Source organism: Chiloscyllium punctatum, chromosome 16, assembly GCF_047496795.1.
Source record: "Chiloscyllium punctatum isolate Juve2018m chromosome 16, sChiPun1.3, whole genome shotgun sequence".
In the NCBI taxonomy this organism is placed as follows: Eukaryota; Metazoa; Chordata; class Chondrichthyes; order Orectolobiformes; family Hemiscylliidae; genus Chiloscyllium; species Chiloscyllium punctatum.
Window position 1 is genome coordinate 45,155,917 of NC_092754.1, and position 144,179 is coordinate 45,300,095.

The following is a 144,179-nucleotide window of genomic DNA, read 5'->3' on the forward strand; positions in this document are numbered from 1 at the left end:
CACTTCAGGACCCCAAAGATATGATGTGAGACATCACGGACTCTGGAACCCGGGAGGCAACACACCAACTGTGAGTCTCGTTCGTTTCCAACAAACCTTCTATCTGAGCCTCTAACTATTGAGTCCCTAATGACTAACACTCTCCTCCTTTCCCTCCTTCCCTTCTGTGCAACAGGGACAGGCTGTGTGCCAGACACCTGGGCCCCAATGCATACAGTGGTAAGTCGTTCCCCTCAACAGTATCCAAAATGGTATACATATTTTTCAGGGGAACGACCACTGACTGTTTTCTCCCCCTTCGAACAGTCACCCAGCTTTCTTCATGCCTAAGAGTAACTACTTCCCTATAACTCCTATCTATCACAGCCTCTGCCTCCCAAATGATCCAAAGTTCATCCAGCTCCTGCTCCAGTTCCCTAACACGGTCTTGGAGGAGCAAGGATTGGGAGCACTTCCTGCAGATGTACTTGGATGGGACACTGACTTATATAGCTGGATGGAAACAAAAATAAGAAGTCCCTCCTTTCCCAGAAACCTCTGCACTCTGATTTCAAATATAAAAGCTCAAATCAGTGACGCACCGCTCCCAGCAGGCCCCTGGTCCAAACTCTCGTCCTTCGAGTTGCTGCTGCCACTGAAAAACAGAAATGGAGGACTCCCGCGCTCGAGCCAAGTTTTTAAAGGTTCAGATCAATGACATATTTAGACAAATATGAGGTGTTGCATTTTGAAAAGGCAAATAAGGTAGGACGTATACACTTAATGGCAAGGTCCCTAGAGTTTTGCTGAACAAAGAGACCTTGAAGTGCAGGTTCATAGTTCATGGTTCATGGAAAGTAGAGTTGCAGGTCGATAGGATAGTGAAGAAGGCATTTGGTATGCTTTCCTTTATTAATCAGAGCATCAAGCATTAGGAGTTGGTGTCTAGGACATTGGTTTGGCTACTTTTGGAATATTGTGTGTAATTCTTTTCTCCCTGCTGGATGTTGTGAATGTTGAAAGGATTCACAAAAGATTCACAAGGATGTTGCCAGGGTTGGAAGATTTGAACTATTGGGAGAGGCTGAATAGGCTGGGGCTGTCTTCCCTGGAGCATTGGAGGCTGAGGGGTGACCTTATAGAAATTCAAAAATCATGATGGACATAGATAGTGTGAATAGCCAAGGCTTTTTACCTGGGTTTGGTGAGTCCAGAACTAGAGGGCATAGGTTTAAGGTGAGAGGGGAAGGATTTAAAAGGGAACAAAGGGGCAACTTTTTCATGCAGAGCATGGTGCATGGATGGAATAAGGTGCTAGAAGAAGTGGTGGAGGCTGGTACAATTATAATCTTTAAAAGACATAGAACATAGAACAATACAGCTCAGAACAGGCCCTTCAGCCCACGATGTTGTGCCGAACATTTGTCCTAGCTTAAGCACCCATCCATGTACCCATCCAATTGCCGCTTAAAGGTCACCAATGATTCTGACTCTACCACTCCCACAGGCAGCGCATTCCATGCCCCCACCACTCTCTGGGTAAAGAACCTACCCCTGACATCCCCCCTATACCTTCCACCCTTCACCTTAAATTTATGTCCCCTTGTAACACTGTCGTACCCGGGGAAAAAGTCTGACTGTCTACTCTATCTATTGCCCTGATCATCTTATAAACCTCTATCAAGTCACCCCTCATCCTTCTCCATTCCAATGAGAAAAGGCCTAGCACTCTCAACCTATCCTCGTATGACCTATTCTCCATTCCAGGCAACATCCTGGTAAATCTCCTCTGCACCCTCTCCAAAGCTTCCACATCTTTCCTAAAATGAGGTGACCAGAACTGCACACAGTACTCCAAATGTGGCCTTACCAAGGTCCTATACAGCTGCAACATCACCTCACGACTCTTGAATTCAATCCCTCTGCTAATGAACGCTAATACACCATAGGCCCTCTTACAAGCTCTATCCACCTGAGTGGCAACTTTCAAAGATCTATGAACATAGACCCCAAGATCCCTCTGCTCCTCCACCTTACTAAGAACCCTACTGTTAACCCCATTCCGCATTCTTATTTGTACTTCCAAAATGGACAACCTCACACTTGGCAGGGTTGAACTCTATCTGCCACTCCTCAGTCCAGCTCTGCATCATATCTAAGTCCCTTTGCAGCCGACAACAGCCCTCCTCACTATCCACAACTCCACCAATCTTTGTATCGTCTGCAAATTTACTGACCCACCCTTCGACTCCCTCTTCCAAGTCATTAATAAAAATTACAAACAGCAGAGGACCCAGAACTGATCCCTGCGGAACTCCACTTGTAACTGGGATCCAGGCTGAATATTTACCATCTACCACCACTCTCTGCCTTCGACCGGTTAGCCAGTTCTCTATCCAACTGGCCAAACTTCCCACTATCCCATGCCTCCTGATTTTCCACATAAGCCTACCATGGGGAACCTGATCAAATGCCTTACTAAAATCCATGTACACTACATCCACTGCTCTACCCTCATCCACATGCTTGGTCACCTCCTCAAAGAATTCAATAAGACTTGTAAGGCAAGACCTACCCTTCACAAATCCGTGCTGGCTGTCCCTAATCAAGCAGTGTCTTTCCACATACTCATAAATCCTATCCCTCACTACCCTTTCCATTACTTTGCCTACCACCAAAGTAAGACTAACTGGCCTATAATTTCCGGGGTTATCCCTATTCCCTTTTTTGAACAGGGCACAACATTCGCCACTCTCCAGTCCCCTGGCACCACCCCCATTGGATGAGTATATGAATAGGAGGGGCTTAGAGGGATATGGGCTAAATTAATTTAAGATTTCTGGTCGACATGGACGAGTTGCACCAAAGGGTCTGTTTCCACATTGTACACCTCAATGACTCAATGACACTAAGTGCTTGGGCTATGTTGGCAGACGAGGTGGTGGAGGCATATATAATAGCAATGTTTAAGAGGTATCTTGACAGGTATACGAATAGGCAGGGAATAGAGGGGTATGGACCATGTAGAGGCAGAAGGTTTTAATTGAGAAAGACATCATGGGTTAGAGCTGTCTTGGTAGGTCAAAGGGCTCTTTCTGTGCTATATTGTTCTGTTCTAAATTCTCTATAATTGCCTGAAGGCCCTTTGCAGAGGAAGTGTTCCAGTATCAATGTGACTATTATCCCCCTTAGAGAAGTTTTAATTTCCTCAAACTGTGTAAGAGAAATTATCTGTAATCTTTTGATGTTGGGACCAAGAAGATGTACAAGTGATCCTTTATAGATATTAATAGATATATATTATATATATATATAAATAAATAATATATATGTATAATATACACTAATTTTTACTGTCAATATTTTATCAGGTTGAGTCATAGACAGAAAATTGTATTTGCCTCAATGCCTCTTAAAGATTGCTATCTATCTGTTTCCATCACCTCCCTGGCAGCACATTCCAAGCACCTACCATGCACTGTGCAAAAACTTGCTTTGCACATCTCCTTTAAACTTGTCCCCTCTCACCTTAAACCTCTGCCCCCTAGTGTTTGACATTTCCAACCCAGGAAAAAGACTACAATTATCCGTCCTGTCCATGTCTCTCACAATTTGAACTACTTCTATCAGGTCACCTGTCAGCCTTCAAAGCTCAAATGGAAACAATTCAAATTTGCCCAGCCTCTTCTCATGGCTAATATACTCCAATCCAGGCAACATTCTGGTAAACCTCTTTTACACCCACTTCAAAGCCACTACATCCTACCAATAATGTGGTGACCAGAACTGCACATAATACTCTAAATGAGGCCTCACTAAAGTTTTATGCACTGAACATGACTTGCCAACTTTTGCATTCAATGTCTCAACCGATGAAGCCAAGCATACACTACTCCTTTTTTTACCACTTTCTGGAACCTCTGGACTTGCACCCCAACATCGTTTTGCATGTCAATGTTCCTCAGTGTAATGCCATTGACTATACTTTCCTCTTGCATTTGACTTCCCGAAATGCATCACAATAGTCACTTGTCTAGATTAAGCTCCATCTGCCATTTCTGTGCCTAACTTTTCAACGGATCTGTATTTTGCTGTAAGCTTTGACACATTTCCTCACTATTCACAACTCCATCAATGTTCATGTCATTTGTAAACTTGTTAATCAGACCACCTGCATTTATATCTGAAAAGTTTGTATATATTACAAACAAAAGAGATCCAAGCACTGATCCTTGCGAACACCACTGGTCATGAACCTTCAGTGCGAGAAATACCCCTCCACAATTACCCTTTGTCTTTTATGACAAAGCCAATATTTTATCCAAGTTGCCAACTCACCACGTGACTTAACCTTCTCGACCAGTCAATCAAGATGGACTTTGTCAAATGCTTTAATAAAATCCATGTAATTGCATCTATTGTCCTACAATCATCTTCATCACTTCCTCAAAAATCTCAATCAAATTTTTGGGACAAGACTTCCCCTGCGTATAGCCATACCAACTATCCTTAATCAGTCCATTCTTCTCCAGCTGTGAGTAAATCCTGTCCCAAACTGATGTAAAGCTCAATGGACGATAATTTCCTGGATTATTCTTGTTGCCTTTCTTAAACAAAGAAACAACAGTAGCTATTTTCCAGTATTCTGGAATCTCACCTGTGGCTAAAGAGGATACAAAGATCTCTATCAAAGTCCCAGTTGCCTCACTCATATACTAAGGTAGATCCCATCAGGCCCTGGGGACTTATCTACCTTAATGTTTTTCAAGACACCTAACATCTCCTTCTTCTGAATATTGATAGACCCTAGAATATCGACATTATCTTCAATAATCTTACCATTATTTATGTCTTTCGCCTTAATGAATACAAAAGTCAAGTCATCATTAAGGACCTCACTCACTCTCTCTCGCTCCATATATAAATTCTCTCCTTTGTGCTTGAGTGAACCCATCCTTCCCCAAACTCCTAACATACACATACAATTCTCCTTAATCCTACTTAACAAGGACATTTTGTGGTCCATTTTAACCCTCCTAATTCCTTTTTTTTTAAAGTTCTTTCCTTCTTCTTTTATATTCCTCAAGGGCCTTGTCTGATTTCAGATTACTAAACTTTACTTATGCTTCCATATTCCTTTTGACTAAACTTTCAATATCTCTTGTCATCAAGGGTTCCCAAATCTTGCCGTCCTTACCCTTCATCCTCATAGGAACATGCTGGTCCTGTACTATGACCAATTGACCTTTAAAAGACTCCCTCATGTCAGGTGTGGAGTTGCTCTTAAACAGCCACCCCCAATCTAATTCCTCCAGGTCATGTCTAATATTGTTGTAATTAGCCTTCCCTCAATTTAGAATTTTCACTTGAGCACTCGACTTATTCTTATCCATAACTATCCTAAAACATATGAAATTATGATCACTGCCACCCAAAATGCTCCCTCATTGAAGCTTCAATCACTTGACCAGGATTGTACCCCATACAAGATCCAGTATGGCCTCTTACCTGGTTGGACTATCCACACATTGTTTCAAGAATCCCTCCTAGATGTACCTCTCAAATTCTGCCCATCTAAGCCCTAAGCACTAAGGAAGTCACAGTCAATGTTGAGGAAGTTAAATCATCCGCTTCAACAACCTTGTTGTTTTTATATCTTGCCATGACCTGCTTACATATCTATTCCTCTGTCTGCTAATGGCTATTGAGAGGCCTATGTTAAAACCCCATTATAGACACTGCATTTTTCTTCTTCCTAAGTTTTACCCAGCTTCGCTAGATGAATCCTCCAAGATGTCCTCTCTTAGTGAAACAGATATTTCCTTAATCAGTAATGCAAGTCCTCTGCCTCTTTGACAGCTCTCTCTATCTTGCCTGAAACATCTAAACTCTGGAACTTTGAGTTGCCAGTCTTGCCCTTTTCTCAGCCAAGTTTCTGATTACAACATCACAGTCCCATGTTTTGACCCAGGCTCAAAGCTCATCTGCCTTACCGGTTATACTCGCTGCATTAAAGTAAATGCACTTCAGATCATTAGTTTTCATTAACTTGGCCCTGCCTATCCTTGCTGTTAGACTTAAGTGAAAGATTTACATTCTCCTCAATCACTCCACATGCTGACCTACTGTTCTGCTTCCAAAATCCCCTGTCACACAGGTTAAAACCCTCCTGAGTAGCATGAGCAAATCTTTGTGCAATGTTATTAGCACCCCTCTATTTTAAGTGCAACCCACTGTCCCTGCACAGGTCCAACGTGGCCTGGAAGAGATCCCAATGATCTGGATGTCTGAAGCCCTCCCTTCCACACTAGCCCTTTAACCAAACATTCAACTGTGTTATCTTCTTATTTCTGGCCTCACTAACATATGGCACAGGGAGTAATCCCAAGATTACAATGTTAGAGGTCTTGTTTTTCAACTTTCTATCCCAGTACAGGGACACAAAGTGAGACTAACTCAAAGGTGACCCCACACCAGGATAACTTGCTTCTTTCACCAATCTTATAGTGTTATTTTAATTCAACCTGCATAGTAGGTGAGTGACCAAATTGCAAATAATAGTTCAGAAAGTGGTGTGTTTCAGTAACAATTCACGTTATTGCAAACACACCAAAAAGGCATGAGAGTTTTTAACTAATGTCTGAATCTTTTGCTCTGTGCTTTATTTTAGTCAACTTAAGTTGTCCTATGTTTAACATTTACTTAGCAGTGACAGAAGTGGCGAGTTTTGATCAATGCCAGGGACAACATATGGAAATCAGCAGCAAAGGGACAAGAAAATTACCTTACACAGGACGATGTAGACACATGAGATAAAAGCTTTGACATCTAAGGTACTCTGCATTGGATGCTCTTGTACATTAGTGATTAACCCCCTTTGACAGCTTGACTTTCCAGGAAGATTTGGGCAATTTGCCCTCCCTGCAGAAGACTGAACAATTTATTATTGGTGCAACATGAAGCGAGAGGAAACTCTTTCAAATTATTCATGGATGTCTTCTTCAAACCTTTGGCATCAACTGCGTCAGACAATTAGAAGGTGTTAAGAGAAAACATTTTTATAAAAGGATATAAAGCATACTGAGATTGTAGCATTCTTCGCTCATCCAGTGTGCCACTCTCTTCTCTGAATTATCAAACATTTTTGTGCATTTCATGCATTAAGTGATGTAAAATGAGCTGTAAGAGTTGTTAAAAATCACTGACCTCAGTTAGGAATATGGAATTTTCTTAATCCCATTGACCCAAAATTCAACAATCTCAGGGACATATGCATTGATGCACAGTTTGGATGCAAACATAATACTGTTGAGAAAAGATAAACAGAAACAGATGAATCTGGGAGGAACATATATAAATCATTGAAGGTGACACATCAAGTTGAAAATTCTGTTAAATAAAAGACACGTGAGATCTTTGAATTCACAAATAGAGGCATAGAGAATGTGTTTAACATTGATAACTCCTTGGTTGGGCCACTGCTGAAACCTTTTTGATTCCACAATTCAGAGAAGAAACCTTTACAGACGCAGTAGAGATACCTTGGAAGCGCCAATTGTGCTCATTATCTGTTAAATGTGATAGGCAATTATGGCATGAACCCTCTGAAACGTTGGAGTAGGATATTTTGAAGAGATCTGACTTAGTTGCCTGAACAGTTTGCCAGAAAATGTGAAGAAAACCTGCTTTAAACCACAGCAAACTTTAAAACTAACCTCCACAATCACTCACACTGGCCCCTCCTGATTCAACCTGATTCCGCATCCCCAACAAAATCCATTCCATCACTGAACACCCAATATCTCCTCTGCAGATACCGGACACAAAACCTCCCCTACCCATCTCCTTTCTAAATCCCTGCCACCCTATTCTCTCACTTACTTACCTGCCATTGTACCTCCTCACCCTTACCCATCTGTCACCCTACCTCCCTCAACCACCTGCATCCTGCCCCTCCCCTGCCCTTCACCTGCCACACTAACCTCTCACAACCTGCAAACAAAGTCTTCACCTATGTGCCAACTTAAACCATTACCCACATGGCATCGTAACCACAAATGGTATTTACATCCTTCCTCACCTACCTGCCTCCCAAGTCATTACCCATGTGACACCCTAAACCATGAATCACCAGACACCCTATCCCCTTTACCCACCTGAAATCCTACACCCTCGCATCCTTTGCCACTCTACCCTTTCCTATCTATAATCCTACCTCCTCACCATCTTACCTTCTCTCAGTAGCTGTCAAAAGTACCTTTGTGACTAAAATATAATAGTGAGTGCAATAAAAAGGGGTATGGCTCCTGTAATGATTTCCTCCGATGCTACTTGTAGTTTTTCTGAACTATGTTATTAGAAGTCATGCCTGAAAGATCATAGAAAGTTAAGAAAGAAAGGTTTTCATTTTGAAATTGGGTACAATTCTGAACAGTTCTAATCCAGACGTGACAAGAGAAAATGCAATTATTTACTTGCAATAGTTCAGGCATTTTGTATAGACCGTTAATCTAGCTGTGAGTGTTGGCACCTATCTTATGCCCCTTCAAATTGAACATTCACTGAACGGAGAATGGGAGAGGCATTCAAACGATGTTTTGAGAGCGTATTGGTGGAAATTAGATGTCCTTCAATTGTTCTCTGCACCTGGACTGGAACAAGCTGTGAACTCTCTGGAAGTGCTTTGGTTGTCTGGTTCATGAACAATGCTGAGGATAGAGTCAGAGTTAGGCTTATTACAACCTTACTCACCATCCCATGTTGAGGAGTCTTCTGATCCACAAATAGCAGAACTGATGTCTCCAGGCACATAACAGGTTAGGACAGTCACTCTCATGTCTGATGTGGACAAACTCATCAGCAAATCACACCCAGTGACATGACTTACTTATATTCCCAGTCCAAAGGGTACACATGTGAAACTAATGGTGTCCAGTCCAGGGGATGCTGTCATCAATTGCTACTTGATTATTAACACTGTTAGATACTGAAGGGGTTTTAATATGGCAGATTACTTGAGTGGAGCACTTTGCAGTAAATACTAATACAAGTGTCTCGGTAGTGACCATCTTCCCCAAACTTCTGTGGGAAGACTTGGGTTTGGTTTGTATCTGTTCCTTTGCTATTGCCATCTGTATCTTCATTCCATTCAGCCCCTCAGTACTGAGCCAATTCAGGAATTCTTTTTACAAAAAGTCAAAGTTCAGTCTTATGTTGGAGTCAGGCTAAAATCTGATGGAGTAGCCCTGAGACAACCATCAAACTGCTGATTGAAGGTTGTAGGTATAAATTAATTGGCAATGTAGATTAGGCCTGAAATCTTGGCACTTTTTAAAAACAGTTACCCTAATCATTGATCTTGCTCCATCCAGTTCCAACCAGCATCAAGCATCCTTTCATCAACCTAATATGTTGTTCTGATGCAACAGGGAAGAGTGAACTGATAATTGAGTCTCACTGTTTTAGAAACTGTCAAAAATGTAAATACCCAATTCCAATCACTGAGATGATCAATTTACCTGATGGACTGCCATTCAGGACAAATATAATTCGCACCAGATTCCATCATTAACAAGAAACTAACTCTATGATTTCAACCAAGTTTACTCTTTAACAATACATGTGAGAAGATTGCTAATTTACTAGTATTTGAACTGTCTTCCTTTAAACCCTGAGTATACAGGCAGGCAGGTGGCTGGAAGAACACAGCAAGCCAAGCAGCAGCAGAAGGTGGAGATGTTGACGTTTCAGGTGTAACTCTTCCTCAGGACGGCTTCTCCAACTCCTAATGCTGCCTGGCTTGTTGTGTTCTTCCAGCCTCCTGCCTGTCTACTTTGGATTCCAACATCTGCAGTTTTTTTGTCCACACACACACACACACACACACACACACACACACACACACACTCTCTCACTCTCTCTCACTCTCACTCTCTCTCACTCTCTCTCTTTCTCTCTCTCTCTTTCTCTTTCACACACACACATACTCATTCTCAAATACGAAAGACCGAAAGGCAGATGATTTGACACAGATATTATGGATGGAAAAACATAGACAAGGAGAACCCAATTGAAATTGGGTATTTACATTTTTGACAGTTTCTCAAACAGTGAGACTCAATTATCAGTTCACTCTTCCCCGTTGCATCGGAACAACATTTTAGGTTGATGAAAGGATGCTTGATGCTGGTTGGAACTGGATGGAGCAAGGTGGGCGGCACGGTGGCACCATGATTAGCACTGCTGCCTCAAGGCACCAGAAACACGGGTTCAATTCCCAACTCAGGCAACTGTCTGTGTGGAGTTGGCACATTCCTCCTGGTGCTCCGGTTTCCTCCCACAGTCCAAAAATGTGCAGGTTAGGTGAATTGACCATGCTAAATTTCCCGTCGTGTTAGGTGAAGGGGTAAATGTAGGGGAATGGGTCTGGGTGGGTTGGTCTTCGGAGGGTCGGTGCAGACTTGTTGGGCCGAAAGGCTTGTTTCCACACTGTAAGTAATCTAATCAAAAAAAACGAAATTCTGAAGATCAGAAGTCCGGGCCAGAAGGAGAACAGTTACTTCTCACTGTTCATTTGATTTTAACAATGATGAGAGTCTGGGTTATCATTCCTATAGACTATTCCTTTAGACTAGGCATTTTATAACCTTCTGAACTTAATAATGAGTTCAACACTTGCAAATTGTGAATCCACTCCCATCCCTTCTCCTTCTTTTAGCTTTACCTGTGACACATTCTCCATCACCATTTCCTCTCTTCCCTTGCCCCAGCCCAGTGGGACTGTCTGCTCTTTCCAATTGGATATACCATTGTCCTGCCATTCTCACATTCTGATCACTTAATCTAAACTATCAACATCCTTTCTCCCCTAGCATTCCACCATCTCCACCTACCCCCTGACTAGCCCCAACCTGACTATTGCATAAATGTACCCTGTCCACATTTCATGTCAGCTCTGATGAAGTGTCATTGAAACTTGAAACATTAACTTGCTTTCTCTCCATGGGTGCTGCCTGGCCCATTGTGATCTCCAGCATATTTTGTTTTCACTTTACACTCATGACTTTCTCAGACAATTACACACTACTTGATTGTTCATATTATATAACTAGCCCCAATTCTTTGAACACAGCTCTATGTAATATTCAGATAATAACAACATCACAAAGATTTGAACCTGATACCAAATACCACACCGTAATCAACAGCTACTACTCTTTTTACTGTATCTCAGATCCTAAACTAGATTTAAATTTAACAGTTGTCACAGTTTTATCAGAATAACATCTACTGAATTTTCCCCAGATAGTAGCTCCTGAACATATGCAGCCTTAAGCTACAGTTTCCATATTTATTTGCATGTCATTTATTACATCATTGATTTTAAGCTTTCCTGCTCTCAACTTTGTTGACAGGTTTACAACAGTTCTCTCTTATTTACAACATCCATCTCTTACTTTGCTTTCACAGTATTGTTGCAGCCTCCCTCACTTTTTCACATATTGACACAGACCAATGTGAACAGAAAACACAGCCCTAATACAAACATTTAATACAGCTCCCTGTGAGCAGGAAATATAGTCCCATACAAGCACTAAATGCAGCCCTCCCCACTCCATAAACAGGAAGCACAATCTCACACAAGCGTTAAATACAGCTCCCACATGAACTGTAAACATAGCCCCAATGCAAATACTAAACACAGCACTCCCATGGACAGGAAACACAGTCCCATACAAACATTAAATACAGTCCCATGTGAACAGGAAATGTAGCTCGATACAACACTGAGCTGGGTGGTAGTGTCAGCTGTGGGGAGGATGCTGAGAGGCTGCAGGATGACTTAGACAGACTGGCTGAGTGGGCAAATACTTGGCAAATGCAATATACTGTGGATAAATGTGAGGTTATCCCCTTTGGTGGCAAAAACAGGAAGGCAGATTGTGATCTGAATGGCGGAGTTCAGGAAAAGGTGAGGTGCATCGAGACCTGAGTATCTAGGTAGAACAGTAATTGAAGGTTCGCTGCAGGTGCAGCGGGTGGTGAGAAAAGCTGGCTTTCATTATGAGAGGATTTAAATTTAGGATTAGAGATATCTTGCTGCAGTGGTATAGGGCTTTGGTGAAGCCAGACCTTGAGTATTGTGTACAGTTTTTGGTTTCCTCGTCTGAGCAAAGACATTCTTATTTTTGAGGGAGTCCAGTGAAGATTTACCAGACTGATTCCAGGGATAGTAGGACTGACATATGAAGAAAGACAGGATTGACTAGGCTGGTACTCACTGGAATTTGAAAGAATGGTGGGGGGCGGGGGGGGGGTGGGGGTGGAGACGAGTCTTATAAAAACATATAAAATCCTGATGGGACTGGACAGGCTAAATGCGAGAAGAATGTTCCTGATGTTGGGGGAAGTCTAGAACGAGAGGTCACAGTCTAGAAAGAAGAGGTAAGCTGTTCAGGACTGAGGTGAGGAAGAGCTTCTTCCCTCAGAGGGTTGTGAACTTGTGGAATTCTCGACCACACATTAGATATACTAAAGAGGGAGCTGGATGGTCCTTCTGGCTAAAGGAATCAAACAGTATGGAGAGAAAGCAGGAGTGGGATACTGAAATTGCATGATCAGCCATGATCATAATGAATAATGATGCCAGCTCAAAGGGATGAAGGGCCTACACAGTGTCATTTGTCGTGATTGCAACAAGGTCAGCCAGGTGTACCTCATAGAATATGAGCTCCTTGATTGGAGCTGTTAACTTGCTCTTATCATGGAGCCCTGGCTAACAGTTATAAACAGGAGTGTCAGAGATTCTGTTCACTCTGAGGAAGCCGGACCAGTGCCCATTACTATGCATGTGTCAATAAAAGGTGACTTGGTGACTGGGTATCAGCCTCCGTGGAGTTCTTTCACCATACTACATTAAATACATTTTCATACAAACACTAAATACAGTCCCAAACAAACACCGTCCTATAAAGTGCCCTGTGAATAAGAGACACAGTCCCACCAATGTCCAAAAAACAGCATCTTGTGAACAGAAACACAGTCCATACCCACACGAAATACAATCCTCTCTGAATGGGAATCACAGTCCAGCATTGCACAAAATACAATATCCTGTGAACAGAAACAAAGCCTTGCACAAATACTACATACAGCCCTTTGTGAATAGGATACACAGACCCATACACACAACATATGGTACCTTGTAAACAGAAGCACAGGCCCATATAAATGATGAATACAGTCCTTTGTAAACAGGAAACACAGTCTCATACACAGAATTCAGCTTTCCATGAACACATGTTTTGCTCTTGCAGTAATGAAATTTGCAAAGAGTTATGGCAAATCTATTGACAGTTTATAACCCCTGCACTATTTTACTTTTACATCATATATGCAACTAACAATGTCAGTCACTGAAGACCCATCACAGCAACAGCAAGGTTCATAAGTTGTCACATAAACTAAATTTGTGGGTGGCTCAGTGGTTAACACTGCTGCCTCATAACCCCAAGGTCCCAGCTTCAATTCCAGCCTCGGGTGACTGTGTGGAGTTTGTATGTTCTACCCCCCTGTCTGCGTGGGATTCCTTTGGGTGCTCCGGTTTCCTCCCACAGTCCAAAGATGTGCTGGTCAGGTGAATTGGCAATACTAAATTGCCCATTGTGTTAGGTGCATTAGTCAGAGGGAAATGGGTCAGGGTGGGTTACTCTTCGGAGGGTTGGTGTGGACTTGTTGGGCCGAAGGGCCTGTTTCCACACTGTAGAGAATCTAATCTAAAGGACTTGAAATGCATTAATGTAAAACACTTCACAGCCTCAGAACATCTCAGATGCTTCACAATCAATGAATTATTTCCAAAGGATAGTCACTATTATTTTGCGAGGAAACATGACATTGAAGGATATTATTAAACTGGAAAAAGTGCAGAAGAAATTTACAAGGATTTTGCCAGGACTGAGTTATAGGGAGAGGTTGGGCAAGCTAGGACTTTTTTTTCTATCGAACATAGGAGACGAGGAGGGATGTTATAGATATGTATAAGATCATGAGGTTCATGGATAGGGTGAATGCACTCAGTTTTTTTCCAAGGTTTAGAAAATTGAGGACTAGAGGCCATCAGTTTAAGGTGAGAGGGGAAAGAATAAAAGGGAACATGAGGGGCAATTTTTATTACACAGAGGGTGGTATACATATGGAATGAGCTGCCAGCTGAAGTGATTTAGATTGTGATTGTGATTAACACCACTTAAAATGCATTTGGACAAATACATGGATAGGAAAGGTTTAGAAGGATGTGGACCAAGTTCAGGAAAATGGGGTTAGTGTGGATGAATATTGTGGTCGGCATGGCCAGTCTCTTTGCTGTAGGAATGAGTAAATGTATTTTGGTCATGTAGTTCAGAACTCTGGGAGAAATGTTTGCTTTTAAATAGTGTCATTCAGCTTGAGTACAGCCTCTCTGAAAAAAAAACTGTCACTCTATGCAGCAGCTTAGACTGGAGGGTCAGTTTGGATTATATGTTCAAGTCCTGGAGTGAGGATTCAACCTACAATCTGCTACCGCAGTGATGAAAATGCTTGCAGTGAACCAAACTGACACATAACAGGGTCAGCAGATGGGCCTCACAGGAACTGATAGTACACCAGTCTCTCAGTACATGTAAGCGGATGAGGAATAGAATTGATGGTAATTAATGAGCTCCAAATGGGCAAATGCAACAGAGAAGTAAGTGAATTTTATATTTGATTCACTTTCAGTATTTCCTTATGTACAATGAAAGAACTAAAGTAATTTCAGAGACTAAAATTACTCCTGAAATCTATAGATAATTTGCTTTGCTCAAACTGGCTTGTAATAAAGTCCTACATAAATATTGCTGTGTACTGGAATTGACAGGTCTAAGAAGGGAGTCAGTTCTCTTCATTGTGTAGTAATGGCAGGAGGTCAGTATAAAGGGCAGAGTTTGATCTAATTGAGAGCTACCTCCTCCATTACTCCTAATAGTGTTATAAAATGGCTTGAATTCCAAGAGTACTAACATCATTACAAACACCAATACTCCTTTCGATATTATTGAGATCCTAACACTCGTACTGCTTGTATTATTTAATCCTCCTGCTCAACTAGTAAGTTATATCACTGATTGTACAAAGGCTTGATCCCATCCCTCCATATTATGATAAACAAGCAAAATCTCTTTACTTGGGTTTGAACTTCAAAATATTTGAAGACAAAAACATCAACTATAAAATATTGCCTGGCTTTCTTGGAATCCCAGGAGATGTTCTCCTTTGCAAGCTTTCTGCTTGACTGGATTAAGGAAACCATTTCAGGATGTGTCAGGATGGAATCTAGGGTTATGGAAACAAAGTGCAGCCCATATGTGAAGACATTGCATTCTTTCTGGTCCGAGGCTGCCTCTCAAAAGCAGACCAGCTGAACCAATGAATGGAATAATGTATCATTCCTTTCAAAGCACAAAGGGCTTTACATATCATAACCACATGCAAATCACTGAAAATCTCCAGAGCTAAACATTAAAAAGGAGAAAAGAGAGTTCCATAGAATCAAAGGAACATTCTCATTCAAAGAGATTATGGAATTAAAACTTATAATCTTGCACATTTTCTCATTAAAGTTTTCTTCTTAAACAGGTTAACATGTGTTTTGTATTTAAAAAATTCCATCTTTGCTATAACTAAAAGAAAAGCAATGGGAATGATTTTACACTGTTGCACTGAGCGGAAAGGGGACAGAAGTGGTACCTAATCTTGCTCAACACTTTCCACCTTCCATTATTTTCTTGGAAGCCCTCTGCCTTTTCAGATGCAATTCCATAACCTGAACACAAGCTTTATGACACAGACTTAACACAATATAATATGTTGGTGCCAAGTGGCTGGACCTGTGCAGGAGACAGTCTCCCCATTGATTCTAAACAGAGCCATAGCAGACCAACTTAAGAAAAGTACCCTTTGAGGTGGTCATCCTGGCCAATTTGGGCCAAAGGGCCTGTCTCTGTGCTGTAGGACTCTATGACTTTATCTACTTTTGCATATGAAGGTTCCATAAGTAAGGAATGAGTAAATTTATTTGGGTCATGTAGTTCAGAACTTTGGGAGAAATATTTGCTGTTAAATAATGCAATTCTGCATGAATGGCCTTGAAACCTGAGTACAGCCTCTCTAAAGAAAAGCTGTCACTCTATGCAGCAGCTGAGACTGGATGGTCAGCTTGGATTATATGTTGACATTTTTGTTGACATTAACTAAAACTTCCACAACTGAGGACAACTATCAATGAATGAATATCCATTCTAGTTTACTGTCCATTCTGAATCACGGGATTGAAAACAAGAGTTTATTCTGTGACTGTTGTATTGTTGAGACAGTTTTTCAAGAGCAGGCCATCTTTTGCAGCAGTGTGAAGTTTTGGATTGGGCTCAACAGTCTGTGTTTTGACTCATCGATGAGTGCACACAGGTGAGTGTGTGTGAGTGTCAGTTTGCATGTGTGAATGTTACTGTGTATATGAGTGTGTGTGAGACAGGAGAGTGGAAGAAAATCTGATGAATAGATCTTGTGTCTTCTCCACACTTTTAGTGCATGGTTAGTTCAAGAGGCTTCTGATCACAAGACAGCGTGAACTTAATTCAGGAGCAATAATTGTAACACAGTTAGAAAGCTTGAATCATAACGATATAGAATGAGGTCATTTAACCCAGGAAAACATTATTACTCTCTCTAGACCAATCTAATCAGACTGACTACCTCAGTTCTATACTGGTACTTTAAAGTGTGAATGCCAGATGTAAGGTTTGTAAGAAAGTGAGAAAAAGATGGTTCGAAGAAAATTGATAAAGGAAATCAGAGAATCAAAGAAAGAACATAAGAAGAGATTAGCAGCTAACATAAAAAGGACTACAAATGGATTCTATAGACATGAAAACAGTAAAATTGCCACAAAAGGATGGTTGAGCCAGATCAGGGACTAAAAAGGGATACAAGAATGGATGTAGAAGACATGCCTGTTGTAACAAATGAGTACTTTACATTTGTAAAATGACTGGAGTCATTTTATTTATAATTTCAAAATTTGCTAATTATACCAAACTGAAAGTTAAACAATGAAGACGTCGCTAATTGACGACGTTGCTAATTGACTGCAACAGGACACAGACTAGCAGAATGGACAGATAAATGACAGATTACATTTATTACAGAGAACTGTCATTTTAGCAGAAGAGTTAGGGAATAGCATGTATAGCACACCGAGACATCAATCTAACACCTACAGCGAGTGCCAGCTAACTGCATGGCAGTCACATTGCATATTTATTCAACCAAATTCTCATGTCAGAAACTGGGTGGAGGCCAGTCCTCAGTCCAGTCTGGGAGATAAGGGTATACAGTCTGTCAGAAGGGTCTCAGTACCATCAGTCATGGCTATTGTCCAAACACAGTCCAAAGGCTTGTCCATGGTCATGGGCTCTGGATATCACCGTCCGGGATGTGTTCCAGTACTGTCTGGTGAGTGAGCAGCAGCCAGTGGCTTAGGGCCAGCAGCAGCGGGCAGGGGAATTACGTGTTGTTTGTCAGAGAGCTGCAGACACAGTGCTCAGGGATCTGGTCAGTCATGTTTAGGAACTGATCGCCCAAGTCAGTTAGGAATCTGAGTGAATAAAATCCTGGGAGTCGGTTCATCAATCACTCAGAAGGGTGCAAGTGGCACCCTGTAGGGGCGTAGTTACCAAGTTTGCAGAGGCATGGACAAGAATGATAGTGAGGGAACCTCTCGGTGTAAGGTGGGGTATGGCAGGCATGGAGAACAGCATCAGAGGGCACCGCAGTCATCACGCAGGAGAATTAACATCAATGATCACTACCATGGCCTCCACAAAGGGAGGATATAGGAGCAGAGTGGCACCATTAAAATATAATGTTGGGGTTCAGGGGCAAGGGCAGGCCAGGGTGGACATTTTGAGGTGGTGTTCAGTATGGTGGGTTTCCACATGGGTGAGGGAAACAGGTTGTCAGGATAAAGCGAGGTGTTAGGGAAATGGAAGCTCTGGGAAAATACCTGGTGCCCAGGCAGGACCCCTGAACGCAGTCCCTGGTGTCATTTGCTGTTCTCTAGGTTCGAAATCCAACTGGAAAATGTCTGCAACAATGTCCAGTAAGGGCAGAGTCAGTGTCAATTTGGTGGGCAAAGGTACATGATCCTCTTTTGCTGTATATTATGACATTAGAGGAACAAATACATGAAGCAGCCATTTACAAAGTGCAGCTATTGAATTTACAGTCACCTTATTATCCATTTGCTGTGCAGAGTGAAGGGGGTGAGGGGTCAGGATTTGGAGATGCCGATGTTGGACTGGGGTGTACAAAGTTAAAAATCACACAGCACCAGGTTATCGTCCAACAGGTTTATTTGAAAGCACTAGCTTTCAGAGTGCTGCTCCTTCATCAGGTCGTTGTGAAGTATAAGATCGTAAGACACAGAATTTATAGGAAAGGTTTACAGTGTGATACAACTGAAATTATATATTGAAAAAGATCTGGATTGTTTGTTGTGATGGGTCAGATACTGGTTAAAGACCATTTGCAACACGTGTTTGGTGTTTGCTAATTGAATATTGGCATCTTAATGATGCCAAAGTCAGCAACAATTACTTAAAAAGACTACCTGTACCTAATTGTTATTGTTGCATGTAGGGTTTGTAATTTTTTTTTAAAATCATGACAAAGGTCACTTCATGATGGATTATTTTAAAAATAAATAATGAAAAAGAGGCCAATGCTAATCAAAGGTGAACCAACGATCTTCCACTTTTCAAGGGAGCTGTGGGAGACACATGTCATTGCCTCATCATCTGCCATGAAAGTGTAACAATGGTCTGTACTAAATGTAGTGAGAAGTTGAATGACTGACGTGGGTCTGGAAAAGGGAGGGGCTCAGAATGCAGCAGGCTCTCCCTTATTGATGATCACTCAGTCGATGTAGCACCTTCACCAAGTTGGTGCCCAGACTGAGTCTAAAGCTGAATGAACGATGGAGACATGGCCCTCGTCATTGAGGTGCAGCCTGTCTCACTGTGTGGAGGAGCATGCTCAGTCTTCATCTGAAGGGTGTGTCACCACTGACTGTTATACATTCATAGAGAAGTACAGCACTGAAACAGACCTTTCAGTCCAACCCGACCATGCCAACTAGATATCCTAAACTAATCTAGTCCCATTTGCCAGTACTTGGCCAAAATCCCTCTAAACCCTTCCTCTTCATATACCCATCCAGATGCCTTTGAAATGTTGTAATTGTACCAGTCTCCATCACTTCCTCTGGCAGCTCATTCCATACACACACCACCCTCTGTGTGAAAACGTTTCCCCTTAGGTCCCTTTTATATCTTTTCCCTCTCACTCTAAACCTATGCCTTTTAGTTCTAGACTCCCCCATCCCAGGGAAAAGACCTTGCCTATTTACCCAATCTATGTCCCTCATGATTTAACAAACCTTTATATGGTCACCCCTCAGCATCCGACATTTCAGGGCGCTGTCTTCGAGCTAAGAACCTCTTTTGTTCCTTATGTTCCCAATTAGCTGCACACACTGGAGGATCAGGGCTGATGACAAGCCCAGGAGTAGCAGCAGGTCCCTGCGGAGGAAAAGTACTCCCTGATCAGGGAGAGTCCACTGCCTGAGGGTCCCGCAAGGTGCATGAGACCCAGAGGCCCAGAGGGCTTTTGATCCAAGGAGGAGGCTGCATGAGTGGCAGACCATCCTCTCCCAGTGGCTGTGAAGGTCACTGCCACTCTGAAATTCTACATTATCAGCTCCTTCACTTGAAATGATGGGTGAGCTGTGTGCCATCTGTCAGTCATGCATGCACAAATGTACCCAGACAGTGCCTGAAGCCAAGATTACACACCAGTTCATGTCAATATCCCACAATGAGATCAGTGCTGCAGCCTGGGCAGGAGGATTCGGGAACAGAGCTGGTTGTCCCCAGATGGACAGTTCCAGTGGCTTCTGGATTAGTGGTGCTGGAAGAGCACAGCAGTTCAGGCAGCATCCAAGTAGCTTCGAAATCGACGTTTCGGGCAAAAGCCCTTCATCAGGAATAAAGGTAGTGAGCCTGAAGCGTGGAGAGATAAGCTAGAGGAGGGTGGGGGTGGGGAGAAAGTAGCATAGAGTACAATGGGTGACTGGGGGAGGGGATGAAGGTGATAGGTCAGGGAGGAGAGGGTGGAGTGGATAGGTGGAAAAGGAGATAGGCAGGTAGGACAAGTCTGGACAAGTCATGGGGACAGTGCTAAGCTGGAAGTTTAGAGCTAGGGTGAGGTGGGGGAAGGGGAAATGAGGAAACTGTTGAAGTCCACATTGATGCCCTGGGATTGAAGTGTTCCGTGGCGGAAGATGAGGCGTTCTTCCTCCAGATGTCTGGTGGTGAGGGAGTGGCGGTGTAGGAGGCCCAGGACCTCCATGTCTTCGGCAGAGTGGGAGGGGGAGTTGAAATGTTGGGCCACGGGGCGGTGTGGTTGATTGGTGCGGGTGTCCCGGAGATGTTCCCTAAAGCGCTCAGCTAGGAGGCGCCCAGTCTCCCCAATGTAGAGGAGACCGCATCGGGAGCAACGGATACAATAAATGATATTAGTGGATGTGCAAGTAAAACTTTGATGGATGTGGAAGGCTCCTTTAGGGCCTTGGATAGAGGTGAGGGAGGAGGTGTGGGCGCAGGTTTTACAGTTCCTGCGGTGGCAGGGGAAAGTGCCAGGATTGGAGGGTGGGCTGTTTGGGGTCGTGGACCTGACCAGGTAGTCGCGGAGGGAACGGTCTTTGCGGAAGGCGGAAAGGGGTGGGAAGGGAAATATATCCCTGGTAGTGGGGTCTGTTTGGAGGTGGCGGAAATGTCGGCGGATGATTTGGTTTATGCGAAGGTTGGTAGGGTGGAAGGTGAGCACCAGGGGCGGTCTGTCCTTGTTACAGTTGGAGGGGTGGGGTCTGAGGGCGGAGGTGCGGGATGTAGACGAGATGCATTAGAGGGCATCTTTAACCACGTGGGAAGGGAAATTGCGGTCTATAAAGAAGGAGGCCATCTGGTGTGTTCTGTGGTGGAACTGGTCCTCCTGGGAGCAGATCCGGCGGAGGCGGAGGAATTGGGAATACGGGATGGCATTTTTGCAAGACGTAGGGTGGGAAGAGGTCTAATCCAGGTAGCTGTGGGAGTCGGTGGGTTTGTAAAAAATGTCAGTGTCAAGTGGGTCATCATTAATGGAGATGGAGAGGTCCAGGAAGGGGAGGGAGGTGTCAGAGATGGTCCAGGTAAATTTAAGGTCAGGGTAGAATGTATTGGTGAAGTTGATGAATTGCTCAACCTCCTCGCGGGAGCATGAGGTGGCGCCAAGGCAGTCATCAATGTAGCGGAGGAAGAGGTGGGGAGTGGTGCCGGTGAAATTACGGAAGATCAACTGTTCTACATAGCCAACAAAGAGACAGGCATAGCTGGGGCCCATACATGTGCCCATGGCTACCCCTCTGGTCTGGAGGAAGTGGGAGGATTCAAAGGAGAAATTGTTAAGGGTGAGGACCAGTTTGGCCAAACGAATGAGAGTGTCGGTGGAGTGTCGGTGGAAGGGTACTGTTGGGGACATCTGGAGAGGAAAAAACGGAGGGCTTGGAGGCCCTGGTCATGGCAGATGGAGGTGTAGAGGGATTGGATATCCATGGTGAAGATGAGGCGTTGGGGGCCAGGGACATGGAAGTCTTGGAGGAGGTGGAGGGCGTGGGTGGTGTCTCGAACGTATGTGGGGAGTTCCTGGACTAGGGGGGATAGGACAGTGTCGAGGTAGGTAGAGATGAGTTCAGTGGGGCAGGAGCATGCTGAGACAATGGGTCGGCCAGGGTGGTCAGGCTTGTGGATCTTGGGAAGGAGGTAGAACCGGGCAGTGCGGGGTTCCCGGACTATGAGGTTGGAAGCTGTGGGTGGGAGATCTCCTGAGGTGATGAGGTTGTGTATGGTCTGGGAGATGATGGTTTGGTGATGGGGTGTGGGGTCATGGTCGAGGGGGCAGTAGGAAGAGGTGTCCTCGAGTTGACGTTTGGCTTCAGCGGTGTAGAGGCCAGTGCGCCAGACTACCACTACTCCCCCTTTATTCACTGGCTTGATGGTGAGGTTGGGATTGGAGCAGAGGGATTGGAGGGCTGCGTGTTGTGAGGATGAGAGGTTGGAGTGGGGGACGGAGGTAGACAGGTTGAGGCGGTTAATGTCCCGGCGGCAGTTGGAAATGAAGAGGTCGAGGGCAGGTAATAGGCCAGCACGGGGTGTCCAGTGGCTGCCCACATGTAGCACTGAGATCACCTTCATCACTACACTGCCAACTTCATCAATAAGGAGGGGCTCCATTCCATTAATGGTCAGGTGATCTGTTATCATTGTTACTATTTCCTGGAGGGATGTGTCCACTACTCTGGTAGCTACTTGGACATCTATTATCTGAAGCATGATAACAGTATAAGATGGAGGAATAGTAGGCCATTTAGCTCATTAAGTTAGCTCCTCCACTCAATGAGAGCATGGCTGATCTGATAATTCTCAACTCTATGTTCCTGCTTTTTTCCAATAACACTTGATTCTCTTACTGATTAAAAATCTGTCTATCTGTCTATATATGTGATGTCCCATCCTTGAGCACCTGGTGTGTTTGAGGGTCAAGTTTCCTTACAAAGCTGGTTACCGACCTACAAGGACTGCAACCATATCTGATGACACCATTTTACAATTCCCTGGCTGCTGCAGAGCACAGACATACAGAGTATGATCAGGACCATGATGGAGCAGATGGCATGGCTACTGAAGATGTGACGCCTTTACTTGCATTGATCTGGGGAAGACCTCTAGTATAGTCCAGACAGCGTGGTGTATCATCCTGGCACGCTAAAAATAATCTCCAAAAAAATTCAATATGACATGCAACATAACTTTTTTTGGGGAAAATAAAATGAATGTTTCAGCCAAAGAAAACTGTGCTGAACACACATCAGAAGCTAAATGGTACAAAGTGCTATATACATGTCCCTTCTTTTGAGGGTGCCCCCAGGACAAATTGAGAAGTTTGCTCATATAAAGTTATTGGCTTCATAAGTACAGAAATATTGTACAAAAATAAAGACATTTCTTTAAATCTTTACAAATGACTCATTGAGTCTAAGTTGAATGGTATGGTGGTAGTGTTACTAGACTAGTAATACAGAGGCCTAGGTTAATGATCTGGGGACATGTGTGCAAATCCCGGCATGATAACTGGTGCAATTCAATTCATTGAATTTGATGATCAGCACAAATACAATGGGCCATAGGGCATCTGTCCATGCTGCAATAATTCTTTAACTAATAAACTTGGAATCAAAAGTTAGCTATTAATAATGATGACCATGGAACTATCATCAATCGCTGTAAAAACCAATTGGGTTTACTAACTTCCTTTAGGAAAGGGAATCTGCCATTCTTACACAGTCTAGTCTACATGAGACTCCAGACCCACAACAGAATAGCCAGTAAAGTTGTTCAGTTCAACAGCCATCAGGGATGGGCAAGAAATGCTAGCTGTGCCATTAATACCACATCCCGTGAAAGTATTAAGCGAAAACAGAAACAAGAACAGATGTGTCTGATCGGCAGCAGGTCTTCAGTTATGTGGGCAGAAGCTGGGATTGTTCTCCTTCAAGTCAAAAATTTTAGTGGGAGATTTAATCCATTCAAAACTTATTGATCAGGAGAAACCATTTCCACTCAGTAACTAGGACACAGAAGTAATGCATTTGGCCAGAAAGTTAGATGGAAAATTAGGAAAGTTATAAAACACGTTGTGTCTAGAAAGCATTATCTGGAAGGGTGGCTTGAAACAGTTTTAATAAATATCAGAAGAGTCTTAGATGTATGCGAGAAATTGAGAAATTTGGAGGGTAATTGGAAAAGTGCAGAGGATCATTACAGACACAATAGAACAAAGCCTCCTTGTGTGCTGGGTGAATTTATATCCACAGGACGCTATCAATAATACATAGGCCTTCAGTGACTCCTTGAAATGATCTGCAAAGGTAAAGGGCATGGTCACAGACAGTTCATTGATCTCAGTTGGATGCGAGATGGATAGATGCCTCAACTGGCTTTTCTCCTTCAAGAGAATAAATAGTCAGGAGTTAATTGCAGATCATTCCCAATGACCCTGATGTGTTTGCCTCTGGTTGCTAAATATAGGACGATCCAATTTGCCTTTAATACCCCATAGCTGAATGTATAGCTTGTCAATTCTTGCTGTCACTCTTTATAGCCAATCATTAGCCCCTTGAAAAAAGGTACGTGGGAGTAATTAGCACTCAAGGGATTGAGACCATGAAAGGAGTCAATAAAGGAAGAGAGGGAATAATATTTCTAAAGAAATTTGTTGCATGATGGGAAAAAAATGTTTGCCTTCAAACCATGGCATGCCTGATTCTAAAGAATGTTATTAGGATGGTGTGTTTAGAAGAGGACTAAAGCTTGCTCAACACTGAAAAATGTGACACACAAATTTACATGTTAGATCTAGATGTGACATTATCAGTACAACTCTGACAGTGATATGTTTGACAGCGAACTGAAATATATTGAGGCATAGCTCTCACCATTAACCCAGGTCAGACACATTTCTGACTAGTGAAGTGGAAGTGCTTCTCTTTAGAGTTGACATGTGCATGCTCCTTGGACACATCCAAGAGGACCAACTGTTTTAATTGATCTGTGACCTGAATTTGAACCCAAGGTGGAAGAGTTCTGCTTTCTTATCAACTGAAAATAAAACTGCAAATGATTCAATGTGTATCCTGAGTTGCAGTGATGAAGAACTAGGTCAAACAAACTTCAAGAATTCTGAAAGTTATTGTCAAGCACCAAAGCTAATTTTAAGGTGTAATTCTGCTTCAATGATCAGAATTTTTTTTTCTAATTTAGGAATATTGAAGATTAAATTGGCAAACCTACAAAATTGGGTGTAGGGATCATGCTGTGAGATTAACCCAGGTTCCGTCATCATGTTGCAGGAAACAAGTTCAATGTGTGTTACCTGCTGTTTTAGATGATTGCTTCCTGAATCCAAAGAAACTCATAGTCTTCAATGGTGTATGCATCAGCAGGGAGCTCAGTATTAGTAGTGGCTTGCACTATTCAAAGACAGTCTGCACATCATATTGGGAGGAACATTGTAGTACAAGATGAAAGCTGAATCTGTGCTGTGATGCTTTCAGGAATGAACAAGTCAGAAAGAATACAACATACTCGAGGTCATGGATGATCATCCACCGACACTTCCGCCACCTCCAAAAAGACCCCACCACCAGGGATATATTTCCCTCCCCACCCCTTTCCGCCTTCCGCAAAGACCGTTCCATCCGTGACTACCTGGTCAGGTCCACACCCCCCTACGACCCACCCTCCCATTCTGGCACTTTCCCCTGCCACCGCAGGAACTGTAAAACATGTGCCCACACCTCCTCCCTCACCTCTATCCAAAGCCCTAAAGGAGCCTTCCACATCCATCAAAGTTTCACCTGCACATCATTTATTGTATCCATTGCTCCCGATGTGGTCTCTTCTACATTGGGGAGACTGGGTGCCTCCTAGCAGAGCGCTTTAGGGAACATCTCCGAGACACCCGCACCAATCAACCACACCGCCCCTTGGCCCAACATTTCAACTCCCCCTCCCACTCTGCCGAGGACATGGAGATCCTGGGCCTCCTTCACCGCCGCTCCCTCCCCACCTGGAGGAAGAATGCCTCATCTTCCGCCTTGGAACACTTCAACCCCAGGGCATCAATGTGGACTTCAACAGCTTCCTCATTTCCCCTTCCCCCACCTCATCCTAGTTTCAAACTTCCAGCTCAGCACTGTCTCCTTGACTTGTCCGGACTTGTCCGACCTGCCTACCTTCTTTTCCACCTATCCACTCCACCCTCTCCTCCTTGACCTATCACCTTCATCTCCTCCCCCACTCACCCATTGTACTCTATGCTACTCTCTCCCCACCCCCACCCTCCTCTAGCTTATCTCTCCATGCTTCAGGCTCACTGCCTTTATTCCTGATGAAGGGCTTTTGCCCGAAACGTCGATTTCGCTGCTCGTTGGATGCTGCCTGAACTGCTGTGCTCTTCCAGCACCACTAATCCAGTGAGTTGTACGTCTAGTCTCATCCATTATTTTCTCATGCATTACTTCCCCCATCACCTCATCAACAATCAGTCAATTTCAACTCAACATGAACACAGCTTTATCTCACCCTCATACAATGAGCATTGTTGTAAATCTAATACTCACAATTCACAGTTCACAAACACATTGCCAGCTTTTCAAACATGATGGCAAAAATCCCCTGACTGGACACCATACCCATCTGGTTCACTAATGTCCTTCAGGGAAGGAAATCTGTTATCCTCATCTAGTCTGGTTACATGTGACTCCGACTCTCCATTGTCCTCTGAAATGATCAGTTGTACCAATGGTGACAAAGTCTCAAAGAAATGAAACCTGACAGACCACCTGGCATTGACTTCAGCACCAGAAAAGACAATGGCAGAAACAGCCCTGCCACAGGGTCACCAAGAATCCCTTATCTCACTCACTATTTTCTGTCCATTAGCCAGTTCTCTATCCATGCCAATATATAACCTCTAACACCTTGGGATCTTATATTGTGATTTCATCTTTTGTAAGTACCTTTAGATTAGATTAGATTCCCTACAGTATGGAAACAGGCCCTTCAGCCCAACGAGTCCACACCGACCCTCCAAAAAGTAACCCACCCAGACTCATTCCCATACCCTATATTTACCCCTGACTAATCCACCTAACATTATGGGTAATTTAGCATAGCCAATTCACCTGACCTGCACATCTTTGAACTATGGGAGGAAACTGGAGCTCCTGGAGGAAACCCATGCAGACACGGGAAGAATGTGCAAACCCCATACAGACAGTCACCCAAGGTGGGAATCGAACCCAAGTCCCTCGTGCTATCAGGCAGCAGTGCTAACCACTGAGCCACCATGCTGCCCCTAATTCACCTTGTTGAATGTCTTCTGGAAGTCCAATTACAAGACTACTAGTTCGCCTGTATCTGTTTGGGTTGAGACTTCCTCCAAAAACTCCAATAAATTGGTCAGATAAAATTCCCTTCCATGAAGCCATGCTGACTCTGCTTGATTAAATTATGATTTCAAAATGTGTTGTTATTACTTCCTCACTAATTGATTCCAACATTTTTTCCACAATTGATGTTTGGCTAATTAACTTATAGTTGGATGTGTTTTGCCTCCCTCCCTTCTTGAATAGGGGTATCACATTGGCTCCGGTTCTTCGGATGAAGCCAGAATGGCTGTGCTTTTCCAGCACCACAGTCTGATCTCCAGCATATGCAGGTCCTCACTTTCTCCTAGTATCACACTGGTAGTTTTCAAGTCCTCCAGTATTCCTCTAGAATCCAACAGTTTTTGGAAAATTATAATCAACGCATCCTCTATTCCTGTAGCTACTTCTATTCGGTTTCTAGGATGGAGGCAGTCAGGGCTAGGAGTCATATCTGCCTTTGGACTCAGCAGTTTGTCTAATGTTACTGCTTTAGTGATTTTGATGCTACTTAATTCCTCCTCTGCATTCTTCAGTACTAATGGGATGTTTGAAGTATCTTCCAGCCTTAGGAACTGATGCAAACTATCCGCTCAGCTCTTCTGTTGTTTCCTTCTTCATGATAACTATCTTCCCAGATTCTACATTCATTTTGACCTCTGTCTTTCTTTTAGTATATTTAAAGAAGCATTCAGTCTTTTATCCAGCAAGCAATCAGGCAGCCAGCCAGTCAGATAGTCAGCCAGTACATTGCTAAAAGGAGACAAAAAGTTGATGTTTTTGTCTTAAAATCATTAGAGCAAGGACACAAGAAACAGATTTTTAAAAAAATTATACATTGAGGTGAGGCCATCATTGGAGCAGAGGTGCAGTAAGAAGTTAATTGTCAGCCATGTCTTATTTACTTCAAATTACCCTGGAAGCAGTAGGCATCTCAGAAATGTGAGTAACAGGTGAAGCTAGCTGTATCATGCTGCCACTATGCTGTAAACCCATGAGTGATTTGCTCTCCTAACAAGATGCTGCTGTCACGTTAAAAACACGCTTTGCCTTTGACACAAATAAGTCATATGATAAAAGAATTTAAATGGTAGTGTGATGCCAGTCATGCAGGCTGGTCGACCCAACAAACCAGCCTCTGCTTGTAAGCCTCATTAGATATGACTCTGCTATTGGAAATCATTTATTAAGTAATCCAGACTGTGCTGAGAGTTACACCAGAAAATAATTTAAAGGGCAGTTAACTAAAATCTTCAATTCTGTTTCCTTCTGGTCATGTTTAGGTTCTGTGCTACCAAACAGTTATTTATTTATCAGTTCCAGATATCTGACTCAATACAAACTCAGCACTCTGTGCACACGTTATGTGGCTCGCATATACAACGCCACAGCAAGTTCATTATGGCATAAGTAGCTGTTATAACTGACTACTAGAGTTTAAATGCAGTTGATTCCATTGTCTTGTTGTTTGGAAAAAGCAAAAAGTAAAACAAAAGCACATGAAATCTATATTTTGGTGCAAAAGCTGCCTTCAGGTACAAAGTTGATAGGTTTAAATGTAGCTGCTGTAAAACTAACACATGAATAAGAAGAGAGAAGAAACCAAAACAAAAAAAAATAACATTTAAAAGCACAATACTGTATCATAGATTTTATTTTTATTTACCATAACAAACACAAAGCAGCACAGTAATTATAGAAAACGAACATTTGTATATGGGCTGAACTCCGTGACATTCTGTCTGAAATCCAATTATTCAAGGAAAGAATAAAGCTTCATTTTAGAGGTAAACAGATCAAAAATTACAAAGAAGCAATCTGTCAAATTTTTTATCACATTGCGGAAGAGATTAGCGAAGAATAAAATATTCCGGCATTGTTGTGGTTCAGTTCGCCGAGCTGGGAATTTGTGTTGTAGACGTTTCGTCCCCTGTCTAGGTGACATCCTCAGTTCTTGGGAGCCTCCTGTGAAGCGCTTCTGTGATGTTTCCTCCAACATTTATCGTGGTTTGAATCTGCCGCTTCTGGTTGTCAGTTCCAGCTGTCTGCTGCAGTGGTCGGTATATTGGGTCCAGGTCGATGTGCTTATTGATTGAATCTGATAAATAAAATAAAATAATCAAATAAAATCAGACTGCTTAAGCCACATAAAGATGTTAGTTAAGCCGCAGCTGGAGTTCTGTGTGCAGTTTGGATCTCTAAACTCTATGGAGGATGTGGTTGCATTAGAGAGGGTGCAGAGGAGACTTACTAGGATGTTGCCTGGACTGAAGCAATTCAGTAATGAAGAGAGACTCAATACACTGAAATTTTTTTTTAAAGCAGAGAAGGCCAAGGAGGGTTGTGATGGAGGTATGTAAAATTATGAGGGGGCATAGGAAAGGTTAATGAAGGAGAAACTTTTCCACCCAGTAAAGGAATCAATAACCAAGACCGTTTTGGATACTTGTGATACCAGGGGTAAGCAAGGGGGTTCAGACCTCTAGCATGGAGCCTGTCCCCATTGCTCAGAAGGGAAGGGTGGAGAAGAGTAGAGCAATAGTTATTGGGGACTCGATAGTTTGGGGCACAGATAGGTGGTTTTGTGGGGGCGAGAGAGACTCACGTTTGGTATGTTGCGTTCCAGGTGCAAGGGTACATGACGTCTCTGATCGTGTTTTCCAGGTCCTTAAGGGGGAGGGGGAGCAGCCCAAAGTCGTGGTCCACATTGGCACAAACAACATAGGTAGGAAGAGGGCTGAGGATGTTAGGCAGGCTTTCAGGGAGCTAGGTTGGAAACTCAGAGTTAGAACAAACAGAGTTGTTGTCTCTGGTCTGTTACCCGTGCCACGTGATAGAGAGTCGAGGAATAGGGAGAGAGAACAGTTAAATGCGTGGCTACAGGGATGGTGCAGGAGGGAGGGATTCCGGTATTTGGATAACTGGGGTTCTTTCTGGGGAAGGTGGGACCTCTATAAACAGGATGGTCTACACCTTAACCTGAGGGGCACCAGTATCCTTGGGGGGAGGTTTGCTAGTGCTCTTTGGGGGGGTTTAAACTAACTCTGCAGGAGCATGGGAACCTGGACTGTAGCTTTAGGGTGCTGGTCCTGGAGTGTAGGGAGGTTAGGAACATGGCATCAATTTCAAAGGAGGGTGCCTGCAAACAGGAAAGTGGCTTGAAGTGCGTATACTTCAATGCAAGAAGTAAACAAAATAAGGTAGGTGAACTTGCAGCGTGGGTTGGTACCTGGGACTTCGATGTTGTGGCTATTACGGAGACATGGATAGAACAAGGACAGGATTGGCTGTTGCAGGTTCCAGGGTTTAAATGTTTTAGTAGGGTCAGAGGTGGGGATAAAAGAGGGGGAGGAGTGGCATTGCTTGTCAAAGATAGTATTACAGCTGTGGAAAGGACAATGGATGAAGACTCGCCATCTGAGGTAGTTTGGGCTGAGGTTTGGAATAGGAAAGGTGAAGTCATCCTGTTCGGAGTTTTCTACAGGTCTCCTAATAGTCCGAGAGACGTAGAAGAAAGGATTGCGAGGATGATTCAGGAAAGAATGAAAGCAATAGGGTGGTGGTTATGGGGGCTTTAACTTTCCGGATATTGACTGGGAAAGCTATAGCTCGAGTTCGTTAGATGGGTCGGTGTTTGTCCAATGTGTGCAGGAGGGTTTCCTGACACAATATGTAGACAGGCCAACAAGAGGTGAGGCCATACTGGATTTGGTTCTGGGTGACGAGCTAGGCCAGGTGTTAGAATTGGAGGTAGGTGAGCACTCTGGGGACAGTGACCACAATTCGGTGACTTTTACTCTAGTGATGGAGAGGGATAAGTGTGCACTGCAGGGCAAGAGTTATAGCTGGTCAGGGGAATTATGATGCGGTGAGGCACGACTTAGGATGCGTGGCTTGGAAAAGTAGGCTTCAAGGGCGTAATTGATATGTGGAGCATGTTCAAGGAGCAACTATTGAGTGTCCTTGATAAGTATGTACCTGTCAGGCAGAGAGGAAAGGGTCGTGTGAGGGAGCCATGGTTTAATAAAGAATTGGAATTCCTTGTTAAAGGGAAGAGGGCGGCCTATGTAAAGATGAGCGTGAAAGTTCAATTGAGGCGATTGAGAGTTATAAGGTAGCCAGGAAGGATCTGAAGAGAGAGCTAAGAGCAACAAGGAGGGGACATGAAAAGTCCTTAGTTGGTAGGATTAGGGAAAACCCAAAGGCTTTCTATAGGTACGTCAGTAACAAAAGAATGACTAGGGTAGGAATAGGTCCAGTCAAGGATAGTAGTGGGAAGTTGCGTGTGGAGGCTGAAGAGACTGGGGAGACACTGAATGAATACTTTTCGTCAGTATTCACTCAGGAACAGGACATTGTTGCCGATGTGAATACTGAGTCACAATTAATTAGAATGGACGGCTTTGAGGTATGTAGGGAAGAGGTGTTGGAAATTCTGGAAAGGGTGAAAATAGATAAGTCCCCTGGGCCTGATGGCATTTATCCTAGGATTCTCTGGGAAGCAAGGGAGGAGATTGCAGAGCCATTGGCCTTGATTTTTATGTCCTCGTTGTCTACAGGAATAGTGCCAGAAGACTGGAGGATAGCAAATGTGGTTCCCTTGTTCAAGAAGGGGAGTAGGCATAACCCTAGTAACTATAGGCCGGTGAGTCTCACTTCTGTTGTGGGCAAAGTCTTGGAGAGAATTGTAAGGGATAGGATTTATGAACATCTGGATAGGAATAATGTGATCAAGGATAGTCAGCATGGTTTTGTGAAGGGCAGTTCGTGCCTCACAAACCTTACTGAATTCTTTGAGAAGATGACTAAGGAGGTGGACGAGGGTAAAGCGGTAGATGTGGTATATATGGATTTTAGTAAGGCGTTTGATAAGGTTCCCCATGGTAGGCTACTGCAAAAAATACAGATGTATGGCATTGAGGGTGAGTTGGAGGTCTGGATTAGGAAATGGCTGGCTGGAAGAAGACAGAGGGTAGTAGTTGATGGTAAAGGTTCATCTTGGAGTGCAGTTACTAGCGGTGTTCCGCAAGGATCTGTTTTGGGACTATTGCTGTTTGCCATTTTTATAAATGACCTGGAGGGGCTAGAAGGTTGGGTGAGCAAGTTTGCGGATGATACGAAAGTCGGTGGAATTGTTGACAGTGAGGAAGGATGTGTCAGGTTACAGCGGGATATAGATAAGCTGCAGAGCTGGGCAGAAAGGTGGCAAATGGAGTTCAATGTAGGTAAGTGTGAAGTGATTCACTTTGGTAAGAGTAACAAGAAGATGGGGTACTGGGCTAATGGTCAGATACTTGGTAGTGTGGATGAGCAGAGGGATCTTGGTGTCCATGTACACAGATCTCTGAAAGTTGCCACCCAGGTAAATAGTGCTGTGAAGAAGGCATATGGCGTACTGGGCTTTATTGGTAGAGGAATTGAGTTCCGGAGTCCTGAGGTCATGTTGCAGTTGTGTAAGACTCTGGTGCGGCCACATCTGGAGTATTGTGTGCAGTTTTGGTTGACATACTATAGGAAGGATGTGGAGGCACTGGAACGGGTGCAGAGGAGGTTGACCAGGATGTTGCCTGGTATGGTAGGAAGATCGTATGAGGAAAGGCTGAGGCACTTGGGGCTGTTTTCATTGGAGAAAAGAAGGTTTATGGGTGACTTGATAGAGGTGTACAAGATGATTAGGGGTTTAGATAGGGTTGACCATGAGAATCTTTTTCCACAGCTATTACGAGGGGCATAGCTTTAAATTAAGGGGTGGGTAGGTATAGGACAGATGTTAGGGGTAGATTCTTTACTCAGCGAGTCGTGAGTTCATGGAATGCCCTGCCAGTTGCAGTGGTGGACTCTCCCTCTTTATGGGCATTTAAACGGGCATTGGATAGGAATATGGAGGATAGTGGGCTAGTGTAGGTTAGGTGGGCTTGGATTGGCGCAACATCGAAGGCCAAAGGACCTGTACTGCGCTGTATTTTTCTATGTTCTATGTTCTAACCTGTGGGGCATAGATCTAAAGCAAGGAGCAAGAGGTATAGAGGAGGTTTAAAGAAGAATGTTTCATCCAGAGGCATCTGGAATTCATTGCCTGAAAGGAGAGCAGAGGCTGGAAACAACACATTACTTAAGAAGCACTTAGATAATTAGAACATAGAACATAGGACATAGAACAGTACAGCACAGAACAGACCCTTCAGCCCACGAGGTTGTGCTGACCACTGATCCTCATGTATGCACCCTCAAATTTCTGTGACCATATATATGTCCAGGAGTCTCTTAAATGTCCCCAATGACCCTGCCTCCACAACTGCTGCTGGCAATGCATTCCATGCTCTCACAACTCTCTGTGTAAAGAACCCGCCTCTGACATCCCCTCTATACTTTCCTCCAACCAGCTTAAAACTATGACACCTCGTGTTAGACATTTCTGCCCTGGGAAATAGTCTCTGGCTATCGACTTTATCTATGCCTCTCATTACCTTGTATACCTCAATTAGGTCCCCTCTTCTCTTCCTTTTTTCCAATGAAAAAAGTCCGAGCTCAGTCAATCTCTCCTTATACGATAAGCCCTCCAATCCAGGCAGCATCCTGGTAAACCTCCTCTGAACCCGCTCCAAACCATCCACATCTTTCTTATAATAGGGCAACTAGAACTGGACGCAGTATTCCAAGTGCGGTCTAACCAAAGTTTTATAGAGCTGCAACAAGATCTCACGACTATTAAACTCAATACCCCTGTTAATGAAAGCCAAAACACCATATGCTTTCTTAACAACCCTGTCCACTTGGGTGGCCATTTTAAGGGATCTATGTACCTGCACCCCAAGATCCCTCTGTTCCTCCACACTGCCAAGAATCCTATCCTTAATCCTGTACTCAGCTTTCAAATTCGACCTTCCAAGATGCATCACCTCACATTTATCCAGGTTGAACTCCATCTGCCACCTCTCAGCCCATCTCTGCATCCTGTCAATGTCCCGCTGCAGCCTACAACAGCCCTCCATACTGTCAACGACACCTCCAAACTTTGTGTCATCTGCAAACTTGCTGACCCATCCTTCAATCCCCTCATCCAAGTCTTTAATAAAAATTATAAACAATAGAGGCTCAAGGACAGATCCCTGTGGAACACCACTCACCACAGACTTCCAGGTAGAATATTTTCCTTCTACTACTACTCGCTGTCTTCTGTTGGCCAGCCAATTCTGTATCCAGACAGCTATGTTCCCCTGAATCCCATTCCTCCTGACCTTCTGAATGAGCCTACCATGGGGAACCTTATCAAATGCCTTGCTAGAGTTCATATACACCACATCCACAGATCGGCCATCATCAACTTTTCTAGTCACATCCTCAAAGAACTCTATAAAGTTTGTGAGGCATGACCTGCCCCTCACAAAGTTGTGTTGACTGCATTTAATCAAGCCATGCTCTTCCAGATGGTCATAAATCCTATCCCTCAGAATCCTTTCTAACACATTGCAGACTACAGACGTGAGACTTACTGGTCTGTAATTGCCGGGGATTTCCCTATTTTCTTTCTTGAAGAGAGGAATTACATTTGCCTCTCTCCAGTCCTCGGGTATGACTCCAGTGGAGAGCGAGAATGAAAAGATCTTCGCAAGTGGTGAAGCAATTGCATTTCTCGTTTCCCAAAGCAGCCGAGGACAAATCTGGTCCGGGCCTGGCAACTTGTCAATCTTAATGTGTGACAAAATTTTCAGCACATCAGCTTCCTCTATGTCTATCTATTTCAGCATGCACACCTGCTCTTCAAAGGTTTCATTCACTACAAAGTTCGTTACTTTCGTAAATACAGAAGCAAAAAACTCATTTAGGGATTCCCCTACCTCCCCAGACTCCACACACAAATTCCCTATGCTATCCCTGATCGGCCCTGCTCTTTCTTTGACCATTCTCTTATTCCTCACATAAGTGTAAAATGCCTATGTGTTCTCCCTAATCCAAGCCTTTCTCGTGCCCCCTCCCGGCTCTCCTCAGACCATTTTTAAGCTCCTTCCTTGCCTGCCTGTAATCCTGTAGAGCTGAGCTTGACCCTATCATCCTCCACCTTACGTAAGCTCCCTTTTACCTTTTGATGAGAAGCTCCACCGCTCTCGTCATCCAAGGTTCCTTTATCATACCACTTCTTGCCTGTCTCAGAGGGACATATTTATTCATCACTTGTAACAACTGTTCCTTAAACAGTCTCCACATGTCTATCGTGCCTTTACCATGGAACAATTGCTCCCAATCCATGCTTCCTAACTCATGTCTAATCTCATCATAGTTTCCTCTTCCCCAATTAAATATCCTCCCATTTTGCCTAATCCTCTCCTTCTCCATAGATATGTAGCTATTACTTGAAGAGCTATTACTTGAAGAGCAAGAGTAGACAAGGCAATGAGCCACATGCACTGGAAAATGGGACTAGGGTAGACAGGTGCTTGAAGTCCAGTTCAGGTACAATAGGCCAAAGGGTCCCAATCCATGCTGTAAAAGTCTACACTGCTAGGACCAGCTGAAACAGTTCAGAAGATTCCCCTCAGCAAATAGACCAACGAGATCCATTATATCCTTGGTTCTTTCTGATCATGAACCAAGAATCTCTGGGACAGTCATTTTCAAAAACAAAGAAATGATTATTCTAAAAGCTGTAAGTCTATTTATGCTTGGCCATATATACATGGAGCATATGAGAGCAGGACAAAACAAAGGCTAACACACCAATCTATCTATTGATTATTGGGTCTCCTCTGACAAACACATTTTTACATTCTGAAGATTATGAACAGATTGAGCCTGTTTGGAGAGAGACAACTGTTTGATATTCTTTCACTATTCCTTTTCAAGTCAGCTTCATTCTCCTCTTGAAATGTATAAGAACTTTAACATGAAACAGCATTTTAACATGAACCATAGATTTGAGGAATGTAAAATTTTCAAGACTGAAGTTGATAGATTTTGCGGAGAATGACTATCAATGGTTTTAAAGCAAAGAAGCAAGTATAGTCCTGATCTAACTGTGTGGCTCAAGGGGCTGGCTTTTTTTTTGTCCGGTTTCTTGGAGAAGCTTGGTGACTTAGAGTCCAGCAGAAAGCTCTAGGACAAACAGCATTGGGCCGGAAGGCATTATGTAACCACAGGAGGAACATGAATCTCACTGTGACTCTGCATCTAAATGGTGTGTGCATGTCTGTGCGTGTGCACATGTACAAAAAAGGAGAGCAAGACAGATGTGGTGAAAGAGTCTGAACTGATAATGACAGTTATTTTAGTTTTATTTTCAGCTTAAAAGAATGTTTTACACTGAGCAATCTCCATGTTCAGTGAGGAAATTAAAGCATTTAATCTCAGGTCTCCGAGCCCTTCAGATTTGGAAAATGATTGACGTCTGAGCAATCAGCAACAAAGAGTTCTTGCAGAAATCAGTCTTTTCTGAAATAATAACTTTGACATTTCCCTTTTACAATACCTGACAGGTGCATTGCTCAATGTTGTCTGCTTCCAGGACTGAGTAATGACAGTGTTAATGTTCTCCAGTTTGAGATTTTGTAATTAATGATGAAACTAATGATTATTTGTATTATTCTTGATAACTAATTGAATTATCTAGCAGTGGAAGTGAAAAGACCCAGGCCAGATGATTGGATGGCCTTGGAAGATTTTTGTAATTTCTTTATTGTACCCTACAGTATTTATATTTCCTGTGGCTGAAATAAAATCAAATTGCTTTTCATATAGATGTATCCTATTCTCATCGCTGTCACTAATTAGAAAGTAAACTCTCAACTTAAAATTCATCAGCAAGTTGTTCAATACTCTTCAGCAATACAGCTACAAGGCTCCAATAGTTTTCATCTTCAATTAGTAAATGTATGTCCAAAGAATATTTCAGAGGAACATACCAATTTCCAAGAATTTTTTTTCTTTATGACCACAGAAGAAATAGGAATAAGAGTTGCCCATTCACCCCTTGATCTCTCTATTCTATCCAACAAAATCATAGCTGACTCTTGACTTCAAATCCACCTTCCCACCCTACCCGCATATCCTTGATTTTCCTTAGTGCTTGAAAATCTATCATTTCTTTTGAGAATTAACACAACAACTGAGCAACCACAGCACTCTGGCCTAAAGAATTCAGACAAATCACAAGTATATCAGTGAAGCAATGTATTCCTAACTCAGTTCTAAATCTGATCTTTTATTTTGACATTGCCCTTGTGCTTTCTGGACCTATTCACTGGCACTCAGGTAGGGTTCCACCAGGGCCACTCAACTCCTGACATCATTACAATCTTGATTCAACATGAGCAAAAGAGCTGCATTCCAGAGGTGAGGTGACAGTAACTGCCTTTGACATTAAGGCCACATTTGACCAAGTGTGGCATCAAGGAGCTGTGGTAAAACTTGAGTCAATGAGAATCAGGGGGAAAATTCTCCAATCATTGGAGACATACCTTACAGAGAAAGGTGGTTGTGATTGTTGAAGATCAGTCATCTCAGTTCCAGGACACCTCTGCAGGAGTTCCTCAGGATAGCATTCTAGACCCAATTATCTTAAGCTGCATCATCAATCATCTCCCCTAAGGTCAAAAGTGGAGACATTTACAAATGATTGCACAATGTTCAGCACTGATCATGAGCCCTCAAGTACTGAACATAGAACATAAAACATAGAACAATACAACGCAGAACAGATTCCTTTGGCCCTTGACGTTGCGCTGACCTGTGAGCTAATATAAACCCATCCCTTACACTGTCCCATCATCGTCCATGTGCTTATCTAAGGATTGTTTAAATCTCCCTAATATGGCCGAGTTAGCTACATTGGCAAGCAGGACAATCCATGTCCTTAGCACTCTCTGAATAAGGAACCTGCCGCTGACATCTGTTTTAAATCTACTACCCCTCAATATGCCCTCTTGTACAAGATGACATCATCACCCTCAGAAAAAGACTTTCACTGTTACTCTATCTAATCTTCTGATCATCTTGTATGTCCCTATCCAATCCCCTCTTAGCCTTCTTCTCTCCAATGAGAACAGACCCAAGTCTCTCAGGTGTTCCTCATAAGCCCTTCCCTCCAGACCAGGCAACATCCTGGTAAATCTCCTCTACACCTCTTCCAATGCTTCCACATCCTTCCTGTAATGGATCGACCAGTACTGTACACAATATTCCAAATGCGACCGCACTAGCATTTTGTATAGTTGCAGCATGATATTATGGCTCCAGATCTCAATTCCTCTACCAATAAAACCTAACACACCGTATGCCTTCTTAACAGCACTATCAATCTGAGTGGATGTTTCAGGGATCTATGTACATGAATTCCAAGATCCCTCTGCCCATCTACACTACCAAGAATCTTTCCGTTGACCCAGTATTCTGCCTTCCTGTTATTCTTACCAAAATGAATCACCTCACATTTATCTGCATTTAACTCCATTTGCCACCTCTCAGCCCAATTCTGCAGTTTATCCAAGTCCCCCTGCAACCTGTAACATTCTTCCACACTGTCCACTACCCCACCGACTTTACTGTCATCTGCAAATTTATTAATTTATCCACCTATGCCTGCATCCAAGTCATTTATAAAAATGACAAATAGCAGTGGCCACAAAACAGATCCTTGTGGCACCACTAGTAACCGGACTCTAAGCTGAATATTTTCCATCAACCACCACTCGTTGCCTTCTTACAGAAAGCCAGTTTCTAATCCAAACTGCTAAATCATCCTTAATCCCATGTCACTGTATTTTCTCTAATAGCCTACCATGTGGAACCTTATCAAAAACTTTGTTGAAGTCCATGCACACCACATCAACTGCCCTACCCTTATCCACATGCTTGGTCACCTTCTCCTAAAAAACTCAATGAGGTTTGTGAGACATGACCTGCCCTTGACGAAACCATGTTGACTATTTCCAATCAAATAATTGCTTGTTAGATGATTATAAATCCTATCTCTTATAATCCTTTCCAAAACCTTTCCTACAACAGATGTAAGGCTCACTGGTCTATAATTACCTGGGTCATCTCTACTGCCATTCTTGAACAAGGATACAACATGTGCAATCCTCCAGTCCTCCAATCCTGTAGACAATGATGACTCAAAGATCAAAGCCAAAAGCTCAGCTATCTCCTCCCTAGCTTCCTCGGATAAATCTCATCTGGTCCAGGGGACTTGTCTACTTTTACTCCTTTTAGAATTGGTAACATCTCCTCCGTACAAACCTCAATCCTTTCTAGTATAATATCCCATATCTCATTTTTCTCTTCCACAATATTCTCCTTTTCCTGAGTGAAAACCGATGAGAAATATTCATTTAGCACCTCTCCAATCTCCACAGGGTCCACACACAACTTCCCACTTCTATCCTTGATTGGCCCTCTTCCTACCCTAGTCATCCTTTTATTCTTCACATACCTATAAAAGGCTTTATGGTTTCTACCTAATAAATACTGCTCATGTCCTCTCCTTGCTCTTCTTAACTCTTCCTTTAAATTCTTCCTAGCTACACTGTAACTCTCCATCACCACATCTGAACCATCTCACCTCAATGTCACATATGACTCCTTTCTCCGCTTAACAAGAGATGCAATTTCTGTAGTAAACCACGGTTCCCTTACCTTATCATTTCCTCCCTGCCTGACAGGGACATACCTATCAAGGACATGCAATATCTGTTCCTTAAACTAGCTCCACATTTCAATTGTCCCCATCCTCTGCATTTTGTTGCCCCATTCTATGCATCCCAAGTCTTGCCTAATCACATTATAATTGCCCTTCACCCATCTATAATTCTTGCCCTGTTGCAGGTAACTTTTCCCTTTCCATTACTAAACTAAACGTAACCAAATTATGGTCACTCTCTCAAAGTGCTCACCTCCCACTAAATCAAACACCTGGCCTGGTTCACTACCAAGCACCAGATCCAGTGTGGCCTCCCCTCTTGTCGACCCTTCGATATACTGTGGTAGGAAACCCTCCTGCACACATTGGACAAAAACTGTTTCATCCGATGTACTAGAGTTATAGCATTTCTATCAACGTTGGGAAAGTTAAAGACTCCATAATGCCCACCCTGTTCCTTTCACTCTTACACAGAATCGTTTTGCCAATCCTCTCCTCCACCTCCCTGGAAGTCTGCAGAGGCCTATAAAAAAACTCCAAGCAGTGTGACCTCTCTCCTCCTGTGCCTATTTCTAACCTCAGCCTATACCACCTCAGTAGACAAGTCCTCGTCAAAAGTTCTTTTAGCCATCGTTACACTATCCTTGAATATCAAGGCCCCCCCCCCACTAAGATCTAAACCCTGGAATCGGCAACATCCATTCCTGACCCTGCTCCATCCATGGCCATAACATCAAAGTCCTAGATACCTATCCATGCTGCAAGCTCACCTACCTTATTCCGGATAGTCCTGGTGTTGAAGTAGACACACTTCAATCCAGCTTGCTGCCTATCAGTACATTTCTGTGAATGTGAAATCCTGTCCATGCCCTCCCTACTCTCATCCTCCTGTGCACTGGAACTACACCTCAGGTTCCCATCCGCCTGCTGAGCTAGTTTAACCAACCCGAATAGCAGCAGCAAATTTCCCACCCAGGATATTAGTACCCCTCTGGTTCAAGTGAAGACCATCCTGTTTGTACAGGTCCCACCTTCCCCAGAATGAGCCCCAATTATCCAAATACCTGAAACTCTCCCTCCTGAAGCAGTCCATGTCCAAATATAATAAGAACTGTGTCATATCCAGGTTTGAGCTGACAACTGGCAAAGAATGTTCACACCAGACAAGTACCAAGCAATGACAATCTCCAGCAGGAGAGAATCTAACCATTGTCTCTTGATATTTCATGGCATTATGTCACTGAATCCCCCACTATAAATACCCAGAGGGTTACCATTGAACTGAAGTTGCCAGATAGATATTTTCACTACAAATGCAGGTCAGAGGCAAGGAATCCTGCAGTGAGTAACTAATCTCTTGACCACCCAAAGCCTGTCCACTATCTACAAGGTACAAGTCAGGAGTGTGATGGAATATTTGCCACTTGTCTGGATGAATGCAGCTCCAACAACAGTCAAGAAGCCTGACACCATCTAGGACAAAGCAGTCGGTTTGATTCACTGACTTCTCTGATAGCAATAGCAGCTCCTTTTATACTTTCCAGTGCTTCAGGTGCTTGGAACCCTGGGTTAACACTTGTCTGTCAACTGCCTTTTCATAGATTCATACAGCACAGAAAAGGCCCTTTGGCCTATTGAATCTTCACTGGCTCTCGTCTGCACAAACTTAAAAGTGTGCTAATCCCAATTTCTTGCGCTTGTCCTATATCCTTGAATGTTATGGTATTTAAAGTCCTCATCCAAATTTTTTTTAATGTTCTATGATTTCCAGCCTCCACTGCATTTCCAGGCAATGCTTTCCAGATTCACACAGCCCACTGAGAGAAAAGGGTTTTTTTCCCCAAATCCCTGCCCCTTACATTAAAACTATGCCCTCCTGTGATTCATCCCTCAAGCAAGGGGAACAACTACTCTCTATTCACCCTGTCCATACCCCTCATAATCTTATACATCTCAATCATGTCCTCACTTAGCCTTCTCTGCCCTAAAGGAAACAACCTAAGCCTATCTGGTCTCTCCTTATAGCTCGATTTCTCAGACATCCTGATGAACCTCCTCTGTAGTTCTATCCCATCCTTCCTGATGTGAGGTGACCAGAACTGCACACAATCCTCCAGCCTGACCAATTATCTGTACAACTCCAACATTACCTCCTTGCTCTTACACCCTATGCCATGATTGATGAAAGCAACTTGCCCCATATGCCTTCTTAACCATCCTATTCACATGCTCTGGTGACTTTAGGGATCTGTGAATAATTACTCCACGGTCCCTCTGTTCCTCTAAGCTACCCACTGTCCTGCCATTCATTAAATACTCCCTCATCTTGTTTCTTCTTTCAAAGTATATCACCTTGCACTTATCAGGGTTAATTTTTCCAACATTTTCTGTGTCGGTTTCACATTTCCAGAATTTACAGTATTTTGCCTTTATACAATCAGGTATCTTCTTACGACCAAATCTAATTCGTCCCCTGGAAACAGATCTAGAGAAAGATTATAGTATTAACTATAAGCTCATATTGTCCCATTCTATCCGTGGATGTTAAATTCTTTCTGTGCGACTGAAAGTAAAAGTTAAGTTTGCTTCATTAAGTGGAGGTCTATGCCCATCATGATTTTATAAATTTCTCTAATGTCACCCATCAGTCTCATGCACTCCAGGGGAAAAACATCTCAGCTTGTCCAGCTTCATAACTCATTCCAATAATGCAACGTTCCCTCAGCACGTACCCTCTGACAGGCAGCACTCCCTCTATTACTGAACATCCAATAGTATATAGTTCTATCTTATTGTTGACCCTTCGACGATGGAGTGTTCAATCAACATTGACCCTCCAATAATACAGCAATCACTCAGCACTGACTGTCCGACAGTCAGCACTGACTCAGTTACTGAACCTCCAAGAGTGCGGCAGTCATTCAGAATTGACTCTCCAACTGTTCAGCAGTCCTTCAGTACTGACGCTCTGAAAGTGCAGAACTCTCTCAGTACTGACCCTCTGACAATCAGTGCTCCCTTAGTACTGTCAGTCTTATAGTTCAGCAGTCCCTGATCACTGACCATTTGAAAGCGCAGCACGCTCCCTCTGAACTAATCCTCAGCATTACATCAGCACTAATCCCCTCACAGCATTCCCTCTATACTGACCGTCGAACAGTTTGTCACTCCCTCGATACTGGTAACCTTACACTAAGCACACCCCCCAATCCCGACCCTCTGACTGTGCAGCACTTCCTCAGTACTAACCCTGTAATAGTCAATGCTCCCTCAGTATTAACATCTAATAGTGTAGTCTTCCCTCACTACTGACCATCTGACAGTTCACTGTCCCTCAGTATTGAACCTTTGACAGTTAGCAGTCCTCCAGTATTTGTCTTCTGATAGTGCAGCACTTCCTCAGTATTGGTCCTCCATCAATGCGGCATTCTATCTGTATTGATCTTCTGACGATGCAGCACTTGTCTCATTCTTGACCCACTTAACAGTCAATGCTACCTCAATACTGACTCTAATATTTCACATTCCCTCAGTACTGCCCTCTGACAGTCAATGCTACCTCAATACTGACTCTCTGATAATTTATGCTCCCTCAGTACTGCCCCTCTGACAGTGAGGCACTCCCTCAGTATTTGCCCTCCAAATATGTAGGACTCCGCCAGTATATGCCTTCTGTCAGTCAGTGCTCCCTCCGTGCTGACCGTCTGACTTTCATTTCTCCCTCCAACAGTGCAGCATTTCCTCAGTGGAAAACCATTTCTTGGTCTAATTAGCAAAGTCATTTGTCATTAACAAGATCGACTTTATTGCATGTTAGCAACAATTTCAGGTTGTCTTGATATTATAGACATTGTTACAGAGAACTTGAGGGAACCTGTGGCATCATGGTAATATTTTATCTCTGAGCTAGGAGGTCCTTTTTCAAGTCCCAATTACTCCAGAGCTGTGTAATGACAGCCTGAATATGTTGATAAGAAAATATCTCCAGAGATTTTCAGGAGTATCAGACATTAATTTCACTCCTTTGAATTCCTAAGCTGCAGAATGCAGTGAGTTACACAAATATCAACATTATCTAAGTTGCTTCTGGCACCTGTAAGACCCATGTACAATAACAATAATATTGCTTCAGCTTCAGTACTGATTGTTTAGCACAGGTACCTCAAAGCTCTTCAAATTCTCATTGCTCAGATAGATGTTCGGGTTAACATGCTTTGATTTTTTTTCCCAGGCAAACGTAAGTTGGCAGGTTCGATAGTGGTCAGCAGAAGGCAATTGCTATTCTCTTGTCTTCTCCTAATTATGTTCTCTGGTTTGTCTCTGTTTAACTAACCTAACATCTACCCAGCTTGAGACAGACTGGAAGTACTCCCTTGGACAAGAATAAATACATTTGTAATATTGGCAGAAAATTAAGATCAAGCCTTAAGATGCTATACCTGTCAATTTCTTTGCTGGAACTTGACACAGTAATAAAGAAAAGAGAAGAAAAAAAAGTCTGGCTTTCAATTAATTCACACATGAATTTTTTTATATTGTTTGATCACCAGAGATCAAGCTAATGACATGTAACATATGAACTCAAATATGACAGTGCAATTAAACAGTGCATTTAAAATTGGAATTTACAGGTCATAACAGTCATTCAAATTGAACACTGCCTCGAGATTTCTAAGCTTTACATCTTTACAATCTATTGTATTTCTCAGCAAGTGATGAATTATAGAATGAGCAAAGATATCTCAGAGGGTTAAGGCTGGGTTGAGATCATGGAGAGATGTGAAAGCAAGAATGAGGATTTTTCAGACATTGCTGAACTGGGAATCAGTGTTAGTCAGAATACACAGGAGTCATAGAGTCATAGAGCCACAGAGACATACAGCATTGAAACAGACCCTTCGGTCCAACGCGTCCATGCCGAACAGATATCCCAACCCAATCTAGTCCCACCTGCCAGCACCTGGTCCATATCCCTCCAAACCCTTCCTATTCATATACCCATCCAAGTGCCTCTTAAATGTTGCAATTGTACCAGCCTCCACCACATCCTCTGGAAGCTCATTCCATACACATACGTGAAAACGTTGCCCCTTAGATCTCTTTTATATCTTCCCCTCTTACCCTAAAGTTATGCCCTCTAGTTCTGTACTCTCCCACCCCAGGGAAAAAAACTTTGTCTATTTATCCTATCCATGCCCCTTATAATTTTGTAAATCTCTATAAGGTCACCCCTTAGCCTCCAAATATCCAGGGAAAACAGCCCCAGCCTGTAGCTCAAATCCTCCAACCCACGCAGCATCCTTGTAAATCTTTTCTGAACCTTTTCAAGTTTCACAACATCTTTCCGATAGGAAGGAGACCAGAATTGCTTGCAATATTTCAACAGTGGCTTAACCAATGTCCTGTACAGCCGCAACATGACATCCCAGCTCCTGTACTCAATACTCTGACCAATACAGGAAAGCATACTAAACACCTTCTTCACAATCCTATCTGCATGTGACTCCATTTTTACGGAGCTATGAATCTGCACTCCAAGGTCTCTTTGTTTAGCAACACTCCCTCGGACCTTGTGATGGGTAAATGGTGTTTGTTGTGAGTTGGAATTCTGGCAGCTTGAGTTTATCTAAGGCCCGAGATGTGAAGCCATCAAAGTGCATTGGAGCAAACAAATCTAGAGGGAAAGTAAGAGGTGAATATTTCAGCAGGAGTCAGTTAGAGAAGATTATGAAGGGCAAAGTAATGGTTTCAATGATGTAAACACGGGTTTCAGATTCAACTCAGAATCAAAGAGGATCCTGTGCTCTCAACAGTCTTGTTCAGCAACACTTATCGTCAGGGACAGCAACGGAGTTAGTAGCTAGACAACAAGATTTCTGACAGAGATCTAAGACAATTGCACCTCAGATATCTGGTTGGGACAGCTTCATGTTGGATCTTGGACAGTCAGCACTGCAATGCCAAGAGAGGGAGATGGTGAGGTAGAACTGGGGATTAATAGTGCACATGTGCAAACTGACTTTGTGTGTTAGATATTCACAGAATCAGCAAGTCTCTGCAGATCTTTAGAAATGGGCGTGACCTGAATCCGGAAACCTCATTCCAATTTCTGATGGATCTCATTTTCATTGGTAGGGAAAAGGGGTCAGGATCTGACTCACACAAGAAAGAAAGCCAAACTCAGCAGAGACATTGAATTCAGTGCTGATTTCAAAAAGGCCTCATTTTCACTTCAGTATTTCACATTAGATTGTGTTAAAAATCACACAACACCAGATTATAGTCCAACAGGTTTATTTAGAAGTACAAGTTTTCAGACTGCTGCTCCTTCATCAGGTAGCTAGGTGGGGCAGGATCATAGGACACAGATTTTATAGTAAAAGATCAAAGTGGCACGCAATTGATGTGATGCATTGAACAAATCTCAATTGTTGTTTAAGTCTTAATCACTTAGAATGGGTTGCTCATTTCAATTCATTAATATGTAAATCCCAGAACTTCTTTCAAGTCACATTCCTGAGATAATTTATGGTTTTATAAAAATTAAGGTGACATCTCAGCTCAGACAATGTATTAAATGTGTGGGGTTAGAGTCTGTCTGTATTCTATAAGACCATAAGACATAGGAGTCGAAGTAACGCCATTTGGCCCATCGAGTCCTCTCCACCATTCAATCATCGCTGATGGGCATTTCAATGCCACTTACCTGCCCTCTCCCCATATCTCTTAATTCCTTGGGAAATTAAGAATTTACCAATCTCTGCCTTGAAGACATTCAACGTCCTGGCCTCTACTGTGTTCTGTGGCAATAAATTCCTCAAGCCCACAGGCTGAAGAAATGTCTCCTTATTTCCATTCTAAATTGACCCCCTCTAATTCTAAGGCTGTACCCACAAGTCGTAGCATCCCCACCTGATGGAAACAATTTCCCAGCATCCACCTCTTCTCAGCCAGAAGCTGAAGGTTCGACATCATGACTCACATGCACAGCAAAGAAAAAAGCAATTAAGCTTTTCCTTCCAAATCACGCTTTAAGTTGTTTTAAAGGTGTCAAGTTTTACAATGTTCAGTTTATTTATTTTTTTAAATTGGTTGCAAATCTTCTTTAGTTTATTGTTTAAAAAAGTTTATTATTGGAACGATTATTTTGATACAAGCATATTTATTTGAAGAAAGGAATAATATATTGTTATATCATTTGTAAAGAAAGAGGAACTAATTGTAACAAGAATGTATGTCCAGAGTGGCACCATTCACTGCTGCACTGAAGCCATGTGTTAAGTAACAAGGTCTTAATCCACCCATCATATGGACAAATATCTCCTCCTATCACCCCCTGATATGGAGGTGCCAGTGTTGGACTGGGTGGACGAGGTCAGAAATCAAACGAAACCAGGCTATAATCCAACAGGCTTATTTGAAATCACAAGCTTTCAGAGCGTTGTTCCTTCTTTAGGTAGAGTCTAATGAAGGAGTAGTGCTTTGAAAGCTTGTGATTTCAAATAAACCTGTTGGACTATAACCAGTCTTATGTGCTTCCTCTCTCCTCCTGGACCACGACCTCAACATAGAACATTTGGCCATTGTATCCATTGTGGTCACCAACCTCATTTCATCTGGTGATCTCCCCCTGACTGCCTCCAAGTTGACAGTCCCCCAACAGCTTGTTTCTACCTCCTTCCCAAACTTCATAAACAGAACTGCTCTGGCAGACTAATTGTTTTTTTGCCTGTTCCTGTCCCACAGAACTCATCCCTCCTACCTCAACTGGATTTTTCTCCTCTTGGCCAATCCTTTCCCACTTACATCCATGGCTCCTCTGATGCTTTATGTCAGTTTCAGAATTTCTAATTGTAGGTGCCAGATGTGTCTTTTTTACCACGGATGTGCAATCCCCTTAGATGTCCGTCCCCCAACAGGATGGTTTCAGGGGTCTCTGCTTCTTCCTGGAACAAAGACCTGAACCATCCTCATCCACAACCAGCCTCCTCCGCCTGGCCGAGCTCATCCTTGTCCTGAACAACTTCTCTTTTAGCTCCTCTCATTTTCTTCAGGTTAGAGGGATGGCCATGGGCACCTGCATGGGTCCCAGTTATGCCTGTCTCTTTGTGGAGTAGGTGGAACATTCCTGGCTCCAATCCTATTCTGACCCCACCCACGTTTCTTGCTGTGATGTATCAATGATATCATCAGTGCTTCTTCCTTCTCTCATCGGGAAATGGAAAGGTTTATCAATTTTACCTCCAATTACCATCCTGCTCTCAACTTCACCTGGTCCATCTCTGACTCCTCCTTTCCTTTCCTCAACATCTCTGTTTCCATTGCTGGGGTAGGCTGGCCACCAATATCCATGACAAACCTACCGACTCCCACATTTACTTTGATTATAAATCCTCACAGTCTGCATCCTGTAAAGACTCTATTCCATTCTCCCAGATCCTCTGTGTCCATCGCATCTGTTTTGATGATGCTAACATCAACAAAGGGGCCATCAAAATATCTACTCTCTTCCTTAACTGAGGATTCCCCAGAACCTTTGTTGACAGGGCCCCCATCTGAGTCTGACCTATCTCCCACTCTTCAGCTCTCACTCATCTCTTTTCCTCCCACAACAATGATAGGGTCCCCCTTGTCCTCACCAACCATCCCACTAGCATCTACATCCAAAGGATCATTAGCAACTATTTCTATCATCTTCAGTGGGATGCCAGCACCTGGCACATATTCCCCTTCCCTCCCTTCTCAGCCTTCGACAGAGACTGTTTGGATGTACTCTGCTTTGTCCAGGATGACCGTCATTCTGCCTTTGTCTGCTGGTAGTATGATTATGTTCTTATCAGTTCTTAGTGATTTTAGTGCTTTCCTCTCCTTGGTGTTGAGGTTATGTGTTTGTTATCCAAAAAGCGCAACAACTACTTGCAGATACCAACACCTACCAAAAGAGAGAGTTTGACCCCACCCCACAGCTCACCAATAGGATAAGCAACACACTGAGGAACCTACAAAAAAATGGACAGATAACCAGGTTTGACCTACAAAGAATGAAACCTGAAAGCAACAACACCCCCAGATTCTATGGACTACCTAAAGTGCACAAACCAGACATCCCACTCAGACCAATAGTATCACAACCAGGGACACCATCACACAAACTGGCTAAAGAACTACAGCAGAAACTGAAACACCTGATCAGCGGATCCAGACAATCTATACAGTCAACACAGGAATTCTTGGACATCATCAGAAATATACACATAGTCAAGGAAGAAACATTCGATGTAACAGCACCTCTATCGACAAAACCCTAGTCAGAGAAACAATAGCTAAACTGCTGGACATACAGAACAGACAACAGGACGGTGAACCTATCAACAAAGATGGCATACTCAAACTACTGGACCTGTGCCTCACAACACACTTCACATTCAACAACCAAACATATGAACAAATCAACGGCACACCCATGGGCTCACCCATCTCCGGACTCATAGCAGAAGCGGTAATGCAAAGGTTAGAACAAACAGTCTTACCGCAAATTCAGCCCAAATTCTGGGTCAGTATGTGGATGACACCTTTGTAATCATTAAAAACACAGAAATAGAGAACACACACTGGATCATCAACGCCACACTCACAGGAATCCAATTCACTAGAGAAGAAGAAAAGGAAAACCAACTCTCATTCCTAGACGTGATGGTACAGAGAACACTGAACGGAGAATTCCCCACAAAGGTATACAGGAAAGCCACACACACAGACCAAGTCCTGAACTACGAAAGCAACCACCCCAACACACACAAAAGAAGTTGCATCAAGACACTGTTCAAAAGGGCCACAACGCACTGCAGCACACCAGAACTGCAAAAAGAGGAAGAAGAACACCTATACAATGTATTCGCCAAAAACGGATACCCTCGCAATTTCATCAACAGATGCCTAAGGGAAAGACAACAGAATGAGGACATGCCACAACCCAAAGGACTAGCCACACTAGTCAAGGACTAGTCAAGAGCATTTCCGAACTGACAGCCAGACTACTGCGACCACTAGGACTCATAACAGCACACAAACCAACAGCCACTCTCAGACAACAATTCACCTGAACGAAGGACCCGATACCCAGCATGAGCAAAACCAATGTAGTGTACAAAATACCATGCAAGGACTGCACAAAACACTACATAGGACAAACAGGAAGACAGCTAACGATCCGTATCCATGAACACCAACTAGCCACAAAACGACATGACCAGCTATCCTTAGTAGCCACACACGCAGATGACAAGCAACATGAGTTCGACTGGGACAACACTACTAATATAAGACAAGCCAAGCAGAGAACAGCCAGGGAATTCCTAGAGGCATGGCACTCATCCACAGATTCAATCAATAAGCACATCGACCTGGACCCAATATACCGGCCACCGCAGCGGACAGCTGGAACTGACAACCGGAAGCGGCAGATACAAACCACTATAAATGCCGGAGGAAAGATCACAGAAGTGCTTCACAGGAGGATCCCAAGCACTGAGGATGTCACCTCAGACAGGGGACGAAACATCTGCAACACAAATTCCCAGCTCGGCGAACAGAACTACAACAATGTGGGTGGCATGGTGGTTAGCACTGCTGCCTCACAGCGCCGGAGACCCGGGTTCAATTCCCGCCTCAGGCGACTGACTGTGTGGAGTTTGCATGTTCTCCCTGTGTCTGCGTGGGTTTCCTCCGGATGCTCCGGTTTCCTCCCACAGTCCAAAAATGTGCAGGTCAGATGAATTGGCCATGCTAAATTGCCCGTAATGTTAGGTTAGGGGTATGGGTGGGTTGCGGGTTGGTGTGGACTTGTTGGGCCGAAGGGCCTGTTTCCACACTGTAATATAATGTAATCTAATCTAACTAACAGTCTCCATTAATAGCTATCCATCTTCCTGGCCTGACCATTATTCATTTCTTTGTCTGTACAACTGTCCTTCTCTGTCTTGGGGCTCTATCCCCACCTATTACTTACTCCTTGCACACCTTCTTGCCCTATCATCTGCAATAAAACCAATATTTTCCTAGTTATCATCAGTTCCGAGGAAGGGTCACTGGATCAAAAGCATTAATTCTGATTTCTCTCCATAGCTGCTGAGCCTTTCCAGCGATGTCTGTTTTTGTTTCTTGTTTTTCTTGTGCTTTTTAGGCAATAAAGACCATTTTAGAGGTTCCCTGCAAGTCTAAAGCCATATTTTGCCCCTGGCCACAGAAAAAAGACAATTTAGAAGAATATGTGTCAGCATTTTGGGACAAAAGAAAAATATCTCAGACTGGGTAAGGAGAGAGATGTTATGGGTGAGGGGTGGGAGATGTCAACAAGAGGGTGAGCAGGAGGATATTTCATTTTTTATTATAGCAAGTGGTTGATAAATCTATCCCGAGTTAAGATTTCCCATCTAGCCGACTCGGTTTGAAAGAGTGCCAGTAGGACTGTAATATCGTTTGTTGGGCTGTAGACCTTGTATCAGAAATCTCTATACCATCAATTACTGAGCAATGGATCCAATTCCAGACTGTTCTCATTTGATATATTGGCATCATATTATATTACGGGTTGTGACAAAGATGAACATTGAGGTAAGAAAGACGACGATGAATGATTGGATCTTTGTGCATTGAAGAGTAGACAGAGTGATGCACAGAGCGAGTTCTGAGAAGATAATTGAATATTCATCAAATGTGAAGCTTATATGAATATCAAAGAGGGTAAGTTTTATTAAATTTCAATTTTAATCTCCTGTAATATATTCCAACCACTGAACTAAATAAATTTGGAGCTTATTTGGGTGATTGTTTTACTTGGTTTAATAGGAAAGCTACATTTTCTATAAATCAAGGTTAGTTATGTTTAGGCCAAACCTATTAATAAAAACAGGAGCAAAGCTAAATTACAAAATAAAATGACTTCATGTATTAACATAACGCCAACACATCAATAATGTTTCAATGGTTGTTCTGTATTTTGAGGCAGTTCAATGATTAGATTAGATTACTTACAGTGTGGAAACAGGCCCTTCGGCCCAACAAGTCCACACCAACCCACCCATACACCTAACACTAGGGGCAATTTAGCATGGCCAATTCACCTGACCTGAACATTTTTGGACTGTGGGAGGAAACCAGAGCACCCAGAGGAAACCCAGGCAGACACGGGGAGAATGTGCAAACTCCACACAGTCAGTCACCTGAGGCAGGAATTGAACTTGGGTCTCTGGCACTGTGAGGCAGCAGTGCTAACCACTGCGCCACCGTGCCACCCATGATGGGCAAGGTAATACATAAATGCAAGTCTTAGTTCGAGAAATGCAGGCAACTTGGGGTTGTGAATGTTAATTTTTGAAAAGGCAAGGTAAAAAATAAATGTTATTTCAGTGGACTATATGTAATAAATAAAATTATATAATTAAATTATTAAATATATGATGAAATAATTCAAAATGTTAAAAAGTCTACAGATTAAAACCAAATGGTTCAAGAAAATCACAAAGACTTTCAAAACATCAATAAGAAACTCAGCAAAATATCGATATCATATTTGCACTGAACGATGTGACTGATTATAATGCATCATCACACTCAGGGAGAAGAGGCCCAATTTTGGAGGGAGGTGCAGAGAGAGTGAGGCAGGGAGGGAGAAAGCACACTGAGGCAAGTCACATCAGAATTCAGATAAGGAGAGAGTTTAACAGCAGACCATAGAAGAAATAACCTCCGATTTGAGGAGAGACCATTGGGATTAGCGACAAGTTACATGTCGAGGTCCTACTGAAATTATCCATAAGATTTCGTTTGAATTTCTACCTCCCCTGTAGTCAGCCAGATTGAGAGACAATGAGTTCAAAGGCTTCGGGACTGGGGAAGGCGCACTCACTTAGGAGGGAGCTGAGCATGGCAATGCTGCTTATGGAGTTTGCAGCCAGGGGAGATCATGGCAAGAAACTGGCTTGGAGCTTGTAGCAGGAGCTAGTCAAGTGGATCCACTCTGGTGGATCACTAGAGATAGTCAAGAGAGATTCTGGATTGATGCAGATTTCAGATAGTTGAGGAGAAAGAGTCCAATGACAGGAAAAGAAACAGGTTTGCTTGGTTTTCTGAGGAAGAGAAAGCACCCTTTCTGATCCTAGCCAACAAACAGTAGTGTAAAATCATTTACTTGATAGATTCTGCTGCTTCTACCACCAGTTAGCAACCTGAAAAGTTGGCACACACTAATAAAGCTGAATGTACTGCTTTCAGCATTTCTAGAGTGATCTATCTTGTGAACAAAATCGTTACTTGATTATAATTAGCCGAGGAAAGATTTTGCAGAATTAGAACCCTGATCTTTTCGCTCAATAAAGACTAGTGGCTTGTGAGCAGGTAAGAAGGTAAAATATCAATTCACAAACAAGCTCCAACTCTTGCACTGGCAGGTCATGAGTTTAGGTGACCAATCCAATTGCTAATGAGGTTCCACACCTCAAGTTAACCATTTAAAAAAAACAGAGGGAGGCCTGAGACTGCCCAATAGGTTATACGATGCAAGAAAGGCTAGCTCTTGAGGAGAGTTGCGTGTCTTTCCAACACTGCTTGTGGGCTAGGACGTGTTTCCCTTGATGCAACAAGCTAACTCCAATCTATCAGCCAATGCTCCCTCTGCAAACTTTCCAATCTCTCAATCTACAACATTGAATTTACAATCCCAAGTTGTTTTCCCATTGACCTGTCAATCAGGATGCCTGCTGGACAGAAAACCATAACGTAAACATTTTGAAAACATTTTGTAATTCATACTGCAGAGTATCAATAGAATCCGAAAGAACATGACTCAAAGGATCAGCTAGTCTTGTGAAAGAAATGGCAGAAATTCCAGGAAAGTTGCAACATTCCAATAATAAATACATTCATCCCATAAACATGCATTTTAAAATTTATTCTCAAGGTGTGGGTTTTATTCCTGCTCGCCTATAGTTGTCTGAGAACATTATGGTGCAAATTTGTTGGCTTGCTCAGGCACCTGAAGGGGAGTTACAAGTCAACCATCTTGACATGGAAAAGTAGCCAAGATCAGCTTTCCCTGGTATTTTGGCAGCATCACTGGCACTTTGATTGATAACAAATATTTAATTCCAGATTTAACTTTTACAAACTCCACTAAGATTCTCAAGCTGGTCTGCTTTCTATCCTACCATGTTAGCACACCTACTTACTGATGGGTGTAGTGACATTGAAATATTTATTTGCAAATTATACAATGCCATCACTGGCTTATGGCTCGGAATAGAAGATTATTCCACTAGATATAAAGGATAGCAAGGGAAAGTGAAATTCAGATAGCTTATCATTAATAATTCAGCAACAGCTTCTGTTAAGGTTCTTAAGCTTGGATCACCTAGGCAATGCACATGTGTCTGCAGGGACATTAAAACTCGCCCCGTACATAAAGGATGAAGACATGATTTAAATTATTGCCGCATCAATTCTGAAGCTAGCGGAATGATAAGGAAGAATACAGATTAATAATGTTACAGTATAGCTGTCATAAAATGAAGGCCACTGTTACAATTAATTATGAGAAGAAATGACCTGCAAATATATTTGCAGAAAGTCACATACCTAATGGGTGAATAAATAAAATAATGATTTTGATAATTAAACTGGGATTAAAGAAGTTGGCATGCCTTCAGGGACTCTATTTGAGAACTGTAATTGTTCGATGTAGCATTTAATATTCTAGCCAAATGCCGGCTAATCACAAGGTGATAGTGTTTGGGGATAGTTGTTGAAGGATAGAAGTATGCTGCATTCATAATAATGAGGAATAACATCAAGGTTGTAAGAAGGGGAGTTCATTCAACGCTTCAAAAGTTTGTTGATAGAATAAAACTCTCTGTAAAGCGACAAATAAATGAATTTTGGAGGGTCAGGAGAAGTTAATCATCAGTGATTACTCGCATTGGGAAACATTAGTTCTGGAACAGTGACCATCCAAAGAATAAAAAGGACCGCAATCTATGTGATGCTCAATATTGGCCAAGGCAGTTTCTGAATTTGGATTTGGGCTTTCTCCTAAATTATATTATATTTGCTGCATTCTTTTTATCTCTTCAGCCACTCATTTCATCAAAATCTCTCAGTTTTGTGAGAGATTGAATTAGTTATTTTTATGACATGGAAAGACTCATGAAAAGGTAGATGTTCAAAATTATGGCAAGATTTGATTGAGGGTTGTTTAAAGTCCACACCATAGAATCATAGAATCCCTACAATATGGAAGATGACCATTCAGCCCTTCGAGTCCACACTGACCCTCTAAAGACCATCCCACCCAGATCCACTGCCTCCTACCCTATCTCTGTAACCTTGCATTTCCCATGGCTAATCCACCTAGCCTACACACCCCTGGACCATATGGGCAAATTTGCATGACCAATCCACCTAACCTGCACATCTATGAACTATGTTGGTTTCCATTCAGCAGGTTTAGCTTCTTACTGACACATTTTTGATATCAATAAATGTTAATTAATTTCCAAAGATCCAGTGGGTTAATTTTAAATAAAGTTAGCATGATCAAAATGTCCATTGCATGAGAAATAATCAACATTGCCTTGTATAAAATCAGAATTTCCACTTTACTTTCATACTTTGTATCCTCATGTATGAAATACAATGTGCTATTCTCTATGCTTTTCAGATTTACTAGAGTCATAGAGTTGTGCAGCATGGAAACAAGGCCTTTGGCCCAATTCATCCATGCTGACCAGGCATGCTAAACTAAACTAGCCCTATTTGCCCATATTTGGCCCATATCATTCTAGACCTTTCCTATCATGTCTTTTAATTGCTGTAATTATACCTGCCTCTACTGCTTCCTTTGGCAGCTCATTCCATATACATACCATCCTCTGTGCGAAAATGTTATCTCTCAGGTCTGTTTTAAATCTTTCTCTTCTCACCCATTGGTTTGACTCCCTTACCTGAGGAAAAGACCTTTGCTATTTATTTTATCAATTCCCTGCATGATTTTATAAACCTATACAACGTCATCCCTCAACCTCCTACACGCCGATGAAAAGAAGTCCCAGCCTATCCAGCTTATAACTGAAATACTCCAGCATCGGTAAATTCCTTGTAAATTTTTTTGCATCCTCTCCAGTTTAATAACATGCTTCTTATAGCAGAGCAACCAATCTTTAATGGAATCCTTTTCAGAGAAACCATACAGCATGAAAACAGACCATTTGGCTCAACAAGCCCACACCAATCCTCTGAAGAGTAACCCACCCAGACTCATTCCCCTACCCCATTACCCCCAACTAGTGCACCTAGTCTACACATCCCTGAACACTATGGGCAATTTAGCATGGCCAATTCACCGAACCTGCACATCTTTGGACTGTGGGAGGAAACTCACATAGACACAGGGAGAATGTGCAAACTCCACACAGACAGTCACCCAAGGCTGCGAAATGAACCCAGGTCCCTGGTACTGTGAGGCAGCAGTGTGCACCACTGAGCCACCAATGCAATACTCCAAATATGGCCTTACTCATGTCTTATAAAGCTGTAACATAAAATCACATCTCCTGTATGCAGTGCTCTGACGGATTAAAGCAAGCATGCCAAACTCTACATAACTATTTTTAAATTGTTAGAACTATGGTCACTGGTCCCACTGTCACCTCGGTCTCCTGTCCTGGCCTATTTTCCAGAAGGTAGGTCGAATTTTGCTCCTTCCTGAGTAGGACCCTCTATATAGTGCATGAGGAAACTTTCCTGAACGCACTTAACAAATTCCGCCCCATCTAAACCCTTAATGCTATGGTAGTCCCAATCTACGTTCGGAAAGTTAAAATCCTCTATTATGAAAACTCTATTGCTTCTGCAAGTCTCCCCAGACTCCCTGCATAAATGTTCCACTAATTCCTGTTGACTATTTGGGGGACTAGAGTACAACCCCAATACCTTCACCATCCCGTTCTTTTTTCTCTTAGCTCCACTCACAAAGCCTCACTGGATGATCCTTCAGTTATTTCATCTCTGATTACTTGCCTTATTCAAAAATGTAACTCACTCTCCCCTCTTTCAACCATCTCTGTCCACCCTAAAGCACCTGTACCTTGCTCCATTAAGCTGCCAGTCCTGTCCCACCCTTAGCCATGTTTCTGTGATGGCTATAATATCCCAGTCCCATGTACCTATCCATGCCCTGAGTTCATTGGTCTTGCCTGTCAGCCATCTTGCATTGAAGTAGATGCAAATTAATCCAATCGCCATTTCTCACTCCCTGTCACATTCCAGCCTGACCTGTCTCTTCACTTTACTGTTTCTGATTACTGTATCTCCTTCCAGTCTCGCACTTGCTTCCTGCTGTTGAGGATCCCGTCCCCTATCAATCTAGTTTAAACCCTCTCTTGGAGCACTAGCAAGCCTAGCCGCCAAGATATTGGTCCCCCTCCAGTTCAGATATAACCTGTCCCTGTCGAATAGGTCACCACTCTGTCTGAGAAAAGATTCTCATGATATAAAAATCTGAATCCCTGTCCACTGCACCAATTCTTTTGTCACACATCCATCTGCCATATCCTCCTGTTCTTACCCTCACTAACACGTGGCACTAGAAGTAATGTGGAGATTCCCACCGTCGAAGTCCTGGTTTTTAACTTTTTTCCTAGCTCTTTATAATCACTCTGGGGAATGGGTTTTGCTAGTGGTCATCCGTCTACTCTCTGCCTGCACCTTATGTGTGACCACCTCAGTAAAACTCTCTCTGATGCGCTCAGCATCTCGGATGTTCCTGAGTGCATCCAGCTCCAGCTCCAACTCCCTAATATAGTTTCTCAGGAGCTGCAGCTGGATGCACTTCCCTGCATGAATAAACCATGCAGTAACAAAAGGTTTTTAGTTTAGAAATCATCATGTGTCAGTGCAGTCTTGGTGGGCTGAAAGCTGTTTCTGTACTGTACTGTACTGTTCTTTATAGTGGAATCAGGTTCACTCAAACGGTTAAGGTCTGGAACACACTGTCTGAGAGTGTGGTGGAGACAGGTTCAGTCATTCAGGCTTTCTAAAGGGAATTGAATAAGCACATGCAAAGAAAACATTGCAAAGCTAAAGTGGGTGTCTGGTATGATCTGAGTTACACACACACACACACATACACACATACACACACACACACACACACAATGGTCTCCTCCTGTTTCTTTGATTCAATGAAACATTAGAAAACTTTTTTCTGACACTGACCAGACAAAAAGAAAGACACATACACCAAATATCAACAATTTCATCAGCAAGGACAATATTGTCAAACTACACTTCACCTTCAACAACAAAACCTACAGACAAACCAATGGAACATCAAGGGGATCTCCGATATCATGGTTCTTAGCAGAGGCAGCATTGCAGAGACTCGAACAAACAGCTCTGTCTACCATCCAAGGCAAACTTTGGGTCCGCTACGTGGGTGACACCTTTGTTATCACTAAACGAAACAAATTAGAGGAAACCTTCAAGATTATCCCTTCCTGGCATAAAATTTACTAAAGAAGAGGAAAACAACAATAAACTGCCATTCCTAGATTTGTGGTAGAGCTAACAGCCAATGAGGAACTTGAACCCAGCGTCTATGGGAAAACAACACATACAGACCAAATATTGAACTACAGAAGCAATCATCACAACACCCACAAATGAAGCTGCATTGGAACATTATTTCACTGAGCCACCACACACTGCAGCACAGAGGAACTATGAAGAGTAAAAAATGTATTCAAAAAGAATGGGTACCCAATGAACACAGTTCGCCGATTTCTCAGCAACAAACCCAACAAGCAGACAAAACACATCCAAAAACCCTAGCCACTCTCCCCTACATCAAAGATATCTCGGAAATGACTACCAGACTACTCAGACCCCTTGGCATTATGGTAGCCCACAAACACACTAAAACATCAGCTAATGAACTTGAAAGATCCTATACAGACACAAGCAAAACTAATGTCATTTACAAAATACATTGCAAGAACTGTAACAAATACTACGTTGGACAAACAGGCAGAAAATTGGCCACCAGGATACATGAATATCAACTAGCCACAAAAAGACATGACCCACTCTCACTAGTATCCTTATATACAGATAAGGAAGGACACCACTTCAACTGGAACAGCACATCCATCCTAGGACAAGACAAACAGAGACATGCATGAGAATGACTAGAAGCATGGCATTCAAACTGGAACTCTATCAACACACTCACTGACTTGGATCCCATTTACTACCCCCTGAGAAAAAGAACAGGATATGACATCACCAACCAAGGAAACCACATAAATAGAAAGCGGGCTATACCACCAGTGCTTCATCCAGAGGCTCACTGACGATGTTGAAAATGTGTTGCTGGCCTCACTGAAGATGTTACCTAGTATGGTGACAAAATGTCTGAAAATGTACTTTCCAGCTCAGAGAGCAAACATACATCCAGAACATCAACCTGAGCTACAAATCTTCTCAAAGCTCACTGACCAGACAAAAAAAAAACTCATACAATTCCCTTCTTCCATTTTTTTCTGGCCTATCTTCTAGCGGAAAACTCCTCAAAGCTCCTTTGCACAACCGTTCTCAAGGAAAGCAAAGCAGAGAAGGTGTACAGAGGCTACAGCCACTTATTATGGCACCATCCAATATATTCAGGTAACTAACAATTTGGAGACCTGTAACACCTTGAACAGGAAATGTGTAGATGTGAAGGTCAGTTGGGTGGATTATGTAAATATGTAAAGGGGTAGGATAATAAGTGGGTGACTTGGTAATGGGGTAGGGTGGCAGGGGTGTAGCATGGTGAGGTTGGTTTGGTTGCATCTGTGAGGCTTTGGAGCATCAAGGGTGTCTGAAGTGGTTGATGAGACAGGGTAATTAATTTGGGGTCAAAGGCTCAGGAAGGATTGAGTTGAGTGGGGTCGCAGTGTGATATTGAAGAGTTATGTTATAGTGGAGGGTCAAAGGTGTTGGGCTTTCAGGAAAGAGAGTTGTGGAGAAAGTTTGGGAGACAGGAGAGTTATCCAGGAATTTGAACAAGTTTAAATCAGTCAAATATCTCTTAGTAACTAGCCAGGTAAGTAACCATCCAAAATCTTCAACGAACTCAGAGTGGAGATGTTCACATAGGAAGCAGGGAGCAGGGGAATCGCCTCATCAAATGATTAAACTTCCCAGGCATGTTCTACAGTCAGTATATTGGGATTTCTAAAGGGTCTAGATGCACATTTTTGGGGAATATCCAGTATTCGATGGTCCAGAACCTGAAAAGTCTGGGTCCACAGGTTGTAAGCAACTCAAAAGTCTAATATGCTTGAGTTAAGCATGGAAGTTATTGACTATGTGCTGCATTCCCTAATAACACACATACTTCTCTGTTTTTAAGGTCATGCACTGTTTAATTTCTCTTGACCTTCCATTGATAAAAGTGTTTTTTTTCCATCCATCGCTTACTATGGGCAAAGGCAGTACAATATAGCATATGTTATATTGCAGTAGTTGATGGACCGTTTAAGAGTTTTCGCACATAATCTCGTGCTCTCAATATATGCTTCTCAAGGTATTAACCAGAGAGTATCAACTTCAATCAGAAGAAATTGATATGAGGTCAAAATTCCATGGGGATTCTTCCATTGACAGAATTTCGATCCCTGTTTATAACATGACATGCTCTCACAGGAGTAACTGGTGCTCCTAGTCCTGGGACTATGTCTACCTGGCAGCAAGTAATAGAATAGAGAGGAACAGCAGAGTAATTGTCATCACAATTACAAAAGGAAGCAGTTCAATCTTGCAATATACTTGTTTCAGTTGAATCAATACTATTGATATATTTGTTATACATGGAACAACTAATCATTACATGATCACTGATGTGAAGTGGTTTGATTGCAGCGTGGTTTTATCTTGTAATACTCATTGAGATGAATGGGTCATTGGAGTTCATTAACCAAGACTGCAGGAAGATCTGAACCATGACTTTGCTCTAACAAAGATATGTGGCTAATTTTCCCAGTTCATTGTTGTCGACTATCACTCACTAATAAGTGTAATTGTCCACCTAGGAAATTTTGGTAGCCTCCAGGCCTGGCGTGGCAACCTTGGCCCAGGGTGGCAATCTGATCTCCTAGCCTAATGATCCATAATGGAAGCCTGGCACACTCTGGAGATAGGGCCTGACGCAGACTGGAGGCTAAGTGCCAGTGTAGTATGGGTTAGAAGACCTCTGCTCTGGACTTTCATTTCTGCAATGCTGGACTTTTCATTTCTCTGTTTTCTAAGATCTTGTAGCTAACACAGAGTGAGCACAGATGCTCACATGAACAGGTTGACCCCCTTCCTTTGTTCCTGGAGTTGTTGGTCGGTTTGCCAAGCCAGTTGATTTCTTTACAAATGTTTCATCTCCCTTCTGGGTGACATCTTCAATGCTGTGTACCCTCTGGCTGATCTGCCCAGAATTCATCCGGTTCTGTCTGTCATGTTTATTTCTGGTTTTGTATTAGAGTGCTCTGTAGATGGGGTCTATTTCAACATGATTGTTTATGGCACTCGTGGATGAATGCCAGGAATTCCTGAGCTTGTCCTTGTTTTGCCTGTCCCATATTCATAACATTGTCCCAGTTGAATTGGTGTTCTGCATTGTCATGTTGTTTGTTTGTGTGTTTTGTGTTTTGACATGAGGAAGAACTGGTCTTGTCGTTTTTATTGCAAGCTGATGCTCAAGTATTCTGATGGTGAGTTTCCTGCCAGTTCATCCTATGCAATGTTTCTTGCAATTGCTGTATGGTATTTTGTATATCATATTTGTCCTGCATGTTGTGGGTATGGGTCTTCTGTCTTGGATAGTAAATAGTGAAGTGTGGCTGTTTTGTGTGCTGTCATCATTCCCAGAGGATGTAAGAGTCTTGTAGTCAATTCTGAGATGTTTCTAATATTGGGTAAGGTGGTCAGTGTGTTGGGACGCATGCTGTCCTCTTGGTGTTGTTTGTATATTAGGCATCAGCAGATGAAGCTGTTAGGACATCCATTATAAGCAAAGAAATTGTGGAGGTGTTCCTTTTCTTTTTTGTGGAGCTCTGGGGTGTTGCAGTGTGTTATAGCTCATTTAAACAGAGTCTTGACACAACTCTGCTTGTACATGTTGGGATGGTTACTGTTGTAATTAAGAGTCTGGTCTATATATTCATCCTTTCTGTACAGTGTAGTAAGGAATTCACTGTCGTACTTTCATTCTGCCAGCATGGATAAGAACTAGAGTTGGTTGTCATTCTCTTCTTCTCTAGTGAACTTGATCCTTTGTTCCTGTCGGCACAACTTGTTGGATGAGTTCCAGGAAGGTTGTAAATCCAGCCCAACATTCTCTAATAAAAACAGAAATTGCAGTTTTTGTTTCAGAACTTCAGCATCCACAGTTGTTTATTTTATTCAAAGAATCTGTATCTTGGTCTTTGTCATTACTGATTGTTTTGTCTTGTTACTGATCTTTCCTGACCCAAGCTAACCCGTTAGGAGGCTTCAAGATTTTTGCAAACATTTAAGGCAGAGCTCTATGACAACATTATTCAGATTACTCATTAACAACTAAAAAAATCAAATCAATTCAACATAACATCCCCTCTGATTAAAACAACAAGGAAATTGTAGTCATTTTAAACTCCAGTCAATAACGAGTCTGCCACCAACTCGTGCCATGATCAAATTGTTATTATTCTGACAATTGTAAAATGGGAAAACATGTGGTAACATTCTTTGCTTTTGCCTATAATAGAGACTCTGAGAGCGAGAGGATTTCTATTTTGACATCACTTCACTTCCAGTTTTGCCTGACATTTTTTAGTGCTTCTGTCAGTCAATAGCTGCATTGAATTCGAAGAACTTCCACTCTCTCAGCCAGCTTTAACCAGGTGGCTAACATATCAATGATGCCAGCCATGGTGACCATGGGTTGACTGTCATTCCTTCGCATTCCTTTATTATTCCCAGCTCTCTCAAACTCACTGTATAGATGCTGCACATCCTGGAGGCCTCCCAGTGAGAGACTGTGCTGCTGGGGATGGACTGCAGCAGATGGTTCATAACAGATTTTTTAAAGGTCTTTAACTCACACATTAGCTGCTGACTGATTATGGGCAAGCAGTGCAGCGAGCTCATGCCCACAGCTGACAGATGGCATGATTCATGGCATGCCCAGATCATGTTTATTTTTGATTTGCTCATGCAATGTGAACATCACTGTTGAAATTAGCAATTATTCTCTTCCCTTACCTGCCCATGGGAAGATGGGGGACTTTGTGAACTTCTGCAGTTCAAATAATATGGTTGCAGGTGCTTTAATGTGTGAATTTAAGGATTCTAAATCCTAAAAGAGATAGTTGGTAGACAGGTCTACAGCAGATATTGACAAAAAAAACAGCAAGAGGAAAATGCCTACGTGACCTTGTCCTCATCAATCTCTCACACGGGCATCTGTCCATTGATAAGTATGACATTTTCACAGTTTTGTCATTTACCTGAGAAGATGGAAAATTATCTAGATATGTCCTGTTGTCAAAAGCAAGATGTATCTAATCTAGTCAACCACTGTCCCTTCCATGTATTTCTGACCACTAAAAACATTATGGAGAAGGTCATTGACAGTGTAATCAAGTGGACTTATTCAGCAATAACCTGCTCAATGGCACTCAGTTTGAATCTATCAGGGGCACTTTGCTCCTGACCTCATTACAGCATGGTCCAAATTTGGTCAAAAGAGCTAAAGTCCAGAGATGAGCTGAGACTGCACTTGAAATCAAGGCTGTATCAAACTGAATGTGGCATCAAGGAGTTCTAGCAAAATTGGAGTCAATAGTTGTCGGGAGGATTGATTGGGGTGATATTTGGCACATAAGAATTTTATTGTAGTGAGTATAACGAAGTCAGCCAGATGGATCTCATAGAATATGAGTTCCCTCTTTGGTGCCATTAATCTGATCCAATCGGGGAACCCTGGCTGACAGATTAAAAACATGAGAGTCAGACATCCTAACCCTCTGAGAACCGACTGTGAGGAGCTGGATCAGCATCAAGAACTTTCCACATAAAACTCAAGAGTGACTTGGTGCTGGTATACCAGCTTCTGTGCAGTTATTTTAGTGGCTGTTACAGAAAAGCATGCTGCTGAAGAATTTCACTTGCAACAGTCGGCTTTGAGTTGGGGTAAGCATTTCTGGCATCATGCCCTTCTTTGAGAAATGACTCGTTTGACCCATCAAAGATTGGGCCCAGTATATGGAAAGAATGTGTTATTTTTTCCAGGAAAATGACATTGGGGCAGATGAAAAGCAATGAGTAATTCTCAGGACAGCTTGTGGACCCATAGCTTTTTCAATTATTAGGAGCCTAACCTTCCCTAAGGTACTAGATACTAAAACCTTTCAAGAGTCGGCGGATTTGGTTAAGCAATGTTACAACCTTAAGCCTTCCCTAATTCTAAATGATACTGTTTTTACTTGGCAATTCAAGAACCAGGGGAATCCATGTTGGGATTTTTGACTAGTTTAAGATGACTGGCAGAGGCATATTATTTTGGTTTAATTGATATAACCATGCAAAACCAGCTAAAGTCCAACTGGACTTTGAACAGATGCTACAATTGGCTTTATCATTGGAAAATGTGATAAGTGAAGCATAAGAAATGCAGAATATTCTGATGGGAGTGGACACCCTCGCCAGTCTGACTGAGTTTGGGGAACACCACTTGAGTATAGGCAATTGCATAGCATCTCTCAGGGCATATCCTGAACAGAGGGACTCAAGATCAGTCCACAACAAAACCCCAAAACAAAACCAGGCCTTGGCCAAACAGTTAGAAGTTTCTTCAGGATCTGGGCAAACAAGTCAGCATAATTGCTCCCTGTATGCAGACTAAAAACAGCAAAAGAGTCCCACTAGACCTAAACTGAGTAGCAGAACTCATAGGCCAGTATCCAGGAGGGTGCACACCCTTGAAAGTCTACCTACATCTGGTTTGGAATAGTTAAATTGCTCAGCAATATCCAAATCAGAATCAGTCAAAATAAGAGGAGGCAATGGCCTAGTGGTATTATTGCTAGAGACCCAGCTGGTGTTCTGGGGACCTGGGTTCAAAATTGTCACAATAGATGGTGGATTTTGAATTCATAATTTTAAAAAATCTGGAATTAAGAATCTGCAGATCACCAGGAAACCATTGTCCTTTGTCAGAAAAACCCATCTATTCACTAATGTCCTTCAGGGACAGAAATCTGGCATCCTCACCTGGTCTGGCCTACATATGACTCCCAGACCCACAGTTGACTGTTAATTACCCTCTAAAATGGTTGCGCAAAACAATCAGTTGCATCAATTACTACAAAATCTCAAGAAAATGAAACAAATCATCTAGCAGCAACTAGGCACCTGAAAAGACAATGGCAGAAACAGCCCTGTGGACCTAACAAAGTCCTCCTTACTAATATCTGGGGGCTAGTGCCAAAATTGGGAGAGCTGTTCCTCAGAGTTAAAGACTAGTCAAATAACAGCCTGACATAGTCATACTCACAGGATCATATCTTACAGACAATATCCCATACACCATCATCTCCATCCTTGGATATGTTCTGTCCCAACTGCAGGACAGACTCAGAAGAGGTGGAAGCAAAGTGTATAGAGTTGGGAGGGAGTTGCCCTGGAGTCCTCAACATTGGACCCTATGATGTCAATGATTTCAGGTTAAACATGGGTAAGGAAACCTCCTGCTGACTACCGCGGACATGCTCTGTCAGCTGACGAATGGTACTCCTCCATGTTGACCAAAACTTAAAAGAAGCACTGAGGATGGCCAGGTGCAAACTGTACTCTTGGTGGGGGATTTCAAGTTCCACCAAGAGTGGTTCAGCAGCAGTACTACTGATCGAGCTGGTTGGGTCCTAGACTGGGTTAGTGGCAGATGGTAATGGAACCAACAAGAAAGCAAAACATACTAGACCTGATCCTCAACAATCTGTCAGTTGCAGATGCATCCATCTGTGACAATATTGCTAACAGCGACCAACCCACAGACCTTGTGGAGATGAAGTCCTGCCTTCACATTGAGAACGACATCCACCATGTTGTGTGGCACTATTCCCATACTAAACGGGACAGACTTTGAATAGATCTACTAACTCAAGACTGGGCAGCCATGAGGCACTGTGGGCCATCAACAGCAGCAGAACTGTATTTCAGCACAATATGTGATCTCGTGCCCAGCATGCCTCCCACTCAACCATTACCATCATGCCAGGTGAACAACCCTGGTTTCAATGGAGAGTGCAGGAGGCCATGCTGGAAATAGCATTAGGCATAACTGAAAATGAAGTGCCAACCTGATGAAGCTACAACTTAGGACTCCTTGCATGCCAAACATAAAAGCAACATATGATCGACAGGGCTATGTGATCACACAAACAACGGATCAAATCTAAGCTCTGCAGTCCTGCCACATCCAGTCATGTATGTTGGTGGACAATTAAACAATTCCCTGGAGGAGATGGTTCCACAAATGTCCCCATCCTCAATGAAGCAAGAGCCCAGTACATCAGTGTAAAAGATAAGGCTGAAGAATTTGTAGCAAGCTTCAGCTATAAGTACCGAACGGATGATCCATCTTGGCCTGCTCCAGTAATCCCCAGCAGCACAGATACCAGTCTTCAGCCAATTCAATTCCACATAATATTAAGAAATGGCTGGAAATGGCTTGTGCTCCAGAACTTGCCACTCCCCTAACCAAGCTCTTCCAGTACAGTTACAATACTAGCATCTACCTGGCAATGTGGAAAGTTTCCTAGGTATGTCCTTGTGTATAAAAAGCAGGACAAATCCATCACGGTCAATTACCACCCCATCAGTCTACTCGCAATTATCAGTAAAGAGATGGAAGGTGTCATTAGCAGTGCTATCATGCAGCACCTGCTCAGCAATAACCTGCTCAGTGATGACCAGTTCCCATTTGCAACTCCTCAGATACGGAAGCAGTCTATGTTCAAATGCAATGAGATCTGGACAATATCCAGGCTTGCGTTGACAAGGGGCAAGTATCTTTCATGCCAAACAAGTGCCAGCCTATGACCATCACCAAAAAGAGACAATCTAACCACTGCCCCTTGACATTCAGTGGTGTCATCATCACTGAAACTCTCACGAACAACATCCTGGGGGTTATCATTGACAAGAAACTCAATTAGACTTGTCACAAACACAGTAGTTTCAAGAGCAAGTCAGAGGCTAGGAATACTGCAGTGAGTAACTCACAATCCCGACTCCCCAATGTCTGTCCACCATCTACAAGGCACAAGTCAGGAGTGTGATGGAATACTCCCCACTTGCCTGGATGGGTGCAGCTCCAACAACACTTAAGAAGCTTGACACCATCCAGGACAAAGCAGCACGCTCGATTAGCATCACATCCACAAGCATCTATTCCTTCCATCACCAACACTCAGCAGCAGCACTGTGTACTATCCACAAAAGGCACTGAGGAATTCACCAAAGATCCTTAGACAACACCTTCCAAACCCATAACTACTTCTATCTGGAAGAACAAGGGCAACAGCTATATGGAGCACCACCACCTGCAAGTTCCCCTCCAAGCAACTGACCACCCTGACTTGGAAATACATCCCCATTCCTTCATTGTCACTGGGTCAATGACATTGTGGATCAACCTAACTTTCAAAAGGGCAACTCACCACCACCTTCTCAAGGGCAACAAGGGACAGGGAATAAATGTTGTTCAGCCAGCAATCGCATAAATGAATAAATTTTTAAAAACATCTGGTTAAATGTTCACCCAGTTCTCATGGAGGTCGATGCCGGTGCAGACGTTTCAGTGATTGCAGAACCAGTCTTTTACAAAATTCACTCTCACATTGATCATTAGGTTTGTGCATGACCTCAGTTGGACTGAGAACCTATCTGGGGAACCTTTACAGATTAAGAGTGCAACTTTGGTCCCAGTCTCCAATGAGAAATAGTTGGCTCGGTTAGCACTGATTGTGGTGAAAGATTTGGGGACAAGATTGATGCAGCAAAATTTGTTGAGAAAAATTCACTCAGATTGGCTCAAAATGTTTCAATTAGAAAATGGTTGCCTGACTGAAGTCCTAATTAAATTCCCGGATTGTCAAAGAGGCCAAGGCCACCTTGCATGTTGGCCAGTAAGATGCTGCCGTTATTAGACTGGTGAATGAACCTCTCTATCTTCAAATAATATTCATCTTGCTTTGTGCCCCTCCTGTGCTGCTGTAACCTTATATGCCTCACTCTGTCTAACCACCCTGTGATTGGTACGTCCTTGATTGCTACAATCTGCCTGTATTGCTCGCAAACAGAACTTTTCACTCTACGTAGGTACACGTGACCATAATAAATCAAGTCAAATCAAGAAATTCCATGATTTCGGAAGGCCCGCCCAGTGCCTTTTGCCTTGCAGGTAAAAATAGTGGCAGAAATCAGAAGCCAGTAAAGCAAAGGGAGCAGCAAACCAACCCAGTTTGCGGAATGGACAGCACCATTCACACCGATTCTGAAACCAACAGGTTGGTTCACTGTTGTGAGAATTTTAAACGAAGAAGAAACTGCTTTTTGCAGCTGGATAAACACCAGATCCTTCACATAGAGAGCACAAAGCTGGCAGAGGGACTGTCCTTCAAGAAGCTGGACATGAGACATGCGTACTTGCAGCTGCAAATCCCAGGAGTATTCTACAATTAATACCCATAATGGTTTTTACCAATATACGAGACAGTCATCTGAGGTATCATCAGCCTACCCCAGGACGCCATTTATCCAGATGACATACCAATAACAGGAATGACCAATAAGATATACTTGGAGAACTTGAACTTTAGTTTTGGACATTTCTTACCAGCAGATGTACGTCTCAGTAGGGAAAACTGTATATGCCAGGCACCCCAAGTCATCTACTTGTGCTACAGACTTTACAAGACTGAGTTATACCATTGGAAGATAATCTGAGGGCAATCAAAAGTGCCCTGGCTCCCTCATCTGAACTGGAGGTTAGGTCTTTCCTTCAAGTGGTGAATTATTATGGAAAGTTCATATATACCCTGGCTTCCATTCGAGCAACTCTGCATTGACTTTTAAAGAGTCAGCCTTGGAAATGGCCACATAGCCAAGTCACAGTTTTCAGGGAAGTGAAGAAGAAGCTATCATCCTCCAAGATGTGGCACACTATAATCCCAAGCAAGATCTGGTATTGACATGCAATGCCTTTCTGTACAGTATCAGGGTAGTATTAGCTCATTGTTCACCCAATGGAGAGGGATGCCCTGGATGCATCCAGGACTTTGTCTAATGCAGAGTGTAAGTACATCCAGATAGAGAAGGAAGGTTTAGTGGTCATGCTTGGAGTCAAGAAGTTCCACCAATATCTTTACAGATGTAATAATAATGAATAACAAACACCTGCTAGGTCTACTTAAAGAGGTCAAGGCAGTGTCATCCATAGCTTCAGGCCAAATTCAGCAGTAGACTTAATACTCAGTGTGCATAATTATAAACTGGAACACTGTCTGGGAGGCCAAGTAGCAAATGTGGAAACATTGAGCCACCTCCCAGCAGCAGATATGCCGTCTGTGATTCTGCCACTGGAAGAGTCAGTAATGGTTCTAACTTTTCTGGGCAAATTTCTGGCCAGAGCTGACAATATGAGACTTTTGGAATATGAGACATGGAAAGATCTGATCCTGGCAAAACTGAACTAACTGGGGGACATCGAAGGGCCGTCACAATCAGAACTGAAACCTCACTGGGCTTGGAGAGACCTGATCATAGCAGAGGACAGCATAATATTATGGGGAGCAACAGTAATCGTCCTCAGCAAAGGTCGCTGCCACCTACTGGTTGAACTCTACAAAAGTCATCAGGCGTTTCCAAAATTAAGATATTGGGGAGATGTTATGTCTGGTGGCCAGCACTGGATGCAGACATAGCCACATCAGTGGGGAAGTGCCCAGAGTGCCAACAAGGAGAAAAATTATTGCCAGCTGCTTGCCCACATTCATGGGAATGGCCAAATAAACCCTAGATTTACTCACGTATTGACTATGCAAGTCCTTTCATGGGCTCAATGTTCTTATTCATTGTGGACACCCACTTGTGCAAAGAAGATTTGCTTGCTGAGCTGGAAACTTCATTTTCAGATGTTTTATCACCATACTAGGTAACATGTTCAGTGAGCCTCTGGATGAAGCCGGATATAACTAAAGGGTGACTTGGTGATGCAATACTGGCCTCTGTTGAATTATTTCAGTTGCCATTGTTGGAAGTCAGTTATCTCTGTAGGAGCCCCACAGGGTAGTGTCCTAGGTCAACCATCTTCAGCTGCTTCATCAATCTTCCATTCATCATAATGTCAGCCGTGAGGATATTCACAGATGATTAATGGTCAGCACCATTCACAATTCCACAGATACAGAAGCAAGCCATATCTACATTCAACAAAACATTATAGACAACGGGAGCTTGTGAAGCACCGGATATCATTAGATTAGATTCCCTACAGCGTGAAAACAGACCCTTCAACCCAACCAGCCCTCCAAAGAGTAACCCACCCAGACTCATTTCCCTCTGACTAATGCACCTAACACTATGGGCAATTTCGCATGGCCAATTCACCTGACCTGCACATCTTTGGACTGTGGGAGGAAACCGGAGCACCTGGAGGAAACCCACGCAGATGCAGGGAGAATGTGCAAACTCCACACAGACAGCCGCCCAACGCTAGAATCAAACCTGGGATCCTGGTGCTGTGAGACAGCAGTGCTAACCACTGAGCCACTGTGCCACCCTTCACACTGACCTTGGTGTGTGCATCAGGATAAAGCTGTAAAGAAGGTATATGGTGTACTTTATTATTCGAAGCATAGAGTTTAAGAGCAGGAGTTTATGAGGGAACTGCGTAAAACACTGGTTCAGCCACGGCTAGAGCATTGGGTGTAGTTCTGGAATCCACGTTATAGAAGGGATGTGATAGTACTGCAAAGGATGCAGAGGAGTTTTATTAGGATTTTGTCTGGAGAATTTCAGTTACGAAGAGAGTTTGACAGACTGGTGCTGTTTTCCTTAGAGCAGAGGAGACGGAGAGCAGACATGATTGAGCTGTATAATAATAAGAGCAGAGATAGGGGAGATAGGAAGATGATGAAGGGATCAATGATTAGAAAGCTTAGGTTTATAGTAAGAGACAGAAGGTTTAGAGGAGATATTTGGGAAGGTTTTATTTCACCCAGAGGGTGACAGGATCCTGTAAGTCACTGCCAGCAAGAGCTGTAGATGTAAAAACCCTCATAACATTTAAGAAACATTGAGATGTGCACATGCAATGCTAAAACATACAAGGTTATGGGCCAAGTGCTGAAAAATGAGATTAGAATAATTAGGTGGTTGTATTTGACTGGTATGGATGCATTGGGCTGAAGGGCCTTTCTCTGTAGATCTCTATGATTCTATGACCTGATCAACATTTGACTGAAAAGTGGGAAGTAAAACTTGTGCCACAGAGTTGTCAGGTAAATACAGTTTCCAACAAGAGCTCATGTAACCACATCTCCTTTACAATCAATTGTACTTCCAGCAATGATTCCCTCATTATCAAAATCCTGGGGCTTACAACTGACCAGAAATTGAATTGGACCAGCCATATAAATGCAGTGGCTACAAGACCAGATCAGAGGCCATGAGTTCTGTGATGAGTAACCCATCTTCAAATTCACTAATACCTGTCAACAAGGCAGGTCAGGAAAGTGATGGAATACTCCCCATTTGCCTGGATGAGTGCAGTATCAACAGTCAAGAGGTTTGACACCATCCAGGACAAAATAGACAGGTAGGAGGCTGGACAAACACAACAAGCCAGGCAGCATCAGGAGGTGTAGAAGTCGACGTTTCAGGTGTAACCCTTCTTCAGGACAGTCCAACATTCAGTAGCAGCAGTATGTAGTAAGGAGGCAACTCATGTTCTTTAAGGACAACCAGAGATTGACAATAAACACCGGGCCAGAAAGTGACACCCACCATCTGAGTGAAGGAATGGTGTTAGCCTAAGTTCGGGACATGTCCTGCAAAGTACTTCACACTTCTAACTGGGTGAAACACAATGGAGTGAAAGGCGGTGAAGTTATCATAATGGGCAGAATCTGAGTCACTCTAACTAACTATGACATAGTGTGGCCAAAACATCTGGGATGCCTTGGGTAGATTAATTACCACCAATCCTTCTCAATGGTGTTAGCCTAAGTTATTGATGCCAAGTGGGGAAAGATATCCACATGAGGCCTTCAGTAGAAGGGAGGCTCAATTTTGATAAACAGTAATGGTTTATTTATACAGTGCCAATAGCGATTCATATAACATGCATGAAACAGTATTGCTTTAAGCCACATGGATTTAACAACTGGAAGAATACTAGTTGGAACTAAAGACTGATTAGCTCCTTCCAAGACACTGTAGATATTTTAATAACTAGTTATAGTCCAGTGAGTCACACAGCATTGAAACAAACCCTACAACCCACCATGTCTGTGCCAACCAACATGCACTAAACTATTCAAAGTTTGGGAGAAGATTTGTAGCTCAAGTGCTCGTTGTTGTGGTTCTGTTCACCGAGCTGTGAAACGCTTGTGTGCTGTTTCTTCCGGCAGAGACAGGCCACTATAAATGCCGGAAGAAACAGCACAGAAGCGCTTCACAGGAGGCTCCCAAGCACTGAGGATGTCACCTAGACAGGGGACGAAACGTTTGCAAGACAAATTCCCAGCTCGGCGAACAGAACCACAACAAGCACTAAACTATATTAATCCCACTCACTGGTACTTAGTTCATAGCTTACTATGCGTTAGCATCTTAAGTGTTCATCCAAATGCTTCTTAAATTTTATGAAAATGCCTGTGACTCTGTCAGGCAGCACATTCCTTGATTCTAGCGTTTCTGGCTGAAAGAATTATTTCTCATATTTCCTCCAAACCACTCACACCTCGCATTAAACTTATGCTTTCTGGTCTTAGACGCATCAGCCATGGGTGGCCTCCTCTATGGTAAATCTGATGTGCCCACCTCCACAGCTAGTTTTAGTTTGGACCCAAGCACTGCCCCTTTGAGTCACCTGACCAGCTGTCTTAAGAGCAGCACTCACAGCTTCTACATAACATATACTTCCAATAATTTTGTATATCCCAATCAGAACAGCTGTCAGCTTCTTCTTTTCCAAGGAAAACAAGCCCAGCCTATCCAGTCTCTCCTCATAACTGAGACCTTCCATCCCAAGCAATATACAGCCTCTCCAGTACAATCATGTCCTTCTAATAGTGTGATGACAAAAACTGCACACACTATTCCATCTGTGGCCTAACAAATGTTTTGTAAATTTGTAAAAAGACTTCCTTGCTCCTATATTCTGCACCTAGCTAATGAAGACAAGCATCCGATATGCCTTCTTTGCCACCATGTCTACCTGTACTGATACATTCAGGGATCTATGGACTTGTACACCAAGGTCTTTTTGTTCCTTAATACTCCCTCGAGAACTAATATTCAATGTGTTTGTCCTTCCCTTATGAGACCTTACAATTATCAGGATTAAATTCCATTTGCCATTGCTCTGCCTAATTTATCAGCTCATCACTATCAGACTATAGCCTGAGACCAACTTCCTCACTATCAACAACACCACTAACTTTAGTGTCATCTGCAACCTTGCTAATTATACTTTCTACGTCCACATCCATGTTTTAAATATAAATTACAAACAGCAAGGGTCTCAGCACTTCCGGCTTCCAATCCCAAAAGAAAGCCTCCACCATCAAACTTTACAAGCTAACTTTGATCCAGTTTGCCAATTTAACTAGGAGCCCATAGGCTTGAACCTTTCAACTAAGCTTCCATATCTTGTCAAAGGCCTTACTGAAATCCACATTAAACCACATTAACTGCACCACCTTCATCAATATATTTAGTCAACTTTTCAAAAAAACCTAATTACATTAATGATACTGGATCCCTCTCTAATAAATTTTTGTTAACTAGCTCTGATCAATCCTTGCCTTTCCAAGTACTGATTATTCTCATTCTAGGCTATGCCCCCCAGCCTTGGGGATTCATACACCTGTATGCCTGCTAAAATACCTCAAACCTTCTTATGTTTAATAAGAAGGGCAACAGGGATCATCCAAAAAATTACAGGCCAGGAAGCCTTACATCACTGTCGGGAAATTATTGCAGAAATTCTTATGGATATATGTACTTATGTTTGGAAAAATATGGATTTATTAGTGATAGGCAGTATGGTATTGTCAGGGGGAGGTTGTAAGTTACAAACTTAATTGCATTTTTTGACAAGGTGACAAAGATACCTGGTGCAGATAAATGGACCTTAGTAAGGCCATTGACAAGGTCCCTCATGGCGGGCTGATACAAAAGCTGAAGCCGTATGGGATCTGTGGTGAGCTGGTAAAATGGATAGAGAACTGGCTCAGTCATTGAAAACAGAGAGTAAATGTGGAAGGGTATTTTTTTCTGACTGAACACTTGCTACCAGTGGTGTTCCACGGGGATCAGTGCTGGAACTCCTGCTATTTATAATAGATAGAAATGAGTTGGAGAAGATTGTGGATGCCTGATTAGTAATTTTCTGGGCAGCACAATGACTAGGTGAACTGTAGCTAACAAGGAATATTGCCAGAAGATACAGCAGGATCTCAATAGATGGATGGAGAAATGGCAGATGGAATTTAATTCAGACAAATGCAAGGTGGTGTTTTTGGAAAGTCTAGTGCACGAGGGGACTATAGAGTAAATGGCACAATCCATAGAAACTTTAACATACAGAGGGATCTAGGCATACGGAGTCCACAGTTCCCTGAAAGTGGTGAGATAAATGGATAAGGTGATCAAGAAGACATATGGCATGCTCTCCTTGATTGGGGTAAATCATGCTGCAGCAATATAGAACTTTAGTTAGGCCACGTTTGAAATATTGCTCACAGTTCTAGCCACCACGATATAAAGAGAATGTGAATGCTTTGGAAAGGGTATAGAAATATTTTTTAGGGATATTGCCTAGTTTCAAGGGAGAGTTTGGAAAGACTTGACTTGTTTTCACTTAAATGTCAGAAGCTGAGGGTGTGAACTTATAGGAATTTGTAAAATATGTAAAATTTCTCAGGGTAGAAATGTCAGTTACTAGGAGGAATAGGTTTAAGATAAAAGGGAAAAGTTTAAAGAAGATGTGAGAGGCAGTGTTTTACATAGTAGGTGGTAAGTGGCTGGAATGTACTGCCAGGGGAGTTGAGAGTTGCAGATACGATAGCAATGTTGAAGACGCATCTTGACAGATACATGAATAGGCAGGAACTAGAGGGATTTCAACCAAGTAAAGGCAAAAGGTTTTAGTTTAGAATGGCGTTACGTGTTGTTGCAATCTTCGTGGACTGAAGGGCCTGTTCCTGTGCTGTACTCTTTTCTGCTTCTTATCCTTAATACTATTATTATTACTTTTTATTTTTATTGCTATTAATCTTTAACATGTTATCGAACTTCACCATCCAAACTGATATCTCTGGCTATAATTTCTTTCTCCTTTGTGAATACAGATAAGAAATATTTATTAAAAACCTAACCCATGTCCACAGGTTGTTCCTTTGATCTCTAATAGGTCCCACCCTTTCACTGATAATCCTCTTACTGTTAATCTACTTAGAAAAAGCCTTGGGGTTTCTCTTGATCCCATCTGCCAAAGATATTTTGTGGCTTCTCTTTGCCTTCCTAATCTCCTTTTTAAACAGCCTCCAACACTCGTTATACTTTTGAAAGGTCCTCCCTGTTTTTTAAAGTTCTGTACCCGACATATATATGCTTATCTTTCTTTACAGCCCTCAAAATGTCTTGATATCCAGGGTTCCCTGGACATGCTTTCCTTATCCTTCACTGTTAGAGGAATGTGGTAGATCTGAATTCTCACTATACTACTTTTAAAAGCATCCTACTTGACTTGCTAGTAGCTTTTATTCCTGATGAAGGGCTTTTGCCCGAAACGTCGATTTCGCTGCTCATTGGATGCTGCCTGAACTGCTGTGCTCTTCCAGCACCACTAATCCAGTAAGTGCTAGTAGCTCACAGTCTATCTTTGCCAGATACTGTCTCATAATAGTGAAATTGGCCTTCCCCCAATTTAGACATTTAACTCCTGCACTATCTTTATCTCTTTAAAGCTAAAAGCTAGGACAGACAGAGTCGTCATCTCTGGGTTGTTGCCGGTGCCACGTGACAGAGAGGCAAAGAATAGGGAGAGAGTGCAGTTGAACACGTGGCTGCAAGGATGGTGTAGGAGGGAGGGCTTCAGATATTTGGACAATTGGACTGCATTCTGGGGAAGGTGGGACCTGTATAAACAGGACGGGTTGCACCTGAACCAGAAGGGCACCAATATCCTGGGGGGTAGGTTTGCTAGCACTCTTCGGGGGGGTTTAAACTAATTTGGCAGGGGGATGGGATCCGGACTTGTAGTCCAGCAAGTAAGCTAGCTGTGTGTCAGGATGTCCAAGACTGCAGGGAGGCTGTGGAGAAGGTAGCACTGACAGGGACTACTTACAGACACAGAGATGGGCTCAAGTGCGTATACTTCAATGCAAGGAGTATCAGAAATAAGGTGGGTGAACTTAAGGCGTGGATCGGTACCTGGGACTACGATGTTGTAGCCATCACGGAAACATGGATAGATGAGGGACAGGAATGGCTGTTGGAGGTTCCTGGGTACAGATGTTTCAGTAAGATTAGGGAGGGTGGTAAAAAAGGAGGGGGGGTGGCATTGCTAATTAGAAATGGTATAACGGCTGCAGAAAGGAAGTTTGAGGGGGATCTGCCTCTGGAGGTAGTATGGGCTGAAGTCAGAAATAGGAAAGGTGCAGTCACCTTGTTGGGTGTTTATTATAGGCCCCCCAATAGCAGCAGAGATGTGGAGAAACAGATTGGGAAACAGATTTTGGAAAGGTGCAGAAGCCACAGGGTCGTAGTCATGGGCGACTTCAACTTCCCAAATATTGATTGGAAGCTCTTTAGATCAAGTAGATTGGATGGGGCGGTGTTTGTGCAGTGTGTCCAGGAAGCTTTTCTAACGCAGTATGTAGATTGTCCAACCAGAGGGGAGGCCATATTGGATTTGGTACTCGGTAACGAACCGGGACAAGTGGTGGGCTTGTTAGTGGGTGAACATTTTGGTGATGGCGACCACAATTCTGTGACTTTCACCTTGGTTATGGAGAGAGATAGGTGCGCACAACAAGGAAGTTTCTACAATTGGGGGAAGGGAAATTACGATGCTGTAAGACAGGATTTGAGGAGCATACGTTGGGAGCATAGGCTGTCAGGGAAGGATGTGGTGGAAATGTGGGACTTTTTCAAGGAGCAGATACGACGTGTCCTTGATATGTATGTACCGATCAGGCAGGAAAGAAATGGTCGTGTGAGGGAGCCTTGGTTGACGAGGGAGGTTGAATGTCTAGTAAAGAGGAAGAAGGAGGCTTACATAAGGTTGAGGAAACAAGGTTCAGACAGAGCAGTGGAGGGATACAGGATAGCCAGAAGGGACCTGAAGAAAGGGATTAGGAGAGCTAAGAGAGGGCATGAAAAATCCCTGGCGGATAGGATCAAGGATAACCCCAAGGCATTCTATGCGTATGTGAGAAACCTGAGAATGACGAGAACGAGGGTAGGTCCGATCAAGGACAGTGGTGGGAGACTGTGTATTGAGTCGGAAGAGATAGGAGAGGTCTTGAACAAGTACTTCTCTTCAGTATTTACGAACGAGAGGGACTGTATTGTTGAAGAGGAGAGTGTGAAACGGACTGATAAGCTAGAAGAGATATCTGTTAGGAAGGAAGATGTGTTGGACATTTTGAACAACTTGAGGATAGACAAGTCCCCCGGGCCTGACGGGATATATCCTAGGATTATGTGGGAAGCAAGAGAGGAAATTGCAGTACCGTTGGCAATGATCTTCTCGTCTTCACTGGCAACGGGGGTGGTACCAGGGGACTGGAGAGTAGCGAATGTTGTGCCCCTGTTCAAAAAAGGGAATAGGGATAACCCCGGGAATTACAGGCCAGTTAGTCTTACTTCTGTGGTAGGCAAAGTAATGGAAAGGGTACTGAGGGATAGGATTTACGAGTATCTGGAACGGCACTGCTTGATTAGGGACAGCCAGCACGGATTTGTGAAGGGTAGGTCTTGCCTTACAAGTCTTATTGAATTCTTCGAGGAGGTGACCAAGCATGTGGATGAGGGTAGAGCAGTGGATGTAGGTACATGGATTTTAGTAAGGCATTTGATAAGGTTCCCCATGGTAGGCTTATGCGGAAAGTCAGGAGGCATGGGATAGAGGGAAATTTGGCCAATTGGATAGAAAACTGGCTAACCGGTCGAAGTCAGAGAGTGGTAGTAGATGGTAAATATTCAGCATGGAGTCCAGTTACAAGTGGAGTTCCGCAGGGATCAGTTCTGGGTCCTCTGCTGTTTGTAATTTTTATTAATGACTTAGATGAGGGAGTCGAAGGGTGGGTCAGTAAATTTGCAGATGATACAAAGATAGCTGGAGTTGTGGACAGTGAGGAGGGCTGTTGTCGGCTGCAGAGGGACTTAGATATGATGCAGAGCTGGGCTGAGGAGTGGCAGATGGAGTTCAACCCTGCCAAGTGTGAAGTTGTCCATTTTGGAAGAACAAATAAGAATGCGGAATACAGGGTTAATGGTAGGGTTCTTGGTCAGGTGGAGGAACAGAGGGATCTTGGGGTCTATGTACATAGATCTTTGAAGGTTGCCACTCAGGTGGATAGAGTTTGTAAGAAGGCCTATGGAGTATTATCGTTCATTAGCAGAGGGATTGAATTCAAGAGTCGTGAGGTGATGTTGCAGCTGTACAGGACTTTGGTTAGGCCACATTTGGAGTACTGTGTGCAGTTCTGGTCGCCTCACTTTAGGAAAGATGTGGAAGCTTTGGAGAGGGTGCAGAGAAGATTTACCAGGATGTTGCCTGGAATGGAGAGTAGGTCGTACGAGGATAGGTTGAGAGTTCTCGGCCTTTTCTCGTTGGAACGGCGAAGGATGAGGGGTGACTTGATAGAGGTTTATAAGATGATCAGAGGAATAGATAGAGTAGACAGTCAGAAACTTTTTCCCCGGGTACAACAGAGTGTTACAAGGGGACATAAATTTAAGGTGAAGGGTGGAAGGTATAGGGGAGATGTCAGGGGTGGGTTCTTCACCCAGAGAGTGGTGGGGGCATGGAATGCGCTGCCCGTGGGAGTGGTAGAGTCAGATTCATTGGCGACCTTTAAGCGGCATTTAGATAGGTACATGGATGGGTGCTTAATCTAGGATAGAAGTTCGGCACAACATCGTGGGCCGAAGGGCCTGTTCTGTGCTGTATTGTTCTATGTTCTATGTTCTATGTTCTTTCATCATGACTTTGAAACTGACAGAGTTATGGTCATTATCCCCAGAATACTTATTATACCCACTGAAATGTCAATCACTTTACCTGCTTTATTCCATAGGATTAGGTCCAGCACTGTCCCATCTCGAGTTGTACTATCTTAATATTGGAACAAAATGTTCTCTTGGAATTCTTCTTTTTTATTGGGTCTTGGCCCCAACTTTACATCTATTCTATGCCCCATTCTCCTGCCAAATTATTTTCAAACCTCAAATAGTTCAGAAATGTTATGACACACTTCCACTACAGGTAGAACTTGAACCTAGGTTTTTCCAGCTCAGAGGTACCACTGTACCACAAGAGCCCCATCCCATCCACAGTATTATATCCTGATAGGTGAAGTTTATCTCATGATATCAGTTAGTCTTTTCAGGTATGTGCTGGCTTACACATTTCCACAAGTATACAAATTAGGAGAAAGAAGTTTTTCACTCACAAATTAGGGAACTTCCTCACACATTCCAGTTTTCCTTTCCTTTCGCATGTTATAAGTTTTATACTTAGCCTTTTTAATCTTTCCATTTTCTTTCTTTTAAACTGCTTCTTGTATTTAATTAACCAGGCCTTGGGATTGATTTCTTCTTCCTGAACTCATACTCTCCATGCATACATATAAGCAGTCTATATATTTTATATGAACACACATACAAAATATACACATGTATAAAATACACATACATATATACACTACACATGATGATGTGGTGGCAGTGTAGCAGTAATGTGTAATGTCAATCGATTAATAAAACTCCAAAGTGGTGTTCTGGGAACATGTGTTTGAATCTCATCACAACAGATGGTGAATTTAAATTTAATTTTTAAAAACTAGCTTTAAAAGTGATGAGCATGGAACCACTGTTGATTGTTGTTAAAATCCATTTTATTCATGAATGTCCTTTAGAGAAAGAAATCTGTCATCCTGACCTCGTCTGGTCCAAATGTGACTCCAGTTGACTCTTAACTGCTCTCTCAGTACTTAGAGATGAACGATAAAATGCTGGTCCTATAATAAAAGTCAAATACTGCAGATGCTGGAAATCTGAAACAAATGCAGAAGTTCTGAAGAAGAGTCATACTTGGCTGAAAATGTTAACTCTGCTTCTCTGTCTATAGGTATTGCCAGAAATGCTAGGCCACAACCAGTAGGTGAATTAAAAGTGTTTTTACATATATTCAGTATCCATTGTGGCTTGTGCATCTCCATTATCTCTTTGAACAATTTCTATTGTTTGCAACTGTTGCATAAGTCAAGTGTTCTGAAAGAGATTTCTGAAAAGCATTGCATTCAGCTCAACTGAACCAATTGGAGTCACACAGACTTTGAATGTAGGAACAGTCCTTCTTGTATAAGGTTCAAGTTGAGGTAGATCTAATGCGCCTGGCTCCAGATGGTTGTAATTACTACCTAGACTTTCTAAGTTGTACCTACTACATTTTGTTATGTGAGAAAAGCCAACAAAACTTGGTGGTTTTATAACTTTATAATTTTACACTACAGAAGGAGGTCATTTGACCCAAAGTGTCTGTACCGGCTCCTGAAATAGCCCACCAGCTAGTCCCACTCTCCAGACTTATCTCCATATCTCTCTAACTTCAGCACTTTCAAACATATATCCATATCTTTTGAAACCTTGTATCAAATCTGTTCCCGTCACTCTTGCAGGCAGTGCATTCACATTATCAATTATCATATCCTCGTGAATTTTCCATTGCACTGCCTCTATCAAGCATAGAATACAATCAGAGAATCATTGAATTTAACAGCACAGAAGGAGACCATTCAATTTATCCTGTCTGCACTGGCTCCCAAAACAGCTACCAAGTTAGCCCCATTCTCCAGCCCTCTAACTACCTCACGTTTCTCTGCATTGAATTTCATTTATCTGGTGTCTGTCCATTTGGCCAATTTGTCAATATCCCTCTGAAGTTACTCAGCATCATCCTCACAATTCACTATTGTCCCTCATTAATCAATATGTTCCTTTCATACAGTGTAAAAGTTGATTTTTATCCCTTAAATTGATATGCTTGCAAGTTGGCCTGAATAGTGTAAGATGATAAGATTCATCAGAATCTATCTTTTTGCTGTAATGCCTACTTTTTATGGTGCCAAATATCAACTTGAACAAATATGTCCAGCTATTAATGCACATGAATATAAGAGTGCTTCAGTTTTGCAACTTTACTGTGAGATGTGTTTTTCTTTGGTGTCTGAGCATTCCTCTTTTGATTAAAATGCAGAATTAAATGATGAAATAAAGGAGTGAGAATAAAAAATTTCCCCTGTGAACATCTGCACTGAGTTTCATGATGTCAGGTGGGGAGTTGCTTGATCAGACCTGGTTCCACTTCCCAAACAGTTCCAGCAGCCCCAGTCTCTGGAGAATGCTCACTGGAGCAGTGTAGCTGTTTCACAAAGAATGATAGCTCTGCTGTCACTCACTGATGTTCCTCACTTCCACCCTGACCTGTTCTGTCAGACTCAATCCCTGTTTCTGCTGTCAGATTACATTAACTAAATTGCAGATGAACATGGAGCAAAAGTTGCCAAGTGGCACTTTGCAGGTTAAATACTGAGGTCAAGAATTTTGTCAAAATAAATTATACCCATTTAAGAAATGATGGTTTTCTGCAGTTGAGAAAGTTCTGCTGAAAGGTCAAAGACCTGAAGCATGAACTCTGATTCTCTCTCCACAATATTGCCAGATGTACTGGGCATTTTCTGTATTTTCTTTGCCTTTTCACATTTCCAGCATCTCCAGTATTCTACCTGGAAACAGCAACGCAACACTGAATGTAAGCACAGTTACACAGTTTATCAGCAAACTGGGGAGAATAACCAGATTTAAGAGAAACAATGTTTTTCCCTTTCATTTCATTCCAAGAATTACAAAATTTGATTCAAGATTCGAGCAAGTGATCAGATCTTTGGTTTAAAACACAGGTTTTAAGAAGTATCTTAAAGGAAGAAAGGCAGTTAGAAAGTGGAGAAGTTGAGAGGGAGAATTCCAGAGCTTACGTCCTTGCCAACTGAAGGTCCAAGTTTCAATGCTGGAGCAATTAAAATCATGCATGGTCAAGGAACTGGAATTGGAGAAGCACAAACATTTCAGAGGATTGTGGGATCGGAAGCAGTTAATGAAGCCATCAAAGAATTTGAAACAGTTTAAACAAACAATGAAAATGCTGGCAAAACTCAGCAATTCTGGCAGTGTCTTGAGGGAGAGAAATTGAGTTAATGTTTCAAATTAATCTGGCTCACCTTTAGAACTTCTTGAAAATTTGAAAATTGAAGCATATTTCAGTCAGGAGTCAATGTAGCTCAGCGAGTATAGGTTGGTGGGTAAATTAGATTTGCTATGAGTCAGAACAGGATTTACGGATGAGCTCAGGTTGACCCTGATACATTGCAATAATCAAGTTTATCAAGAACAAAGACATGGATGAGAGCAGAAGATAAATTGAGGCAAACACAGATATGGGTAATTTTGCAAAGTAGTTACATATAATCATTGCATGTAGGTTAAAGGGTAACTTGCAAGAGTTAATTTGTATGTGCTTATCAATCCAAGTAGTACAGGTTGCTGGTTTGGAAGATAATGTCAAAGGAGGTTTAGCGTATAGATGGCAGATGGTATGTACTGCTGCCACTGTGTGTTGATTGTAGTTCAGGAGATGGGTAGGTGCTGACCAAGAAGACTAACTTGTCTTAGACGGTGTCAAATTTCTTAAGTTTTATTGGAACTGCAGTCATCTAGTCAAATAGAGAGCATTCCATCACACTCCTGATATATGCCTTATTGATTTTAGATCAAAGTTGAGGAGTCAGAAGGAGAGTTATTTGCTCAGAATTCTGACCCTCTGAGCTCTTCTTGTGGCCACTTTTATTCTGGCTAGTCCAGTAGCTGTTCTGGTCAATGGTAACTCCAAGATCTTGATAGTGGGGAATTCAGTGATAGTCATACTTTGAATGTCCTGAGGTGATGGTTAGATTCTTCCTTGTTGGAGATTATCATTCACTGGCATTTTCATTACATTAATATTTCTCACTACTACCAGTCTCGATGTTGTCTTGCTTCAAAGGAACATGGACTGTTTCAATAGCTGAAGAATTACTAATCAACCTCAACACTGTTGATGGGGGAAGATAAACCAGATGAGAGGTATCTGAGCAATACCTGGAATTATGTGACAGCAAAGACTCTGCCTCCTGATAATTTTCTCAGTTGTAATAAGAAAGAGCAGTCTTCCAGAACTAGCTGTCATCTCTGGCCATGCTGTTCTAGCACAATTGCAGCATTGGCAGATATTTGCTAATAAAAAATTGCCCAGGTATGTATCATCCACAAAAAAAATCATATACTGTCCCATCAACCACTGAGTCATGGATTCATTTGGCACAGCTGATTGCCCTTCAACTAGGGGGCATAGGTTCAAGGTAAGATGGAGAAAGTTTAAGGGAAATATGCGAGGGATGTCTTTCACACAGACAGTAGAAGCAGCCTGGAATGCAATGCTAGAAGAAATGGTGGAAGCAGGCATGTTGTCGACATTTAAGAGGCATCTGGATGGTTACATGAATCGGGGAGGAATGGAGGGTTATGGACTGAATAAGGGCAGAGATTTGTTTTTTAGTTTAGTTAGGGCATGATGATCGGCACAGGCCATTTGCCCATCGAGTCACACCGACCTCTGAGGAGCATCCCATCCAGACCCACCCTATTCCCGTAATCCCGCATCTCCCATGACTAATCCACTTAATATGCACATCCCTGGATAATATGGGCAATTTAACATGGCCAATCCATGTAACCTGCATATTTTTGGACTGTGGGAGGAGACTGGCTGATTATTAGCAAATATACGCCAATGCTGTAATTGTGCTAGAACAGCATGGCCAGAGATGACAGCTAGTTCTGGAAGACTGCTCTTTCATATTACAACTGAGAAAATTATCAGGAGACAGAGTCTTTGCTGTAGCTGTGCATTCAGCCATTTCTTGATATCATACAATTTAAGGCAAGTTCTCTTTAACCTCATCACACAGGTAATTAAAGAGCCCAATTACAAGGCATATTCTATGCATTCCATCATTTTGACATCTCTGTAATTGAATCCTTTTGTACAAACATCTATTCATATTTTTACATTCACATCTTTATGCTTGATACGTCCCATATGTTTAATGAGAGCTGGTAGATGACGAAGGAACTATTTCTGCATCTCTTTAAATCTTCTACACTTGATTAGAAATATTCTGTTTGAATTGAAATGTAAATTAGCATCCACAAATTGTAGTATATTCCGACACATTCCATTCAGCCGCCTAACTTACTGTACAGCTATTCTCACTTTTCTTATTGCATCAACACTTTCATTCTCTCTAGGTTTGAACTCAACAGTGCCTCGCTTGCCACTTTTCTGAATGTACAGGAAGGTCAGATTAGAAAGAGCTGTTTACCCTTTAAGCAGCATCTTTGTCATCCTCCTACTCCAATTCCACTACCACCTTCATTGCTTCACATGCTGAATCCTGCTCACTGACTTACGCTGTGAACTTGTAATTCCTGATGAAGGGCTTATGCCCGTAAACGTCCACTCTCCTGCTTCTCGAGTGCTGTCTGACCATTGTACTTTTCCAGCACCACACTTTTCGACTCCACAATCCTTGCAGGGCCTTGCTACATTCTCTCTCTGTAAACTGGAGCTGAGAACTCAAACAGACAAAAACAATCAGAAAATTAATTAAGGGATGTTGGTTAATGCTATCCCTGAATATCTGGTTAGATGAACAAACAGTTCAGTCATCTCCAGTTTTATTGATTTATATTCCCTCAAAGCTTGGATTTTGTCCTCTACTATTCCAGCTCTGACCAGGACTCTGTAGAGCTCATGTATAGATTAGATTAGATTAGATTACTTACAGCGTGGAAACAAGCCCTTCGGCCCAACTAGTCCACACTGACCCACCGAAGCGCACCCACCCATACCCATTCCCCTACATTTACCCTGCACCTAACACTACGGGCAATTTAGCATGGCCAATTCACCTAACCGGCACATTTTTTAGACTGTGGGAGGAAACCGGAGCACCCGGAGGAAACCCACGCAGACACGGGGAGAATGTGCAAACTCCACACAGTCAGTCGCCTGAGGCGGGAATTGAACCCGGGTCTCTGGTGCTGTGAGGCAGCAGTGCTAACCACTGAGCCACCATGCCGCCCAAAACTTGCACTCTTTTGTATTTCCCACTGCTTTGAGCTAAAGGCTAACATTTCATTCACCCTTAATGTTATATAATGGATCCTCATCACAGCCATCTCAGTACATCAGGTGGATTTGCTGCCACCAGCCTCTTCCAAGATCGGGATTTATCTGTTTGGTGAGTCTTAACAGGAAAAGGTGTCTGTTTTAAACAAGAGTAGTTTATTGCACAATAGCAATCAGATGCAAGTTACATAGATATATGTGTTATGCACTGGACCAAACCCCTCAAAATATATTCAGAAGATAGCTTTAAAATAAGAAAGAGTTAGGGTCTAGACTAAGTGTAAGGTGTTTCATTCCAGATCCAATTCGATTGGATGAACTACCAGATTTGCAGCAAAACACACTTCATACATTATAGTTAAAATGCGACAAAAGAAAGAAGAAATTGGAATAACTTATCTCTATAAGGAAACTTAACAGAATAATGGATTATTTAACTACTAAACAGTAACTGTTCCTCTATAGTAATATCCCATAAGCACAAAGGCAACTTCTGTAAAATAGATTGCCTCATATCAATTCTAGCAGTCCAGAAGTAAAAGACATCAAGATAAAACTCTGAGAGAGAGATTCAGGGAGAAAAACTGTAGCTTCCAAACGTAGCTTCAAGACCCCAGCAACTGCTACTGAAAAACTAAAACTAAAACTAAACCTCCTGGCACTGGAGGAGCTGGACCCAGCCCATTCAGGCTGCTTCTATTGCTCCAACTTAAAAAAAACAAGACCTCAGAAGCTGCTTACTTGACTGGATTTAAACAGATGGTTTGATACCTCTGTATTAAATACTCTCTTCCAAAGAAAGGAAAAATATGCCTCTTAAAGCCATAGTATCATCACAATATGATAGACAGATATGCAGTAGATATTATCAGTCATACTATGAGGGAGGTCTAAATAGTAAGTCTATTATCTTTGATGTCCAGAGCTGTTCTCCCACTGAAGTCATTATCATATTGAGTAGTGTTTCATGCATTCTTCAGCATTAATCTTTTTAGAGCCTAACATTGTACACAAAAGTTTACAATGCCCTAGTTTCTAGTGATGGGCGTACATAAATATGTAGTCCCCTTTGTTCCTTTACCATCTCTCAACATTCAGAAAATATTCCAATTTATCTTTCATGGATCTGAACTAGTCTTACCCCTCAATTTTCCAGATTGAACTCTAAATGCCATAGTTTTGCCCACTCACTTATTTTGTCTGTGTCCCTTTGTAGACTGGACAACAAGCAAGCTGCAAACAGGAAGTAGGGATAAAAGTGCTTACTCTAATTTAGGCTCAGGAACCGAAAATGCAATTTCAAAATCTGAAGATGACATCAAGTCTAGTTTGGGAGACTGCAACCAAAGCAAGAATGCATTGATCAGCTTGTAGATGCGTTTGTAATGGCAAGTTAACCTGAGTACAGTAATGATGGGTATGGTGATTCAGTGAGAGTAAGGAAGCTATATACTGACAGAGTCTAAATTACAGAAGTGTTACAGTGCTGAAGGAGGCCATTCGGTCTCTCAGTTCCAATCTCCAGCCTTTTCATTGTAACTGCATGTTGTTTCGTACCCTCTTGAATGCCTCAATTGAATCTATTTCACCACACTTTCAGGTTGTTCATTCCAGACCTGAACTATTTGTATGAAAAGTATTTGTTTTTTATCATCTCATACTTGCTTCTTTTGCAAAACATTTCAAATTGTGCCCTCTCATTCTCAATCCTTTTCCAATTGAATGCTGGTTCTCGCTATCTATTCTGCGGAGACACCCCATGGTTTTTCAAACTTTTGTCAGATCTCTCTTAGCCCGCTCCTTTCCAAGAAGAACAGAGCTGATTTCTGAATTTATCCTTATTGTTGAAACTTCTCAACCCTGGAACCATTGTCATAAAACTCTTCTGCTCTCCCTCTAGTGTATCTATATCATTCCTAAAATTTGTTACTCAGAGCTATACACAATACTCCAACTGAGATTTAGCTGACTTTCCACCATCTGCAGTTCTCACTGTCTCCAACTAACTAGAGTTTTACACAAATTAATCATAACCTCCCTGCTCTTGTACTCCATTAATGAAACCTCCAATACTGTATGTTTTATGAATAATGCTCTCTACCTGATCTTTAATAACTTATGTAACATATACGAAAGTCCTTTTTGCTCCTGCACACTCTTCAGAACAGAAAGCTTTGTTTTATATTGTCTCTTTATGACTTCTGTACCAAAATGTATCCCCTCACATTTCTCATTAAACGTCATCTACCCTCTATCCACCCCTTCTTCCAACATGTCAATGTCTTCCTTACTGTTTATCGTGCTCCCACATTTTGAATTATCCACAAACTTTGAGATTGTTCCCTCCACCTCAAGTTCTAGATCAATTATATATCAGGAAAAACAAAGGTCCTAATAACAACCTCTGGAACTAATCTACAAACCTTCTTCTAGCCCATCAAATATCCATGAACCATTACTCTCTGTTTCCTATCCATCAGCTAATTTTGTCTCCATGTTACGACTGTCCCTTCTATTCTATCAGCTATAACTTTCTTCACAAGTCTGTTGCGTGCACAGTATCCAACGTCTTTTGGAATTCTATGTATAACCCCCATCAAGAGATATCTGCAGCAAGTTAGTGAGAATTTTCTCTTAACAAATCCAGGGCGGTGTGGTGGCTCACAGCACCAGGGACCCAGGTTCAATTCCAACTTCGGGCAACTGTCTGTGGCGTTTGCAAGTTTTCCCCGTGTCTGCCTTGGTCTCCTCCCACAATCCAAAGATGTGTAGGTTAGGTAAATTGCCCACACTGTAGGAGAATGGGTCTGGGTGGATTATTCTTCAGAGGGTCAGCATGGACTTATTTCCACACTGTAGGGATTCTAATTCAAATCCATCCTGCCTCTTCTAATTTAAACAATTTTTTTTCATTGTTTCTAGTTTTATAGCACCAAAGGTAAATTGTTTGGTCTTGGCTAGAATACACGACCAGGAATGTAATGCAGAGGCTGTATAAAGATCTGGTAAGAACATATTTGGAATTGTGTGAGCAGTTTTGGGCCCCAAATCTAAGGAATGATGTGTTAGTCTTGGAGGAAGTCCACAGGAGGTTTACAAGAATAGTCCTGGGGATGAAGGGCTTGTCATATGAGAAGCAGATGAGATTTCTGGGTCAGTGTTCAGTGGAGTTTTGAAGGATGAGGGTGATCTGACCAAAACTTACAGAATACTGAGAGGCCTGGATAGAGTGGATGTAAACAAGATGGTTCCATTAGAACAAGAGACTTAAACCTAAGGGCACAGCAAAGCATTCGAGATGTGAAGAGGAAACACTGACTAAGTTGGAGACCCAAACTAACCACACAGACACCCTCCATCTGTGGCAAGGCCTACCTGACATGACAGGCTACAAATGAAGCAGAACAGAATAGCAGGGAAAAGTATATCCCTCCCTGATGCACTCAATGCTTTTTATGCTCGGTTTGAGCAGAAGGTTAATGAAACGATATCACCTACCCTGATAGCCCAAGTCCCACTTATTCCCTCAGTCACCACTGCAGATATCAGACCAGTCTTCTTGAAAGCAACTGGCTCAAATAGAGTCCCCCAGCAGTTAACTCAGGTCCCTTGTGGACCAGCTGATAGGACTATTCGCTGACACATTTAACCTCATCTTGCTACAATCTGAAGTCACCACCTGCTTCAAGAAGGCCACCATTATTCCAGTATCAAAGAAAGAAAGCTCTGATCTCCATAATTATGAAGTGCTTCGAGAGGTTACTCATGGCTCCCATCAACTCTAGCCTTCTAACCTGTCTCAATTTCTTGCGATTAGTCTATTTGCAACAGGTTCACAGCAGATGCCATTTCCACAGCCCCACACTCATCCTTGGAACATCTGGATAATAAGGATATCTACATTAAGCTGCTACTTACTGACAAGGTGAAAGTGAGGACTGCAGATGCTAGAGATTAGAGTCGATAGTGTAATACTGGAAAAGCACAGCAGGTCAGGCAGCATCAGAAGAGCAGGGGAATCGATATTTTGGGCTAAAGCCCTTCATCAGAGTGCTTTTCCAGCACCATACTCTCAATTCCGCTTATTGACTACAGCTCTGCCTTCAACACTATAATTCCAACCAAACTAATTTCCAAACTCTACAGCTTTGCTTCACCCTCTAAATCTGGATCGTCAACTTCCTGACCCACAGACCACAATCAATGAAGATAGGCAACAACACCACCTCCCTAACAATCCTCAACACCGGTATCCCTAAAGGATGCAGACTCAGCCCCCTATTGTACCCCTTGTACACTCATGACTATATGGTCAACTTTAGCCTGAACTCCACCTGTGGGTCCACTAATGACACCACTGTTTTATGCCAGATAGAATACAAGGAAAGAAATAGAATGCTTGGTGATGTGATGCAAAGATAATAATCTCTCTCTCAATGTCAGCAAAACTGAAGATCTGATCATTGAACTCAGGAAGCAAGGAGAAGGACACACCCCGGTCTATACCAATGGAGCTGAGGTCAAGATGGTCAAGACCATCAAGCTCCCAGCAGCAATGATCACCAACAGTCTGTCCTGGCCACATTGATGCAATGATCAGGAAGGCACAGCAATACCTCTTCCTCCTCAGGAGGCTAAGGAAATTTGGAATGTCCAGAAGGACCCTCACCAACCTTTACAGATGCACCATAGAAAACATTCAATCTCAAAGCATCACAGCTTGGTACAGCAACCACTCTGCTCAGAATGGTAAGAAACAACAGTAAGCTACAATCCATTTGGTGTGAGTACATCCATAAAACCTATCTAACCTCTGATTATCTTGTATGTTTCTATTAAGTCACCTCTCAACCTTCCTCTCTCAAACAGAAACAGCCTCAAGTCCCTCAGCCTTTCCTCATAACACCTTCCCTCCATACCAGGTAACATCCTGGTTAATCTCCTCTGCACCCTTTCCAATGATTCCACGTTCTTCCTACAATGCAGCTGTAGGAACTATATGTAATATTCCAAGTACATTCACATCAGAGTTTTGGACAGGTGCAACAAGACCTCATGGCTCAAAAACTCAACCCCTCTACCAATAAAAGCTAACACACTATAAGCCTTCTTAACAATCCAATCAACCTGGGGGGCAACTTTCAGGGATCTATGAACATGGACACCGTAAACTCTCTGCTCATCCACATTACCAACCATTAGCCCTGGTTACTCCTTCCAAAATGCATCACCTTACACTTTTCCACATTAAACTCCATTTGCCACCTCTCAGCCCAGCTCTGCAGATTATCTATATTCCTCTGTAAAATGCAACATCCTTCTGCACTGTCCACAATTCCAACAACTTTAGTGTCATGCACAAATTTATTAACTCATCCTTCTACGCCCTCATCCAGGTCATTTCCAAAGATGACAAACAACAGTGGCCCCCAAAACAAATCCTTACAGTATATCACTAGTAACTGAGCTCCAGGATGAACATTTCCCATCAACCACCACCTTTCAGCTAGCCAATTTCTGATCCAAACTGCTATATCACCTTAATCCTTTAATCTCCGTATTTTCTGCAATAGCCTATCATGGGGAACCTTATCAAATGCCTTACTGAAATCCATATTACACCACATTAACCGCTTTACCCTCATCGACCTGTTTGGTCAGCTTCTCAAAGAACTCAATATAGTTTGTAGGCACAATCTACACTTCACAAAACCATCTTCAATATCCCTCATCTACTTAATCCTTTCTAGAAGATTATAAATCCCATCTCTTATAATCCTTTCCAAGACTTTACCACAACCAAAGTAAGGCTCGCTGGTCTATAATTACCAGGCTTGTCTCTACTCCCTTTCTTGAACAAGGGAACAGCATTTGCTATCCTCCAGTCTTCTGCCATTATTCCTGTAGACAATGATGACACAATTATCAAAGCTGAAAATGTGTTGCTGGAAAAGCGCAGCAGGTCAGGCAGCATCCAAGGAGCAGGAGATTCGATGTTTCGGGCATGAGCCCTTCTTCAGGAATCAAAGCCAACAATTATCAAAGCCAAAGGTTCTGCAATCTTCTCTCTGGCTTCCCAGAGGATCCTAATATAAATCCTATCAAGGCCGTGGACTCATCTATTTTCACATTTTCCAGAATTGTTAACACCTCCTTCTTGTGAACCTCAATCCCATCTTGTCTAGCCTGTATCTCAGTATTCTCTGGGACAACATTGTCTCTTTCCTGTGTGAATGCTGTCAAAAAATATTCAATTAGCACCTCTCCTATCTGTTCAGATTCCATACACAACTTCCCACTATTGTTCTTGACTGACCCTACTCTTTCTCTAGTAATTCTTTTATTCCTGATATACCTAGAGAAAGCGTTAGGGTTTTGTTGATTCTACCTGACAACAACTTATCATGTCCCCTCCTGGCTCTACTTAACTCTCTCTTTAGATCCTTCCTGGCTAACTTGTAAAACTCAAGCACCCGAACTGGACTTTCACATCTCAGCTTTACATAGAACACAGAACATAGAAAAATATTGCACAGAACAGGCCCTTTAGCCCACAGTGTTGTGCTGAGGTTTAATCCTAATGTGAAATATAGTAACTTAACCTACACACCCCTCAACTCACTGTTATCCATGTGCATGTCCTGGAGTCGCTTAAATGTCCCCAATGACTCTGCTTCCACCACCACAGCTGGCAACACATTCCATGCATTGACAACTCTCGACGTAAAGAACCTATCTCTGATGTCTCCTTTGTACCTTCCTCCTAACACCTTCAAACTATGACTCCTCGTAACAGTCAAATCTGCCCTGGGGAAAAGTCTCTGGCTATTGACTCTATCTATTCCACTCATTATCTTGTATACCTCGATCAGGTCTCCTCTCATTCTCCTTCTCTCCAGAGAGAAAAGTCTGAGCTTATTCAACCTTTCTTCATAAGGCAAGCCCTCCAGTCCAGGTGGCATCCTGGTAAATCTTCTTTGCACCCTCTCCAAAGCCTCTGTATCTTTCCTATAGTAGGGTGACTAGAACTGGACACAAGATTCTAAGTGTGGTCTCACCAGGGACTTGTAGAGCTCACAGCTCTTAAAACCGATCCCCCTGTTAATGAAAGCCAAAACACCATATGATTTCTTAACAACCCCATCCACTTGGGTGGCAACTTTGAGGGATCTATGTACTTGCACACTCAGATCCCTCTGTTCCTCCAGACTGCCAAGAATCCTGTCTTTCATCCTATATTCAGCATTTGTGCTCAACCTTCCAAAATGCATCACTTCGCATTTATCCAGGTTGAACTCCATCTGCCATTTCTCAGCCCAGCTCCGCATCTTGTCTATGTCACGCTGCAGCCTGCAGTAGCCCTCTATACTATCGATGACACCTCCAACCTTTGTGCCATCTGCAAATTTACTAACTCACCCCTCAATCTCTTCATCCAAGTCATTTATAAAAACTACAAAGAGCAGAGGTCCAAGAACAGAGCCCTGCGAGAGCCCACTCAACACTGTCCTCCAGGCAGAATACTTTCCATCTACAACCACTCTCTGCCTTCTGTCAGCCAGCCAATTCTTAATCCAGATAGCCAAATCTCCCGGTATCCCATATATCCTGACTTTATGAATGAGCCTACCATGGGGAACCTTATCAAATACCTTGCTGAAGTCCATATACACCACATCCACTGCTCAATCTTCGTCGACCTGTCTTGACCCCTCCTCAAAGAACTCAATAAGATTTGTGAGGCACGACCTGCCCCTCACAAAGCCATGCTGACTGCTTTTAATCACACTATGCTTTGCCAGGTAGTTATAAATCCTATTTCTCAGAATTCTTTCCAAAACTTTGCTGACCACAGACGAAAGACTGACTGGTCTATAATTGCCAGGGATTTCCCTATTCCCCTTCTTGAAAAGAGGAACAACATTTGCCTCCTTCCAATCCTCCGGAGAGTGAGGAGGCAAATATCCTCGCCAGTGGCTTAGCAACCTCTTTTCTCACTTCCCAGAGCAGCCTAGGATAAATCTGGTCTGGCCCTGGGGACTTATCAATCTTAATGTTTGCCAACATTTCCAGGACATCAACTTCATCAATCTTGATCTGGTCAAGACTGTATTCCAGCTCCTCAAGGTTTTAATTTACAACCAGTTCTCAATCCTTGGTGAAAACGGAAGCAAAAAATTCATTTTGGGCTTTCCCTATCTGCTCAAACTCCACGCACAGGTTCCCTACGCTATCCCTGATCGACCCTACCTTTTCCTTGATTATTCTCTTATTCCTCACGTATGGGTAAAATGCCTTTGGGTTCTCCCTAATCCTTCTTGCCAAGCCTTTTTCGAGCCCCCTCCTGGCTCTCCTCAGTCCATTTCTCAGCTCCTTTCTAGCAAGCCTGTAATCCTCTTAAGTTGTGCTAGATCCTTGCTTCCTCCACTTACATAAGCTGCCTGCTTCCTTTTGACGAGAAGTTCCTCTGTTCTCGTCATCCAAGGTTTCTTAATCTTACCCCTTCTTACCTGTCTCAGAGGAACAAATTTGTGCATCACTCGCAACAAGTGTTCCTTAAATAGTCTCCACATGTCTGCTGTGCCCTTTCTGTGGAACAATTGCTCCCAGTCTATACTTCCCAACTCCTGTCTGATAGTATCATAATTTCCTTTTCCCCAATTAAATATCTTCCCTCGGTATCTGCTCTTTTCACTGTCCAAGTCTATGCTAAATGTGAGGCAGTTGTGATCACTGTCACTAAAGTACTCTCCCATCACGAGGTCTGACACCAGTCCTGGCTCGTTGCCGAGCACCAAATCCAAAATGGCCTCTCCCCTTGTTAGTCTGTCTACATACTGAGTAAGGAAACACTCCTGAATACACCTGACAAAAACAGCTCCATCCAAACCATCTGCACTTTGGACGTTCCAGTCGATACTGGGAAAGTTGAAATCACCCAAAACAACAACCCTGCTCCATCTGCATTTTTCCAGAATCTGCCCACCTATGTGTTCTTCAATCTCCCTACTGCTATTAGGCAGTCTGTAGATAATCCCCAATGAGGTGGCTGTTCCCTTGCTGTTGTTAACTTCCACCCATACTGACTCAGTCGACAAACCTTACTCAACAACCTTCGTTTCTATAGCTGTGATGCATTCTCCGATTAGCAATGCTACACCCACTCCTCTTTTTACACCCTTCCTCTCCTTTTTAAATGTTCTAAACCCTGGAACATCAAGCAACCATTCCTGCCCCAGTGAAACCCATGTCTCCGTTATGGCCACAACATCGTAGCCCCAAGTACTGATCCAAGCTCTAAGTTCATCACTCTTATTTTGGACACTCCTTGCATTATAGCACATTAACCGATCCCTTTGTTTCTCACGTGAGAAACCTTCCTGATACATTCAATACATCCTGTCACTGTCACGTCTGCAACTGCCCCCATCTCAGACTTGTGGCTTTGATTCCCACCCCCCTGCCAAACTATTTTAAACCCTCTCGAATCACACAAGCAAATCTCCCACCCAGGACATTTGTGCCCCTCCAGTTCAGATGCAACCCGTCCTTCATGTACACGTCCCACCTTCCCCAGAATGTATCCCAATGGTCTAGGTATCTGAAGCCCTCCCTCCCACACTAGCCTCACAGCCAGGTGTTAAGCTGCATTCACTGACTGTTCCTCATCTCATTACCTTGTGGCACCGGTAGCAAACCGGAGATCGCTATTCTACTCGTCCTGCTCTTCAGCTTCCAACCTAACTCTCTGTAGTCACTTTTCAGATCCTCAATCCCTTTCCTGGCTATATCATTGGTGCCATTATGTACCACGATTTCTGGCTGCTCACCGTCCCCCTTCAGAATCCTGTAAACCTGATTGGCGACATCCCGGACCCTGGCACCGGGGAGGCAACATACCTTCCAGGAGTCCTATTCCTGACCACAAAATCTCCTGTCTAACATAAGTTTCCTTCTTCCTCTTGTCAAGAGATTCAACTTCTTTAGTAAAGCACAGCTCTGCTACTGAAACATCTAAATCCCGGAACCTGCAACAACCATGCCTGTCCCTGCTCCATCCATGTCTCCGAAATGGCCACAACATCAAAGTCTCAGGTACCAACTCATGCTGCAAGCTCACACACCTTATTCTGGATGCTCCTGGTGTTGAAGTAGCCATACTTCAAACCACCTTCCTGCCTGCTGGTACAGTCCTGCGACCTTGAAACCTTATTCATAACCTCATTACTCTCAACCTCCTGGACACTGGAACTACAATTTACGTTCCCATCCTCCTGCTGAATTACTTCAAACCCTCGCAAAGAGCATTAGCAAATTCTGCCCCCCCCACATGATATTGGTACCCCTCTGGTTCAGGTGAAGACCATCCTGTTTGTAGAGGTCCAACCTACCCCAGAATGAACCCCAATTATCCAGGCATCTGAATCCCTCTCTCCTGAACCATCCCTGTAGCCAAGTGTTCAACTGATCTCTCACTGCTTGAGTCCTCCTTAGCTGTGCCCTCCTTCAGCACAGCTATGATATCCTCTTTGACCAGTAATGCAACTCCCCCACCCCTTTTATCTCCCTCTCTATCCCGCCTGAAGTATCGATATCTGGGATATTTAGTTGCCAATCATGCCCTTCCCTCAACCAAGTCTCAGTAATAGCAATAACATCATACTCCTAGGTACTAATCCAAGCCCTAGGTTCATCTACCTTACCTTCTACACTTCTGGCATTAAAACAAATGCATCTCAGATTACCAGTCCCTTTGTGTTCATTATCTGCTCCCTGCCTACACGTCCCCTTAGTCACGTTGACTTCATTAGGCTTTCGTTCCTACATCCTTCCTGTCTACTAACCTCTTCATTTGGTTCCCATCCCCGTCCCACATTAGTTTAAACCCTCCCTAACAGTATTAGCAAAAACACTCCTTAGGATATTGGTTCCAGTCCATCCAGGTGTCGACCGTCTGATTTGTAATGGTCCCAAATTCCCCTAGAACTGGTCCAAATGTCCCAAAAGTCTGAACCCCTGCCTTCTGCACCATCTCCCAAGCCACAGATTCATCCTGCCTATTCCTTCATTTCTATTCTGACTAGCACTGGTAACAAACCTGAGATTGCTACATCTGAGGACCTACTTTTTAAATTGGCTCCTAATCCCTAAATTCTGCTTGTAGGACCTGATCCCATTTTTCACCTATATCATTGGTGCCTATATGCACCATGACAGCTGGCTGTTCACCCTCTCCCTTCAGAATGTCCTGCAGCTGATCCGGGACATCTCTGACCCGTGCACCTGGGAGGCAGCATACCATTTGGGAGTCTTGTTTTCAAGCACAGAATCGCCAATCTCTATTCCCCTTACTATTGAATCCCTTATGACTATGGCCCCTGCACTCTTTTTCCCACCCTGCTATACAGCAGAGCCAGCCGCGGGGCCTTGATCCTGGCAACTGCTGCCCTCTCCTGGTGAGCCATCTCCCCCAACAATATCCAAAATGGTATACCCGTTTTGGAGGGAGATGACCACAGAGGACACCTGCACCGCCTTCTCGGTCTTTCTCTGCCTTTTGGTCACACATTCCCTTTCTTCCTCAGCAATTCATTAAACGTGCTATCCACGACCCCCTCAGCATTGCGGATGCTCCAAAGTGAGTCCATCCGCAACTCCAGAGCTGTCATGTGGTCTAACAAGAGCTGCAGCTGGACTCACTTCCTGCAAATGAAGGAGTCAGGGACATCAGCTGCATCCCTGAGCTCCCACATTGAGCAAGAGGAGCATTACACAGGTCTGAGATCTCCTGCCACTTTTAATCTTAAGCTTAAACTTAGTCCAACTATGATAATAGATAAATGAAAAAGGAAAAAAAAGAAAACATTTTACCAATCACACAATAAAAAAGACACGATAGAAATGCCTTACCCTGTCAACACACCACAGTCTTTTTTTTTGGTTAGAGGAGGAGGGCGAGTGGGAGACACTACACGTGTCTCGGGTTCAGCCACTGCCCAAATGTATCAGTTCACTCACTTTCCTAAAACACAACTCAGCTCCTCGTTCTCACTGCTCCCGCTGCTGCTGAAAATGAAGAACTGATTTAACTCAATCTTAAATATATTCGGTGACTTGGCCTCCACAGCCTTCTGTGGCAGTGAATTCCATTGAGTCACCAATCTCTGGCTGAACAAGTTTCTCCTTATCACTGTTCTAAAAGGTCGTTCTTTTACTCTAAGGCTGTGCCCTCGGTCCTGATCTCTCCTACCATTGGAAACATCTTCCCAATATCAACACTGTGCAGGCCATTCAGCATGTTGTAAGTTTTAATTGGATCTCCCCTCATACTTCTAAACTCCATCAAGTATAGATCCAGAGTCCTCAAATGTTCCCCACATGTTGAGCTTTTTATTCCTGGAACCATTCTCATGAACCTCCTCTGAACCCAAAACTGCACACAATGCTCCAAATGTGATCTGACCAGAGCCTTATAGACCCTCAGAAGTACATCCCTGCTTTTAACATTCAAGTCCTCTCCAAATAAATACAAATATTGCATTTGCCTTCCTAACTACTAACTCAATGTTTCTATTCTTCTTACCAAAGTGTATGACCTCACACTTTCCCACGTTGTACTCTGTCAGCCACTTCTTTGCCTTCTCTCCTAACCTGCCCAAATCCTTCTGCAGCCTTGCGAAACTTCACTTGTCACTGGCTGCCATCCTGAGAAAGACCCTTTATCCCCACTGTCCACTTTCTGCCAGTCAATCTTGTATCCATGCTAGCATCTTGTTTCAAACACCATTGCCCTTATCTTACTCAGCAGCCTCCTCTGTCGCAGAGCACCTCAGAATATTGTGGGCGGCACGGTGGCACAGTGGTAAGCACTGCTGCCTCACAGCGCCAGAGACCCGGGTTCAATTCCCACCTCAGGCGACTGACTGTGTGGAGTTTGCACGTTCTCCCCGTGTCTGCGTGGATTTGCTCCGGTTTCCTCCCACAGTCCGAAGATGTGCAGGTCAGGTGAATTGGGCATGCTAAATTGCCCGTAGTGTTAGGCGAAGGAGTAAATGTAGGGGAATGGGTGGGTTGTGCTTCGGTCTTGTTCGGCCGAAGGGCCTGTTTCCGCACTGTAAGTAATATATCTCCGGGACACCTACACCAACCAACCCCACTGCTCCGTGGTCAAACACTTCAACTCTCCCTCCCACTCTGCAGGATGTGCAGGTCCTGGGCCTCCTCCAGCGCCACTCCCTTACCACCCAAAGCCTGGAGGAAGAAGGCCTCAGTGATTTTCCTCTGCTCTGCATAGCTCCTCTGTGCTGCAGTGTGTGGTGGCTCTTTGAAATAATGTTCTGATGCATCTTCGTTTGTGGATGTTGGGACGATTGCTTCTGTAGTTCTATATTTAGTCTGTATGTATTGTTTTCCAGTTTTGCTGGTTTGAAATTCCCTTCAGGAAAACGACACATACAGAGCTGAGGAAAATCACCTATGCAGTGTCTTCAAAAAGAACGGGTACCCAACGAACACAGTTTGCCGATGTCTCAGCAATAAACCCAAACAAGCAGACAAAACGCATCCAGAAACCCTAGCCACTCTCCCTTATATCAAAGACATCTTGGAAATGACTGCCAGACTACTCAGACCTCTTGGCATCATGATAGTCCACAAACACACCAACACACGAAAACAGCAATTAATGAACTTGAAAGACCTTACATAGACAATAAGCAAAACTAATGTCATTTACAACATACCTTACAAGAACTGTAACAAACATTACATTGGACACACAGACAGAAAACTAGCCACCAGGATACATGAACATCAATTAGCCACAAAATGACATGACCCTCTCTCACTAGTATCTTGACATACAGATAAGGAGGGACACTCTTTGATTGGGACAACACATCCATTCTAGGACAAGCAAACAGAGACATGCATGAGAATTCCTAGAAGCATAGCACTCCAACCAGAACTCTACCAACAAACACATTCACTTGGATCCTATTTACCACCCCCTGAGAAACATCTGGAGTCCAGTGAGCAGTTTTGGTTTCATTGAAACATTTCAGATTCTTAAGAAGCTTGACAAGGTAAATACTGAGAAGATGTTTCCCCTCAAGGGAGAGTTGAGGACCAGAAATCATAGAGTCAGAATAAAGGGGTATAACTTTAAGATTGAGATGAGGAGCAAATTCTCCATCAGGAGGTTGTGATTCATTGAGAATCCTTACCACAAAAATGCTGTGGGGACAGAGTCCTTGTGCATGTTTAAGGCTGAAATACTTTGTTCAATATTATGGATTATGATAAAGGACAGGGAAGTAGGTATGAGAAAACGACGATTTTCCTGCTACTCAGATAATGCCTGACCTGCTATGCTTTTCCAGCACCACTCTGATCTCCAGCATCTGCAGTACCAACTTTCACCATAAGGAGCTTCAGATCAGCCACGATCCTACTGAATAGTGAAGTTCGCTCGAGGGGCTGAGCAACCCAGTCCTGTTCCTATTTCTTATTCACTTATGATGCATTGGTTTTAATTTTTGAAAAATCCTTTGAAAGTACCATTAGATTGTGAGGTAATAATTTAATTTAAAAAGGGAGGATGACAAAAGCAGGAAACTACAAGCTGCTTAACTAAAGATCTGTCTTCAAGAAAATGTTAGAAGCTGTCATTAAAAAAGTTGGAGTAAAGCAATTGGATCAAGGTGCAGATGAACCTCAATTATCCGAAGGACACGGGCGGGCAGTATTTCACTTGGTTAATCAAATTCTGGACAATTGAATGCCAGATAACATAGTTTAGCCAAGCATTGCGATCTTGCGATTTTGTCGGAAAATCAAATGCCAGATAATTGACGTTCCTCCTTAATCAGGCAGAGTCAATATGGTTTTGTGAAAGAGAAATCATGTTTGATTAATCTATTGAAGTTCTTTGAGGAGGTAACATATGCTATGAATAAAGGTGAACCAATGATATAATGTACCTACATTTCCAGAAGGCATTTGATAAGGGTCCACATCAAATTTTTGTTTCAGAAAATAAATGTTCATGGTGTAAGGAGTAATTTATTGGCATGGAGAAAAGATTGGCCAACAATCAAGAAACAGAGAGTAGTCATAAACCTTTTTCAGATTGACAGGATACAAAGCAAATAATGTGTCACAGGGATTGGTTGTAGATCCTCATCTGTTTTCAATTTATATAAGTGTCTTAGATGAAGGGATAGAAGGTATGGCTGCCAAGTTCACTGATGACACAAAGATAGGTCAGAAGGTAAGTTGTGAAGAGGATACAAGGAGGTTTCAAAAATATATAGTTAGATTGGTGGATAGGTTAGGCCAGAAAGATCTAATAAATGGATGCAATGTGGGAAAATGTGACAGCATTAATTTAACAGGAAGCATACAAAAGAAATATATTATCACAACTGCAAGGAATTCCAAGGCTCTGAGAAGCAGAGTGATTTGGTGGTCTTAGTGCATGAATCACAAAAGGTTAGCATACAGCCTGTAATTTGGAAAACCAATAGAACACTATCCCTTATTGTGAGGGAAACTGAACATGAAAGTAGGGAGGTTTTTTTTAATAGAATCCCTATAGCATAGAAACAGGCCTTTCAGCCCAACAAGTCTACAGTCACTCTCCGAAGAACATCCCACCTGGACTCAACCCCTACTTTTCCCATGGCCAATTCTCCTACCCTGCGCATCTTTGGACTTGGGATGAATCTAGACTACCTGGAGGAAACCACATCAACACAGGGAGAATTGACAAACTCTATGCAGACTGTTCCCTGAGGTTGGCATTGAATCTGGGTCCCCTGGTGTTGTAAGGCAGCAGTCCTCACCACTGAGCCATCCTGACTCTTCAGTTTTGCAGGGCACAGGTGAGACCTCATCTGGCGTATTGTGCACAGCATCAGTCACATTTAAGGAAGGATTTAAATGCATTGGAAGCAGTTCTGAGAAGTTTTATTAGACTGAGGCATGGAACAGGTGGATTGTTTAACGAATAAAGACTGAACAGGCTAGTCTTGTAACTGATGAGGCAACTTGATGGAATCAAATAAATTCCTTAGTGTCTTGATGGATAGAATGAGAAGATGTTTTCTGCTATGGAAAAGTCTAGATCTCAGGGTCACTGTTTAAAAAGATTAGGTTAATCTTTTTCTCTCAGAGGGCTCTGAGTCTATGGGACTCTGTCCCTGAAAAGATAATTGAAGCAGAGTCTTGAATATCTTTAAGGCAGCAATTGATAGAGTTTTTTGAAACAAGAAGTTGAAAGGTTGTCAGGACTGGCAGGAATGCAGTTTTGAAGGTACAATCAGAACAGCTATAATCTTATTGAATAGTGGAGCAGGATCAAGGGGCTGAATGAGCTGCTCCAGCTTCTTACTTGTATATTCCTATGTGCACCCCCCTTCTTCCCAGCATTTTGCTGTGACTTACCCTCCAACCAATACCCTTCACTACTTCCTCCACTGCTGGCTCACTTTACCCCACTGTCTCCTGCTTCCCCTTACTATTCCATTTTGACACCAAATGTTCACCAGAATCTTTTATATTCGAAGGAACACAATCCCAGATTCGCCACATAACTGACACCACTGGTCAATCTCCTTATGGTCTTGACATCCTTCCAGAGTACAATAACTGGAATTAACACAATCCGAAAAGATCTACAAGGATGTTGCAAAGGTTTGAGGCTGAATCAGTTGGGGCTGTTTTCCCTGGAGGGTCGGAGGCTGAAGGGTGACCTTAAAGAGATTTATAAGAGGCATGGATAGGGTAAATAGGCAAGGTCTTTTCGCTGGGGTGGGGAAGTCCAGAACTAGATGGCATAGGTTTAGGGTGAGGGGGGAGATTTATAAGGGACATAAGGGACAACATTTTCACGCAGACGATGGTGCGTATATGGAATGAGCTGCCAGAGGAAGTGGTGGTGGCTGGTACAATTGCAATATTTAAAAGGCATCTGGATGGATATATGAATAGGAAGGGTTTAAAAGAAGAGGGGCCAAGTGCTGGCAAATGAGACTAGATTAATTAGGATATCTGGTCAGCATGGACAAGTTGGACTGAAGGGTCTGTTTCTATGCTGTATTTCTCTATGACTCTATGTCTCTATGACCATTGAGGTATGGCCTGTACTTTATCAAAGTTATCTTTGCATTTTGTGCCTTTATTTATAAAGCCAATGATTCTATTCTCTGTTTTAAGAGTCTTCTCAACTTGTCCTTGCATCTTCAATGATTTGTGCACAAATACTTCCATGTCTCTTTGTTCTTGCACCTCTTTCAGGTTTATATTACCTCTCTGCATTCTGCCTCCAAAAATGTTGCGTTCCGTTTTCCAATCCTTCTGCTTCTTTTTATGACACTATCTGAGAGTTGGAGGCTGCTGAGGAATTACAAGGGTCTTGTTTCTAACTGAAGCTGAAGAAATCTAGTGATTCATTAAGACTCTCTCAGCTACAGGTCCAACTGAAAGGATAAGTCCAATATGAGAAATCTAGTACATTTAAAATACACTCACCAAAAGACCAGAAAAAAATATAGACTTCAGAGAGCATATATAAAAGATAGATTCTGCACACTTTAGTTATGTCCCGTAAATGAGTTGTAAATCTGAGGCAAATTGCTCCTTTCTGCAAAACTGGTATATATAATATTTAATTCTGACCTAAATGTCAGTTCTGATTAAACATGATTGGATTGACTGTGCCATATGTGACCTACAATTTCCCACTGCACAAACTGTCAAAGGGTCACTGATCTCTTCAGGCAGTGATTGCTATGGTAACAGCCTGCAAGGACTCGCTTTCTGCAGTCTGGCCCTGTGTCTCACTGCAGCCTGAAGTTCCCAGAACACTTTGCTGTCAGCCTCATTATATTCCGCTCTGTTGCCCCATTGCCAGTTGTTCCCCGTAAGGACACTGTGTCAGAATGATGACAAGAAGAATAGAATGTCACTGTCTAAGAAAGACGTGTTAGCGGAAGGAAATAATAAAATCAGGATTCAATATTCGTGTTCTAATTGATTAGTGTTCTGTCCTATTTGATCGCCCAAGTGTGGCATAACACTTCCACCTCAAATAACCATTGAGCCAGATGATCAATCTTGCTAAAGATGCGGTTCTACTGATAACAAACCAGAGGACGGGTTTGGTTCTTTCTGTAAAAGAAACAGAAAATAAAGTATTTGTGAGATTTGGATTTTGTGCACGATTTGAACTCAAACCTCTTGAATCATTTGGGAATTGAATAGGGCAGTCCGATCACAATGCAATGTTAAGTATTCAGTTGTGACACTTTTGGGAAATACTGCACATTCACAAAATAGAAACAAGGTTTTACATAAATCATGGCCCCAGAGGTGAGGGATTTTGTAAGGAATTAAACAAGTGGAAGATTATACAAATATAAATTGTATAATGTGTGATTATGCAACAACACAGTTTAGTCTAGTATTTCTTGTTCAATACAAACACAGTAGATGTCATTGCCTGTTATCTGATGAATCAATGTCATTACAAACTGTTATTTTGGATATTTCACTGCCATGTTGCTCTAAATGACAGAAGAAAAAGTAGAATGCATTCCCCATAAGAGCTGACAGTGACTGCCTTTTGACATCAAAACATTTCTTGAACCATTGCAGTCCATTTGCTGTAGGTCTAACCACAGTGCTGTTCAACGGGGAGTTCCAGGACTTTGACCCAGATATGGTAAAGAAACATTGATATTGATCAAAGTCAGGATGGTGCATAGTTTGGAGGGAGAACTGGCAAGGGATGATTTTCCAATACATCTGCTGCCCTTGTCCTTCTCATGGTGGAGGTCAGGATTTGGCAAATGGCCTTAAAGGAACCATGGTGAGTTACAGCTCCTAACCACTTGCAGAGCGAAAACGCTTCTCCTCATATCACTCTGCTTCTTCAGCCAGTCTTGTTAAATCATTGTCCTTTGGCTCTTTGTCCTTCCACCAAAATGAGCAGTTTATCTCTATGTTTTCTATCCAAGCCCCCATAATGGTTCTAAAATGGTGGACTGAGAATAACATGGATCTTGCAGCTGCTCTTGAGATCCAGGCTTATTTCAAAATGTACTGCTAGATGTCTTATGTAGGTACTGTTACAACATTTAAAAGTCATTTAGATAAGTACATGAATAAGAAATGTTTGGTGGATATGGACCAAGTAAAGGCAGAGGGAATTAGATTAATTTGGGCTTATGCTCAGCATGGATTGATTGGACTGAAGGGTCTGTTTCCGTGTTGTATGACTCTATAACTCTATATTTTTGAAAACCTCTATCAAATCTTCTCTCAGCCTTTCTTCTCTAAGGAGAACAGTTTCAAGTTCTTCAAACCATTATTGTACATTTCTCAACCTCAGACATTTGTGTTATTCTTTTCTGCACTCTCTCCCACAGGTCTTTTATTTTATATTTTCTCTTCTTGTTTTTCCTAGGAATATGAAACGTTTTGCATTGTGCTGCAGTAAATGTAATCTGCTACCTCAATCACAGATCCCCCAAGGGAGGTCCTGCTCCCAGCTCCATTAGAAGGTAAAGTTGTAATGCATTAACCATTCCTGTGTGTGGTCAGCTTTAGGTTAGACCATTGCAGCCTTGTGAAGCTCAATCAAAACAAGGCCCAGCAGACCCCACTCTACAATACTTTGCTGCAAGCCCTGAAACACATCTTTCATTACGATATGCAAACCGCTGACTGTGATGCCCTTGTCTTGCAGCTGTATCCGGGAAGACCTGGAAAATTAACTGCACCAATAAGATATTGCATATCACATATCATCAGACAAATATGGCTTGCCAAATTCTGCCATGAATTTTGTCCTTTCTGTTCCCATTTTCTACCTGTGTATTAGACTTAATAGAGTTCAATCTCTCCCCTTAAGCCTCTCAAGTGATTCATTTTTCTTGCTAAACTGTAATATCTACTATTTTCATTTTTTGAATTGGGAATAACAAGCAATGACTATGCTTTAATCGATGCCATGTGTTCTCCCCATTCTCCTGTTGTTTCCATTGTTAAGACGTACGAGTTAAAAATTTGACTCAGCCAGAAACACACTGTTTTCATTTGGATTATTTTTCTGTAATTCAGGCTAGTTTAAAAACAAGATAGGAGCTTTTGAATTAGGTATATTCTCATTTTTTGAGCATCTCAACCTGTTAACTTGCAGCTTTAAGTGGGTTTTATGTCTGGTTAGTTAATTCTGCATTTGGTGCTTATGATTTATCTTGGGTTATGACTTTTGTCTTTGACATTGGGGAAGGAACAGTTTTGAATATTTTGTGAAACAGCTTGGAAGCTCATTCAGGAGGAATATCTGGTGAGTAATTCTTCCCCCACATGTCTGTAAAGGTCATGAATCATTACCACGAGAAACAGACTCATTAAATCTCCATGTCAAGTAATCAATTTAGAACAAAATCAGTTGTAATACTGCATTTCACAAGATATTCAGAGAAAATATTATAGAATTTATATATTCAGGAGGCCAGATTGTTTAAAAAGCTTTCCTTTTGAAATGAGGAAACCTTTTCATCCATTACCACAAGAGAGAGCATTAGTGACAGTTCTGTCCGTTGATGTGAAGAGATGCCTGATAGGCTGGAGTGGACTTAATTGGTGTCAATAACACTTTCACTCAATCAGCCAAGTGTCTCGTTATATGTCTCAGACTTGACCTGCCTTCATCTTGTGTTCTGTTCAGTTAGATTGTGGGTAGCTATGGTATCATACATGGGATACGCCCATGCAGTCTCAAGTCAGTGAAATTGCAGGTGTTACCCCTTCTTCTGTTAAAACGTAATTTATAATTCTTGAATTGACAGGTTGGACCAGTGAGTGGCTTACAGGATTTTAATAGTGAATGTTATTTGTTCTGATGTTCACCTGGGATGTATTGATGTGTGAATTCATAATACCAAAAATGGAATGAATGGTGAATGTGTCTGCTTTGTGAGTAGTGTGTGCTATAGGATTGGAATTCTTCTTTATAATTCTCTATCCTTATCTTCAGGAAGTCAGTATTGTTAAGGCACAGTAAATTTTGTGTCTGCCAGGTACAGAATCACAGAACACTGAGAGCTTTCTAAGACAGAAGAGCAGGATGGACTTCACACCAATATGAAGTGAGGGGTTGTTTTTTTCCTTCAGGGGTTTAAAGATCAACAGGAATGAGATACTTTTATTCAAAACCTGCTGCTATGCTATACATTCACCAAATGAATTTTAGCCACTAACTGTGTAAGATGATGATTGTTAAACCTTTTGTTTGTCTGGGAGTTCTCTATTGAAAGGAAGGAACTGTAACTTGCTTTTGACAAAAAAAGCATCTTGTAGAATTTGTATTTTCAGAATTAAAAGTTAATCATTTAAAGTAGATTTTCTTGAAATATTACTGCTGCTAGTAACTGAATAGTAAAATAGCTTGCAATTTAGATTCTCAATTCACTCGTGTAATACTGTCTTCTGCGTATGTTACCTCCTAGTTTCTCGCCCAAGATGTACTGGTCCAAAGCTGCAAATAAAAATACTCAAAACTACAGCAGGCTCAACTCTTGTAGGGAATGCAAATAGTAAGCACATGTCATATGATCAAATGCCACATGTTAAATTACATGATCAGATGTGCAGGAAGATTATCCTAAGGAGTTGGCAACTTCGACCAGTCCCCTCATTTAGTAAAACTGGATCAAGATGTGTTACAGGCAAAGTGTTACACTGTCTCAAGATGTAAAGGTCTCACCTGTCCTGCCCTTTGTTCCATGATGCCAACTACTACTAGCTTGTAGATAGAGTAATTTGCCACCACAATTCTGTTTCTCTGACTGAGTCTGAGGGCCCACCTGGTTTCAAGTGTCAGCACAAAGTCTCTAGTGAGCAAAATGTAGTTTATGGCATGATAGTATTGGATACCAGTTACATTAATAAACTAGGCATTGTTACTAAGACTAAGTTAAAAATCACACAACACCAGGTTATAGTCCAACAGGTTTAGTTGGAAGCACACTAGCTTTCGGAGCGATGCTCCTTCATCACTATCACCTGATGAAGGAGCATCGCTCCGAAAGCTAATGTGCTTCCAATTAAACCTGTTGGACTATAACCTGGTGTTGTGTGATTTTTAACTTTGTACACCCCAATCCAACACCGGCATCTCCAAATCACGATTACTAAGACTATGCTGAGATAAGGATAACATCTACATCCAAAGTCTTTCTGCCTTTCCACACTCAATTCCTTATTGCAGCGTCAGATTGAAAGGATCTTAATGCAGTCTCTAAAATTAGCCCTTTCAAACAGCGACATTATATAACTGCCTTCACACTGTAACACCCTGACCTAACTCTCCCTTTCATGACTTCCTTAACACTGATTTCTGGGCTATCAATCTTCCACTGCTGATGGGTGGATTTCTGCCTCTTTCCACCCACATGAGAGTACCAGCTGGCCTGCAGCAAAACATGATGCTGGACATCTCCCTGTGAATCCCAGACTGCTGACTCAAAGCTGGATTCAAGTTCCTCCTATGGTGTTGAGTGCAATGATATTATCCTTGCACATAAAGAATTTGGTTTGCAGTTTGGAAAATTGTGACTGTCTTTTTCAATAAATAATCTAATCTGTCATGAAGAAATGTTTGACATTTTGGACAATATATTCATCCTATTTCAAATCATTCGTTTTGTGAAAGGCAGAGTTGTTCCAGTTTCCTCTCTCAATTCCTGAGGAATTTTTGAATGGACGCCATGAGCCCAGAGGTCCCTCACTGACTGCAGCAGGAGATGGCCTGTTATATTTCTGGACTGCTCATTGAGATGGTAGAGGCCAGAGGCTGTGAAGAAATTAAGCACCCATTTTATGGATTAAACCTGGTAAGTTAGATCAAAGGTTTTGGGAATACACTCAATCTTGGACTGCATAGCTTAATAGGATGTTAATATAATCTTTATACTTAGCTCTCTGACCAATAAATCCTCTTTAACTACCTATTACTCAGGATGAATAAGGGATATTAAAGTTTGCATGAGCAGAGAGACTTCAGAAAGACACTGCTCTCTGAGCAGTCAATGCCTCATTCTCTATCTGCATTTAAAAAGCTGAACAGTCAAGGGCCCTGGTGACACAAGTACAGAAGTCAAAAATGTGGCCACGTCTCCAGTGTAAATACGTCCACCACCTTTGGAACAGGCTCCCTAGATACACATTGGAAGCAATTAGTATTGATACATTCAAATGATCCATTGCTATAGTAATGTTTTGTAATACAGTTTGCGAGTAAATGGAAGCGCGTTGTCTGGTCATAGGCTGATTGTTCTGAAGCTATTCTACACGGTGTTGGTTTGCTCCATACTGGGCAGAATCTTCCAAGCAGAGTAATGGCAGGTTGAGAGCTGGGGCAGGGTAGATAGTATATAGGAAGATGATATCATGACAGACCATCTCTTTTACGTGCTCCTGCCCTCCAGCGTCCTGACCAAACGTGACATCAGATTGGCACTGACTACCCACCTAGCCAGTGCCCAATTAGGCAAATTAAGTTTCTATTTGGAGCTAAAATGATGAAGCCACCAGGATCTTCCTTCCACCCTGGTTGCTGGATGGGAACCCAGCACAGCAAAGAGGTTTCTCCTGATGGCATGCTGAGAGTCCATCAATGCCTCCTTTTAACCATCGAATTCTGAACCTGTAGGAATCTCAGAACCATGCACAGCCATGAGCAGTCACCTGAGAGATGTATGTCAACCATGATGGTCTGACAGCTGTGACCAATCTTTATTTTCTACTTTACCTTTTTTTTTAGGTACCCTTGCACTTTTCTATCTACCTCAGCAGCATCCACCTCTCCCAGTCAGCCCTGGGACCTCTGACTCTCCTGCCTTGGAAAACTCCTCACCCTCCTGAGAGAATGTGAAGGTAGCCTTTTAACTAGTTGCCTTCTGTCAGATCACACCACATTCTTATTACCCAAAATTGTCCTAACCCTGACAATTATTCAAAGAGGAAAAGGTTTTATGCAAAAGATATTACAGCAGAATTAGGTCATTCAGCTTTTAATATGTTTCTCAATCTGATTCTCCTGCCTTTTTCCCATAACCTTTGATCCCCTTCTTAATCAAGAACCTATTTACTGCTGTCGTAAATACGCTCAATGACTTGGCATTCACAGCCCCTCTGTGGCAGTGAGTTCCACAGGTTAACCACCCTGAAGAAATTCCTTCTTATCCCATCTCTAAAAGGTTATCCATTTGCCCTAAAGCTGTGCCCTCAGGTCTTAGTCTCTCCTACTAGTGGAAACATTTTCTCTATGTCTATTCTGCCCCGGATTCTCAGTAGTCTGTAAGTTTCAATTGATCTCCCCTCATGCTTCCTAACTCCATTGAGGACAGACCCAGAATCTTTAGTCAGTCCGCATATGAGAAACCCTTCATCTGGATCATTCTTGTAAACCTTCTCTGGGCCTCTTCAGATGCCAACTCATCCTGCTTAGATAGAGGGCCCAAAACTGCTCACAATATTCCAGATGGAATCTGGCCAGTTACTTATGCAGACTCAGCAGTAAATTTCTGTCTTTATTCTAGCCATCTTGAAATGAACACTAACATTGCTTTTTCCTTTCTAACTGCTGCCTGTTAACCTTATGAGATTCCTGAACTAGGACTCCCAACTCCCTTCAGATTTCTGAGGCTTTTTTCCCCATTTTGAAAATAATCTATGCCTCTATTCTTCTGACCAAAGTGCATAACCTCACACTTTCTCGCATTTAATCTATCTATCACTTTATTGTTCATTCTCCTAGCCTGTCCACATCCTTCTGCAGTAGTACCACTTCCTCAACACTAACTGTCCCTTCACTTGTCTTTGTGTCATCTGTAAACTTAGTAACAATGCCCTCATTTCCTTTGTCCAGATCGATAATGTATAATTTGAATAGTTGTGGTCCCAACATTGATCCCATGGAAATCCATTAATCACCATAATGAAAAAAACTCTTATACCTCATTCTCTGCCTCTGCCATTCAGTCAATCATTTATCCATGAGCTCTTATCTTATTTAGCAGCCTCCTGTGTGGCACCTTGTCAAAGGTGTTCTGGAAATCTAAACTGACCATGTTCACTGGCTCTCCTTTCTCTAACTTGCTTATTACCTCAAAGAATTCAAACAGATTTGTCAGGCATGACCTCCCCTTGGTGAAGCTGTGCTGACTCAGCCATATTTTACCATGCACTTCCAACTACTCCAAACTGTCATCTTTATTATGGACTCTAAAATCTTATCAACAACCCAGGTCTAGCTAACAAGCCTAGAATTTGTTGCCTTCTGCCTCCCTCCTTTCTTAAACAGGGGTGTTACTTTAGTCCATTTTCAGTCCTCTAGGACCCCTTCTGACTCCAATGATTCCTGAAAGATCACCACCAATGGCTTCATAATCCCCTCAGCTGTCTGCTTCAAAACTCTGGGGTGTAGCCCATCTAGTCAGGGTTGTTTATCCACCTTCAGACCTTTCAGTTTCCCCAGCACCTTCTCCTTATTGATTGCCACTACATTCATCTCTGCCCTCTGAATGTCTTGAAGTTCTGATATACTACTGGTGGCTTTCATTGCGAAGACTGTTGCAAAACATTTATTCAATAAATCCACTATTTTTTTGCTCCCCATTACTACTTCTCCATCCTCATTTTCCAGCAGTTCAATGTTCACTCTGACCTTTTTCTTACCCTTTGTATATCTAAAAATACTCTTGTAATCTTCTTTTCTATCACTGGCTAGATTACTCTCCTACTTAATCTTCTCCCCCTTACTGCTTTTTCAGTTGTCCTCTGCTGGTTTTAAAGGCTTCCCAATTATTTGGTTTCCCATTGATCTCCACTATATTGTATGCGTTTTCTTTTGCTTTTTGGCTATCTCTGACTTCCAATATAAGCAATGGTTGCCTCATCCTTAACTTACTATGTCTCGTCTTTGGGATGATTTTCTGCTGTGGCTCCTGAATTACCCCAGAGACTCCTGCCCATTGCTGCTCCATTATCCTCCTTGTTAGGCTTCCCTTCCTAGCAACTCTGGCTTGCTTCTCCTTCATACGTTTGTATTACTTTTATGTAATTATAAGATCATTATATCCAGCTTCTCCCTTTCAAACTGCAGGTGAATTCTAACATATTATGGTCACCGCCCGCTTGGGATTTCTTAACCTAAACTCCCTAATCAAGTCTGCTTCACTTCACTTCACCAAATCCAGAATTACCTGTTCTCTAATGAACAAACAGTTCCAAAAAAAACCCTCAGCTATTCTGCAAATTTCTTGGGATCCATTACCAAGATGATTTTCTCGGTCCACTTGCACATTGAAGTCTTCCATGTTAATAGTGCTTTTCTTACACAAAAACTGAAAGAACTGTGGATGCTGTAAATCAGAAATGAAAACAGAAATAGCTGAAAAAGCTCAGCAGGTTTGGCAGCATCTGTGAAGAGAAAACAGAGTTAATGTTTCAGGTCCTGTTCTGAGGCAGGGTCAACTGACCTGAAATGTTAACTCTAATTTCTCTTCACAGATGCTGCCAAACCTGCTGAGCTTCTTCAGCAATTTCTGGGGTTTTTTTGGCCTTTCTTACATGTCTTTTCCATTTCCTGATTTATTTTCTTCCCCACTTCCTGATGACTGCTATAAGGCATATACATAACTCCCATAACACTCTTTCTTCCTTTGCAGTTCCTTAACTCTATCCACACAGATTCTACACCTTTGACTCAGTAGCTTCTTGCTATTAATTTCCTCTCGTTCTGAGAAGACAAAACCATTTCCTCTGTCCATGTCCTTAGATAATCAGTTCCCAACCCTGATTCCCTTCAAGCCATTTCTCTGTGAAATGTGCATTATTGTACCAGCTGATTTCAATCTGCACTACAAGTTCAGTTATCTTGTTTTATATACTGTAGATATTTAGGTGCAAGAGCTCAGTGCTGTGTTGACTGCCCCCCTTCACACAGTTGTTCTGTTATCTACTGTGCCTGAAGTCTACATTGCTGAGCCTTCCCATACTTTAATAACCTCTGCTGAGCCCTCCCCCATTTAATTTTTCTCCATAATTTCCATGCAAGTGAATTCCACCTCTCCTCCCCCCCCCCCCCCCACCCCCACCCCCACCCCCACCCCACCCCACCACCACCACTAGTAGTTTAAAATCCCTTTCCACTGGCCTGTTCATGGGATTCTTCAAGGTTCTGGTCCCAGTATAACTCAGGTACAGCCCATCCCATCGGAACAGCTCCTCCATTCCCCACTACTGATGCCGATCTCCTATAAATTCAATCATATTTCTCTCTTATCAAGTATTTGATCCATGTGTTTACCAACTTAATTTTGTTGACCCCATGCCAATATGCTTGTTGCCGAGGTAGTAATCCAGAGATTATTACCTTTGTTGGTTCTGCTTTTCAATTTTGCTCCTCGCTGCTCATATTCTGTCAGCAGAACCTCTTTTCTCTTTCTACCTATACCATTATCTATTTGGATCATGTGCCATCATGTCAAGGACATTTGCAGATAAATTGGCAAAGGTAGATTGCTGTGATAACTCAAAGTCTCCAGTATCATTGCATCATGTAACTAGCAAAGTGTTAAAAGGTTGACGGCAGGAACTTGTAACATTCAGCAAATTCATCTTTTCTTGACACTCAAGTATCTAGTCCCCAATATCCATTTAGATTTCCCACCTTGATCTCTTCAATATCAAAACAGCCCCACTTGATTGTGGTGCTCTGCACTGTATAAAAATACACTGCAGGATCAGGTACAATCACAAAATATTTGTTCAGTCCCTCTGATTAAGATCAGCATGTAATTTCTTCAGTTTCTACCCTCTGCCCTCTCAATGAGTTCTCCAGAATACGCGAGACTCTCTTGCTGCAGTCAGTGAGGGACCTCTGGGTTCAAGGTATCCAATCAAAAAATCCTCAGAAACTAAAGAGAAAATGGGAGGAACTCAGCTTGCCTTTCACAGAAGGACAGATTTGTATTTTAGACAAATGTATTGTCCAAAATATCACACATTCATTTGTGGTTCACTGAATTATTTACCCAAAGTAACAGTCATGCAATCTTCGCTTAACTAACAAAAATGAAAAGCAAATTATCTGTCTTCATTTTATGCTTTAACAAAGTTAGCTCTGTAGATTACATGCAGCACATACAATGTAAAGAGGGATTCCTTGAGTTTGAATTGAAAGATCATGGTCAGAATTCAATCTACAATGAAACTAGTTTCAGCAATTGTCTCTAACATGGTCTGTTCTTCCAGGGTCAAATGTGCCAGGGACAGAATGTGAAAGTAGGGAAATGGTGTTAAATGAGAGATGTTTTTTGTTATGTTATTCAGAACTTTGGTCGGACCATGCTTCCAAATTTCTATTCTGGACTCCATCAACAAGAGGATATGAAAGCATTGCAGAAGGTTTGAAATATGGAACATTCAAACAGAAAGGAGATAGAGGGTTTGGTGATCTGGTACAATAAGACCAACATCTCTCTCAACGTTGGCAAAACTAAAGAACTGATCATTGACTTTAATAAGAAAAGAGGAGAAAACATTCCCAAACACATCGATGGAACTGAGGTCAAAAGGGTGGAGAGTGTCAAGTACCTTGAAGTAACGATAACAACAACCTGTCCTGGTCTTCCCATGTAGTTGCAACAGTGAAGAAGGCTAACAGGCAGCTCAGGAAATTTGACATATCTAGAAGGAACCTCTCCAAACTCTACAGCTGCATCATTGAAAGCATACTGTCTGCTCACACAATGGTCTGTTATGACAACTGCTCTTCCCAGAATTGTATGAAGGATGGATCGTACAGAAGGTGATTGTGCACAACCCAGGCCATCACAGCCAACCCTTCATCCATGGACTGCATTTATTTGGTTCACTGCCACAGAAAGGCTGCCAATGTCATTAAAGACCTTTGTCACCCCAGTAATGCTCTCCTACAACTTCTTCCATCAGGCAGAAGATACAGAAGTCTGACCACACACACACATACACACACACACACACACACACACACATACACATACACACACACACACACACACACACACACACATATTCAGGGATAGCTTGTTCCTTGGCATTATTAAACTATTGAATGGACTCTGCAGCCTCAAGTAATGCTGACCTTGCTAACATTGATCTCTCTTATATGCCCTGTGCAATGTTACCTGTAAAGGTCTGTCTAAGTCTTTTGTTCTCTACATCCTTACTTACTACAATCTGCCTGTCCTGTTCATAAACAAAGATTTTTATTGTATTCAGTATAACTGACAAATAACTAAATCAATAAATCTTAAAATGACTATGATCCTTTTAAAAATGAATCTTCCAGTCCTTGGGCAGCAGATGGTGGTTTCCCAGTACTCCACAGTGGTCCTACCTCTGTAGTGATTAGAATAATGTCAGCAATGTGGATCTCATTATTGAATCTCATTATCTCTTCTATTATTGAATATGAGATAATTATAGAAATTGCTGGAAAAGCTCAGCAGGTCTGACTGTACCTATGGAGAGAATTCTGAGAAAGGGTCACTCAACCCAAAACATTAAATCTGATTTCTCTCCACAGGTGCTGTCAGACCTGTTAAGATTTTCCAGCAATTTCTATTTTTGTCTTTGATTTGCAGCATCCACAATTCTTTCAGTTCTCATTGAATATAAGTTCCTTGAATCACGTTGTTAACCTAGTCCAATCAGGAAGTCCTGGCTGACAGATATAGGCAGGTGTATCAGGGGTTCTACTCACTATAGTAGCTGGCTCTGTTCCAGCTACATCAGTGTCATGTACTATGGAGGTATAAATAAAGGTTTACTTGGTGACAGAATGCCAGCCTTCCTATTTCATTTATTTGAGAGACAAACATTCCCTTTTAGAACTTTGGTCACAATAGTCGTCTTTGAATTGGGGTCAGTATTTCTGGCGAGATGTTGTTATTTGGGAATCCTGCCATCAAAGGCTGGATCCAGTGTGTGGAAAGATGCATTACTTATTCAGGGCAAATGACAATGGGGCAGACGAAAGGCAAGAGTAATTCTCCTGACAGCATGTGGACCCATGTCTTTGTCGGATATTAGAGGTACCAGATACTAAAACCTTCCAAGAGTTGACAGTTAGCTGATGAATATATGGCTCCAAGGGTCGTCTAATTCTGAACCACCAATAGTTTTACCTGACAGTTCAAAAAACAGGGGAATCTATATTGGGATTTTTAACTTGATTAAGATGACTGTCTGAAGCATATGATTTTGGTTTAACTCTAAGTGAGATGTTGAGACATCATTGGTACGTGGGATTTATGATGTGACCAAACAAAAGTGCCAACTAGCTGAAACCCAACTCAACTTCAAACAGGCTCTAAAATTGGCTTTGGCGTTAGAAAATGCAGCAAGTGAAGCTTATGGGTTACAGTGTATGCCGATGGAAGTGGATACACTTGCTAGGTCAACTGACCTTGGGAATCACCACTTGAGTGAAGGCAATTGAATAGCCTGACTCAGGACATATCCTGAACTGAGGGATCCTAGGTCAGCCCACAGTAAAACCCAAAACAAAGCCAAGCATCAGCCAAAAGGTTAACATTTTCTTCTGTATCCAGGCCAGCATCCCATTGTAGTAACTGCTTATATGTGGACTTGAGACAGCTACAATAGGCCTGATTGAGTAAGATAGCCCACAGGCCCGTATCCAGGATAGTGCACACTCTGTAAAGACAATAGACAATAGACAACAGACAATAGACAATAAATGCAGGAGTAGGCCATTCAGCCCTTCTAGCCTGCACCGCCATTCAATATGATCATGGCTGATCATTCCTAATCGTATCCTCTTCCTGCCTTATCTCCACAACCCTTGATTCCACTATCTTTGAGAGCTCTATCCAACTCTTTCTTAAATGAATCCAGAGACTGGGCCTCCACTGCCCTCTGGGGCAGAGCATTCAACACAGCCACCACTCACTGGGTGAAGAAGTTTCTCCTCATCTCTGTCCTAAATGGTCTATCCCATATTTTTAAGCTGTGTCCTCTGGTTTGGCACTCACCCATCAGCTGTAACATGTTTCCTGCTGCCAGAGTGTCCAATCCTTTCATAATCTTATATGTCTCAATCAGATCCTCTCTCAGTCTTCTAAACTCAAGGGTATATCAGCCCAGTTGCTTCAGTCTTTCAGTGTAAGGTAATCCTGCCATTCCAGGAATTGACCTCGTGAACCTACGCTGCACTCCCCTCAATAGCCAGAATGTCTTTCCTCAAATTTGGAGACCAGAACTACACACAGTACTCCAGGTATGGTCTCACCAGGGCCCTGTACAGCTGCAGAAGCACCTCTTTGCTTCTATACGCAATTTCTCTTGTTATGAAGGCCAGCATGCTATTAGCCTTCTTCACTACCTGCTGTACCTGCATGCTTGCCTTCATTGACTGGTGTACAAGAACACCCAGATCTCTCTGTACTGCCCCTTTACCTAAATTGATTCCATTGAGGTAGTAATCTGCCTTCCTGTTCTTGCCACCAAAGTGGATAACCATACATTTATCCACATTAAACTGCATCTGCCATGCATCTGCCCACTCACCTAACTTGTCCAGGTCACCCTGTAATCTCCTAACATCCTCATCACATTTCACCCTGCCACCCAGCTTTGTATCATCAGCAAATTTGCTAAAGTCCACCGACAGATGGTTTGGAACAGTTAATTTGCTTAGCAACATCCAAATCAGAACTAATCAAAATAAATGTCTGGTTAAATGGTTGCCTAGTTCTAATGGAGTTCAATACCAATATATCAGTGATTGCGGAACAAATCATTACCAAAATTCACTCTGGACTCCAAACCTCAGCCATGCTGAGAACCTATGCTGGGAACCCCTCCAGGTTAAGCGTACAACTTCGGTTCCAGTCTCCTATGAGAAAAAGCTGATTCAGTTAGCACTGACTGGAATAATAGGCTCAGGCCTAAGCTTGATGGGACAAAAGTGGTTGAGAAAGGTTCAATTTGATTGACTCAACAGTTTTCAATGAGAACATGGCTGCCTCAGTGAAGTCCTAATTCACTACCCAGAAGTTTTTCAGAGAGGTCTAGGGGCTATCAAAGGAGCTGAGGCCACCTCGCGCGAGTTGACTAAAAAGCAATTCCATGATTCTGCAAGGCCCGCCCAGTGCTATTTGCCTTACAAGCAGAATTAGAGGCAGAAATCAGGAGACTGAAAATCAAACCAGTACAGTTTGCAGAATGGGCAGCAGCAGTCATACTGACTGTGAAGCCCAGCAGGTCAGTTCGTCTTTATGGAGATTTCAAACAAATGGTGAACTGCTTTTCACAGCTGGATAAATAAGTAATCCCTCACATAGAGGACTTGTACACAAAATAGCAGGAGAGCTGTCCTTCACAAAGCTGGACATAAGCCATGCATATCTGCAACTGCAATCAGTTGAGGATTCCCAGAAGTATTCTACAATTAAAATCATAAGGATTTGTACCATTATACAAGACTACCAAATGAGGTATCATCAACCTATGCTATTTTCCAGTGAGCAATGGAAATTATTTTGCAGGTCACCATTTATCTGGATGTTGTGCTGATAACCAGGAAGACCAATAAGGAGTATTGTAGAGACCTTGGACATGATGCTTAACTATTTCTCCAAGGCAGGGGCATTCATTAGGAGGCATCCCTTTACCCGGGCTATTGAGTCAACAACATTGAGTTACACCCAATGAAGGATAAAGTGACAGCAATCAAAGGTATTGCGACTCCCCCATCTACACCAGAGCTTAGGTCTTTCCTTGGTTTTGTGGAAATTTCATGCATAATCTGGCCAACAACCTGGCACCCTTACATCTGCTTTGAAAAGGGGTCAGCATTGGAAGTGGTCTTGCAGCCAAGATGCAGCCTATAGAGAACTGAAGAATCAACTGACTGTATGGAGTTTGCACATTGTCCCTGTGTCTGCGTGGGTTTCCTCCGGGTGCTCCGGTTTCCTCCCACAGTCCAAAGATGTGCAGGTTAGGTGAGTTGGCCATGCTAAATTGCCCGTAGTGTTAGGTAAGAGGTAGATGTAGGGGTATGGCTGGGTTGCGCTTCGGCGGGGCGGTGTGGACTTGTTGGGCCGAAGGGCCTGTTTCCACACTGTAAGTAATCTAATCTAATCTAAACTATGGTCATGTAAGATGTTGACGCATTGTGATCCCAAGAGAAATGTGATGCTGCCATATGATGCCTTCCTGTCTGATAAAATATTAGTGTTGGCTCACTGGGGACCAGAGGTGAGGAATGCCTGAAAGCATATGCTTCCCAGACTTTGGCTCATGCCGAGCAAAGATACGACCAGATAAGGTGTAGCAGTCATCTTTGGTGTGACAAAGCTCCACCAATACCTTTCTGGATGTAAATTTGTAATAGTAATGGACTGCAAGCCCCTGCTAGGGCTACTTAAAGAGGACAGAGGCAGGCCACCCATTGTTTCAGGTCAAATTCAGCTGTGGACACTTACTATAAGTACATGCAAGTTGGAACAGTGTCTGGGAGGCTAAGTAGCGAATTCAGATGCCTTGAGCAGCCTCCCACAGGTAGTTACACCACCTATGGTGCCACCATTGGAAGTGTCCATTCTGGTTTTAAACTTTGTGAACGTCCTTCTGGTCGCCGTTACCAATACCAGACTGGACACAAAAAGATTCCAAAACAAAATGGCCAAACTAAAACAGCTTGTGGTATTGGGGGAAACCAAAGGGCCATTGCAACCAGAATTGAAACCTTTCTGGACAAGATAAGACCAGATCATCATAGAGGACAGTTTTCTATTATAGGGAGCAAGAGTTATTGTCCTGAGTCTGGCTAACCTCCATCAGCATCAGCTAAGACTTTCCAACATGAAGATGTTGGTGAGACATTATTTGTAGCAGCCAGGATTAGGTGCCAACATAGCTACATTGGTAAGACAATGCCAAGAGTGCCAACGAGGACAAAGAAATTACCACCAACAGCTCCTCCACATTCTTGGGAATGGCCAGGTAAACCCTCCACTTGGTTACATGTTGATTATGCTGGCCCTGTCATGGGCTCTATGTTTTTAGTCATTGTGGATGCTCATTCAAAGGGGTTAGATGTGCATAAAGTTAAATCATCAAACACAGACAGTGATAGAAAAACTACATTAATCTTTTGCAATACACTAACTCCTGGAAGTGTTGGACACAGATAATGGGCCATCATTTACCAGCAGGGAATTTGATTATTTCCTAAAGTCAAATGGCATTCAGCATGTAAAGACAGCTCCATACCAATAGTCTGGTGGAAAGAAGTGTCCAAACTTTGAAGGCAGGTTTAAAGAAACGGCCTACAGCTTCACTCAATACCAACTGTCCCAGTTTTATTTGACTATAGGACCACCCATCATGCAACTACAGAGGTAACTCCAGTAGAGTTACTGATGGGGAGAACATTCCACACCAGATTAAGTCTGATCTTCCAGGACCTGGGAGAGAGAGTGAAATGGCATCATGATGGCTGGACATAAGAATCCACTAAGCAAGAAAGACAGTTTACTTCAGAGAATGAAGATTGGTGTAGGAACCATGGAAATGGCCTTGGATTGGTAGGAGGCATGTTTGATCCAGGGTCAGGCACAGTGACAAATAAGGTTTGGGAAGATTCAACGGTAACATGGACCATTTAGAAACTGCAATGCCGTAAATTGTGTGGGAGCAAAATGTGCCCAGCTCCTCGGCAGCCTCTCTGGCATTCCAGAACCCATCCATCAAACATCAAAGGTACCTCAGAATCTGAGGTGGTTGCAGAAGATGTCACCGCACCAACACTTTTGCTGCCTGAAGAAGAGAATGAATTTTTCTGTGATGTTCCGGGTGCAAGAGGCAAGCTACTGTGCATTGCACTCTGTATCAAAGACAAATTTTGGGGAACCTGACCCAGTGCTAAAATGCCCAGGAGAAGCTACAAAAAAGGAACCAGCCTATGTCCTCAGACTCAAAGAGGGGGAGGGATGTAATAATTGTAACAAGGTCAGCCAGGTGGATGTCATAGAATATGAGTTCCCTGATTGGGGCTGTTAACTTGGAGCAATCAGAGATCCCTGGCTGACAGATAAAACCAGGAATATCAGACATCCTGCTCATTCTGAGAGATGACTCTGAAGGAACTGGGTCAAAGAGTGTGGTGCTGAAAAAACACAGTCAGTCGGTCAGCATCTGAGGAGCAGGGGAGTCAATGTTTTGAGCAGAAGTTCTTCATCACGATACTGGATCAGTATCAAAGACTCTCCACATGTAAATAAAGGGTGATTTGGTTACAAATACTGGTCTATGTGGAGTTATTTCAATCCTCACATTCATCTTCCCTGCTGCTTTCATCTCTTTCAACGCTGTGCTGGAAACGCTTTTAGTGTAAGATCATAGCTAACTATTTATGGTGACAGGAATGTTGGCACCCAGAGTGTACACGCTTGTGCTTTGATGCCTGAGATTGCATTCTATAATGCTAGCTAGCCATGCCCTGCAATTTTAGCCCACTCAAATCTGAAATGAACTTTCCATTCTCTCTTCAATACATTGCCCACTCTCTTCTTTTTCCTTGCTGACTCTTGCGTTGCAGCTTGGTGCCCAGCGGACCATTTTTAACACTAACTTTCCACTATTGTCCTTGTGTACCATCCAAGTTGATTGGAATGTTAAGAAGGGGTATGGTGTGTTGGTTTTCATTAACAGGGGGATTGAGTTTAAGAGCTGTGAGATTGTGCTGCAGCTCTATAGAGCCCCGGTTAGACCACACTTGGAATATTATGTTCAGTTATGGTCACTTCATTATTGCGAAGATGTGGAAGCTTCAGAGAGGATGCAAAAGAGATTTACCAGGATGCTGCCTGGACTGGAGGGCATGTCTTATGAAGAAAGGTTGAGGAAGCTAGGGCTTTTCTCATTGAAGTGGTGACTTGATAGAGGTGTAGAAGATGATGAGAGGCATAGAGAGTGTGGATAGCCAGAGATATTTTTCCAATGGCGGAAATATCTGTCAGGAGGAGGCATAGTTTTAAGATGATTGGGGAGATGTCAGAGGAAGATTCTTTACGCAGAGAGTGGTAGTTACATGGAATGCACTGCCAGCGGTGGTAGTAGAGTCAGATATAATAGAGACACTTAAATTACTCTTGGATAGACACAATGACAATAGTATGTTGGTTAGTTTGATCTTAGAGTAGGATAAAAGGCTGGCACAACATTAAGGGCCAAAGGGCCTGTACTGTGCTATACTGTTCCATGTTCCATGTGGACAATCGTGTCTTCAGAAGCTCTTTGACCGATCTATACAGTTAATCCATCGACACACTGCTTTGTCGCCACAGCTCCATAAAGTCATTCTGCAATTCTCTTTTGAAAGTCATTATTTTGTCTCAATGCACCACCCAATCACAGGATGCATTGCAATTCATATCAACTCATTGTGAACCTTGACTATTTATTTCCCAACTCTTCAACCACTGGAAGCAGTGTCTCCTTGTTTACTTGTTCCCAACCCAATATGATTTTGAACACTTTGTATCCTCTCCTCTTGTCATTAAACTGGTCACTAAAAATGCATAATGGGAGTGTGGCAGATGGATATACTGTTGGGCTGAAGGTCCTCTCCTACCTGAAACTGTTCTTGATTAATTTAATGAGAATGTGCAGTTGACAATGAAATGTTCACCTTGTCAACCCAATTAAACCTAATCAAATTAAACTTATTAAATACTGATTTAAGCAGTATTAATATCTTGGTACCTGAAAAAAATACACTCTACAAACCATAATGAATGATATTCTCATTAACATAACAACTAATATAAATTATTCTTTGAGCTTTGGGTACTATGAAATAAATTCACAGGTGATTCAATGAATGCTTTTCAAAAGCTTTCCGTATGTGCTGAAATCTTTGATAGCCAGCAGAGGAGAATGAAAGGTGATCTGTCTGTAGGCGCGGCTTCTGTCGGACAATCCATTTGTGGCTGGTCTAGGTTTGTTTCACAAGGGAAACTCCTTCATGTCCACTCACCCAATCAGTTCCCTTCGCTGCGGGTAACTTTTCAGTTTCGAGTGACCTGTAACCCTAAACTTCTGTTTGATGGCCAGCTAAAGACCCCCTAGAGTTGCAGAATGTTCTGATGTCTGGTTTCCTTCCAACTGCAAACACAGTCTGAATCTCGAGAAAACTTAATCCTGCTAAAATGAACCAAACAAAGGAATTTAATACAATCGGCCTTTAATTCATGGGGGATTTCAGAACTCTGAGCAGCTGAGGCACTTACAAAAGCTGATAAAATGGTCGTCAAATCCTCTTAGTGCCTCAAACTAAATATATTATCCTGCACCATCTGGTGGCTGAGATCTTTCAGCAAAGTGCAATTTATATCAAGATCCACTACATCTTAGAAGGAAATATTTGTTCACTCAAAATAGGCTGAAAAAAAGAGAAGAACCTGTTTCTCCTCTATTCATTGAAACAAACTAGCAAAGTGTTTTTAATCCCCTGAGGTTGGCACAATGGCACTCCTGCATCAAAGCAAAGCATTCCTTTTGGAGGCTGTATGTTTTTCCTCTGTCACCGGGGGAATCCTCAGCTCCACAGTGCACAGAGGATAGGCAAAAGATCCTTGATCCTGGGTTTCCAGCCACTTTGCTTTGCCCTGAGTTGGTCTCAAGGCATGAGGGGGAGCAGACTGGAGCAGGAATTTTACCAACTGGTGCCCAAACTCACGGGGCCTGTGGATGATGGCATTCACATGTGAGAGATGTGGGTAGCACAGACAGAATAAGGTGTGTTACAGACACTCCATTAACAGATGTGAAGATTACTGCATAAATGTATGTTGTTGTCTCACAGAAGCAGGATAGATTCACAGGCTAGTCACCTTCTGTCTGTTGTTTTCTGGCCATTCATACAGCTGCTGGGCTTTCAGGTGGTCTCCATAGTGACAGGTTCCTCCCAGGGACGCAACATTAGGCAATACCATGCAAAAATGCAAAGAACTATAAATGCTGGAAATATGAACCAAAAATAGAAATTGCTGCAGAACTCTGCAGATCTTGCAGTACTTGTGGACAGAAAGCACTGTTACTGTTTAAATTCCAGTGATCCTTCATCAGAGCTATTCTTAACTTCTGTTTTTGTTAGGGAGTAGTATCATCTGGGAATCAATGTGAGAATCCATGCCTTCTCCGATTCTGCTTTGTTGAAATGGGAATATGCTGCTTTGGCATTGTGCACATTACGCAATGTAATAAATCAAAGTATTGACTCCTGCAGTGCCCACAGCACTTTGAATTTGTGTAATTAATTACAATTAAAAAAATTGAATCATCAATCAATTCACTTTACTTACTTGTTTTCCAAACAAAGATAAACAGAACGTTTTACAGTCAGGTAAGAACAACTGGCTGGACTGTAAAGTGCAAGTTATCACTGACGGATGTACAACTGAGGCTGCAGGGCCCAAGAGTGACAGAAAATCTTTCACCTCTATTTACACAAGACTTTGCAATGTTTCAATATGTCGATGTTTCTCGATACGTAGCACCTTTTAGAAGTTCAATAAATTCTATTAGCCAGCAACAAAGAACTCCAGGAATTCGAATATTCTTTATACCAGCAAAATGAGGATGTCACCTAGACAGGGGACGAAACATCTGCAACACAAATTCCCAGCTCGGCGAACAGAACCACAACAACGAGCACCCGAGCTACAAATCTTCTCCCAAACTTTGAACACCAGCAAAATTATTCACATCGGGAAGTAGTTCCGCTCAATCATGACAAAAATCAATGTTATAAAATAACTTTTAAAGGCCAACCATGTAAGCATTTCTAGTTTAATTTCAGTGGGACATGTTTTGACAAGATACATTAAGTAACTCCATTAAACCACTAATGTAGCAAATGCCTTTTTGAAAGGGCACTTTCAAAATTCCTGAAATTCCCCACATCCTCTCCCCTATTTTAGGTACTAGCCTTCTTTCTATTCATGAGCAGGGATCAGAGGTAAGAGCTGGTCAGGCCATACACCCTTACAGGCTCGATAGTTGATAAAACAGAAAAGGCGTCACAACAGTAAGTTCTAAATTGTTTTGTGCAGCCGAGAGTATATGACCTCAGCCTCAGAGGGATAATTCTGCAACACGGACCTTGCAGGCGATAGTAATATAGTGTAACCATGACTGGACTAGTGAAGGCTCAGATTGTAATGCTCAGGACAATCCAGTTCATAAAAAATCTTCCAGATGAAGCTAGTCTCAGTTCGATTGTTTATGACACTATGTTGATTGTTGTAAAAATCTATTTGGTTCATTAATGTCGTTTAGGGAAGGAAGTCTGCCATCCTTACATGTGACGCTGCAATGTTGCTGACTCTGAGCTGCCTGAGGAAGCCAATCAGTTCAGGGTAATTATGGGGGGGGGGGGGGGGGGGGGGTAACAAATGCTGATCTTACCAGTGATCAGGAGAGCTAAGAGAGGGCATGAAAAATCCTTGGCGGATAGGGTCAAGGATAACCCCAAGGCATTCTATGCGTATGTGAGAAACCTGAGAATGACGAGAACGAGGGTAGGTCCGATCAAGGACAGTAGTGGGAGACTGTGTATTGAGTCGGAAGAGATAGGAGAGGTCTTGAACAAGTACTTCTCTTCAGTATTTACGAACGAGAGGGACCGTATTGTTGAAGACGAGAGTGTGAAACGGACTGATAAGCTAGAAGAGATACCTGTTAGGAAGGAAAATGTGTTGGACATTTTGAACAACTTGAGGATAGACAAGTCCCCCGGGCCTGACGGGATATATCCTAGGATTATGTGGGAAGCAAGAGAGGAAATTGCAGTACCGTTGGCAATGATCTTCTCGTCTTCACTGGCAACGGGGGTGGTACCAGGGGACTGGAGAGTAGCGAATGTTGTGCCACTGTTCAAAAAAGGGAATAGGGATAACCCCGGGAATTACAGGCCAGTTAGTCTTACTTCTGTGGTAGGCAAAGTAATGGAAAGGGTACTGAGGGATAGGATTTACGAGTATCTGGAAAGACACTGCTTGATTAGGGACAGCCAGCACGGATTTGTGAAGGGTAGGTCTTGCCTTACAAGTCTTATTGAATTCTTCAAGGAGGTGACCAATTATGTGGATGAGGGTAGAGCAGTGGATGTAGTGTACATGGATTTTAGTAAGGCATTTGATAAGGTTCCCCATGGTAGGCTTATGCGGAAAGTCAGGAGGCATGGGATAGAGGGAAATTTGGCCAATTGGATAGAAAACTGGCTAACCGGTCGAAGGCAGAGAGTGGTGGTAGATGGTAAATATTCAGCCTGGAGCCCAGTTACAAGTGGAGTTCCGCAGGGATCAGTTCTGGGTCCTCTGCTGTTTGTAATTTTTATTAATGACTGAGATGAGGGAGTCGAAGGGTGGGTCAGTAAATTTGCAGATGATACGAAGATAGGTGGAGTTGTGGACAGTGAGGAGGGCTGTTGTCGGCTGCAGAGGGACTTAGATATGATGCAGAGCTGGGCTGAGGAGTGGCAGATGGAGTTCAACCCTGCCAAGTGTGAGGTTGTCCATTTTGGAAGAACAAATAAGAATGCGGAATACAGGGTTAATGGTAGGGTTCTTAGTCAGGTGGAGGAACAGAGGGATCTTGGGGTCTATGTACATAGTTCTTTGAAGGTTGTCACTCAGGTGGATAGAGTTTGTAAGAAGGCCTATGGAGTATTATCGTTCATTAGCAGAGGGATTGAATTCAAGAGTCGTGAAGTGATGTTGCAGCTGTACAGGACTTTGGTTAGGCCACAGTTGGAGTACTGTGTGCAGTTCTGGTCACCTCACTTTAGGAAAGATGTGGAAGCTTTGGAGAGGGTGCAGAGAAGATTTACCAGGATGTTGCCTGGAATGGAGAGTAGGTCGTACGAGGATGGGTTGAGAGTTCTCGGCCTTTTCTCGTTGGAACGGCGAAGGATGAGGGGTGACTTGATAGAGGTTTATAAGATGATCAGAGGAATAGATAGAGTAGACAGTCAGAAACTTTTTCCCCGGGTACAACAGAGTGTTACAAGGGGACATAAATTTAAGGTGAAGGGTGGAAGGTATAGGGGAGATGTCAGGGGTGGGTTCTTTACCCAGAGAGTGGTGGGGGCATGGAATGCGCTGCTCGTGGGAGTGGTAGAGTCAGAATCATTGGCGACCTTTAAGCGGCATTTGGATAGGTACATGGATGGGTGCTTAATCTAGGTTAGAAGTTCGGCACAACATCGTGGGCCGAAGGGCCTGTTCTGGGCTGTATTGTTCTATGTTCTATGTTCTATGTTCTATGATGCCCAAATTGCATCAGAAAATAATTTTTAAAAATCTCTCTCATTCATCTCACTGGAAATGGGATAAACCATTTGTTTCCAGTCTTAATTTGCCTGGCATTGATTTCAGAGTCACAGCTTAACAGTTAATATGAAGGAGGCTGGAACTCTAAATCTTTCAGTCTTCCATATGAGTACAATCGCCACTCTTGTCCTCACTTCCTCTGGCCATACCCCCACACTCTATACCTATCTTACTTCTTTTCCTATCTCTTGCCCTCTCTCAGTCGATACCAGCCCTCTCTCCTTCCAACACACAGTCCCTCCACTCCTCCCCTCTCTCCCTCTACTCCCTCCCCTTCTCTCTCCACCAAATGTCTCTTTATTAATTGATCATGTAAATGTCAAAATCAATATCAATTGTGGTTACATTTTTAACAGAGTGGTGGTAGTAGGGACTCTGCAATACTTTAAAATGAATGAATTACAGAATGGGGTAGTGTCACTGTTCTGTGTAGCAGTCCAGCATAGACAATGTGATCCCTCAGCTGCTGGCACTAAAACCCCATCAATATCTCCAAAATCATTGAAGCTGTTGGTAGCAAATGAATAAAAAATACTTCCATTGTATAAAGGAAATACTAACTTTTATACATGTCACACAGCAGATACCAAGTAGTTGGAATATTGTGGCTTATTTCAAACCAACAGCCCAGAATTATCTTTTAAATTGAATCCATGTTCAGGGGCAGTTTAATATCTTCTGATAAGTTCTGAAATATATTGTCCAGTTTAGGAAGAATTGCTGAGAATTTCTTCAGAATATAACATGTGCCAAAACCTAATAAGTTGGCATTTTTTTAAATGCAGCAGTCCTTTGATTTGCCTAAGATGTACATCAGGCAAAACAACCATCAGCTTCAATCTTCTTTATGTGAATCTGGATCATAATCTAACACAGCACACCACGGAGAGCAATGAACATTGTGACAGCAGAAACTACATTAAATTGCACATTCAGGAGGTTCATGGGGAATACAGGCAAATGAGGATAAAGTCAAGTCTGAGCTATGAAATACACCCCCACAACAGCTGCACAGGAGGAGACCATTTGGGCCATTGAATCCATGCTGACTCCGTATAGCAATCCAATTCTCCAGCTCTATTGTCATAGGTCTGTAGGTTTAATTCCCTAAATGTTTGTCTAATTTTTCTTCAAAATTCTTGGTTGTCTCTAATTCCATGACCTTCATAGGCAGCAGGTTAAAGGCTACTTGCTGTATAAAAAAGTTCTTCCTCACTTCCCCCAAACTACTTGGCCAAGGCTTTAAACCTATATCACTGAATTCTTATCCTATTAGTCAATGAAAACATCTCTTACATATTTATCTTATCTTGCCATGTCTTAATCTTGTATGCCTCAATAAAATTTCGCCTCAGTCTCCAATATAGCAAGGAAAAACATCCCAGTCTCTGCAAATGAATATGATACCTAAAATCCCCCATCCCCAGTAAATATTCTGGTAACATGCCCCCACACCTTGTCAAGGACCATCACAGCTTTCTTAAAGTCTTGTGATCAATTGACAATCACATTGAAACTTTCTTATCAACATCAAACTAGGAATTAAAAACTCACTGATGATCCATAAGTTTTAAATGTCAGACACATTGATGAAAAAGGAGAAAGTGAGGATTGCAGATGCTGGAGATCAGAGTCAAGAGTGTGGTGCTGGAAAAGCGCAGCAGGTCAGGCAGCATCTGAGGAGCAGGAGAATCGATGTTTCAAGCATAATCCCTTCATCAGGATTGAGGCTTATGGGCCGGGGCGGCTGAGAGCTAAATCAGAGGGGTGGTAGGGTTGAGGGTAAGGTACTGGATTAGTGGTGCTGGAAGAGCACAGCAGTTCAGGCAGCATCCAACGAGCAGCGAAATCGACGTTTCGGGCAAAAGCCCTTCATCAAGGGCTTCATCAAGTAGATGACATTGGTGGAGGTATAGATAAATTTTGGTTGGATGTGGAAGGATCCTTTAGTGCCTTGGACAGAGGTGAGGGGGGAAGTGTGAGTACAGGTTTTGCACTTCCTGCAGTGGCAGGGGAAGATGTCAGGAGTAGGGTGTGGGCTGGTGGGGGGTGTGGATCTGACGAGGGAGTCACGGAGGGAATGGTCTCTCCATGGAACCCCCACCCCCAATCCAGTCCTCACCTTCCACCCCACCAACCTCTGCAAACATCACATCATCCTCCACCACTTCCGCACCTACAAGTAGACCCCATCATCAGAGATATAGTTCCCTCCCAACCCTTATCAGCATTCCGCTAACCCTAAAGAAACAGAAATTGTTTCACTTCAATATTTATCTGGGAGATAGCAAAGGCAGACATAACATTGAGATGAGCAATGAGATAAATACATTTAGAATAAAATAACTAAACAACCTCAAAAAGGATGCAGTTCCTGATCCAGATGGATGAAATCTTAACTTTTTGTTTTAAATCTGGGAAAGAGTTGGCAAAGGCATATATTTAGTATTACATTAGAAAGAGATATGGTCCAGACAGTGGGAAATGATGAATGTGATTTCTATATTTAAGAATTATAGAATCCCTACAGTATGGAAACAGGACATTCAGCCCAACAAGTCCACACCTACCCTGTGAGGAGCATCCCTCCCAGACTCATCCCTTCCTCTGTAATCCTGCATTTACCATGGCTAACTCACCTAGCCTGCACACTAGAGGCAATTTAGCATAACCAATGCACCTTACCTGTACAAGAAAACCAGGGCACCCAGAGGGAATTCACGCTGTGACAGGAGAATGTGGAAACTCCACACATGGGTCGCCTGAGGGTGGAATTGAGCCAGGTCCTCGGTGCGGTGAGGCAGCAGTGTAACCACTGAGCTATTGTCACACACACCCAATAAGTAAGGTAAAGACACTGTTAGGATTGGAACCCAAGATCTCCCGTTTATGAGGCAGGTATTTAAACTAACTAAGTCATGGCGCCAGACGGAAGACAAAACATGACAGGGACATCAAGAAATGTTTAAAAAGTGAACAATCAATATAGATTTCAACATGAAAAATCTTTCTTGACCAAACATTTTTTGTGGAGGTAACAGAGATTAAACAATTAAAATTGCTATAGTGATAATTTATCTGGATTTTCAAAAGGCCTGGGAATGACTGAGGTCAAAGAATGTGGAGTCTGCAGACAAATGGCTGAATGGATTGTTAGTTATCCTCAAGACAGAAAGCTGAGAGTTCGAGTAAAGGGGAGTCATTCAGAGTGGCAGGAGATGGGAAATGATACTCCACACAGTTCAACCTTACAACCACCTGTTGTTCACAATTTACATTAACCGTTCAGAATCATAGAATCCCTACAGTGTGGAAATAGGCCATTTGGCTCAACAAGTATACACTAATCCTCCAGAGAGTAACCCAACCAGACTCATTCCCTTACCCTAATACTCTACATTTACCCCTAACTAATCCACCTAACCTACACATCCCTATGGGCAATTTAGCATGACCAATTCACCTAACCTGCACTTCTTTGGACTGTGGGAGGAAACCCACACAAATTTGGGGAGAATGTGTAAACTCCACACAGACAGTCACCCAAGGCTGGAGTCAAACCCAGGTTGCTGGTGCTGTGAGCCACTATGCTGCTGGAATCAAACAACACAATTTCTAAATTTGTAGATGATGCCAAAATGGGGGAGAGGGAGGTGTTGGGGCATGTCCACTAATCCAGGAGGACTATAACAAGCTACAGAAACACATTAATAAACTTGATGAATGGCCAATAACTAGCAAATTAATTTTAACACAAATAAATGTGAATTAGTACATTATCACAGAACCCAAACTGAGCATCAGTTTGCCAAACAAGTATTGCTTCACAGAATTGTTTATGATACCTTCCATCATTTCATTAATGATCAAATGCAGACTGATGAGATGGTATTTAACAGTGTTGGATTTGTCCTGTTTTTTGTGTACATTCCATACCTGGGCAATCTTCCACATTGTCAGATAGATATCAATGTTGTAGCTATAGTGGATTAGTTTGTCACGGTGTGCAGCAAGTTCTGAGCATACATCTTCAATAACATGGCTGGAATGGTGTAGAGGTCCACAGCTTTTGCAATATCCTGTGCCTTCAACTGTTTCTTGCTACCACGTAGAATGAATCAACTTGGATGAAGACTGGAATTTGTAATGTTGGACACTTCTAGAATTGATCAGGAAAGATCACCAGTATCATGACTTGACATCACTTTGTCCTGCTTTTCTCTTACATTGCCACTGATGTCAGTCTTAAGTGAATTAAATGCTCCCAGGAGAGGAGATGTGATGGGCAAATGTCAGAGTCACATCCAGTGTCAGGTCCTGAAAGAAGAATGGGAAAATGACAGGAATAACATGGAACTTGAACACCGGGGTTAGAATGATAGTCAAATAGCTAGGAAATTACTTTCCTGAACATCCATTGTTGGAAAAATTCCTGAAAGAAGGAATCTTCATGAATTTCAACAATGTGTTAAACAAGTCAACTCTCTGGTTATTTTAAATTAGGTTACTGCAGGTTTGGTGAGACCTCTCACTTCCTCATGTTGAAGAGAGCACACATTGTACCTGAAAAGCAAAATGTCATTTCAAAGACCAAGCGGGCTGCACAAGGGTAAGTCAATTGCAAGGCAGCAAGAAACCAGAGAAGACAGTCTGTTTATTGGCTTTGAAAGCAATCCATTGAGCTTCAGGAGGAGCTCATCATTATTTTGAATCCAGAAACTTTGCTCAACTATAGACCTTTTGATTTCTTGTATTTCATTTTTGAATTTGAATGAGTGTGAAAAGTATACAGCGAGTGCCAGTCATCAATTCGAATTAGAGTCAGAAACTCCACTTAAGTAAATAGAAATGCAAATGTAAGATATAATTCAGATTTAGGTCCATGATCAGTATCACTTTGAGGATTAGAAACATAGAAACATAAGATCTGCTGTCTAACCCCAGATCTTTGGAGATATTTTTCTCTTATTTATTTTGTAGCATGTGGGCGTCGCTCAGTGGTCAACATTTATTGCCCCTTCCCCCAGTTGCCCTTGAGAAGGTGATAGTGAGCTGCCTTCTTGAACTGCTGCAGGCCACCTACTGTGGGTTGACCCAAAATGCCATTAGGCACCCAGAATTTTGACCCAGCAACAAAGAAGGAGCAGCACTATATTTCAGAATGATGAGTGGTTTGGAGGGAAATGTGAAGGTGGTGGTGTTTCCATATATCTACTGTCCGTGTCCTTCTAGATGGAAGTGGTTGTAGGTTTGGAAGATGCTGTCTGAGGATTTTTGGTGACTTTCTGTAGTGCATCTTGTAGATAGTACTTACTGCTGCTCCTGAGTGTCAGTGGTGGAGGGAGTGGATGCTTGTGGATGTGGTGCCAATCAACTGGGATGTTTTGTTCTGGATGGAGTCAATCCTCTTGAGTGTTGGTGGAGCTGCACTCATCCAGTCAAGTGGGGAATATTCCATCACACTCCTGACTTGTTTCTTGGATAGGCTTTGGGATGTCAGGATGTGAGTCACTCACTGCATATTTCCAGACTCTGAACTGTTGTTGTAGCCACTGTGTCTCTATGGTGAGCCCAGTTGATTAATTGTAACTCCCTGGATGTTGGTAGTGGAGGATTCAGTGATGGTAACCCCATTTAATGTCAAGGAGGGGTGGTTAGATTGTCTCCTGTTGGTGATGGTCAAAGCCTGGCATTGTGTGGTACAAAAGTTACACTTGATAGCCCGTGTCTGGGTATTGTCCAGATCTTGTTGCATTTGGACACAGACTCTTTCAGTGTCTGAAGAGTCGTGAATGGTGCCGAACATTGTACAATCATCGGCAAATAGAGTTATAGAGATGTACAGCATGGAAACAGACCCTTCGGTCCAACCCATCTATGCCGACCAGATATCCCAACCCAATCTAGTCCCACCTGCCAGCACCCGGCCCATATCCCTCCAAACCCTTCCTATTCACATACCCATCCAAATGCCTCTTAGATGTTACAATTGTACCAGCCTCCATCACATCCTCTGGCAGCTCATTCCATACACGTACCACACTGCATGAAAAAGTTGCCCCTTAGGTCTCTTTTATATCTTTCCCCTTTCACCCTAAACCTATACCCTCTAGTTCTGCACTCCCACACCCCAGGGAAAAGACTTTGCCTATTTATCATATCCATGCCCCCCATAATTTTGTAAACCTCTATAAGGTCACCCGTCAGCCTCCGACGCTCCAGGGAAAACAGCCCCAGCCTGTTCAGCCTCTCCCTGTACCTCAGATCCACCAACCCTGGCAACATCCTTGTAAATCTTTTCTGAACCCTTTCAAGTTTCACAATATCTTTCCAATAGGAAGGAGACCAGAATTGCACACAATATTCCAACAGTGGCCTAACCAATGTCCTGTACAGCCATCCTCTGACCAATAAAGGAAAGCATACCAAACGTCTTCTTCACTATCCTATCTACCTGCGACTCCACTTTCAAGGAGCTATGAACCTGCACTCCAAGGTCTATTTGTTCAGCAACACCCCCCAGGACCTTACCATTAAGTGTATAAGTCCTGCTAAGATTTACTTTCCCAAAATGCAGCACCTCGTATTTATCTGAATTTAACTCCATCTGCCACTTCTCAGCCCATTGGCCCATCTGGTCCAGATCCTGTTGAAATCTGAGGTAACCCTCTTCGCTGTCCACTGCACCTCCAATTTTGGTGTCATCTGCAAACTTACTAACTCTTATGCTCGCATCCAAATCATTTATGTAAATGACAAAAAGTAGAGGCCCCAGCACCGATCCTTGCAGCACTTCACTGGTCACAGGCCTCCAGTCTGAAAAACAACCCTCTACCACCACCCTCTGAGCCAGTTCAGTATCCAAATGGCTAGTTCTCCCTGCATTCCATGAGATCTAACCTTGCTAATCAGCCTCCTATGAGGAACCTTGTCGAATGCCTTACTGAAGTCCATATCACAAATATTCCCACTTCTGACCTTAAGGAGGGGGGATGATCTTTGATGAAGCAGCTGAAGATAGTTAGGCCTAGGACAGTACCCTGAGGGACTCCTGCAGAGATGACTGACCTCCAACAACCATGACCATTTTCTTCTGTGTCAAGTATGACTCTAACCACCAGAGAGTTTGTTCTCTGATACCCATTGATTCCAGTTTTGCGAGGGCTCCTTGATGCCACACTCAGTCAAATGCAACCTTGATACCAAGGACTGTCAGTCATCTCCCCTCTGGAATTCAGCTCTTCTATCCATATGTGAACAAAGTCTGTAATGAGGTTAGGAGTTGAGTGGCCCTGGTGGAACTCAAACGGAGCATCACTAACCAGGTTATTGCTGAGCAGGTGCTGCTTGATAGCACTGTTAATGACACAGTCCATCATTTAACTGATGATTGAGAGTAGACTGAAAGGGGAGGTAATTTGCCGGGCTGGAATTGTCCTGCTTTTTATGTATCAGACATACTTAGGCAATTTCCCACATTATTGCTCACATGCCAGTGTTATAACTGTACGGGAGCAGGTTGGCTAGGGGAGTGGCAAGTTCTGGAGCACAAGTCTTTGGTACTATTGCCAGAATGTTATCAGGGCCTATACTCTTTGCAGTATTCAGTGCCTTCCAATTGTTTCTTGATATCACATGGAGTGAATTGAATTGGCAGAAAACTGATATCTCTAATGCTGTGCACCACTGAAAGAGGCCGAGATGGTTCTCGGCACTTCTGGCTGAAGATTGTTGCGTAAGCAATTCCATAATTGAGGATGGGGATATTTGTGGAGTCTCCTCCTTAGTGAGTTGTTTAATTGTCCACCACCATTCATGGATGTGGCAGGGACTGCAGAGCTTAGATCATGGGTGGCACAGTGGCTCAGTGGTTAGCACTGCTGCCTCACAGCACCAGGGATCTGCGTTAGAGTCCAGACTCAGGTGACTGTCTGTGTGGAATTTGCACATTCTCCCCGTGTCTGCATAGGTTTCCTTCAGGTGCTCTGGTTTCCTCCCACAATCCAAAGATGTGCTGGTCAGGTGAGTTGGCCATGCTAAATTGCCCATAGTGTTCAGGATGTGTAGGTTTGGTGCATTAGTTATGGGTTATTGTAGAGTAATAGGGAAGGGAAATGGGTTTGGGTGGGTTACTCTTTGGCGGATTGGTGTGGACTTGTTGGACTTTTTCCGCACTGTAGGGATTCTATGATGAGATCTGATCGGTTGCTTGTGGGATTGCTTAGTTCTGTTTATCACTTGCTGTTTATACCGTTTGATATGCAAGTAGTCCTGTTTGGTAGCATCACCAGGTTGACACCTCATTTTTAGATATGCCTGGTGCTGCTCCCAGCATGTCATCCTGTACTCCATTGAACCAGGGATAATCCTGTGGCTTGATAGTAATGATTGAGTTGGGGATCTGCCAGGCCATAAAATTATGCTGGAGAACAATTTTACTGCTGTTGACAGTACACAGCATCTCATGGATGCAGTCTTGAGTTGCTAGATCAGTTTGAAGTCTGTCCCACTTAGCACTGTGATAGTGCCTCACAATACAATTTAGGTTATTCTCAATGTAAAGCCAGGACTTTGGATCTACAAGGACTGTGCGATTGTCGCTCTTACTGATACTGTCATGGACAGATGCATCTGCAGCTGACAGATTGGTAAAGATGAGGTCAAGTATGTTTTTCCCTCTCGTTGGTTCCTTCACCACCCGCTGCAGAACCTATCTTAGCCCCTAGATGCATTACATTTGTATATAAATTAGAGCAGAACCATTCAGCTCCTTGAACTTTCTCCACTATTCAACTTCATGTAGCAATGATCACAATGAATAATACATGGCTGAACCCCAGAAAAATGAGTGCAGGGCACCAGAAATTCTTGGTAATTTGAAAACAGCCCATTACCTTGCCCGTGAGTGTCAATCAACCAATTTCCTGACCAGGAGACTTAATTATCTTCAATTCCATAAGCTTAAAATTTAAGAAGTTTCACAACATTTATAATACTTGTACTTGAAAAGACATAAATTAATCTTCCATTTCCATGGTGTTCCATTGGCCTGTCATTTATAGCTGAACTCAGAGTCCAAGAGAACTGAAGCTTCTAGTCTCTGAATTGATGAGCTTAGGGCATGTTCGGGAACAAGTGACTGGGATGTCATAGCTATTACAACAGCATGGCTCAGGCAAGGACAGGACTGGCAGCTTAATGTTCCAGGGTGTAGATGCTACAGGAAAGATAGAAAGAAGGCCAAAAGAAGGGAGAGTAGTGTTTTGGTTAGGAATGACATTACAACTGCACTTAGGGGGCCAGCTCAGTGAGGTTATTTGGGTGGAACTGAGAAGTAAGAAAGGGATGATCACTTTATTGAGATTGTGTTGAAAAACCCCCACCCAATAAACAGTGATAAACTGAGAAACAAATTTGTAAGGAGATCTTACAAAGAGTTGTGAACGCATGGAATGTGTTGCCAGTGGTGGTGGTGGAAGCAGTCATTAGGACATTTAAGCGACTGCTGTGCATGCATATAGATAGCAATGAATTGAGGCGTGTGTAGGTTAGGTTATTTTATTTTAGATTAGGAATAATCCTTGCACAACATTGTGGGTGGAAGGGCCTGTTCCATGCTGTACTTTTCTATGTTCTATGTTCTATTTCAGTTATCTGTAAGAATAATAGAGTTGCAATGGTAGGGGATTTTAACTTTCCAAACTGGGACTGCCATAGTGTTAAGGACTTGGATGGAGTAAAATGTGTTAAAGTGAACAAGAAAATGTTATTAATCAAAATGTGGATGTACCTTCTAGAGAAGGAGCAAAATTTGACCTTCTGTTAGGAACTAAGGCAGGAAAAGAACAATGAATAAGAACAAAGAAAATTGCAGCATAGACCCTCCAAGCCTGCACTGATCCAGATCCTCTATCTAAATCTGTTGCCTATTTTCTAAGGATCTGTATTCCTTTGCTCTCTGCCCAGCATCTGTCTAGATGCATCTCAAAAGATACTATTGTGTCTGCCTCCGCTAGCAATGTGTTCCACGCATCCACCACCCTCTGAGTAAAGAACTTACTACACATATCTCTCCTAAGCTTTTCCCCTCTCACCTTGAACTTGTGGCCCCCAGTAATTGAGTCCCCCACTCTGGGAAAAAGTTTGTTGCTGTCCGCCCTGTCTACACCTCTCATGATTTTGTTGACCTCAATCAGGTCCCCCCTCAACCTTTGTCTTTCTAATGAAAATAATCCTAATCCACTCAACCTCTGTTCATAGTTAGTGCCCTCCATACCAGGCAACATCCTAGGGAACCTCCTCTGTACCCTCTCCAAAGTGTCTACATTCTTTTGGTAATGTGGTGACCAGAACTGTATGTAGTTTTACAAATGTGGCCGAACCAAAGTGTTACACAAATGTAACATGCCCTGCAAACTCTTGCACTTAATACCCATCTGATGAAGGAAAGCATTCCGTATGCCTTTTTGACCATGGTATCAACCTGTGTTGCCACTTTCAGGGAACAAGGGACCTGAACACCCAGATCTCTCTGCACATCAATTTTCTCCAGGACTTTTCCAATTACTGAATTGTTTGCTCTTGAATTGGATCTTCCAAAATGTGTCACCTTGCACTTGCCTGGATTGAACTCCATCTGCCATTTCTCTGCCCAACTATCCAATCTATCTATATTCTCCTGTATCCTCTGGCAGTCCCCTTCACTACCGGCTACTCCACCAATCATAGCGTCATCTGCAAACTTACTAATCAGACCACCCACACCTTCCTCCAGATCATTCATGTACATCACAAACAGTGGTCCCAGCATGGATCCCTGTGGAGCACCACTGTTCACAGCTCTCCACTTTGAGAAACTCCCTTCCACTACTACTCTCTGTGTCCTGTTGTCCAGCCAGTTTTCTATCCATCTAGCTAGTACACTCTGGACCCCATGCAACTTCACTTTCTCCATCAGCCTACCATGGGGAACCATAACAAATGCCTTACTGAAATCCATGTACATGACATCTGCAGCCCTTCCCTCATCAATCAATTTTGTCACTTCCTCGAAGAATTCTAAGTTGGTAAGACATGAACTTCTCTGCACAAAACCATGTTGCCTATCACTGATAAGTCCACTTTCTACCAAATGGGAATAGATCCCATTTGGAAGAAAAGGTTTGGTGGGGGTCAGTGGGAGAGCACTTTGGGGCCAATGATCATAATCCCATTAGTTTTGTAATAGTTATGGAAAAGGACAGACCTGATCTAAAAGTTAAAGTTCTAAACTGGAGGAAGGGCAATTTTGATGGTATTAAGTAAGAGCTTTCCAATGTTGATTGGGGGCAGATGTTCATAAGTAAAGAAACAGCTGGAAAGTGGGAAGCTTTCAAAAATTAGATAACGAGAGTCCAGAGGCAGTATGCTCTGATAGATGAAGGGCAAGGCCAGTAGCTGTAGGGATTGCTGGATCACCGGAGAAACTGAGGCTGTAGTCAGGAAAAAGAAGGAAGCATATGTCATGTACAGACAGCAGCAATCGAGTGTTATAGAGTCATAGATTAACAGAGATGTTCAGCACAGAAGCAGGTCCTTCGGTACATCTTATCCATTCCAACCAGCTATTCAAAATTAGTCTCATCCATGTGCCAGCACTTGGCCCATATCCCTCTAAACCCTTCTTATTCATTTACACTACCCAGAAGCCTTTTAAATGTTGTAATTATACCAACCTCCACGACGTCCTCTGGCAGCTCACTGCATACATGCAGCACCCTTTGTGTGAAAAATTTACCCCTAAAATTCCTTTGAAATCTTTCCCCTCTGACCTTAAACCTATGCCCTCTAGTTCTGGCCTCACGCAACCCAGGGAAATGACCTTGTCTATTTACCCTATTTATACCCCTCATGATTTTATAAATCTCTACAAAGTCAACCCTCAGCTTCCAATGCTCCATGGAAAACAGTCCGAGCCTTTTCAACCTCTCCCTATATCTCAGACTCTCCAACTCTGGCAACATCCTTGTAAATCTTTTCTGAACCCTTTCAAGTTTCACAACATCTTTCCGATAGGACGGAGACCAGAATTGTATGCAATATTTCAACAGTGGCCTAACCAATGTCCTGTACAGCCGCAACATGACCTCCCAGCTCCTGTACTCAATACTCCGACCAATAAAAGAAAGAATACTAAATGCTGTCTTCACTATCCTATCTACCTGAGACTCCACTTTCAAGGAGCTATGAACCTGCACTCCAAGGTCTCTTTGTTCAGCAACACTATGGTATCCCAGTCCCATGTTCCTAACTATGCCCTGAGTTCATCTGCCTTCCCTGTTAGGCCTCCTGCATGGAAATAATTGCTGTTTAATTTCCCAGTTCTGTCTCATTCTCTGCTTTGTTCCTGTCTGCCCTGGCTGTTTGACTTGCTCCTTTTCCCAACTGTACCAGTCTCAGACTGATCTCATTCCTCACTGTCTCCCTCAGTCCTATCTTACTAGTTTAAAACCTCCCGAGCTGTTCTAGTAAATTTCCCTGCCAGTATATTAGTCCCCTTCCAATTCAGGTGCAACCCGTCCTTCTTATACAGATTCCAATGATCCAAAAATGTAAACCCTTCTCCCCTGCACCACCTCCTCAGCCACGCAGTCATCTGCTCTATCATCCTATTCCCACCCTCACTAGCTCACAGCAGTGGGAGTAATCCAGATATTACTACCCTCGAGAACCTTCTTTTTAAATTCCTGCCTAACGCTCTGTGTTCTTCCTTCAGAATCTCATGCTTTTCTCTTCCTATGTCATTGGTTCCAATGTGTACAATGACCTCCTGCTGGTCCCTCTCTCCCTTGAGATAACATTCTTCACTGCCCACTATGCCACCAATGTTGGTATCATCTGCAAACTTACTAGAATGTGTCAACACAGGCTTGGAGGACCGAAGGGCCTGTTCCTATGTTCTATTGTTCTTTCTTCTGTTGTTCTGTGAACCCAGCACCTGATGAAGACAGAACGATGGACATTGTCTATTTGGACTTCAGTAGGGCACGCGACATGTTTTCACATGGTAGGCTGGTTAGCAAGGTTAGATCATATGGAATTCAGGGAGAAATAGCAACTTGGAAACAAAATTAGCTCAAAGGTAGGTGATGGTGGTGGTGCTGGAGAGTTGCTTTTCAGACTGGAGGCCTGTGACTAGCAATGGGCTGCAAAGGATCGGTGCTGGGTTCACTGCCTTTTGTCATTTACATAAATGATTTAGATAGCAGAAATAGAACAACAGAACAACAGAAGAAAGAACAATAGAACATAGGAACAGGCCCTTCGGTCCTCCAAGCCTGTGTTGACACATTCTAGTAAGTTTGCAGATGATACCAACATTGGTGGCATAGTGGGCAGTGAAGAATGTTATCTCAGAGTACAACGGGATCTTGATCAGATGGGTCAATGGGCTGAAGAGTGGCAGATGGAATTTAATTTGGATCAAAGCTGCATTTTGGAAAGGCAAATCAGGGTAGGACGTATACACTCAATGGTAAGGTCCTGGGAGTGTTGCTGAACAAAGGTTCACAGTTCTGTGAAAGTAGAGTTCCAGATAGACAGGATAGTGAAGAAGGAGGAAGTGAAGACTGGAGATGCTGGAGATCAGAGTCACAAAGTGTGGCATTGGAAAAGCACAGCTGTTCAGGCAGCATTGAGGAGCAGGAGAGTCGATGTTCCAGGCATAGGCTTTTCATTAGTTGCCTTTATTGGTCAGTGCAATGAGTATTGGAGTTGGAGGTCATGTTGAGGCTGGACAGGACAATAGTTCGGCAACCTTTAGAACACTGCAGTCAATTCTGCTCTCCCTGCTATGTGTAGGATGTTGTGAAAATTGAAAGGGTTCGGAAAATATTTATGCTGACATTGCAAAGGTTAGAAGGTTTGAGTTATAGGGAGAGGTGAATAGGCTGGGACTATTTTCCCTTGAGTGACAGAGGATGAGAGGTGGCTTTATAGAAGTCTATAAAATCATGAGGCTCATGGATAAGGTGAAAAATCAAGGTGTTGGACTGGGGTGTACAATGTTGAAAATCACACAACACCAGGTTATAATCCAACAGATTTAAGTTAGTGCTTCAAATAAATCTGTTGGACAATAACCTGGTGTTGTGTGAATAATCAGGGTCTTTTCCCCAGATTAGGGGAGTCCAAAACTAAAGGGTGTAGGTTTAATGTGAGAGGAAACAAATTAAAAGGGACCAAAGGAGCAACTTTATCTTCCAGTGAATGGTGCATGGATGGAATAAGCTACCAGAGGAAGTGATGGAGGCTAGTTTTACAACATTTAAAAGGCTGGATGTATACATCAATAGGGAGGGTCTAGAGGGAGATGATTCAAATGCTGGCAAAGGGATTAAATTAACATAGAATATCTGGTCAGCATGGACAAGTTAGACCAAAGGGTCTGTTTGCATGCTGCATATCTCTATGATTCTGACAAGGAGAAACATGTGGACCTGTGATATCTTTCGAGATTTATTATCTGATCTCCTCAAAAGTACTTGGGGGATGCAGATGCCCTTGTCCCCTATTAGTTCTATGTTGTTTCCTTCTATTTTGTCATGCCTTGTGTGAAAGAGTGTCTTAATGTCATTACTGCATTATATTTGAAAGATGTAACTGCTACGACAAAATAATTATAGAGTAACATGGAAGCATTTGGAGGTGGGTTGATAACATCACTGATAGGTATTTGAGGCTGAGATGGGTTACCTGGATGTTACACATGGGTCCTGAAGGTGAAGAAGTGCTGCTTTGTGAGTGATAAGGGGTATAATGTGCTATGATAGATTGTTTACAGGTTGAGAAACATCAAGTGGAAACATGAACATTTACCACAACCATTACTGACTTTAGAGCATTAGAATTGTTGTGATATTGCTGCTAAGTCTTTAATTCCAGACACTTAGAGTTAAAACCCTGATTGCCTCTGCCAACCCCTTCTGAGGGTGCTCCTTGTGAATCTACTGGCACCCCATGGGACCATTGTGTTTCTCCTCCCACCCCCCTCAGTAACAAATGTTTCCAATGTCCTGTTCACTTCTTTAGACTGTTCCATCTCTTAAATTGAAGATACTGTAGCTAGTGCAGCTTCTCTTCAAAAGGGACAGGCTACCCTTAAAAGGAGGAAGCTGGCTGCTCCAGTGGATAATAATCTCCCTCTGAATGTGGAGGCAGCAAGCTGTACAGCAAACATTCTGTTACAAACACAAGCAAGAGATGGCACCTGAAATCCAAATAGTTGGTATAGGCAGGTGATGAAATGTGATCCCTGTACCCAAAAAACAAGAAGAAGCAAACTTCCCTGAATACTTTTTAAAATTATTGTAATGAGGGAGACTGACTGGGGCAATTTTGATTTAGTGTGGGAGTATAAAATTCATGCTGCAGAATCTGCAGTTTATTTTATAACTTTTCCTTTTATAATTTCCAATATATTCAACCAGAAGAAATGTAAAATGAGTATGCAATTCACACCCAGCTGTTTTCTAGCATCACATAATTTCACAATTACCCAGTTGTGCCTGTACGTCTTATATTCAGGAGACAAGTAACCAGAGCTGTAAAGGAAATGTGAGGTTTTAGGAACTCCATTACTAACAGTCTATTATATTGATGGTGTGTTAAAACGTGATAACACTGGAGACAAGCATCAGTAACAATAACTGAAACAGTAAAATTGCCTGCTGAGAGGGTAGGATGACCTCAATTTTGCGAAAGGTTATCACTCTCACTATTGACTGGTGAACTGGGAAAGCAATAATAGACCAACAGGGGAAACATAAGAGAAATAACAAATGCAGATCAAAATGAATAAGCGACTTACCAATAAGCGCAAAGTGATAAATAGAGATGTACTTGTAATTGGGTTTTGCAAGTGAATTGTGCATGAACAGCTTCTTTTCCAGTGCTGGTGAAAGAAAACTGCTGCTTGGGGTAAACAAGAGGAATGCACATGTTGCATCGATTCAGCAGAAATTTCTGTTTTCTTTGAAAAGGCTTGTTAAATGGCAATCAACTGGATTGCTGTAAAATTGCTTGACTTCAAGCACTCATCCCTTCAATGATGCCCACACAAAACTATGGCAATGAAGCAGCAGGGGAACTGGCACTGGTTGAATCAATAATAGCTAGCCGCACTCAGCAGCAAGCTTCTCTTTACTGGTACTTTGAAGATGAAGGAATGGAATGATCCAAGAACAAGTTACTATTGCATTCAGTGTTCACTACCACAGAGGATAAAGCTCCTGCCAATTCAATGCCCAGTGTTTTTATACCTAGTGCCAGACTGCAGCCTTTGGAGAACATCGGCACTGCCTTGTTTTCAAGGTAAAGTACAAGGGTCCTGAAGATCTGAACTAAAACAGAAAATTCTGGAGAAAGTGGCAGGTTTGGCAGTATCTTTGGAAAGGGAAGGGAAATTAAAATCTTTTATTAACAGCTACTCTTTACCTATATGTCTTTTCTATTACCATTGGCATCTTCTTTGCTTTGGACATCTTTATCATAAATTCCACTTGCTCCTACTTGCTCGCATTTTTCTACAGCATGAATACTAGCAATTTTCCAGTTCCTTTCACTTCTGAAGAAAAGTTGTCTTGGACTTGTTGACCCTGTTTTTCTTTCTACAGATGCTTCCAGACCTGTTGGGCTTCTCTGGCATTTTCTCTTTTTATTTCATTAACAAGGATGTTGCCGTAGAAAACACTGCAAAGTTTCCCACAGGAGCTTTACAGATAGCACAAAGGATTCATCAAGAGTTTAATTTGTTGCATGTTGTAAGTGAAAGCTGGAGACAGGATTTTATCAAGCCAAGGTTGTACACTCATTTTTGGGGCTGTGCTGAATCATTTCATGGTTCATGGCCTTTTTCCCAATCTGACAGAGTATTTTTGATTAATGTGCAAGAGATTTGGGGTTTTTGCATGTTCATTAAAGCTCCTTCATAAACAGTCAAGATTAGAGTGGTGCTGGAAAAGTATAGAAGGTCAGGTAGCATCCGAAGAGCAGAAAAACCAACGTTTCATCAGGGAT

The 144,179-nt window shown here is 42.5% G+C and overlaps 1 long non-coding RNA gene across 1 annotated transcript; it reads left to right on the forward strand.

The window, feature by feature from the left end:
- Nucleotides 1-14,522: 14,522 nt before the first annotated feature.
- On the forward strand, nucleotides 14,523-114,697 carry LOC140487180 (uncharacterized). The gene is made up of 4 exons (XR_011962720.1): nucleotides 14,523-14,707; nucleotides 105,110-105,206; nucleotides 108,365-108,545; nucleotides 114,049-114,697. It is a non-coding gene; the product is annotated as an uncharacterized lncRNA (long non-coding RNA).
- Nucleotides 114,698-144,179: the final 29,482 nt, after the last annotated feature.